Genomic DNA, 124,009 nt, shown 5'->3' with positions numbered 1-124,009 from the left:
TAGCTAGCAGAATAATATCTCAGATATCTTTTAAAAAGAAATGCTGTGTCAGAAGTATAGAAGTATTTGACCTTTAAGGCCTTTGAGCGCATACGTTGACGTTCACCATCAGGTGATTCAGTGCCATTATGACCAAATAAAAATTGAATGTGAGTGTGTGATTGATGCTGTGACGCTCATCTGAAAGCCCCAGACTGGAAGAAAAGCAAAAGTCACTGGAAAGCTACAGAAAGGTAAGGAGTAAGTGGTAGTAGTGGTAAGGAAAGAAAAATCTCCTTTTTACCTCAAACTCACTTGCAGATTTGTGTGTACGCAATCCCATTTACATATATACGTCTGCCTTTACATGCAACATTGATGACATCCTATTCGTAATCTGTAGGGATTATTATGTAGTTGGCCTGTCCTTTGCAGCTAAAACAGCTTCAACTCTTCTGGGAAGGCTTTCCACAAGGTTTAGGAGTGTGTTTATGGGAATTTTTGACGCATTTGTGAGGTCAGGCACTGATGTTGGACGAGAAGGCCTGGCTCACAGTCTCCACTCTAATTCAACCCAAAGGTGTTCTATGGGGTTGAGGTCAGGACTCTGTGCAGGACAGTCAAGTTCCTCCACACCAAACTCACTCATCCATGTCTTTATGGACCTTGCTTTGTGCACTGGTGTACAGTTATGACCAAGCAGACCAAGCTCAACCCCTGAAAAACAACACCTGAATTCAATGATTTGGAGGGGTGTCCCAAAACTTTTGGCAATATAATGTATGTTGACATTGCTGTTAACTTTGGGTGATTCAGTGCCATTAAGACAGAATAAAAATTGAATGTGAGTGTGACTGATGCTGTGACACTGAAACCAAAGACTGGAAGAAAAGCAAAACTGACTGGACAGCTACAGATAGGCTAGTGGTCAAGACAAGACAAAAAAAAAATCTCCTTTTGACCTTACAGATTTGTGTGTACACAAGCCCGAATGTTTTTTTTTTTATATATTCCTGATTGTGATTTGCACTTTTAATAAAACCTGGTATTTTTTTAATCACAGGTCTATCGCTAGAGACTCCTCATCATATAATAAAACTCAGACAGAACACGCTATCACACAGTCTAGTACAGAACTGGAGATATTCAAGACATTTTCAGATCTTTCGCATGACTGCTGAAATAGCAGAGCAAGATTTTAATCTTAAAATTTTTTTGATGCCACCAGAACTTTGTCACTGATTAGCACTTGAGTGAAAAAGTGAGGAGGATCCTGGACAAGTCACTGGGATAACTGTCTCCTGGTCTGGTTCACACGACAGACGAATTCCATAGAGCGAGACGACCTCTGCTCCTCAGGGAAAGAGTCTGTTGATGCATGCAACTGCCATCAGCCATGCAGGAGGTTAAGAGTCGCACTTAGCCAAGAGAGAGAGAGAGAGAGAGAGAGAGAGAGAGAGCGAGAGATCTACTGAGGTACATTAGTATGACAATAAACTACTTTATTGCACTAGCTCTATTACCATATATATTGTTCCTGTGGCATTTCTTTCCTGCCCCAGTGTGCAAGGGTGCATGGGTAATGAGAGGATGACATTATTAAACCAAGCACATAACCCAAAACAATCAGGAATCCAGCGCAATTATCGCTTATTATGTTCAGAAAATCAATAGTAACGTCTGTAGCACTTCATGTCAAATAGAAACGTTTTTTTATTGAACTGTAGCTTTACTGACCGAACGTAACGTCTGGAGATTTGTGACACGGAGACGTCCGTCATGTTGAGTAGAAGTTAAGCTGAAATGCAGGTACACTTTTGTTTCAAATGTATTTACACAGGATGTGCTAGCTCCATGAGCAGATTAGCAAAATGAGATAAATGTACAATCTACACACACTTACCAGAGAAAGAAATGATCGCTGCTAGTTCCTTACGATCTTTATTTCCTTCTTATTTCTTAATACAGATTTAATGAGAGGTCGTATATCAAGAACAGAATAAAATTAAAGCGTCAAATGGGAACAAATTTCAGGTAGGAGCTAAAGTTGTGACTGGGGAAATGAAGAAATGTCAGACCTCACGCCTCGTACGATTGGTATCTTTTGAGCGAGTTATTTGTCTCTAAGGGAAGTTACAATGTGGAAATTGTGGCATCATTGGAAATTTTTTTTCATTGTTTTGCTAACACAAGAGTAAAAAGTACCCAAAGTCTTTACTCAAGACTGAATTAATTCTCTGGTGAAAGTTGAAGCACGGCTTAAAATTCTTTAATCCTTTAATCTCCAATGCCGTTCAAGTTGGGAAGTACAAACTTTTAAATTTACATAAAGTATCACTGGAGATGAAGATGAACTCGCTGAGGAAGACTCGCCTCAATTTCCAATCACATTACTGATTTTAGTCTTTCATCAAAGAATGGAAGAACATACACTATATAGGCAAAAGTTTTGGGACGTCTACCTTTACATGCACATGAATATAACATGTTCCGCCCTTGAGTTGGCCCGCCCTTTGCAGCTGTAACAGCTTCAACTCTTCTGGGAAGGCTTTCCACAAGGTTTAGGAGTGTGTTTATGGGAATTTTTGACCATTCCTCTAGAAGCGCATTTGTGAGGTCAGACACTGATGTTGGACGAGAAGGTCTGGCTCACAGTCTCCGCTCTAATTCATCCCAAAGGTGTTCTATGGGGTTGAGATCAGGACTCTGTGCAGGCCAGTCAAGTTCCTCCACACTAAACTCACTCATCCATGTCTTTATGGAGCTTGCTTTGGTCACTGGTGTGCCGTCATGTTGGAACAGGAAGGGGTCATCCCCAAACTGTTCCCACAAAGCATGAAATTGTCCAAAATGTCTTGGTATGAAGCTGAAGCATTAAGAGTTCCTTTCACTGGAACTAAGGGGCCGAGCCCAACCCCTGAAAAACAACATCTGAATTCTGGGAGTCCCAACACTTTTGGCAATATAGTGTATCAGCTAACTCTCTAGCAGAATATTATCTCAGCGCAAACTAGCTAAATGCTAATAGCGAGCATTAAGAATACACAAAAAACTTGGACACAGCAGCAGATAGATTAGCTGATCCTGGAGCTGTCTGATGCTATAAAGTCATTCTTTACAAATAAATGATTATAGAGAAAGGTATAAATGTTTGAAAAGGAATTGAGTAGGAAGTGTTTTGAAATATACGCAAGAGGAAAAAGTATTACATGAAATGATTGAAACCAGTACTCAGTGTTTATCACAACTAATAATGAAATTTAAATATAAAGAAAACAAGAAAAACAAACTCATCAAAATGGTTCCTAGGTTTCCAGGGTATGAAGTTTTATAAGGATTTATATAAGGATTAGATCATTTACATCATTTGTGTATCAAACCATCCCTCGGGTCTTGCTTATGTTTCCACGAGCAGATTCTGGATATTTCATTAGCATTGCTGGATTTATTCAGAACTGTTGAAGCTTTGGAGGGAATATTTTTCCATTTGGTAATGTTTACAACAAATTTTCTCCTCAACCTGATACAAGAGAGGTTTTTTTTAATATATATTTGTTCTGTTGGAAATATTGTAAACGTAAGCATTAGCACAACGTCATCGTCGTCACGTTCAGCTGGGAGAGCTAGCTAGATGCGCATTATCCAAAGGAAAAGAATCTCATCGGCGTTTATGGCTTGTTCTTATACTTTGATATAAAGTTAATAAAATGCTGATCAGCAAATTGAACTGTTTACTTCCCCGAAGCCAAGTTTGGTATAGCTAAACATTGTTTACTTTTATTTTCATAACAGAGTCTATAGTCAAGCACTGAAGTGTCACAAAGACAGCCACCAGCAGTGAGCAGAGCAGATGATGATGGACATTTCCATGTAAGTCCATGTCCTCACTTCTGGAGAGTCTGAAGCCTGTAGTAAAAGTGCGGTCATTTCCTGTGTTTTTATGACCAAGAAAAAAATTCTCTCTTTTTTTATTGATGGCTTTTCGACTGCAGAAGCTTTTTACAGAATCCAGGAGCTTTGTCAGGAACCCATATCCTTTAGGTTCCTCCAGAAGGAGAATCAGGGCTAATCTAAACAAAGCATCTAGTTTCTGGCTTCCACAAAAAAAATTTTTTATTTGGTATTTCTCTCCAAATTAGGGGGTTCATATTAGTGTTCTAAATGTCAAAAATTGGTCAAGAGCAAGCTTCAGAAAGACCGAACCTTCCTCGTACCCACATATATCTCAAGCACTTCTGAAGGTTTGTTTAATAAGTGGTTTCAGTAATGGTAAAGTGCACCTGAGACTGAAACTATAATCAGAGAGGGATTAGTCACTATTCCGCCCAATCATCAATATAACCGGTTTGGTGGAGCTCATTATTAGAAGGGAAGGGTTTGTTTGCTTCCATTAAGCAAGTTTGTCAATCTTTAGAGCATTTAGGTCTGATTGTAGTTTCTGGGTCATGTGGATTGAGATTATATTGAATGTTACCAATGGGTCAGTTCAGTTCAATTCAATTTAATTGTATAGTGCTTTTAACAATGGACATTGTCTCAATGCAGCTTTACAGAAGTATAGAAACAGAAAATTTTAAAGTTAAAGTTTAAAGTTAAGTTACTATCTCTAATGAGAAGACTGAGGCAACGGTGTTGTGGAAAAACTCCCTGAGATGATATGAGGAAGTAACCTTGAAAGGAACCAGGCTCAGAAGGGAACCTCATCCTCATATGGGTGACACTGGATAGTAAATAATAAATAAAACTGTTGATGATGTTCAAGGAACTAATAAGTCAGTGTATTTTCTAAGTTTATTACTGACTTTTGATGAAGAGGAGTTGTACTGAATGTCTCTAATCACTTTCAGATACTATTTGGTTAGGGTCACAGTGAACCTGGAGCTTATGCTTAACAACACTGGCTGTAAGGTGGAAGACTTGACCACAGATTGGCCAGCTCATCGCAGGGATCTATGCATTTACATTTATATTTACATTTCTGGCATTTGGGACACACCCTTATCCAGAGCAATGTGTATGGAGGAATATTGTTTTGTTAAATACATACAACAATACATAAAACAAAGAAGGAAAATAAGAGCTAATTTAAGTGTTTCAGGAAGAGGAAGGTCCTCATCCGTCGTTTAAAGAGTGACTCATATGTTTGGAGATCTAGGGGAAGTTTGTTCCACCACCTTGGTGCCAAGAACAGAGAAGAGTCTACCCACCTCTTACCCTGAGAGATGGTAAGACCAGTCAAGCAGTGCTAGTAGATCTGAGAGAGCGTGACACAGTGTGAGGAGTAATTACATACACCTCGCATGTTTTTGTGTGGTGGGAAAAAACCGGAGAACCCCGAGGAACCCCAAGGAGGCACAGGGTAAAGATACAAAACTAGACCCCATAATGAGTCAACTGTAACCCCAGTGAGTCAAAGCTCGAAAGTATAAAAAACACATCCCAAGTGCTCACAATCACGCTATCACTCATAGTTTGAGACTTCCTCTTTCAGTACCTCACATGCATAGAGGGAAAAAAACAAAAGACAAAATGATTTGTGGGTGGAGTGTGAAAAAAAAAGAAAGAAAGAAAGAAAGAAAGAAAGAACGAACGAAAGAAAATGAGTGATGGTTTTGGCCATGGATGCTGCAACTGCTGCATTTTATACCCGCTGTCTCTGTGCCACAATGCAGTATTCAATCTAATGAAAACACAGGGGAAGAGCTGACGCCATCACCTCCGCAGCAGACAGACGAAGTGAGGATGAAGAAAAGCAAGTGTTTGTTATCGGTCACTCCAGCTGCCCCTCGGCTCAGGCTCCGGTGCTACTGGGTGAAGGAGACAGAATGAAGCATGGCCGTCTGGCTCCAGGGCTGTGTAACACATGCTTACCCCACCAAGAGCAAGCCAACCACAGCGTCACCAGTCCCACACACACACACTCAACTGCCATTGTGTCCTATTCAGCCACATCTGATACTATAGTCTGCCCTGTCAGAAAACAATGAGGCTCCAGCTGGTATGTCTGTGCACATGTATGAGTGTGAGAGTGAGACAAACTGACGCTACTTCTGACACGTGGTAGGGCAAGCTGGACAAGACTATGAGTCATACAATGTGTCTTTTATACCGAGGGAATGCAACGCATTAGTGGACAAAAAGCATGGATTAGCAAATGACACTGATGACGCCTAGACTGCAGGGCAAATGGGAAAGCCACCGAGTTCTGACTTTTGGCACGTTAGCCGTTCAGTCGGCGTATTAAAGGTCACGGATTTAAGGATCAAATGCATCTTACTGATGATCATTTTCAAACAGAAAATGTGAACTAAGGTGAAAAACGGGTGCCAACAGCAACAGCACCACTGTTACTAGGATACAGGCTTGTATTATTCACATGATTGCAATGCATTTAGAACCCTTTTTGCACAGTATGTGTGTGTGTGTGTGTGTGTGTATGTGTGTGTGTGTGTGTGTGTGGGTTGTAGGTCAGAAGTGAAAAGTTAAGGATTCCACTATGTTCCCTGAAAAGGCAGTCAAGGTAAGAGCTTGGGAAACGCTGTGCAAATTTCACTCCATTGAGAGAAATCCAATGGCCGAGAGTGTGGATAGAGTCGCAGAATTTCATACTCTAGCAATTATCGATTCTTGTAGCTTTTGGAGGAAACAGACCACCAAGGTCCAGGATTACCCCTGCTAGCATTAGCACTATTCAGCAAATTTTGGTGCAGAAATGCCTTTCATCAAAACAAATCCTTACGGTTGTCCAAATAGAAACGGTGTTAGAAAAAGACGTTGGGTAGAACTAAGGATTATCGAGAAGGTTGGTCTCCAGGTTTTGTTTGGAGGACCAGGAGAATGTTCATACTATACGAGTTGTCTGTATCTTAGATATTGAGGCACAAAGGAAGTGTGGTGTAGACCAGGGTTTGGAGGAAGGTGGTGGACTGTTCTTGGTTTTGGAGGCAGCTTTTAGAGTTTTAAATCTGCTTTTGGAGGGAAAGCAACAATAAAGTATAGTGGTGAATTTGGGAAGATGGCATGATGTGTGTTGACTGGAGGAAACGTACTGGATGTCATTGTGCCTGAATCTTGGCAAACTGTCAGACAGAAAATTGGGATTTTTTCCAACTAAATATAGAGCCAAAAACACAAATACGACTTAGAGAAGCCAGCATAGTTTTGGTTAACAATCCTCCCAGAACAGTAAGTAGAAGAGCAACATATTTCACATTTCCCTTGACCAAGCATGTTTATTTTAATTACACAATAAGTAGTGATTCTCTGAATGTGATTATTTTTGTAATATAGGTAGAAAAGGAGAAAGCAGAAGCTCAGCCATCAGCTATGAACCTGGGGTTGTAACCATTCTTCTAGAAGAACATGCATACCCCAAGACTTGGAAGAGTATTCAATCGCCTTGTGGTAGATGGTCAAAGCCAAGAAGTTACTGGTTCAGGGTCTGGCCTGGTTTCTTTCAGAATTGCTTTTGGGTTGGTTGGGTAATGTGGGCTCCAGGGAAATAGTTAGGGCTCTGTCAGAAAGCCAAGTCTGAGGAAGCTTGGTTTCATCATGTCTTGAGTGATGATACATTGAAATAGTTTGTTCCACATCCCGCAATATATTTTAAATCTGTGTGGCAGCAGTTAATGAGAAAGCTGGACATCCTTCAAAGGGCTGTGCGAAGATATATTTGCTTTCCGATAGCCAGGAATAGTACAACACCTGGCAGTTTTTCTGCGTCTTTTGATAAACGAAAGTAAATGTGTTCACTGCAGTGATAAACACTGGGCTGTCCTGACAGATACAGACCAGTACCATGTGGGTTTCAATACAATAGCTCTATGGTTTGGCATAATATAATTTCAAGATGAACAAACAACACAAACATATACACTGATCAGCCATAACATTCTGAGCGCTGACCGGTGAAGTGTATAAGACTGATGATCTCCTCATCATGGCACCTGTTAGTGGGTGGGATATATGAGGCAGCAAGTCAACATTTTGTCCTCAAAGTTGATGTGTTAGAGGCAGGAAAAATGGACAAGCGTAAGGATTTAAGCGAGTTTGACAAAGGGACGAATTGTGATGGCTAGACCACTGGATCAGAGCATCTCCAAAACTGCAGCTCTTGTGGGGGTTTCCCAGTCTGCAATGGTACAATAGTTCTATGGTTTGGCATAATATAATATAGACAACTTCAGATATTTAAACATTTAATCAAGGCCCATGGAATATGACATGTAATAACATCTCACACCATCACCACCACCCATTTAATGACATGAGATATGATGGCCCATAACCCCACCAGGATGATCCATGATCCAGTTTTAATATAATATCCTACCACAATCTTCCTCAAGATCTTATGACTGGCCATGGTCTCACATTTCTGTATACAGATGCGAGTTTCTTCAAGCAATAGTCCTGCTCTAATAAAAAAATATATATTTATATATATTTCATTCATCCCACCTATTCCATGATAAACCACCTGATGGTCTGGAGAATCTCCATCTATCACCAGTAAGCAACTGGATTTAATTGGCTCAATGTTTTTATGCGTGGATGATTCCCAGTGTGCAGGAGACTGTATTCAGCTTGAAACATGTTTACTGGCATTTGGAATTCAGGATTTTATTCCTTGTCCATTCATCCTGACTCACTTAGGCAACATCTTAGTTGAGTCAGGACTTCTGTAGGCAGCCTTAATCTGTCCTAGGCAGCCGTAATAAATTAGGTATCATGGCCTGGTTTCACCTCGGTTAAACTGGATCAGCTGTGTCACATCCAGGTAACATCCTTAAAGAGATTTCCCCTATAAGACAGCACAGTTAATGCATGAGGTTGAATTGGGTGATGTGAAATATGTTGAATCATGTGGAGCTCCAAAATGCAAGATGAGGCCAAGTTCAATCCTAAATTGGTCCTCAGATGTTCAAGTGGCATCTCAAATGTTACGCTCCAATGACACTGTGGAATTGCTTGGAAACTGAGTTGCTATTGATGTATATCATTTTCAAAATCAAAAGATAGAACAAAAAAACTTGGCACATAAAACTGGTTCTTCAGGCAAGGATTAAGCATAGCCCTGGGCTTCAAAGCATCTGTAATGAAGAATCAGTATTAACAATAGTTTAAAGATTTGGGCGTGGATCGAGGAATGTGAATGAGCCACGTCTTACATGATCCATAGTTTCCATCTCCTTACCCTATAAGTGTTAGACTTGGTTGATCTCTGTATTTTTGCAGATGAGAAATCATTAAATACACTATATTGCCAAAAGTATTCGCTCGCCCATCCAAATAATCAGAATCAGGTGTTCCAATCACTTCCATGGCCACAGGTGTATAAAATCAAGCACCTAGGCATGCAGACTGTTTTTACAAACATTTGTGAAAGAATGGGTCGCTCTCAGGAGCTCAGTGAATTCCAGCGTGGAACTGTGATAGGATGCCACCTGTGCAACAAATCCAGTCGTGAAATTTCCTCGCTCCTAAATATTCCACAGTCAACTGTCAGCTGTATTATAAGAACGTGGAAGTGTTTGGGAACGACAGCAACTCAGCCACGAAGTGGTAGGCCACGTAAACTGACGGAGCGGGGTCAGCGGATGCTGAGGCGCATAGTGCGAAGAGGTCACCAACTTTCTGCAGAGTCAATCGCTACAGACCTCCAAACTTCATGTGGCCTTCAGATTAGCTCAAGAACAGTGCGCAGAGAGCCTCATGGAATGGGTTTCCATGGCCGAGCAGCTGCATCCAAGCCATACATCACCAAGTGCAATGCAAAGCGTCGGATGCAGTGGTGTAAAGCACGCCGCCACTGGACTCTAGAGCAGTGGAGACGCGTTCTCTGGAGTGACGAATCGCGCTTCTCCATCTGGCAATCTGATGGACGAGTCTGGGTTTGGCGGTTGCCAGGAGAACGGTACTTGTCTGACTGCATTGTGCCAAGTGTAAAGTTTGGTGGAGGGGGGATTATGGTGTGGGGTTGTTTTTCAGGAGCTGGGCTTGGCCCCTTAGTTCCAGTGAAAGGAACTCTGAATGCTTCAGCATACCAAGACATTTTGGACAATTCCATGCTCCCAACTTTGTGGGAACAGTTTGGAGCTGGCCCCTTCCTCTTCTAACATGACTGTGCACCAGTGCACAAAGCAAGGTCCATAAAGACATGGATGACAGAGTCTGGTGTGGATGAACTTGACTGGCCTGCACAGAGTCCTGACCTCAACCCGATAGAACACCTTTGGGATGAATTAGAGCGGAGACTGAGAGCCAGGCCTTCTCGTCCAACATCAGTGTGTGACCTCACAAATGCGCTTCTGGAAGAATGGTCAAAAATTCCCATAAACACACTCCTAAACCTTGTGGACTGCATTCCCAGAAGAGTTGAAGCTGTTATAGCTGCAAAGGGTGGACCGACGTCATATTGAACCCTATGGATTAGGAATGGGATGTCACTTAAGTTCATATGCGAGTCAAGGCAGGTGAGCAAATACTTTTGGCAATATAGTGTATGTACCATCACTGCTGTTAGTACTGCCTGACCTCCACCTGAATATTCATCAGCATAACTGTACAGATCTAATTAACCCCCTGGTTTGGGTCATTCAGAAATGAATTGACAGAATGAATTGACAGAAATTAATTCAGAGACTGAATTATGAGCCCAGTCAAAATTCTCACCAATTTCAAGATGAACAAGCAGCACAAACATATACACTGATCAGTCATAACATTCTGAGCGCTGACTGGTGAAGTGAATAAGACTGATGATCTCCTCATCATGGCACCTGTTAGTGGGTGGGATATATTTGGCAGCAAGTCAACATTTTGTCCTCAAAGTTGATGTGTTAGAAGCAGGAAAAATGGACAAGCGTAAGGATTTGAGCGAGTTTGACGAAGGGACAAATTGTGATGGCTAGACCACTGGATCAGAGCATCTCCAAAACTGCAGCTCTTGTGGGGTGTTCCCGGTCTGCAGTGGTCAGTATCTATCAAAAGTGGTCCAAGGAAGGAACAGTGGTGAACCGGTGACAGGGTCATGGGCGGCCAAGGCTCATTGATGCATGTGGGAAGCGAAGGCTGACCCGTGTGATCCGATCCAACAGACGAGCTACTGTTGCTCAAATTGCTGAAGAAGTTAATGCTGGTTCTGATAGAAAGGGGTCAGAATACACGGTGCATGATGGGTCAGGGCTGTTTTGGCAGCAAAAGTGGGACCAACACCAATATTAGGCAGGTGGTCATAATGTTATGCCTGATCAGTGTATATTACTGATCTGATGCCTATATAATTAGCATTTGCAGCTCACGAATCTGTTTTCTTCCGAATATTCATACTTAACAGTCTAAACAGCTAAAACATTACAGTCCATCCTAGTCCACTTGAACTACTTCCAGCATCGGAGGCCTGCCGTCAATTCCAATCAAGTTGTCCAGGAGTAACGTTTTGCTACAGGCTGCCATATTCAAAACCTGATGAAATGTGCTGAACAAAACCGCTACGCTCAAACTGAAATCTGCAGGGACGTCGGGAAAAAAATAAACTTGAACTACTCACTTCACATGCCTGAATCTTTTGGAAGATTATGCAGATATAATTTCTTTCCCACAGTCGGGAACAGCATGGGTTCAGCTGGTTTCCTCTATATTTCACGGACCAACTTATCTGAGATTCATTTGTTCTTCTTACATTTACAGCATTTGGCAGATGCCCTTATCTCAATATATACAACTGAGGGGCTCAGGGGACCAACAATGGCAGTTTGGTGGACCTGGGATTCGAACTCACAACATTCTGATCAGTAGTCCAACACCTTAGTCCAACACATTGACTAATAATCTACTACATCCTCCAGTGTGGTTCTTCATTAAACCACTTTATCCTGGTCAGGATGGTGATGGATCTGAAGCCTATTCCAGGACCCCTGGGTATGAAATGGGAATACACACCCTGGATGGGACACCAGTATATCACAGGGCACTGTATTCTAGTTTAGAAGGTGGGAGGAAACCAGAGAACCCTGGGAAAAACACATAAGGACATGCAGTGTTGCCACAGTGGAGGATTGAAATCAGGGAGCCATGGGATAATTCTACAGTATACATGCCTATGCAAAAGTCAAAAAAGGTTGGTCTTTGCTCCATAGTTCTCAGAGTGTAAAGAAGAGGAAAATATTTGATTCAAAAACACTGTTCAAGAAAACTCCAGTTCCAGCAGAAAGGGTTGTTGAATCAGTAATTACAGGATGACATCATGCCCCAGCAAATCATATGGTCTCATTCATTCCTCACTGGAACACCATGTGTTTACACATCATGTCCTCGCCGAGCAAGAGCCTCGAGAGGACAGCGACTCATTAGTTTTTCTGAGGTTAAGCATTCTTGAGTATCGGCGCTTTGACGGCGCGATGCCTTTCTGAGTCTCATCGGCGAACCCGTTTCACAAGACGGATGGATTGCGATATGGATCTGTCGTCTCTTTGTTACGGGGTCGTGAATTTCATGCTTGTGGAGCCAGGTATTGTGTAAAAATGATTGCAGTGTGGAAAGACTCGGTGGTTAAAAGGCGAAGCGTGATTGCAGACAGATGCCGTCTGCAGAACCGCAGCCGAGCCAGACGTCTATGCGGAACTCAAAGCGGCCGCGAGAGCGAGAGTAGTCGCTGACGGATCCAATACACATAGACAGAAACTGACATACACACATACACATACTGTCTGACACATGGGAAGACCACAGGAACTGAAACCAGAGGTTCTTTCACAAGTCGTCACTGTCACACAAGGCTAGCGAGGTTTCTACGAAACGGAAGAAGGTGAGATTTTTAGAGATGGAAAGAGTGCCAGTTGATGGACAGTTACATGAAAGACATGAAAATGTAACGTGAGGGTCCGGAAGCGCTAAAACATTGATGGTGGACAATACTTGTGTAATTGTGCTTAAAGCGTTAAATAGCGTTTTGTCAGATCTGTATTTTACCTTCAGAGCACTCATTACAAATCTCTAAATCCATCAGATATTCTCCATTCCCAGAAGCTTTGCTAATCAGTTGTGTTCGTACTTCCTTTATTTTTGAAGGCACCTACTCCAATTCGAAAATAAGATCTCTTTTACTGGATTTACCATGGATTCGTTCGGTCTCAATAGTCATCTTCTAATGTGAATAAAAACTTCATTCTCAGTTAGCATCAAGTTGATAAATTTACTAGCTAGTCTTGTTCTTTCATTTCTGAGTAGCATTAAGTTGGTAAATTTGCTAGCAAGTCTGGTTCTTTCATTTCTGATGTCGCCTTATTAATTCGTGTAAACCTCAGGCTTCCGTGTGATACAGTTTAGTTTCTCACGCTAACGACGTAAAGTCGATGTTTGAAGATGTCTCCGGATCTGCTATGATTCCATAGAAGACAATGTGTGTGTTCAAAAAACTGGCGCTGGTTTCATTTAGCTGTCCCCGGAGCTCTGTGTTTTCAGGTGGCACAGAAGATTTGGGTTGTGCTTCTGTTAATGTTAACCAGACCCCCTCTATACAAGGTAACCATGTGACCCTTAAAAACTCAGTGTGTGTGTGTGTGTGTGTGTGTGCAGAGAGGCTTTCAGCACCTCATTACCCTCGTGTAAAGTAATGAGGCTATATACCCCTGAGGGGTCAGGGCTGAAATTGTGTTGTAGCTGAGGTGATGAGAGCCGCAAGAGACTCAACACCACCACCACCACCACCACCACCACCACCACCTCCACCACCACACTCACCGTCAGGGAAACATGGTGTAATTAAAGACAGTACCTTACAAGCGTCATCCTGTCAGGAGCACAGCACCGGGGTCTGAACATGACCAGCATTTGGACCAGATTGTCTTTTGAACTCTATTGAGTGGGACATCAGAGACATAAACAACTACAACAGTGTAAGAGTAATAACTACATTCCTGGTACAAAAGCACAGCTTTATTAATCAACCTTTAGGAAGCAAGACCAGGCCTGGAAGTAAGGAAGGAAGGAAGAATGATGGAAGGAAGAAACGAAAGAAAGAAGAAAGCTAGGAAGGATGGAAGTGAGGAAAGGAAAGAAAGGATGGAATGAAGAAATTGAGGGAGAGAAGGAGAGGAGAGAGGAAGGAAGGAAGGAAGGAAGGAAGGAAGAGAAAAAAAGAAATGAAGGAAATTATAAAAGGAAGAAACAGTGGGAGAGAAGGAAGGGAGAAGAAGTCAAAGAAGGAACAAAGGAAGGAAAGAAGGAAGGTAGGTAGGAAGGAAGGAAGGAAAAGAAATAAAAGAAATTATGTAAGGAGGAAATGGAGGGAGAGAAAAAAGGGAGGAGAAGACAGAGAAGGAAGGAAGAAAGGAAGGAAGGAAAGAAGGGAAAGTAATGAAATAGAAATTTATCAGAGGCAGAACCTTAAAGATCGCTCTCTGATCTTCTCAGATAAAGATGCAGTGACCCTGTAAAGACCTGACCGATTTAAAATATTAGTTGTGAAGCAACAGTGAGAGAAAAACATTCTGGAAAGTGGAGCGATTGAGAAATGAAAGAGTGTTTGTGCCAAGGACAAAATTCTGTCAGATGAAAGCCACAGTCAGAGCTGGATGTCCTTAATGAGCAAAACACCAGCAAACTGCAGACGCAGGAGAAACCAACTAAATACACCATCTTTTATACACCTGCTAATGGTGAAATAATCCTAATCTCACCCTGTGGATGAACACGGCTGTGTCCTAATCTCACGCTGTGGATGAACACGGCTGTGTCCTAATCTCACGCTGTGGATGAACACGGCTGTGTCCTAATCTCACCCTGTGGATGAACACGGCTGTGTCCTAATCTCACCCTGTGGATGAACACGGCTGTGTCCTAATCTCACCCTGTGGATGAACACGGCTGTGTCCTAATCTCACGCTGTGGATGAACACGGCTGTGTCCTAATCTCACGCTGTGGATGAACACGGCTGTGTCCTAATCTCACACTGTGGATGAACACGGCTGTGTCCTAATCTCACCCTGTGCATGAACACGGCTGTGTCCTAATCTCATACGGTTATGCAGCATGGATGAGTTCCAGCCTCTGAATCTCATGTAACTTTCAGAGTTTATATTGCCTAGCAACAAGGTCATGGTACAGGGGCACGTTTCTGTGGTGACAGTTGCTAGACGGCAGCCGAATCTTAGCAACGGAGATGTCAGGTGCTGCTTCAGCTGTGTGTCTCATCACACCTTCCACTGTCTTGAGGAGGATTGTGTGTGTGTGTGTGTGTGTGTGTGTGTGTGCGACTTTTTAAATAGAGAGGAAAAATCCATAACTGTTATGTAGGGAAGAAAAATACAGAAAAGTCCTTCTTCTCTCACGTCATATATAAAGCTTTCTTACTTGTCCAGCATGGTGAAAGTGTTAGCATTAGTATTAGCATCTGCATGAAAGAAAGAAAGCAGGAACTTTGCTAACTAGCTAGTTAAAAAAAATCTCACTGACTATTAGTGAATGTCCAGTTCCATTAAATAACCAATTTTATTACTATAAATAAAACTATTTGAGGCGGTTACGTTTTGTCTCACCCCGATGATTCACGCTAACACTTGACTAGCGCCACAGACTGAAGTGAAACTGATGATTCATCGATTTTCAGTCTGACTTCAGGGAAATAAATGCATCTGTTCCTCTGGCTTTTTATTTTTGGTCGAATCGTTTTTGTTTAAATAGCCATGACGTGAATTAGTAAATAAAATAAAAAGATGTCTGTGAGAGTCTTCCTCCTTCCTGAAGCTAGCTTTAAACCGATCAATCTTAAAGGAGAAGTTCACTTTCAGAACAAAAATCTACAAATCATTTCCTCAGCATCTGGTCATCCAAGGTGTTCATGTCTGGGACACTGGGTCTCTAGCTCCGCCTACATCACGCATGAAATTTAGACATGATTACGTAGCGTCACGGATGCGCATCCCAGAGCTCTCTCTTTTTCTCTCCCCCCTCTCTTTCTTTCACTTCCTCTCTTTCTTTCTCTCTCTCTCTCTCCCTCCCTCTCTCTTCCTCTCTCTCTCCCTCTCCCTTTCTTTCTTTCTCTCCCTCTCTCTCTCTCCCTTTCTTTCTTTCTTTCTTTCTCTCCCTCTCTCTCTTTCTCTCCCTCTCTTTCTTTCTCTCTCTCTATTTCTTTCTCTCCCTCTCTTTCTTTCTTTCTCTCTCTCTATTTCTTTCTCTCCCTCTCGTTCTCTTTTTCTGTCTCTCTCTTTCTTTCTTTCTCTCCCTCTCTCTTCCTCTCTCTCTCCCCCTCCCTTTCTTTCTTTCTCTCCCTCTCTCTCTCTCTCCCTCTCTTTATTTCTCTCTCTCTATTTCTTTCTCTCCCTCTCTTTCTTTCTTTCTCTCTCTCTATTTCTTTCTCTCCCTCTCGTTCTCTTTTTCTGTCTCTCTCTTTCTTTCTCTCCCTCTCTCTTTCTGTCTTTCTTTCTCTCCCGCTCCTTTTCTTTCTCTTTCTCTCTTTCCTCCCTCTCTTTTTCTTTCGCTCTCTCTCTCTGATTACGCAGTACGTAGCGTCACAGAGGCACGTCACAGAGCTATAGCGCTAGAAAGTATTACAAAAAGTATAAAAAGTATTAACATGTTAAAAAGTCTACAATTTTTTACTTTTATAAGAAAATGAGCGATGGTTCGGTTAGATAAGATCCTTCTTCCTGGGGTGGGACGGAGGTTTATAGCTCTCTGAAGCTGCATTGTGGAAGGTCAAACTCGCGGTCACCACTGAAGTCCACTATATGGAGGAAAATGAAATGAAATGTTTTCCTCAAAAAACAAAAACAAAAAACCATCATCTCTTTACGACTGAAGAAAGAACGACGTGAACATCTGAGATGACCAGAGGCTGAGGAAATTATTTGTAGAGTTTTGTTCAGGAAGTGAACTTCTCCTTTAAACTAAATCACATATTAAACCTCATGTGATTGGTAAAACAGAAGGTTCTTGCTCAGGAAAAAATATACGAACATGAGGGTACTAGTTTGTTATGCTAATATCAGAACTTAACAATAAATAAAAACAGATGCTAAGTTATTTGTCATCAAGGAAATTTTGGTGTCTCCAAGTAGTTCAGTTTTCAATTTCCTTTTTAATTGTACTTTTTTCCACTGAAAGGGAAAACGCGGTTAGCTTACCTGGTTAGCGGTTCTCTGCGTTACGCTAGGAGCTGGTCGAAAATCTTTTCTTTTCTCCCTCATTTCTTGAGGTAAACAGACTGCAAAACCCAAGCAACTAAAAGATTCGATCATTTCTAAAGATCCCGCGTTTCCTACAGACGAAAAGGTTATAGGAAGGTTTCACACACACACAGAACGCGAGACTGTTTCTTTTTCTTCTTCTTTCAGCTCAGCGCTACACACACCCACACCAAATAAAAAAAAAATAGTGTTAATGAATTTCTCACTCAGAAAATAAACAGCAAAACTGAGTCTCGCACCTCTTTCCCTTTCGCTCGGCCCGTCACTATTCAAACACACACACACACTCGAGCTACGAGCCGCCTCGCACAGAGACGAACCAAGCCGAGGCGAGTCGAGGAGCACGTAAAATAAATAAATAGTCTGGAGGAAGAGAGAGAGAGAGAGAGTGAGAGAGAAAACTCTTCACACGGTTCATATTATACTGAGTGCGTTCGTAAAGCTAATTAGTTTGTACAGCGCAAATACGGCTCTGTGCACCTGCAGCACCGCGCGGGAGCCTTAATGAGCACTGCAAGCCACGCGGAGCTAAAAGATTAGCCATTAAATCAAGCAGAGTATCTTTCTCTCTCTCTATCCTTCTTTCTCTCTCTCTCTCACATGTACTTACAGTATAATAATATTCAGATTAAACCCAAAGTGTGTCTCTTTCCTCTTTCTACAGTCTCTCCTTCCTCTTGTGTTTTGTGAACAAGCTTGTTTGGAGGCCACACACACACACACACACTATTGATGTTATTCTATACCTACAGTGTCCCTTTTTCTACAGTTCCTCTTGTGTGGCTTGTTAGGACACACACACACACACTCTACATAACAGGTCTACATAACACCTACATAACCCTTAAAGCCTTATTCCAACTGGATCCTGACACTGGAGACTCCTTCCTTCCATATATGGACATATTCTCGTTATTTATCCTCAGGATTTTTATAATTAGTGCACTTCTACACACACAGAGAGGGACGAAGAGAAAGCCTAGCAGGAACTAGTTAAAGTGAGCAGCAGCGTTATAAAGCACTGTCTCCATCATTAAACAGTTCATTCAGGAAGTCAAGACATCACTTCCTCACAGGCAGGGGCAGGAAGTGCGGCGACGGCTCTCAGGTTCCTATGGGGAGAGGGAGCGAAAAAATTGTGACCGTGTAGCGCAGTGATGATAGAAACACACACACACACACACACAAAGCGAGACAGCGAGAGAGAGCACGAGTCAACGAAACAGAGAGAGAGAGAGAGAGAAGTTCCTCAAACTAGTCACATTCAGTGGAGTGTGACTGTCACGCAGTCGGGAAAAACTGCACCTGCTGTTCAGCCACACACACACACACACACACACACACACACACACACACACACACACACCCCCCAGGTAGGTGGCCTCTGCTTTCCTGTCACCTATACAGCTGTGTCAGAGCTGCAGGGGATTTCAAGTGTCCAGCTGCTGCGTCTGTGTGTGTGTGTGTGTAGGATGGGAGAGTGGCAGCTGGAGTGTGTCTCTCTCCCGCTGGTCTGTGTGGCTCCTGGCTGAGGGCAGCTGTAGCTTTTGTTATGGGCAGATAATAGAGTAAGTTGAGAGAGAGAGAGAGAGAGAGAGAGAGATAAAGAGACAGAAATACAGAGAGAGAGAGAGAGAGAGATCAATGATGGAGATATGAAGTGTTAGAAAGATGATGGAGTGAATGTGAAAGTTTTCACAGCTCTTGAGGGATGAAGAAAGAAAAAAAGAAAAAAAAAAGAATCTCTATAAAGATTCCTAAATAAATAAAAAACAAATTAATTAATTAATAATTAAATAAAATAACCAATAAATGAATAAATAAATGAATAAACAAACAAACAAACAAATAAATAAATTAGTGTGTAAAAAATGTGATTTGTTACATATTCAACATATTTCCTTTATCCAATTAAAAAAAATTAAAATAAAATAAGATTCCTAAATAAATAAATGAATGAATGAATGAATGAATGAATAAATAAATAATCACACAAACAAACAAATAAATAAAGAAGGTAAGTGTATAAAAAAACCTTCTATACTGATTTTTCACATATTCAACATCTTTCCTTCATCCAATTTAAAGAAAAAAAATTCATGAATGAATCAATAAATGAATAAATAAATAAGTGTGTAAATAAAAACAAATTGTATGCTTCTTTGTTACATATTAAAAATCTTTCCTTTATCTGATTAAAAAATAAAAAATTAAATAATAAAAAAAAGATTCCTAAATGAATAAAATAAATAATCAAACAAATAAATACGTTAGTGTTTAAAAAACATCTATGCTGATTTGTTACATATCTTTCATTTATCCAATTTTAAAAATATAAAAAATTAAAAAATAAAATCAAAAGATTTCTAAATCAATAAATGAATGAATAAATAAAATAAGTTAGTGTGTAAAAAATATCTTCTGTGCTGATCTGTTACATATTCAACAACAAAAAAAAAAAAATCTGAACTGGACACTTCTGGAGGAGCTTCAAAGCCTCGCTGCGTCCACTTAGACGCTCTTCACTGCTCCGAGTGCCCTTCTGTCCAGACAGACAGACAGATCCTAGACATGTTCATTAATTAATCTGTAATGATGATGATGAGGATGAGGCTAACGACAGACAGAGAGGGAGAGAGAGAGAGAGAGAGAGAGAGAGAGAGAGAGTAAAGAAAGACAGAAGAGGCGTGTTTTCAGTTCTCATCCCAGTTTATTTTCAACTGCAGAAACAAAAGAAAAAATCCCCAGGAAAAGAGAAAAAAAAAAAAAAAAAAAAAAAAGCACGCTGACCGCTTTCATGGGCAAATTCTGCAACGTTCCAGCCTGAAGGAGCTGCTGGAGCAACGTCTCATTTTAATGTCAATGAGATGCAAATAGGGCTAATCTGCATTCAGCAGTCTCGCTGACCGCTGAGGTCAAAGGTCACAGGAGTCCTGCCGTCTGTCTGTGTGTGTGTGTGTGTGTGTGTGTGTGTGTGTGTGAATGGAATCACATATTAAAAACCTCTAAATGCACAGTTCCTCTTAACTGGGAAATCACTGAGAAGCGAAGGCGAATGTAGAATTAAATAAAAGCCTACAATTATACAAATACAAAATAAAATAAATCAGGTCTGAAGACGAGCGCGTGGCGTTTCCGTACATGCGAGAGCGCTCTGCTCTCGCGGCGCACTCGCACGCGCTCATCTTCTAGTCTTCGATTCTTGATGCAAGACAGAAATTATACGAACACAAACCTGCCAGCGGAGATTCGGGAACAGGAACCATGGAGGTTGTATATATATATATATATACACACATGTATACGCATATAGTATACGTGTATATGAGAGTGTACAAGTCAGTGTGTTTCCCCCAAATTTAAGAAACAGAACAAAACAAAAAGAAGCAGCTGAAGGCTCTTCACTCCGTCTCTGAAATGAAACGCTTCCTCGTCTTCCTCATCTTGTCGTTAATAATCAGATACGCTGTACTGTATATATGACTACATGCACGCCGTGAACAGATAAGACGTCTGGCTCATGTGAGCCCGGTATCGCAGCACACGCACTCGCGAAGCCCAGAGAGTAATGGATATATATATATATATATATATATATTTGTTAGAACATCTCAATATCGGCAAAGAAAACCCCGAATCGACCTCAAATCTGTTTTGTTTTTATTTCATGTAAATACACGTTGGAGTGAAAGGTCCACTGCAATCTGCACGACGGTTTTTGTTTGTTTGTTTTTATTTAAAAGCCATGCTTCTATCTCATTTTTAAAAATTCCATCCAGAAGCCGCACTGCAGGAGGAAATAATACATAAAAAAAAATCAAATCCATATCGCAGAATCTTTTTAAAAAGTGGTCATTTGGTGAAAAAAGTGTAACACACACACACACACACACACACACAATCATGAGCTCATACCAAGGGTCAGTGTGTGTGTATGAACTCTCCGTTCTGATCGGTCAGTTCCGGGTTCTGGCGTTCCGTGTGCAGAGGGACGTATGTGACGGATGTTGTGTAGATGTGAATGTGATTAATCACTGGAGAAACGTTTTTCGTGTTTATTATGTTGTTATTAAATGTTATAACTTTTTTTGGGAAAGAGTCTCCAGTTCCAGCGCTTTGCAACAATGTTATTAAGCTTTATTTGTAGACAGACGAGGCTACAGTTTTACTGATAAAGAGACGAATTTCGAAAATTTTAAACGGTGAATCTGAATCGGAGTCAGACTCGGAAATCTGAATTGGAGAAATCTAAATCGGAGTCAGACTCGGAAATCTGAATCGGAGTCAGACTCGGAAATCTGAATCGGAGTCAGACTCGGAAATCTGAATCGGACTCAGACTCGGAAATCTGAATCGGACTCAGACTCGGAAATCTAACTCAGAGTCAAATTTGGAAATCTGAATTGGGGTCAGACTCAAAAATCTAAATTGGAGTCAGACTCAGAAATCTGAATTGGGGTCAGACTCAGAAATCTGAATTGGGGTCAGACTCAGAAATCTGAATCGGGGTCAGACTCAAAAATCTAAACTGGAGTCAGACTCAGAAATCTAAATCGGAGCCAGACTCAGAAATCTAAATTGGAGTCAGACTCAGAAATCTGAACTGGAGAAATCTACATCAGAGTCAGACTCAGAAATCTGAATTGGAGTCAGACTCAGAAAACTGAATTGGAGAAATCTAAATCAGAGTCAGACTCAGAAATCTGAATTGGAGTCAGACTCAGAAATCTGAATTGGAGAACTCTAAATCAGAGTCAGACTCAGAAATCTGAATTGGAGAAATCTAAATCAGAGTCAGACTCAGAAATCTGAATTGGAGAAATCTAAATCAGAGTCAGACTCAGAAATCTGAACTGGAGAAATCTAAATCAGAGTCAGACTCAGAAATCTGAATCGGAGTCAGACTCAGAAATCTGAATCGGGGTCAGAGTCATGTTTAATTCCTTCTACAGATGAAGTCTAGTGTGTGATAACTGTGTGTGTGTTAAACTTTTTCACCAAATGAGTTACCAGACAATAAGACACCACTTCATTATAAAGGGGGCGTGTCCTAAAGTCTGGGAAAACCCCCCACGTCTCCCAGCGCTCCCCGCCCCATCCTGCAAACCTCTTCATATCGTTTGTTTTTGCCTTAAAACAGTGCAAAATATTTCAAACCTGTGCGATCGGTCTAGCCCTAAAACATCATGTCATGTCACACATACTGTATATACTGTTCTTAAACATACATTAAAAAATCAATAACATATAATACATTACAATAACATTACAATAAGTATTATACACAGGGATAATAAACGGCTCGCGGCCAACGAGCACTGCGGCGCGAAATAAAAACCTGAAGAGGAAATAAAAAGGACACGCGACAACAAAGAGGCTGGGTGCAGCCTGATGCTTTTATCTGAAACCTCCTCAACACACACACACGCTCCCATTGGGCTGGACAAGAGGACGCGGGCTGTGTGTCTGGCCTTATAGTCTCCAGCGGCCATCTGCCATCCAGAGTCAGGCTGAGGCGTGTGTGTGTGTGTGCATGTGTTTTAGGGAGACAAAAGCAGGCTAAGCCCTCTGCAGTCTGTCTGCTTGACCTCGGCTAGACAGCGCTGATGGGCGACGGCGTGCTCTAGGGACATGACTCGCCAAACAATGACACACACACACAGGTCTGGAGAGGGGGATGGAGAGAGGGATGAGGACAGAGAGGAAGGCTGGATGGTTGGCACAAAAGAAGTCGAGGACTGCGCAGCTACTCTGTGTGTGTTAGCGTTAAAGTGTCTCTTACAGGCTCTTTGGCTCTTACACACACCTAATGTGAATTATCTGTGTGTGTGTGTGTGTGTGTGTGTGTGTATGCTTATTTCTTGTTGATTTAACGCTGCTCATGTTTATGCATGTAGCGTGTTTACTAATGTAACAGCAGTCTGGCTTCGTGTCTGAAAGCGGATCATTAACATGCGCCTGTGTAACAATAAGCTCATACACATTCACTCAAATCTGCATAGCGTTGACCTTTAACCTCCGACCCCCAGGACAGGAGCAAGACACTATCTGTCCAATGGGTTACGCTTCCACCCATCCATCCTTCCAATTACCCTTCTAACCATCTATCCAATTACACTGTCATCCTCCCATTCATACACCCGTCCATTACCCAGTTATGGTCTGTCTGTCCGTCCATCTATCTATCCAACTATATGGTTATGCATCCATTGGGTTTCCCATCCATCCATCCATCCATCCATCCAATTATGCATCCATTGGGTTTCCCATCCATCCATCCATCCAATTATGCATCCATTGGGTTTCCCATACAACCAACCATCCATCCATCAATCTAAATGGTTATGCATCCATTGGGTTTTTCATCCATCCATCTATACAGTTATGCATCCATCCATCCATCCATTCAATTCATCCATGTAGTTATTCACTCATCTGTCTTCGCACCCATCCGGATACACACTCGTTTATATACGCACATCATTAACCCATTTATCCATCCATCCAGTTATGGGTCCATTTATCCATCCATCGTGTTACCCATTAATTTATTCATCTGTCCACTTATCCAGTCATCCATCTGTCTATCCGTCCCTCCATCCCTTGGAGCAGACCTTTCCTTCTTACAGATAAAAGTGTGTTAGTTTGATCACAGAGTCAGTTTGACTCTTGTAGTACTGAGTAGTGAGGGCCTCCAGGGGGCTCCACCAGTGTGTGTGTGTGTGTGTGTGTCATGCGGTCAGTTTCTCTTGTAAGACAGAGAGATGAGGGTCTCCCTTGGGCTCCACTGGTGTGTGTGTGGGGGTCATGCAGTGAGTTTCTGGATGGTTCTGTTGTAGTACTGCGTGGTGAGGGCCTCCAGGGGGCTCCACTGATGAGCATGCAGCTCGATGACCTCCATGAGCAGCGAGCGTGTGAGCGGAGACTCGGCTGGACTCAGCATCTTATCCCTCACTGCGGCTAACAGCTCCATCATCATCTCCGGCAACTGCTCCTCCAACAGCCGCCCGGCGCTCTGCAGCTGATGCACACACACACAGAGGGAAGAGAGTCATTAGGCCTAACCATGCAAAGACAGTAAGAACGATATGAGAGAGAGAGAGAACTTTATATATATATATATATATATATATATATATATATATATATATATATATATATATATATATATATATATATATATATATATATATATATAGTATAGACTTCTCTAGTATAGAGATTGAGAGAGACAGAGAGACAAGAAGAAACAAAAGAAAGTCAAAAATCATGTGAAAGAGAAAATAAGAGAGAGAAAAACTTTTTCTCCAAAGCAAAAAAAAAAAGGGAAAAAACAGTGATGAAAGAGAGAGAGAGAGAGACGGGGAGCAAAGCATGCTAGAGTAGAGAGGGAGGGGGGAAAAGAGAGATAGAGAAAAAAAGGAACGGGGCTACGGATGAATAGAAAGTGAAAGGATGGGGTGAAAGTTCAGAGGTCTCGCCTGCATGACGAATAAGAGCAAGCGCTGGGGCTGAGAGGGCTGGAGTGGAGGAGGAGAGAAGGAAGGAGGGAGGGAGGGAGGAGACAGAGAGAGAGAAATAGAGAGAAGCTGGATGAACAAGGGTCAGATGTCAGCACCACAGGAGGAAAAGAAAGCGAGCGTCAGTAACAGACGCCTGTCTAAGAGAAAGACAGAGAGCAGCAGATGTTCGTCCACAAGTGAGAGATGGAAGACAGCGAGAGAGAGAAAGAGAGAGAGAGAGAGAGAGAGAGAGAGAGAGAGACAGAAGGAGAGGGAAAGACAGAAAGCTCTAGCCTCCTGTTAGCCAGACTGTCTGTCTCCTTCTGATCCAGTTTACTGGCTTTCTTTCTCCTGTGAGAAGGAGGGATGTGAAGACGCTCCTCTGTCTGGAGCCACACACACACACTACACTCACCCACACGCTAATGGCTCATCCTCACTGTCTCCTTTCTGCTGGTGTGTGTGTGTGTGTGAGAGAGAGAGAGAGAGAGAGAGAGAGAGGGAGAGAGAAAGTGCAGATCTACGGTTATATAACGGCTCATTTGGAGATTAACCTTTAATAAAACGTATGTGGATAGATTCATCATCGTTAGCATGAGATACAGTATCGGGAACATGTACGCGTGAGGAAGGGAACACTCGGGAAAATAACCGACGACAGGGTGGTGCGACGCGTCGCTACGTCGAGCCGCGAAGATTCTTTTCCAATGATATGCTAATCTGCTAATAAGAATGATGGGTGGCACTGCCGATGCTACGGAAAGGTCGCTAACATCTTCCTTATCCAGATAGGGAATTTTTAAACAGCATTTGTGGGTGCTCCTGGTGGTCCAGGAGGCAGGATCCCACGCGCTCTGCTGCGGCCCGGGTTCAATTCCCGGGCAGGGCGCTAACCCAGCCACTGAAGGGTTAACTCAGGAAGGGCATCTGGCGTAAAACCTGTGCCAAATCGAAACATGTGGACCAAGTGATCCCCCCCAAAACCGGGAGCAGCCGAAAGAACACCACGTTTAGCATTTCCAGTGTTAGCGCAAAGCCAGAGGTCAAAAACTAAATGGCTAATAATGAACGAACAGTATTCATGTGAACTCTGATATGAAATCTGGTATAAATGACTCCATACATCCAGTTTTCGGAAATCTTTCAGCTTCGTTATCACTGATTATTTTCCCCTAACAGCACACGCCCCAGCGCTTCATTCCTCCTGACCGCATGGAGAGAATATGATCACACAAATTTCTGTTAAAGATAAATGCCATGGTTCTATTCGATATTCAATCAGCTCCAGTAAACACAGGTAGGTCACGCCTTCAGTCTAAAACAATCGAGTCCTTTGAGCGTCTCAGACTGCGAGGTAAAAATTAAAGTAATTAAAGAAAGAAAAAAAAAACACCAAACCTAAAATTTAGCCAAGACTTTCCCGTTCTTTATATCCAGGTTTCTGCATAGAAACAAACAGAACACGTCGCAGGCTTGTCATTATTCTGGCATATTTACAGAGAGACGGTTAAATTAGATGCTGAGGCATGGAGCCCGGGCTTCTTGGTGCTCTAAATGAGGAGGTTTTTAGCAAGACGTCACCTCATGCCAGCTAATTACTGCTATTCCACTCGCTTATAATGCAGCTAAGAGCAGACTGCACAGGGTCCTCTCCTCTCTTCATCTGTTCTCTCTCTTTATCTTTCTTCTCCTCTCCTCTTCTCACTCTCTTCTCCTTTACATTCTCAAGTCCTCTCCTCTTTTCTACTGTCATCTCTTCTCTCCTCTCATCTCCTCTTCTGCTGTACTCTCTTTTTCTTTCTTTTCTTCTCCTCAATATTGTCCTCTTCTGTCTTCTCCTTTCCTCTCCTCTCATCTACTATCTTAACCTCTTCTCTTAGGTCCTCTCCTCTACTCAACTGTCTTCCCCTTCCCTCTCCTCTTTTCTTCTCCTGTCATCTCTTCTCTCCTCTCATCTCCTCTTCTTCTCTTCTCTCCTTTCCTGTCTTCTCATCTCATCTCTTCTCCTGACTTTTCTTCTCCTCTATTTCTTCTGTCTTCTCTTCTCCTCTCCTCACAAGTCTTCCTCTCCTCTCATCTACTATCTTAACCACTTCTCTAATGTCCTCTCCACTCCTCTTTTCTTTTCTTCTCCTGTCTTCTCCTCTCCTTTCCTGTCTTCTCTCTTCTTCTCCACTCCTGTCTTCTCTTCTCATCTCCTGACTTTTCTTCTCCTCTCCTCCCTTCTCCTGTCTTCTCTTCTCCTCTCCTCTACTCTTATCCTCTCCTGTCTTCTCTTCTCTTTTCTTCTCCTCTCCTCTCCTGTCTGATTACAGATCCTGTAGACCGGTGCTTTGGTTGCTCACTCAGAGCTGCAGTAATTATACTGTGAGGTAATTAGGTGTAATTCTGGAGTCTGCAGGAGATGACAGGAAACTCAACACACCAACTAACGTGAACTCAAATCTGTATAGAAACACTCGACTGCACCGACGTCACCTCTATCACTCACAACCACGTCAATCATTCTCTCTCTCTCTCTCTCTCTGTCTCTTTCTCTCTCTCTCTCATATATATATATCCCTCATCTCACTTCTTCCCACTGTTTTTTTCCTTCTACTCTGTTATTGATGAATCTTTTGCTCCACGTCCTCTGTTCTGCTTTCTGAATGTGTGTGTGTGTGTGTGTGTGAGAGAGCGAGTGATAGAGAGAGAGAGAGAGAGACTCTTCCCACACGTACTAGTACTTATCCTGCCTCACCCTCAGACGCTTCTTCCTCTCAGAAAAAACGTTTATTATTATTATAATAATAATAATTATTATTATCATTGTTTATTCACTGAACTCTCTCACCTCCATGGAGCAGCAGAGCACGGCGTCTTCCTTCACCTCCGCCGACTCCAGCAACTGAAACACACAACAACAAAACAGGAAGGTTTAACCAAGTAATAAACATGACTCAAACACACATCAGAGAGAGAGAGAGAGAGAGAGAGAGAGAGAGAGAGAGAGAAAGAGACAGAGAGAGACAGACAGAGAGAGAGAGAGACATGGAAAGGAGAGAGAAACAAAGATAGAGACAGGAAAGGAGAGAGACAGCAGAGAGAGGAGAGAGACAGACAAAGAGAGACAAAGATTATACATACATACATACATTCTATATATATATATATATATATATATATATATATATATATATATATATATATATATATATATATATATATATATATAGAGAGAGAGAGAGAGAGAGAGAGAGAGAGAGAGAGAGAAATAGTAAGTAAAAGAAATGAAATATAGCTGAATAAATAAATGCACCATAAATACAGGAACTAATTAAATAAACAAATGCATGCAGAGATGTATTAATTTTATAATTAAATTATATTTCATTACATTTATTTATTTTCAACAGTCATTATAAATCCTTTTCTTTAAAAAAAAAAAAAGAAGCTGTTAACAAATGAGTAATTTAAAACTAAAAATGTATTTCTGTCCCAAGCATTAGAGGAATTATTTATTTATTATTTATATAAATTCCTATACAAACAAAAGTGAAAGTTTCTCCGAATGAGATACTGAGATGTGCGATAGTGAGCGATCAGGACAGAACGATGAGGCGGAATTGAGAGGATGCTTGAGGATTTCAGTGGAAGAGAAGCGGAGCTCGGCGCTCACACATTTCTGCTTTTCTATGTAGGAGTTTTAATCGGTGCGGACTTGATTTCAAGGTTATTTTGGCCAGAATGAATATTTAATAATAATGCAGGGCTGTAAAAGAATTACTGAATACACTTTACCCTGTGTGTGTGTGTGTGTGTGTGTACACACAGCGACTAAAAACCTCATGATAAACATCACACCCTTAAGACGCCAAACTGGTAAGACAACAGGACGAGGAAGCGAACAGCCTGCATGAGCATCAAACGCTAACTCCCTGCTGACAGAGAAACACAAGAAGAGGGAAGAAAATCTGCTTTTTTTTCCCCCTCATCTAGCACTTACCGTCTACACACACACACACACACACACACACACACACACACACACACACACACACAGCTACCCACGCAGATACTCTGAACATAGCCACATCTGTAGAATATTTATAGAGTTACTGCATCCTGCTGCTACATCAAACATCTTCAATTCCATAAATACTGGAACAGATCAAAAGAAGAAGCAGCACTTTAAAGTAAAAAAAATAAAAATAAATAAATAAAAATAAAAATCACACAATGATTTGAATTTTGTGCTGGAAGTGTCTACGGTCTGAACAGAACAGACGTTACAGGAGCATTTCCTCTTAGAGAAACCACCAAAATCCAGAACCTGGTACAGAACCGTTTCTCCTTTCCTGACTAGAAATATGAAGCTTGGGGAAAGCGAAAGTCTCTGGAGTTTGTGTTAGGACTGATTTAGTAACAAATTCCACCAGAGAGCTGGACATGTAGAGGCTAGGAGCATGTGTAACACGGGCAGGAGGTTACGACCTGGATGGAGTCCATCCAACACTCATCAACACAGGGCTGGGTGATATGGCACAATAAAATGAATGAATGAATAAATGAATAAATAAATTAATTAATGAAGGAATTAATGAATGCAAAAATAAGTAAGTAAATAAATAAAGGTTTTGGACAATGTGGCAAAAAAAATAAATGAATGAATAACTAACTAGATAAATAAATATATGACTAAAAAAATATGACTAACTAACTAACTAAATGTCTTGGATGGTACACTAGCTAAATACAAACTAGCTAAATACAACTAGCTAAATACAAAATAAATAGTTAAATATATTTATACATATATATATACATATATATATATACACACTATTTTATATATATATATATATATATATATATATAAATATGAATGAATGCATAAATAAAAAAAAAAATTAAATATAAAATTAATTATTAAAATTAATTAAATAAATAAATGTCTTGGATGATATGGTACAAATAAATGAATGAATGAATAAATAAATAAATAACTTGCGAAATAAATAAATAAATGAATGAATGAATAAATAAAACAAATATAAGTATTAACTAACTAACCAAATAAATAAATAAATACATGTATGTCTTGGACAATATGGCACAAATAAATGAATAAATAAATAAATGAATATATGAATGAATGCATAAATAAATGTCTTGAACAATATGGCACAAATAAATAAATAAATAAATAAATAAAAAAAATGTCTGACAATATCGCACAAATAAATAAATGAATAAATAACTAAAATATATGAATGAAAATATATATCTAACTAACAAACTAACTAACTAAATAAATGTCTTGGACAATGAATGAATGAAATAAAATAAATAAATAAATCATCATGATATATAGACCTTATTCGTCTCAAACCTATCAGTTTTTTTTTCTTCCAAATGTTAAATCTAATTTTTTTAAATTTTTTTAAAATGTTCTTTTAAAAATGAACTACTGCTGCAAAAAAACAGATTTAAAGGCACAAAAAAATTAAGAGAGATGATTTCAATCAGTTTGTAAGTGCTTTTAAAAACATCCCAACGACACAGAAACTGTGTACGATGTCATGACATCATTCATCACAATATCAATACTATTCTGTCGTATTGCCCAGACTTCAACATCAACATCAAGAGAACGCGCTGAAGGACACAAAATCAATATTTAGTATTTAACAGCCATCTTCGTCTCCGGATTTGAACCCTGATGTCTGACTCAATGTGAGCAGCTCATACACACGAAACAAAACAAAACAAGTTAAGAAGCATGAAGTCTTTAACTTTGTTCAATTTTACAGGAAGTGCTTGTTCTTGTTATTTTCTACAAGATCTGATTCAGCAGGTAGTGATTGCAGGGGTGCCGATATTTTTAAGGAAAATAAATAATTTGCTTATTACATGCGAACACAAATTTATAAAGGGGTGCCAATACTTATGTAGTTCTCACCATTCCACTGATATGTAATACACAGGAACCAACAGCTCGAGGAAATGAACCCAGTCTCAGTGCTGTGAGGCTCAGGGGTTTTTAGAAACTGGGATCATAATGAAAAGAAAATCTTCTCTAAACAAAACTATATAGTTACAAATACAAGTTCATTTATTACAAATAATAATAATAATAATGTTTATTATAAATAAGCTCGCTTATTACATGCGTCACGCCGGCTTGTTTTCATAAAGGGCGCCAATACTTATGAGGCTGACTTCGGTCCTGTGATGTTTAATAGACGGAAAAAAGATCCTCTGGAACAAAACAGCACAAGCTCGACGTGTGGTGAATTAAATTCCATGATTCATTTTTCTTGCAGAGTGAGAGAGCGAGGTGAGTAATGGTTTCCCACGACTGTGTGTGTGTGTGTGTGTGTTGTTGAATGAAGATGACTTTTTTGTGTCGTTGGACGAATTTGGGGGTCGCAGTGTGCAGGCATGTCATCTGGCTGCCCACCATCGTATTATACGAGAGCTCTTAGCCTCGGGGTAGAGGGGGTGGCTGTGTGTGTGTGTGTGTATGTGTAATAGTAGATGACTTACAGAGCAGAGTGCTGGGCAGGAAAAGCACTGGGGTACTGATACAGGCAGCTCTTTGTGAGAGCGGGGGCCTGCTGCGGCCTGGCGCTCGCCGACGATCAAAGCCTAGACGACGAGGCCTGTTCAGCGTCTCGCAAAAATGTCTGACAGCAGTGGGGAGTTGTTAAAGAGCTCCACGCAAGCCGAGCACGCACTTTATTTCGCACCTCCGTCCTGAGACTCTGGAACTGGAGCGCCTACGCCTGTTTGCGTTTACGGCGGGACAGAAACGAGAGCGTCCGCGCGGTGGCTTCACGTTCAACGCTCTCTACAAACACTGCCTTCTCTACAGCACTGGGGTTAAGTGCTAGGCTTGTACCCAGAGTGAACCACTCTTGCATACAGAGTGTAATTAGCGTGACGCTAGCCAGGCTCCTGTGTGCTAGCCGGTGCTGATGATGTAGCAGCTTCCAGCCATGCGCCCATCAAAATTGTAATAAAAATATTAATAAAAGTACAAAAAGAAAAAGGATAGGTTCTGTGAAATAGGTTTCGGGGCAATGGTAGCTGGGGTTCGAGCCCCATCACTGCCAAGCTGCTCCTGTTTGGCAATAGTCCAAGGCTTTTAACCCTTTCCTGCTGTATCATAGCTGCCCCTGCGCTCTGACCACAACTTCCTCAGCTGAGATATGTGAACACCAGAATTCCACTGTGCTGTAATGTATGTGTGGCGATAATAAAGGCTTCTTCTTCTTCATTCTAAGACCATAATCATCTCTGTCAGTACAACTAACTCACTAATATGCAGTAAAGTTCACTTGAAATGAGTCGCGGGACGATCTGAAAGCAGCAAGAACGAAACCACAAGCTCCTCTGATTGGAGGAAAATAAAACACACATCGAGCCTCTTATATCAAACCGTAAAAAACGTGCGGAAACGTTCGAATAAAACTATTTTATGCACAAGTGGATATGAAGTGGATATGTGCTCTGGATAGATATTAACTAATGAAAGCAAAAGTGTATTTAGATCTACGGTCAGTTCTCTGTCCACTGGCTGCTCAGAATTTAAAGAATATAAATGGTATAGAGCATGAAGAGGAAGAGCTGTGTGGTCCCAGCTGCTAATCCTGCATGAAATTCATGTGAGTCTGGATACGTGTGCGTGTGTGTGTGTGTGTGTGTTGGACTTCAGAGCCAAGATCTGCAGGTCTGGTGGTCTGTGCAGTGACTGAAGTGGTCTCTCGACTCCAGTCTCCAGGGAGACAGCTGCTTTATGTTCGCCTCGAGACATCCCATAATGACGTCCCGAGAGTGCAGGGCTGCGACAGCCACCGGCTCGGGTTACGCAGAGACGCATGGCTTTACGAGTCGCGCTCTGTAACACAGTCCAGTACTCCTGGAACATGGGAAGCGGGCAGACTTCCTGCTCTTTACACGCTAGATCCTGAGGGATGTGAACATTAATATTTCCTTCATTACTATGCCTACTGTAGTTCTGTCAAACTTTAAGAAACACAGTGAAGGCTGGAAAACAATCGTGGCACCAGTATCCCATCCATCCATCTATCTATCCATCCATCCGTCTCTTTCTGTCTATCTGTTTTTCTGTCTGTGTGCCTATCAACCTGTGTCTGCCTATCTGTGTCTACCCATCTGCCCATCGGTCTGTCTGTCTGTCTGTATATTATATATATATATATATATCTTTCTATACATCTGTTTTTCTGTCTGTCTGCCTATTAGTCTGTCTATCTATCTATCTATCTATCTATCTATCTATCTATCTATCTATCTATCTATCTATCTATCTATCTATCAAAGAATAACACAACATACTTTTTATCCATTTACAGTTACATCCATGTTATGTCATGTCCACAAAACACCACAGCAGCAGTAAACAATCCTTCCCCCTCTCTTTTTATCATTCTCTCCAAGGTAATGAGCCAAAAACGAAAGCTTGTCACGTGACAGAGAAAAGCGTCAACACCTCCGTCCTGAGGATTTCACATGGACTTTTAAAGTAGAGCTTTTTGACATGAGCGCTAAAGCCGAGAGACGAGGACATGAAAACACCACTTCACTCGTTTGATTTCAGGGCTCTGGACCAAAACTACACTATTACAACCAAAAGTATGTGCACCCCTGAACATCACACCATACATGTGGTTCTTCCTCAGAACTCGCAGAGCTGGAAGCACATACAGTTAGAAAAATGTCTCTGTATAATGTAACATTACGATTTCTCTTCACTGGAACTCAAACCTGTTCCGGCAAGCTGGGTTTGAAGACGAGGGACAAGACGAGTCGAAGAACTTCGAGTGTCCTGTGCAGACATTTAGTGAAAATCCTTGAGTGGAGCTTATTACAACAGCAAAGGAGACTTCTCCAATGTTCGAGAAAGAATAAAACGTAAACAATATAAATAAAAACGTCGTCATTTCAACATGTCAAGCATCCGTCCTGTGTCCGTTATTTAAACGTGAGCAATAACATCGAGGATTTCCCGAAGACCTACTGCATTTTTATTGCCGATAATGGAGCCGAGAAATCAAAAGAAACAGCATTCGAATTAGAAACAAACCAGACGACAACTGCTTCTTTGTTTATCACAAGATAATTGGATTGCACTGATTCCTTGATTGTGTTTTTTATGACTTATTATGTTTCGTGGGGGTTGTTCAAGTTAAAAGAAAAAGAAAAGAAACGTGTCTTATGTAAACCGTCAAAAAGTGGTTTTGTTGATTGCTCCGTTCCTCGAGGCGGTGATTCCACACCCACGCTTCTTCTGGACTCACCTGTCATGTAGCTACACATCAGGAGCACGCACACACCTGTAATTATCAAACCTGTCCTGCTGCTCGCTAAGCGCACACACACTCTCTCACACACACACTCACACTTTACATCTGGCTGCCATACAAGATGCCATGTAAACAGCATGTAATAGCTCTCCTTCTCTCTCTCTCTCTCTCTCTCTCACACACACACACACACACACTCTGCGTCATTAGTCCCAGAGAAGAGAAAAGTGTCCTTATTTATTAGACATTATATTTATATTTTAATTTCCAGATGATGATTCATTTTTTTTTATGTCATTAGACTACATGTCTAGCGGTCAATAAATTTCCTGGACGTAAATTTCGTCCGGTTTCTCTCAGACACACACAGGCTCCGTTTTTGTAACTTAGTGGAAAAACAAAATAAAGGTTCCGTATAGCTGCTATAACATAAGGTATAACAGGAAGGAACCTGTTTTCTCTTCTCTAATAGTCTCCTCACACGAACCTCCTCAACATTCTCCTGACTATTCATAACGAGTCACGTGACCTCGGTGATACTGCAGGTACGTTCTGACGTCGTTAGTAAAAACCGCGACCGTGAAGGCTTTGCTCTTTTTTCGCAATTTGAAATCATTTCCATTATAAATGTCCTTCATTTTAAGCAGGCTGTAAAAAAAATGCTCAGCACTCAGCACTGGGCATTTTATTGAGTTGAAGGATCTTGCCAGAGACGTTTATGATGATTTCTCAGCTTGACGCCTTCCACACGCCTTCCACCAGTTGTGCTCTTTTTGTGTGTGTGTGTGGCTGTGGGATTAGATTTTACAGCTCTTCATGCCACCGTACCCTTTACTCTGGGATAAATTCTCCAGTGGTCTGTTGGCATTAATGGTGTTTCCCCCCCCTACACAAACACACACACACAACCTCCTTCTTTACCCCCACCCCTCCAACTGGGTTGTGTGTGTGTGTGTGTCTGAGTGCCCCCACCCCAACCCCCCAGTGGGCTGGTACCTGGCGCCTCCTGGCCTGACTGATAAACCCAAGTTTGGATTGTACTGAGACTCTGCTGAGGATCTGGAATATTCTATCTGCTGTTTCAACGCTGGTGTCCGGTTCAGAGCTACACTATATTGCCAAAAGTATTCGCTCACCTGCCTTGACTCGCATATGAACTTAAGTGACATCCCATTCCTAATCCATAGGGTTCAATATGACGTCGGTCCACCCTTTGCAGCTATAACAGCTTCAACTCTTCTGGGAAGGCTGTCCACAAGGTTTAGGAGTGTGTTTATGGGAATTTTTGACCATTCTTCCAGAAGCGCATTTGTGAGGTCACACACTGATGTTGGACGAGAAGGCCTGGCTCTCAGTCTCCGCTCTAATTCATCCCAAAGGTGTTCTATCGGGTTGAGGTCAGGACTCAAGTCAAGTTCATCCACACCAGACTCTGTCATCCATGTCTTTATGGACCTTGCTTTGGTCACTGGTGCACAGTCATGTTGGAAGAGGAAGGGGCCAGCTCCAAACTGTTCCCACAAAGTTGGGAGCATGGAATTGTCCAAAATGTCTTGGTATGCTGAAGCATTCAGAGTTCCTTTCACTGGAACTAAGGGACCAAGCCCAGCTCCTGAAAAACAACCCCACACCATAATCCCCCCTCCACCAAACTTTACACTTGGCACAATGCAGTCAGACAAGTACCGTTCTCCTGGCAACCGCCAAACCCAGACTCGTCCATCAGACTGCCAGATGGAGAAGCGCGATTCGTCACTCCAGAGAACGCGTCTCCACTGCTCTAGAGTCCAGTGGCGGCCTGCTTTACACCACTGCATCCGACGCTTTGCATTGCACTTGGTGATGTATGGCTTGGATGCAGCTGCTCGGCCATGGAAACCCATTCCATGAAGCTCTCTGCGCACTGTTCTTGAGCTAATCTGAAGGCCACATGAAGTTTGGAGGTCTGTAGCGATTGACTCTGCAGAAAGTTGGCGACCTCTTCGCACTATGCGCCTCAGCATCCGCTGACCCCGCTCCGTCAGTTTACGTGGCCTACCACTTCGTGGCTGAGTTGCTGTCGTTCCCAAACACTTCCACGTTCTTATAATACAGCTGACAGTTGACTGTGGAATATTTAGGAGCGAGGAAATTTCACGACTGGATTTGTTGCACAGGTGGCATCCTATCACAGTTCCACGCTGGAATTCACTGAGCTCCTGAGAGCGACCCATTCTTTCACAAATGTTTGTAAAAACAGTCTGCATGCCTAGGTGCTTGATTTTATACACCTGTGGCCATGGAAGTGATTGGAACACCTGATTCTGATTATTTGGATGGGTGAGCGAATACTTTTGGCAATATAGTGTATTTTAATATCTATGCATGTCGCGTATGAACACTTGTGTATGTATACCGGGGGAGAGATTTAAAAAAAAAAAGAAGAAGAAGAAGAAGAAGAAAGGTAGTAGGCTGGAAAACAGAAAAGTCTAGATTTCAGGTATCGCCATAGCAACCACAGCACCATACCATCAGACATCGTAAATAATTCGGACGGATTTAAGACTTTTGTCCACTAATGAGATGCATTCTAGCAAATAGAGCTGGACAATATGAGAGTATAACATATGTTACGTCACGATAAACCTTTCTCAAATTATGACATCTTTTCATAATGGTTATTTACTTATTTAACTGTTCATTTTTGATACAAAGCAGCTGATTTGATGTTTCCACATTTATTTACTGAAACGCAACACTACCGTTTTCCTTGCAGTTTGTTAGTAAACGTATACACAGATCAGGTATAACATTATGACCACCTGCCTAATATTGTGTTGGTCCCCCTTCTGCTGCCAAAACACAACAAACTGAGATGCACTGTGTGTTCTGACCCCTTTCTATCAGAACCAGCATTAACTTCTTCAGCAGTTTGAGCAACAGTAGCTCGTCTGTTGGATCGGATCACACGGGCCAGCCTTCACTCCCCACGTATATCAATGAGCCTTGGCCGTCCATGACCCTGTCTCTGGTTCACTACTGTTCCTTCCTTGGACCACTTTTAACAGACACTGACCACTGCAGACCGGGAACACCCCACAAGAGCTGCAGTTTTGGAGATGCTCTGATCCAGTGGTCTAGCCATCACAATTTGGCCCTTCATCAAACTCGCTCAAATCCTTACACTTGTCCATTTTTCCTGCTTCTGACAACTTTGACTTGCTGCCTAATATATCCCACCCACTAACAGGTGCCATGATGAGAAGATATTCAGTGTTATTCACCACACCGCTCACTGCTCAGAATGTTATGCCTGATCGGTGTATATGACTGTCATATTGCTCGCTTCTACTGGCAAAGCTCTTGTGTGTAAATGACATCTGTGCGGCACGTCATCGCCTAGCAGTGTCAGAATTTGTGCCAAAAACATGGGTGTTGTTCTGTTTTGGGAAATCATGCTTTTAGCAGCGCTGGGTCTGAATATGTGGAACCAAAAAAAAAAAAAACTCTGAAGGAAAAAAAATCGCATACAACTGATGTTTAGGACAGAGATTCTTTGAGTAACGTTAATGAAAGGTTATTGAGACGTTTGCCCCGCCCACTTCACCTTCCATTGTATTCCAAAGGGAAATTTCTTTTTTTTAATCATTATTATTATTATTATTTTTCAAAACATACTATAGAAAAATCTATTGAGGAAAAAAAATTATAATAAATTTTATTATTAAAATTAAATTATAATAAATAAAATATTATAATAATTAAATAATGATTTATAATATTAAAATAATTAATTAATAATAATTAATTATTACTTTTAGAATTTATGTTTTTCTTTAAATATATTTTGCTTTTATATTTTTATAGATTAAATTTTTAGAGTTTAGCTGACTAAAGCATCTGACCTGACAGAGCCCATACCGGTATGTCATGTGTAAGGTGTAATGAGAGGTAGAGTGACAATATGATAGACACACACCTCTCGTAAGCAGGTGTAGATGGGGCAGACGAGCACTCTGAACGGCTCTCCTGTGTTGCTCCTCATAGTGCTGAACACCTCACACAGGAAGGTGATAAAGCCCAACCAGCTCTCCACATCGGTCTGCTGCAGCTCCTCACGTCGTGTAAAGTCCCTCTGCAGAGAGAGAGAGTGAGAGAGAGAGAGAGAGGTAAGTAAGAAGAGTGTGATGATTGCTTGTAGGGAATGCTTGATCTCATTAGCATAACTCTGTACAGAACCACAGTTCCCTGTCCAATGCCATTGAGACTAGTCCAAACCACAGATCCTGCCCACTCTACCCAATCAAATCACAGCTCTGGGAGCCAATGAAACCACAGTTCCCACTCCTTCAAGTCCTGCTCACTATTCCACTGTACCCAAATCAAACCACAGTTCCTTCCTCCTGTTCCCAATCTAACCAAAGCTCAAATCATAGTTTATACCCATAATGCTATGGTAACCAGTCAAATCACAGCTCTCACACCCACTACCAGTATAACAAATAAGTTCCCACTAGATTATAACCAATCAAATAATACATCTAAGTGCCACTAGCAGTATAATCAAACTAATCCCAGTTCCAATGCCCAGTACCATTGTAACTAATAAAAGCATAATCCCTACTCCCACTACCATTATAACCAATCAGGTATTAGTCCCCACACCTCTACCATTATAACCAATCAAATCATAGATCCCAGATCCTGCCTCTGCTCACTATTCCACTGTACCAAAATGAAACCACAGATGCCCACTGTTCCCATTCTAACCACAGATAAATAATCATAGTTCCCATCCATAATGCCACTGTAACCAATCAAATCACAACTCCCACTTCCACCATAACCAATCAATTCACAGTTCCCACTCCCACTTACATCATAAACAATCAAATTATGGTCCAACATCCACTGCCATTATAACCAATCAAATAATAATAATTCCCACACCCACTATCATTATAACCAATCAAATCACAGGACCAATACCCATGCCACTTCAACCAATCAATAGTTCCCACACACACAATCATTATAACCAACCAATCAAATCATAGTTCAAACTCCCGCTTACATCACAACCAATCAAATTACAGTCACAACACCAACTGCCATTATAACCAATAAGATCATAGCCCCCATTACCATTACAGCCTATCAAATAATAGTTCCAATGTCCACTATCATTATAACCAATCAAATCATAGATCCCACACTCACTACCATCATACCCAACCAATCAAATCACAGTTCCCAAACTCCGATGCCACTGTAACCAATCAAATCATGCTTTCTATGCCCACTACCATTACAACTAATACAATCAAAGCCCCCATTACCATTATAGCAAATCAAATAATATTTCCAGTGCTCACTATCATTATGACCAATCAAGTCACAGGACCAATACCTATGTCTGTCCAACCAATCAATAGTCTCCACACCCACTACTATTATAAACAACCAATCAAATCACAGTTCTGACACAAAGCATAGTTCCCACACTCACTACCATCATAACCAACCAATCAAATCATAGTTCCCACACTCCAGTGCCACTGTAACCAATTAAATCATAGTTCCCACAGTATGATGCCACCATAACCAAACAAATGATTCTTCCTATGCCCAATAACATTAAAACCAACAAAATAATAGCCCCATTACCCTTATAGCCAATCAAATAAAAGTTTGAAATGTCCACTATCATTATAACCAATCAAATCACAGGACCAATACATATACCACTACAACCAATCAATAGTTCCCACACCTACCAACCAATCAAATCATAGTTCCCAATGAAATCATAGTTCCTATACTCACTACCATCGTAACCAACCAATCAAATCATTCTTCCTATGCCCAACAGCATTAAAACCAACAAAACTATAGCCAATCAAATAATATCTCAAAATGCCCAGTCCCATTGTCACTCTAACTAGCCAGATCACAACTACCACCTTAATCAAATCACTGCCCCACCCCCAATGCCACTGTGACCAATCAAACCACAGTCCCCACCCACTATTCTGTTGTATTAAACTGAACTAGTTGCCATGACAAACAGAACCACAGTTTCCGTCCCCGTGCCACCAAAACAAATCAATTCACTTCACCATAAAACCATCACACTTATGTCTTATTAATTTCTTTTCTTATTATTCATAAGCGATCGTTTTGAACTTCTGGAGGTCTTTTGTCTGTCTGACCATCTGCAATACAGCACAACCGTCTGAGTGTGATCTTCTCATGAGATCGTTCTTACCAGTTCTTCTAACAGGGAGTGTCCCATGCATCGAGCCACATCAGTGTTTCTGCTGCTTCCTGAGTGTGTCACAGGCTCAAATTAAAGCAATCAGGATGACACGTGTGTGTGTGTGTGTGTGTGTGTGTGTGTGTGTGTGTAACAGTGCGTGAATCTGTACAGATTCGGCTTAAGCACACGCTGACTGGAGCAATTATGTGAATTCTAGGCTTATGTGTGTAAGAATGAATGGAAGTGTGTGGGAGTGCGAGAGACCAAGAGGGTGAAGATAAGAGAGAGAGAGAGAGAGAGAGAGAGAGAGAGAGAGAGTGAGAGTGTGTGTGTGTGTGTAATCCCTACTGAGAGCAGTAAGTGGGATCTGGCTAGAGAGAAGACGGAGGCTCTGGTGTGACACTACAGTGAGAAACAGGGCTCACACACACTTCCCAAAAACACCAGACATTTAGCACCTAAACTCCACGCCATGGAATTGGCGCGCCGACCCACCGTGGCGACACGAGAGCATGAGTGAGAGACGGAGAAGTGAGACTTAGAGCAGGGACAAGCATTTATTTTTATTCCATTAGGGATCAAATCCAGACCGCTTCGAGTACAGATTTTTTTGTTTTTTAATCTTCCAAAGCTGCATTACTGCACAAAACGGCAGCAACAAGACAAGACTCTTAGATACCAAATGCTGCGACTCAGTGATATCATTTACAGCAGAATACTTTTACTGAAACGTTGCCTATAAATTTCGGATATTTTTCCATAAATTTGCTACTTTTCCCGACTTCCTAGGACCCTCATAAGAACCCTGCACATCCCTTTAACCCTTTTAAGATGAGGTCCAGAAGAAGGCGTGAGAAAACGGGAACAGCCTAGTGAGTAATGAAGAAGAGCGAGGATGAAGAGCTGAGCTGGATCCGTGTGGCTCCTGTAAATGAGCGTGCGGTTACACTGGGAGGGCCGAGAGCGATGATGCAGTAACGTCTTGCGGTCACATACCGACGTCGTCTCTTATAAGCGCTTACAGGAAGCGGAGCTGGCGAGAACATCCCTCGCTCTTACACTCGCCTCTGTTCTGAGCGCTCGGCAAGGACGGGCTTTAGATTCCTGCTTCTGAGGCGAATCGCACGCAAGGAAATTAAACATTCCTGAGAGAGAGAGAGAGAGAGAGAGAGAGAGAGATAAAGAATGAGAAAGAGAGAGACAAAGAGGAAAATGGAAAAATTGATACAGTGAGAAGGAAACAGGGAGAGAAGATAGACAGATGAATAGATAGACAGATGAATAGATAGATAGATAGATAGATAGATAGATAGATAGATAGATAGATAGATAGATAGATAGATATGCAGACAGAGAGAAAGAAAGAGGGAGAGGAGAGAGACAAAGAACAACAGACAGACAGAGAAAGAAATAAAGTGACAGAGAGAAAGACCGAGTGTGTGTGTGTGTGTGTGTGTGTGTGTGAGAGAGAGTGTGTGAGAGAGAAAGAGAGAGAGAGAGAGAGTGTGTGTGTGATAGATAAAGAATGAGAAAGAGAGAGACAAAGAGGAAAATGGAAAAATTTACACAGTAAGAAAGAAACAGGGAGAGAACAGAGACACATAGATAGATAGATAGATAGATAGATAGATAGATAGATAGATAGATAGATAGATAGATAGATAAAGAACAACAGAGAAACAGAGAGAGTGGTAGATAGATAGACAGACAAAGAACGACAGAGAAACAGACAGAGATAGAGAGAGAGAGAGAGAGAGAGAGAGAGAGAGAGAGAGAGAGATGAGAGATAGATAGATAGATAGATAGATAGATAGATAGATAGATAGATAGATAGATAGATAGACAGACAAACGGACAGAAGGTTAGATAGATAGAGACAGAGAAAGAAAGAGGGAGTGGAGAGGGACAAAGAAAAACAGACAGACAGAGAAAGAAATAAAGTGACAGAGAGAGACCAAGTGAATGAGTGTGTGTGTGTGTGTGTGTGTGTGTGTGAGAGAGAGAGAGAGACTGATGAGAGAAGATAGATAGATAGATAGATAGATAGATAGATAGATAGATAGATAGATAGATAGAAACATGCAGACAGAGAGAAAGAAAGAGGGAGAGGAGAGAGACAAAGAACAACAGAGACAGACAGAAAGAAATAAAGTGACAGAAAGAAAGACAGAGTATGTGTGTGTGTGAGAGAGAGAGAGAGAGAGAGAGAGAGAGAGGCAGAGACAGACTCAGACTGAAAGTATGAGAGAGAGAGAAACAGAGAAAAACAGAAAAAAATTATACAGGGAGAAAGAAAGAAGGAGTGAAGAAAGACACAAAAAATAGATAGATAGATGGATAGACAGATAGCAGACAGACTGACTGGTGGGCAGACAGGCAGGTAGGCAGACAGACAGATAGATAGCAACATATGCAGACAGAGAGAAAGAAAGAGGAAGAGAGGAGGTAAATAGACAGACAGACAGAAAGAAAGAAAAATAGTGACAGAGAAACAGACCATGTGAAAGAGTCAGTGAGGGAGGGAGAGGAGAGAGGAGAGAGAGAGAGAAGGAGAGAGAGAGAGTGTAGCAGCAGGAGAAAAAGGGGAAAAAGGAACTTAAAAAGGTAGAATAAGTCTGGCAGCGCAGCAGGTGGGATGACATTTAGTGCCGCACGCCAACCAGGAACCCCTCTGAGACAGACGTCTGTCTGAAAGCAAGCAGGAGAAGGAGAGAGGGTGGTGCTGAGGAGACAAAGAGAGGGAAAAAAAAGAGAGTGAGAGAGAGAGAGAGTGAAAGGGGAAAGAAAGAGACCGGGAGATGTATGGGCATGACTCGTATTTCCCTATTGATCAGGACACACAGGATCATTAACACTGAGGTCACTGAGCAGAAGAAGTGGACGTTTGTGTGGAGAACCTCTCGGGCCGTGCGGCTTGCGTGAAAGCTTCTAATTAGGAGATACGCTTGTGCTGGAAGCGCTCAGAGACAGAAGGATGTAGGCACGAGAAGCATGGCTCTGGCTGACAGTGTGAACAGAAGCACATGGCATACGTGCGTGCAGCACAATAATCCTCTCCTCTCTGCACTCGTTCGCCAGGCACGCTCCGACGCTCCGTCTCTACAGCGCGAGTTAGACACGATTCTACAATCCGGGTTTAATCAGAAGCTGTTAAAATAAGGAGTCCAACACTTGGGGTGGTGATGTTCTGGGAAAACAATTTCTTTAGTACTGATGAAGCTACACACCTGTAACATGTTGAGCAGCAGCGAGCGGAACTTGGTGCCCTCCACCATGAAGAGCGCCATCTTGTAGCAGAGTTTGGCGGCGGTGGCGGCGAAGCCTCGGTCTCGGACCGCTTTGCCGTAGATGGTGTGCGCGATCTCGTTGAGCGTCTCCTCCGACTGCGCCGAGCTCTGTGCCTGCTCCATGAAGGAAGTCAGCTGAGCCTCGACGCCGCTGCTGTTGCTCCTCATGCTGTTCAGGATCTCTAGCAGCTTGTCCATACGGTTACGCTGAGGCCCCGGTGTCGCCAAGGGAACCTCCTCCTGTCGAGGGAGAGATGGGTCATGTGACGCAGGATGACATGAAGGAGGACATGTGACGACAGCAATGAGGTTCTGCGTGAGCGTTTATTAAACCTTTCCATGCGTTTTTGACACGAGAAACCCCGCCCACACCTCTATGGACCACTCACCTTCTCATTCAGCCTCCTCCTCAGCCTCTCTTTCGAGGACTGCAGCAGGCTGACTTTTTTCCCTCCCTCCTGCTTTCTGTCGTTCTTGTTGTCGTCTCCTCCGGCGTTGTCCGTCTTATATTCGTTCTCGTCCTCCTTCACGCTGTCTGTCTCTTTGGCGTTCCGCTGGCCCGGCTGTCTGTGCTGCTGGTGCCAGCGCCGGTTCTGGCTGTAACCATGGTGATGCCCGCGTCCCTGCTGCCCGCTTTGGTAGCCCCGCCCTCCATGTCCGTGCTTGGCATTGAAGCCGTCTGACTGGGGGTCGGCGATGAGCTGTTGCGTTTGATTGGTCGACTGATGCTGCTGCTGGGAATGTGGTGGCACCTGCTGATGCAGCTGATGCTGAGATTTAGGCCCTCCACCTCCACCACCACCACCACCACCACCACCTCCTCCTCCACCGCCACCACCTCCAGAAGGACGCTGCGGTCTCCTGGAAGAGAAACATGAGAGAGTGAGCAGAGGGTGAGGAGGACATGCCAACACACGGGGAAACGGCGTGCAGGATCCGAGCGACTACGCCCATCTGCTCAGATACACTAGAGCACTGATACACACTTCCTGTCTCGCTCTCTGACTTCACCCTCACTTTAACAAATCTCCACGTCATCTTCTAGCTTTATAATCATAATCTATCATTTATATATTACTTTAAGAACTTAATACAGCTTAATAATAGCTGTGTGTTGCTGTGAAACTTTACAATTTTTTTTAAATGAGCTAAAGTAAAGTAATAACATGGTCAAGCTACAGTTTTTCGGTTTCATGTCCACATACCTGCGTGATCCAGTGTCTAAAAAGAAAAATGTCATTTAGCTAAAGTAAATACGGTTAATGTTTTTCCCCCACTGGTTTCTGATGCGTCAAGCATCCAGCAAATTGAAATAAAACCAAAACACTTGGCTCTCGCTTTGTCCATGCAGATACTCACGCTCTGTTGACGCTCATTTAAACGTAAATAACATGATCTTATTTACAGGTATCAGAATGCGCGAGTTTTGTCCAGAGGCCGGACGTGAACGTTTTTCAAGCTTCAAAAAGACGTTGTGATCGAGGGCAGATGTGAGCGGCATTTTAAGTCGCGCGCTTCCTATCGAGCTTCCTCAGGGAAACGATCAAAAAAACCGTACTCAGCTAGACAAAAGAGAGACATAATAAGTACCTCGTGTTGCACGGATGGTTTAAGAAACAGTTTGGTTATATAATTTTATTACCAGTCTTTCGTTCTGATCCTAGAATGCATTCGCAGTTCCAGAACAGATCTAACAGTTCCAAGAACATGTTTGGCTTTTTCTTTCCTGACTCCATGCCATTTTGTGCTTGTCTTTTTTATTTCCCCCCTCAGAGCTGAAGAGGCGGTGGGAGCATGTGTGCTTTGTTGCCCGCTCGCCTCTTGGGTTTAAATCCGGCTGGAGCGGCAGAAACGTTAAGAGCGGGCGATGTTCAGAGATCCCACTCTGCCACGGCTGACCTAGATTTATCCGGAGCAGAGAGTGCGGGCTTTTGATGAAGCACGCTGGAGGATGTTTGGGTTGTTCCTCTGGCCTTTATTGTTTTATTCTGGTGGGCCGTTTTTGAAACGAAGCAGCACAGATGTTAAGCGCTGGTACAGATGTTATAGAATTCCAACCTCAGGTGTCTCAGGTGTTTGATTCAGAAATTCGACGTTTTTAGTATTTTGCATTTTCATTATCTACACAGCGTCCAGTGACTAACACAATTCACACAGAAATACAACTTAAAGCAAGAACAGCTCAATAAATACCAAAATACACAGATCAGCCATAACATTATGAAGTGAATGAGACTGATGATCTCCTCATCATGGCACCTGTTAGTGGGTGGGATATATTAGGCAGCAAGTGAACATTTTGTCCTCAAAGTTGATGTTAGAAGCAGGAAAAATGGACAAGTGTAAGGATTTGAGCGAGTTTGACAAAGGGCCAAATTGTGATGACTAGACCACTGGATCAGAGCATCTCCAAAACTGCAGCTCTTGTGGGGTGTTCCTGGTCTGCAGTGGTCAGTATCTATAAAAGTGGTCCAAGGAAGGAACAGTGGTGAACCGGTAACAGGGTCATGGGCGGTCAAGGCTCATTGATGCACGTGGGGAGTGAAGGCTGGCCCGTGTGATCCGATCCAACAGACGAGCTACTGTTGCTCAAACTGCTGAAGAAGTAAATGCTGGTTCTGATAGAAGGGGGTCAGAATACACAGTGCAGGACGGGTCAGCAAAAGGGGGACCAACACAATATTAGGCAGGTGGTCATAATGTTATGCCTGGTCGGTGTATATATGCATATTAGATACACATATTGTAGAAATATATGGAATTGTGAGCATGGAATGGTGAGAATAACATCTTGATGAACTGATGGAAGGCATTCGGAAACGACAAAGCACAGGATTTTAAAAAAAATATTTAAAGATGACCTTGAGTGTGTTTAAACCGTCGCACTTTAAAATCCGTGCTCATATAGTGTTACACAAATACCGAAACTTTGCAATAATACCCGGCCAAAGCCGTAAAGAAAAAGTTAAAATCAGGTTCGCCAACTTCTCCTTGTAATTATTTAGCGGTAACACACACACACACACACACACACACACACACACACACACACACACACACTGCAGACAGCATCGACTCCATCACTAGTGTATAAATGGTCTTCAATGCGACACTGTATAAACATTTCGCATCCTGCTGGTGCTATAACAACGTTATTACTGTTGAATAGTTGAGTCTGATCGGTCAGACGGTGATTTATATTGATATTTTATATAGAAAAACTCCACCCAGTGCTCCGTAGACCGGACATGTAAATAAACTTAATCTTAAAACGAATTAAAAATATGAAACGGATCAGATCGGACCACGTCTCGTAAATCCAGTGGCTGATTACTTTCCTCTAATAGCAAGCTTTTATATTTCCTTCCTACTATATCCTACATATAAATAAACCACCTTCATTACACTCAACACACTTCCGGACAATAACACGAACAGGGTGCGAGGGTGGCGCTCAGGGAGCGGTCATTAAAGCTAGTCCAAGAATTGTTAGTGAGCATTAGTGAGGGTCAGAACACAGATAGGACACAATAGGGGTTAAAGAGCTAAAGTCATCGAGGCTTGAACAGGTATCAGGCAAACACAACCAGGAAACGGACCAATCACAGGACGCAGGGGGTGGAGACGAGGCTCGAAATGGAAGCAAAATCCAGTCCAGGTGACGATTTATCGAAATTTTGCTGCATGATACTCGTGAAAAAGATTGCCCAGGGCTCAGATTCGGACAGACGTTATAAATGATCATTTTGTCTATTCCTTAGACATTAATAATGACTCATTCCAGTCAGTATATGCAGATATCATCATCTCAGAGAGTTATTAAATGTTCTTTATCTACTATTTATGCAAATATACTATATGTGGAAAAAAATAAGATGTCTGTACTGCCTCTGAGGTCAACACATGCCTTAGGATGAAAAAAAAAAAAAATACATCTCTGAATAGTTTGTAAATAAAACAGGAATGTTTTTGATGACCATCTGGGACTGAGAGCGAGCTGGTTCCGTTTGCAGCGCCGGCTTAAATAAGAGCCGCTCGTTTTCATGAGAGCGAATGGAGGCTACGCTGTGGCTAACACGGGGAGCAGATCAAAAGGCAGCCTTGGGGCGAAGCACAGACTCCGTGCCCTCGGAGAGCATCCAGTAACACACTTAACCTTTGTAGTTGCACCAGTGCAGGAATTCCCCGTACACGTGCGCTCGCTGCTCTTAATGGCAGAGTGGAAAGAAGACGTCAGGACTCTGACCGTGGCATTTTCCTTCTTTAACATGGTTAACCCGCCATGACCTGATGACAGGGCAGAAAATCTTTTACACGCACGTGCCCGGGGCCTCCTTCTCGGATTCCTAACGGCGTGCTGGAGCGACGTGACGGACGGCTTCGCCTCGCAGGAACGGATACAGGACGGCGCGAAAGAGGGATTTTATTTGGATTTGGATTTATCAACTTAAATTTTATGCACCTCTCTGTATTTACACACACACACACACACACAGATCTCCAGCTACACGTGTATATGCTTTCATACAGAAAATGTAAGACAACCCTCCTTACTTTGACCAGCAATGAAAGAAAGAAAGAAAGAAAGAAAGAAAGAAAGAAAGAAAGAAAGAAAGAAAGAAAGAAAGAAAGAAAGAAAGAAAGAAAGAAAGAAAGAAAGAAAGAAAGAAAGAAAGAAAGAAAGAAAGAAAGAAAGAAAGAAAGACATTGCCATGCTACATTTACACTCCTTCATCTGTCCGTTTCGGATTCTTTCCTACGTTTATTTACTTTCAGTCTACTCAGAAAGTCTTCGCATTTTCACGCTAGATGCATTTTTTTTTTTTGCTCATTATTTGTGTCATTATTTCTGCTGGTCAGGCTTTCAAGGTTGCCAGATTGTTCTTTAGTAAACATTTTCAAGTTTACTTTAATAACGTCTAGACCGGTGCCTTTAAACGGATTAAAAATTGACTAAATAAATAAATCAAAGCGGACGCACTAACTCAAATCACGTCAATCAAATTTCAAATATTATGTCACGCCCACAAAAGAAATTTCGATAAAATGACTGAGGGCAGGAACAGGAAGGTTAATTAAGACCCTGGTCAACAATGACTGCTGAGCTAAAGCCAAATATGCTTCTTCTTTTTCTTTTTTTTGTTATCTCCAATAGCGAGGGAGCTAGCAGACGTGACGCAAGGACGGATGAGTCTAAAGAGAAAGGAGTGAAGAGGTTTTTCCGTTACCTTGCTGTTGGTAGAGAAACAGACAGCCGGTTTTCTTTTGAAAGAGCTTCAGCCGGTCGCCATTGAACTCTGGCATTATGATTTAAGACGTCAGGGAATTTGTGCAAATTCTGCATTATCATCTTCAACCTTGTAATAAAATAATGCGGTTTTACATCAATTTTTTTAGAAAAACACACAAACACGCACACACACACACACACAAACGAGTGGCGTATTAAAGCAAGTCCCTGAACGTTCCCCAGGAGCGGAGATGAAAAAATTTGGCTTAAATTATTTACCAGGACTTTGAAATAAATTAAAGAGCTGAACCGCTCAGAACAGAGGTATTAATGTATTTTAAAAAAGCATTTTGTGATCTTTTCCTCTAAACCTGTTCTTTATAAACTCTCCCTGACTCGCTGTGTTTGATCATCATTTTGATTCCAATTAAATAAAGGCGAGAATGGAATGTCAGAACGGGTCACATCAATCGCTCGTTCATCTGCGAGTGAAAGAACAAAAACACAAACAAAGAAAGCAACAAAAAACTAGCATGATGTTCACAGCTGGAAAACAAGACGATGAGAAGGTCAGTGACGAGGAGAGAAGAGAAGAGAATAAGAGGACAGTAGAAAAGATGACCAGAAAAAAGAGAAAAGAACAAAAGACAATATGTTGAGAAGAGAAGAGGAGAGAGAAGAGAACAGAAGGAAATATAATGAACAGTGAAGTGAAGAGTTGTTACTGGAGTCACTGATACTCTCTGTGCTCGCTCTGTATAACACTGCAGCACTGCAGACCAGATTAAAGCGGTGTGAAGAGTCATCACTGTGAGTCACTGAGCTCCTGAGGTGCTGCTGGTCATGGTGGTGGTGGTGATGCTGGTGGTCATGATATTGGTGGGGATGATGGTGGTGACGCTGGTGCTTGAGGTGATATTTGTGGTGGTGGTGACGGTGGTGGTTGTAGTGGTGACGTTGGTGGTGCTTGTGGTGGTGGTGACGATGGTGGTGCTTGTGATGATGTTTGTGGTGGTGGTGATGGTGATGTTTGTGGTGGTGGTGATGGTGATGATGTTTGTGGTGGTGGTGATGTCTTTGGTGGTGGTGGTGATGTTTGTGGTGGTGGTAATGATGATGTTTGTGATGTTTGTGGTGGTGGTGGTGATGATGTTTGTGGTGGTGGTGGTGGTGATGTTTGTGATGTTTGTGGTGGTGGTGGTGATGATGTTTGTGGTGGTGGTGGTGGTGATGTTTGTGATGGTGATGTTTGTGATGTTTGTGGTGGTGGTAATGATGTTTGTGATGTTTGTGGTGGTGGTAATGATGTTTGTGGTGGTGGTGATGGTGGTGATGTTTGTGGTGGTGGTAATGATGTTTGTGGTGGTGGTGGTGATGTTTGTGGTGGTGATGTTTGTGGTGGTGGTGATGATGTTTGTGGTGGTGGTGGTGGTGATGGTGGTGGTGGTGGTGGTTATGGTGGTGGTGGTGGTGGTGATGTTTGTGGTGGTGGTAATGATGTTTGTGGTGGTGGTGGTGGTGATGTTTGTGGTGGTGGTGATGTTTGTGGAGGTGGTGGTGGTGATGTTTGTGGTGGTGGTGATGATGTTTGTGGTGGTGGTTATGGTGGTGGTGATGGTGATGTTTGTGGTGGTGGTGGTGGTGATGTTTGTGGTGGTGGTGGTGGTGGTGGTGATGTTTGTGGTGGTGGTGGTGGTGGTGGTGGTGATGTTTGTGGTGGTGGTGGTGATGATGTTTGTGGTGGTGATGGTGATTTTGATGTTGGTGATGTTTGTGGTGGTGGTGGTGATGGTGTTTGTGGTGGTGGTGGTGATGGTGTTTGTGGTGGTGGTGATGGTGTTTGTGGTGGTGGTGGTGATGGTGTTTGTGGTGCTGGTGGTGATGATGTTGGTAATGCTTGTGGTGGTGATGGTGATTTTGATGTTGGTGATGTTTGTGGTGGTGGTGGTGATGGTGTTTGTGGTGGTGGTGGTGATGGTGTTTGTGGTGGTGGTGATGGTGTTTGTGGTGGTGGTGGTGATGGTGTTTGTGGTGGTGGTGGTGATGGTGTTTGTGGTGCTGGTGGTGATGGTGTTGGTAATGCTTGTGGTGGTGATGGTGATGTTGGTGATGTTTGTGGTGCTGTTGGTGATGGATGTCAGTTTTAACCGGTGAGAAGATTCACTGTTCTCAGGATGAACTTTTGGTACTTTGGTGTTGTCTAGCATGTGAAACGTGAAGTCTCCAAAAAAAAATCGCAAAATGACTTTTACCTCAAATAAACAAAAAGGCTAAAACGTGAAATGACAAGCAATTTAAGATCCTTAGTTCCAGATAAACTGAAGAATTCCAGAGAAGAATCCTCAGTCGGTTCCTGAGAAATTCCCTGTCTGTAACACATGGAGTAATGTTCTCCCAGGTGTCCTGACATACAGTTACTGCAGTGTCCTTCACCACTATACACACATATTCTCATTCTCTCTCTCTCTCTCTCTCTCTCTCTCTCTCTCTCTCTCTCTCACACACACACACACACACACACACTTTGAGAAGGTTTCTAGGTGATGAAATGTACTTATTTAACACTGGCTTCTTTACAAGTGTGTTATTAATGAGATAAAGTGGCTGCATGAGAAAAGGCTGCACTTTAGTGTGCACTTTAACGATTCCTCTTTACGAGACGACGACGCTGACATTCAGAGCCGCGTGTGAAATCTCTCTGAAGTGCCCTACAGACGCATTGAGTAGAATAACACGCTAACATTCCACCAGCAGCGTTAGTCATCGCATCCTGATCGCTCCTGACTCGGTTAAACGCTAGTTGAGGTTGAGACACTGACCTGGACACTTGGCGTTTCCCGTCGCAGGGCAGCAGCACGGTCAGCTCGTCCTGTGGCGCCTCGGTGTGTCTACAAGCACGAGAGTGAGGAGGAGTGTGAATGATGGATGGATTATGGATGAATAAAAGGGAGAAATAAACAATGAGAAATAAACTAAAACTAAATTCATGGAAAACAGGTAAAGCAGAAGAAAAAACAAGACGAGATGAGACGATGAGGAAAGAAGAGAATATAAGAGGAGAGAAGAGAAAGGAAAGGAGGAGGGAGAGAATATGATGAGAAAAGAAGAGAACAGCAGGTAAGTGAAGAGGAGAAGAGATCATGAGTGCAAGTTGAGAAGAGAAGAGAAGAGAAGAGAAGAGAAGAGAAGAGAAGAGGAGAAAAGAAGAGAAGAGACTAGATGAGAAGAGATGAGACGAGAAGAAAAAGAAAAGGAGGATGGAGAAGAAGAGAAGAGAAGAAAGGAGAGGAGAGGAGAGGAGAGGAGAAGAGAAGAGTAGAAAGAAATAAAGAGAAGTGAAGAGATGAGACGAAAAGAGACGGGAAGAGGGAGAAGAAGAGAAGAGACGAGACATGGGAAAAGAAAACAGAAGATGAAAGGATGACGCAGTGATGAAGATGAAAGGATGACGCAGTGATGAAGATGAAAGGATGATGCAGTGATGAAGATGAAAGGATGATGCAGGCAGAAACGTCTCTCCACTTCGGCGAGTTTTTCGTCTCGTACTTTCTCAGGTGTTTCTCGTTTGGTTGAAGCAGGAGGTGAAACGTCGTAAACTCTGTCTGATCCGTGTATGTTGGCACCTCTGGCTATATAATTGGAAGCTTCTGGAAGTGTGTGACTGATCGTGTGTGTGTGTTGTTTACTCCCAGAAAACCATGAACTAGAGAATCAGCAATTTGAGCTTCACACAAACACATAATACTGCCACTAGTATTAATTCCACACACACACACACACACACACACAGTCAGAGCTCAACATCCGTGTTTCTCAAGCTGCTTGATAGAGTCCGTTCTGCTAAGTAAACACTGTGACTACAGACCCAGGGCATGAATATTCATACACACACACACACACACACACACGTGTGTTTGTCCAGAGTCTGAAACAAACACGCTAAGAGCTCACGCCAGGATTTCGGTTTGTGCAGATTTCAGACATTAATCCAGAGAACAAGCGTCCCATATGGAAATGAGGCTCTGAAACAAACAGGCTGAAAGGAACGGAAATCTAAACACAAACATTACACTCGGCCCGGAACCACTCACATTAACACACTGATACAAGATCCGCTTCAAGCCTTCGGCTGTAATGGATCGGATCGGCACCGTTACTCTGAGAATCACAACCCACACACACACACACGGGAGGGCTGTGTGTTAAAACTCACTCACACACACACTAACTCACTCACTCTCTAACACACGCACACACAACACACATATACTTATTCACACTTAAATACACACATTCTCATGCACACACAATCACACACACACTCATTCATATACTTATTCACACTTACACACACACACACTCATTCATATACTCATTCACTCTCATGCACGCACACTCACACACACACACATTCACTTACACACACATTCATATACTCATTCTCACACTCTCACATACACTCTCATATACTCATTCACACTTACATACACACTCTCACATACAGTCATTCATACACTCTCACTGATTCACACTCTCACGCAAGCACACACACTCGCACACACTCATTCACACTTGCATAAACTCTCACGCGCACACTCGGACACACCCTCACTCGCACTCTCACATACACGCTCATTCATACACTCGCACACACATACACACACTCATTCACACTCTCACATACACGCTCATTCATACACACACACACTCATTCACACTCTCACATACACGCTCATTCATACACACACACACTCATTCACACTCTCACATACACGCTCATTCATACACACACACACTCATTCACACTCTCACATACATACTCATTCACACACACACTCATTCACACTCACATACACACTCTTATTCACACATACTTATTCACACTTTCTCACACACACACAGATGCCATGGCTGTGTGTTAAAGTTCCGCTCTCTCTCTCTCTCTCTCACACACACACACACACACACACACACACAGCTCAGGCGGATATCGGAACTCTGCATGATTGGACTGAATCCTCCTCAGGGTTGATGATATCAGACATCTTGCCGTCTCGGTCAGTGGGTTTCGGAGATCGGCCGGGTGTTGAGTAATTCACCGTTCACATGAGGAAGTGCGCAAGGAAAAACAAAGTGCAGGTTGAGACGCAGAGGAGCGATAAGCGAGCAGAATTCAGAGAAAAGAGCTGTTGCTCAAGCTCTCTAAAAACGATGAACCAAAAAAAGGAAAGATTTCACAAGCACAGATTGTCTGCGCCTTGTTGAACCTGATCGATGGTCAGGCCAAGGTCAGGTCATTTAAAAAATAAATAATTAATTAATAAATAAATAAATAAATAATTATATTTTAAATTTATTCTGTTTAAAGAGCTACAGAGCTTAATTTCGATTCATTCTGAAGAATGGGCTTATTTTATTTATTTATTTTAAAAAAAACCCAAAAAAAAAACCAGAACAAACACCTGTGCACAACAAAATGAACTTGGCTAAAAATAAATTAATTAATTAATTAACAAATTAATTAAAAATAATAATAAATTGCCACGTATCACAAAAAGCTGAATTTAACAGAACATACTGATTTTAAAAATAGATATATAAAAATATGATTTTTAGCTTTTTTCCGGGGGGGGGGGGGAGAAATATATATATATAAAAAATATCTATTTATATATCTATATATCTATATATCTATATATCTATATATATATATCTATATATCTATATATATATATATATATATATATATAAAATAATTTCTTGCCTGTCTCGTACATTGTTATTTATTTATTTGTTTGTTTATTTATTTATTTATTTATTTATGTGAAGCCCAAAAGAAATTCGCAAGCTGCAAAAAACCCTTACCTGTTATTTAAAAAAAAAATAGTAATAATTAGTAATACATAATAATAATTAAGGGAGATTTATTTTCCACATTAAATCGTTTCTTCTTACCAAAAAGAAGTGTTATTTAAGGAAGTGAGCTCTGAGCAAAGAGAGAACTTCTGGCATCTTCCTGAGGAGGAAAAGATGAACAAACTGTCGAACCTAACACTCAAAACATGACAGCAGTGTGAAAAGGTGCTGTGCAGTTTATCTACTGAATGCTATCAATGAGTCTGCTTCAGTGTGTGTGTGTGTGTGTGTGTGTGTGTGTCTTAAGCCTATTACGTTAATTACACACGCAGGTTCCAACTCACACAGTTTAAATCCAAAAAGGTGCAGAAACTGGCAGATGAAGAGAGTCTGTCTATTCTGTCTTTCCTTTCCAATCTTTCTAGATAGAAAAGCTGCACTATTCATTTACGCTATCTAAATAAATAAATAAATAAATAAATAAATCTAAGTCTCAGAATGTTCAACCAGGTCCTGGTACACATTATTCAATGCCTGGGGTTTGCAAACATTTTCCCCTTAAGCTATAAAATAAACTCCACAAACAAATAAAAATAAAATGAGGCACATCATGTGTACAATCATTTTGGTTATTTATAGAGCCAGAGAGGGTTTTTATTTAAATTTCCTGGAACCCAATTAGCAGAATCAGCGTTCCTTGTCTTCTCTAAACCTCCAGAAGGTTCATCAGATAAAGACGTCACGTTTGCATACTCGTGCAGCTTATAGCTAACAGGTTATAGCTAACCTGTATGTCAAAATCATAATCCACTCGCTTCATAAAACTTTGTTGATTTGTTCATTGTCTCAAATAGTTTGTTTTCAGACACACTGTTGTGTAAAAATATGGACAAAAAAAAAAAAACTCTTCCTTTCGTGCTCATCACAAGGTAAGAGATGGTAGAGTGGAGATTTACATGAGTGAATCAAATGACGTTTCAAATTAATGAGTGAATCAAATGAGTGAGTCAAATGAGTGAGTCAAATAAGTGAATCAAGTTAGTGAATTAAATTAGTGAATGAAGTTAGTGAATCAAATGATGTTTCAAATTAATGATTTAAATGTTAGTCAAACGAGTGAATCAAATGAGTGAATAAAATTAGTGAATCAAATGATGTTTTTAAATTAATTATTTAAATGTCAGTCAAACAAGTGAATCAAATTAGTGAATCCAATGGTGTTTCAAATGAATGATTTAAATGTCGGTCAAACGAGAGAATCAAATGACTGAGTCAGATGAGTGAACATGACTTTGTATTCACTTAACAGGCAGTTTGTGCAAAACTACACACTGCACAAAAACCACTTCAAGCTACTTTTATTATTTTTTATTTATACGGTGCTGTTAACGATTCCTAATGAGCGAGCCAGAGGTGACGATGCAAAGAAGAAACTCACAATAGAACCCATCTGATTAGAAATTATTAGCATATGCTGTGTAAGTGTAGAAGTGGTAGATCAGTGGCTAAGCTGTTGGACTATCCTATCAGCAGGTTGCGAGTTGGAATCCCAGGTCCACCCAGCTGTCAATTCTGGGCCCTAGAGCAGGGCCCTTAACCCTCAATTGCTTAGATTTATAAAATGAGATAAATGCAAGCTACTAAGGGAGTGCCAAATGTCACAGCAGACATTTTTATCTACAGTATCCAGGTTAAACACTGATGCAACATTGAGGCTGGTTTTTGGGAATCTGAATGTTGGGAACCATCCTTGTAGATCTCTGCACGTAACAAGGAGCCAACTTCAGACACCGAACACGTCTAAAAAGAGCCACTCGATTTGGGATGAGGTATGCATTTTTGGCTAAAACCGTCCTTTGCACTAACAATTTTTACAGGACACCAGGACCTCCGATTGGATCGGACGCTTGGCTCCAGTCTACAGACAATGCAGCAGTTTGTGGGATGTCAGAAACACAGGGTTGTGCTGAAGAGGCAGAAAAAGGCAAGAGAGACAAGAAGGGGGGGAGGGCGTGATTTAAGATTGGAACAAGGCCCACTATCAGACCTATAGGGGAAAGAATAAGAGGATGCCAACAAACAACAAGGCAGAGAGAGAGAGAGAGAGAGAGAGAGATGATGATGCCAACAAACAACAAGACCGCAGTGTCCTCCTTGCCAGAAGCAATGCATTGTGGGTGGCCAGTACACAGCAATAACAGGCTGGAAAGCCTTCTGTCAGGGGGATAAGCACTAGAGGGAGGGAGAGAGGAAGTTGGGATAAAAAAAAAAAAAGATTCTGCACCATGTTGTGCAATGAAGTTAGGTTCAGACTGAATGTGTGCTTATGCGCACACACACACAAGAGTCACATATGCCTCACTTGTCCCTCATCTCGTCTTGTCTTTCCTCCTCTCTCTTGCACATTTTCACAGCCCATTAAGCAGCGCCTCTCTTTTCCCCTCTGCTACACACTGCCCTTTTCCTGTCATCTCCTATTATCCCTTCCTCTCTCTCACGATCGTTTTCTCCCTCGTTCTCTCCGTATGACTTCCTGAATGCCTCTCTGTTGCCTTCTACTTTCCTCACCTCTCGCTTTTCCTACCGCCCTCTCGAAAGGTCACAACTGCAGGGTAACCAGAATAGAGAGCACAGTGTGGGTTTGAGATCCTACTCCTGCTCAGCAGATTAACAGAAGCTGGTCAGGTGAAAATGTTTGACTTCGGTTTCCTCCGGTGCAGTTAAAGTCACAGTGCTTCCTTTTTCTGGAATATGACCTGAAGTAAGAGCAGGCTTTTTTTTTCGGCATACTGCAGGCAGCCTTTTACAGCCAATTACAGCTTTATGTGGTCCAACACCAACACGTCAAGTCTTGACTCTTAATCAAAGCCAGATCTATGAAGAAAAGGATAGAAACCTGACAACAATTTAATAATACTGTTCAGTGTAATGTAGTGCTGTGTTCAGATCACAACGCCTTCACGTGGATTAATAATCACAGAAGCCACGCCTCCTCTAGTGCACAATAGCTACATCTTCTTATTGTGACTGACAGATGCAGAGACACACCTTCTTACTGTGAAAGACAAATATAGATACCACACGACCTTACTGTAACTGACAAATAGAAGCCACACCTTCTTAATGCGACTGATAGATACCGAGGCCACACCTTCTTAGAACTTACAGGCACACCATCTCTCTAGGAACATGCCTCTAAGTTTTAATTATATACACTATATTGCCAAAAGTATTCGCTCACCCATCCAAATAATCAGAATCAGGTGTTCCAATCACTTCCATGGCCACAGGTGTATAAAATCAAGCACCTAGGCATGCAGACTGTTTTTACAAACATTTGTGAAAGAATGGGTCGCTCTCAGGAGCTCAGTGAATTCCAGCGTGGAACTGTGATAGGATGCCACCTGTGCAACAAATCCAGTCGTGAAATTTCCTCGCTCCTAAATATTCCACAGTCAACTGTCAGCTGTATTATAAGAACGTGGAAGTGTTTGGGAACGACAGCAACTCAGCCACGAAGTGGTAGGCCACGTAAACTGACGGAGCAGGGTCAGCGGATGCTGAGGCGCATAGTGCGAAGAGGTCGCCAACTTTCTGCAGAGTCAATCGCTACAGACCTCCAAACTTCATGTGGCCTTCAGATTAGCTCAAGAACAGTGCGCAGAGAGCTTCATGGAATGGGTTTCCATGGCCGAGCAGCTGCATCCAAGCCATACATCACCAAGTGCAATGCAAAGCGTCGGATGCAGTGGTATAAAGCACGCCGTCACTGGACTCTAGAGCAGTGGAGACGCGTTCTCTGGAGTGACGAATCGCGCTTCTCCATCTGGCAGTCTGATGGACGAGTCTGGGTTTGGCGGTTGCCAGGAGAACGGTACTTGTCTGACTGCATTGTGCCAAGTGTAAAGTTTGGTGGAGGGGGGATTATGGTGTGGGGTTGTTTTTCAGGAGCTGGGCTTGGCCCCTTAGTTCCAGTGAAAGGAACTCTGAATGCTTCAGCATACCAAGACATTTTGGACAATTCCATGCTCCCAACTTTGTGGGAACAGTTTGGAGCTGGCCCCTTCCTCTTCCAACATGACTGTGCACCAGTGACCAAAGCAAGGTCCATAAAGACATGGATGACAGAGTCTGGTGTGGAGGAACTTGACTGGCCTGCACCTCAACCCGATAGAACACCTTTGGGATGAATTAGAGTGGAGACTGAGAGCCAGGCCTTCTCGTCCAACATCAGTGTGTGACCTCACAAATACGCTTCTGGAAGAATGGTCAAAAATTCCCATAAACACACTCCTAAACCTTGTGGACAGTCTTCCCAGAAGAGTTGAAGCTGTTATAGCTGCAAAGGGTGGACCGACGTCATATTGAACCCTATGGATTAGGAATGGGATGTCACTTAAGTTCATATTCGAGTCAAGGCAGGTGAGCGAATACTTTTGGCAATATAGTGTATAAGTATGATAATGTTGGTGTGGCCTCTATATCTATGCATGTCAGTCACAATAATGAGGTGTGGCCTCTGTATTCTGTATCTGTCAGTGACGATAAGGAGGTGTGGCCTCTGTATTCTGTATCTGTCAGTGACAAAGAGGTGTGGCCTCTGTATTCTGTATCTGTCAGTGACAATAAGGAGGTGTGGCCTCTGTATTCTGTATCTGTCAGTGACAATAAGGAGGTGTGGCCTCTGTATTCTGTATATGAAAATGTCGATATGGAATGAAAATGTTGGTTGCTCTATATCTATGCATGTTAGTCACAATAAAGAGGTGTGGCCTCTATATCTGTCAGTCACAATAAGGAGGTGTGGCCTCTGTATTCTGTATCTGTCAGTGACAATAAGGAGGTGTGGCCTCTGTATTCTGTATCTGTCAGTGACAATAAGGAGGTGTGGCCTCTGTATTCTGTATCTGTCAGTGACAATAAGGAGGTGTGGCCTCTGTATTCTGTATCTGTCAGTGACAATAAGGAGGTGTGGCCTCTGTATTCTGTATCTGTCAGTGACAATAAGGAGGTGTGGCCTCTGTATTCTGTATCTGTCAGTGACGATAAGGAGGTGTGGCCTCTGTATTCTGTATCTGTCAGTGACAAAGAGGTGTGGCCTCTGTATTCTGTATCTGTCAGTGACAATAAGGAGGTGTGGCCTCTGTATTCTGTATCTGTCAGTGACAATAAGGAGGTGTGGCCTCTGTATTCTGTATATGAAAATGTCGATATGGAATGAAAATGTTGGTTGCTCTATATCTATGCATGTTAGTCACAATAAAGAGGTGTGGCCTCTATATCTGTCAGTCACAATAAGGAGGTGTGGCCTCTATCTATCAGTCACAATAGGGAGGTGTGGTCTCTGTATCTGTCCATCATAATACGGAGGTGTGGCCTCTGCATCACAGTCACAATAAGAACGTGTGGCCTCTGTATTCATTATGTGTCAGTGACAATAAGGAGGTGTGGCCTCTGTATTCTGTGTCTGTCAGGCACAATAAGGAGGCGTGGTCTCTGCATCAGTCAGTCACAATAAGGAGGTGTGGCCTCTGCTTTCAAGCACACTTCTCCAGTCTCTTTGCTTGTACACATTTTAAATCAGTACATCGCTCTGACACTGAGGTTAGGACTAATCATCATCACTGAATCAACCAACACACCCCTTGAGGTAGCCTTGAGAATTTTTATTGCTAGTTTAAGCCAAAAATAAAAAAAAGAGTAATATTTATCAGCGCTGATGTTTTGTGTAAACTCCAGGTCAAGCTATTAGAGACGAGGGAGGACGAGATCCTCTGTCCTGCGTGCCTGAAGAACGGCAAAAAAAACAAAAAAAGGCTTTGCTTTTGTCTCCCAGGCCTCCCTTCGTCCACACGGAGACCAAAATATTTTCTTTTTAAGCTGTTTCTTAGCAACGGCAAACTGCAACTGACTCGAACTTTCCAGTGACATCAAGTAAAAGGGGAAAAAAAAATAATAAAAAATAATAATAAAATAAGGAGTCGCATTTGCAGATGAAAGACGCAGATTATGTGGGAAATAAAGGGACGGCTAGTCGCAGGCACTCGGGGTGCTGCAGGATTCTCTCTCACGTTACTGAAGCTTGATTAAACCTCTTAATCCAAGCACAATATTTCCACAAGCGGCTCGTGGAAAGTGTTACGGTGTGTTTGATGCATTTCCTTTTCCTCCTTTTGCACAGACTAAAGCCAAAATTCCTGTTCTAAATGTTTTGGCTTGGGAAAAGAGGGTATGGGAGAGAAGGACCGGTGGGAACTGCTCTGTTCTGTCAGGCTCGCTTTGCCTAGACGTAAGAAAACATTGGCACTCTGGTGACGTGCTGAATTTTCCTTTTTGGTGGTGGTGGTGGTGGTGGGGGGAGGTCGGGGGGGTTGTAGACTCACCGGCGGTCGTGTCGGCGGCGGCGGAAGAGCTTTTTGGTATGCGCAATCTCGGCTTCGTTAGGCAATGGCGGGAAAACCTGAGAGAGAGAGAGAGAGAGAGAGAGAGAGAATCAGTAAGAAAGCATTAAACATTGTCTTGCTTTCACTATGAGCTAAAAGTCAGTCTGTCAATCTGCTCATCCAATATGGCTGCCTCCAAGTTTTCATCTCCATGGTGACGTTCTGGTCATGTTTACAGATTACAGTGCTGTAATTTCTCCTAAACCGCATCGTGACATCACTGAAGAGCTGCGTGGACCGGAAAACATTTTGGGTGAGAGAAGACTTGTCACTTTAAAGCTCAGGAAACTTCGCCCACCAGACCCCGAGCCTCAGAGAGAACTTTCTTTAAGAGCAGGCTTTATTTCTGGCCGAACTTTCCCTCCGAGTTCTTCGTCCGTCAATCAAACGGGAAGACAAACACGCCGAAGGAAGCTGCTAATGTTCGGAAAAAAAGTTAACACTCTGGGATGCTTATTTAATCGAAGCCAGAAGACATAATAATAATAACAATAATACTAAGAAGAAGAAGTCGGAGACATCTCTTTGAGTACTCTACAATCTCTCGTTCTTTCTGTCTTCCCGTATCAGGCTCATACAGAAACGCTGTGCTTTCTGCCAAACCCGCCTCTCAAGCCATGAGCGCAGATAAAGCGCAGGAATGGAGGGAAGGCTGCAATGTTCCAGCCGAATGTTGAAAAAAAAAAGCAGCCTGGAGGGAGGTTTCCGCTCTGCCAGGCTCGTCGGCTGCTGGTGCAGACGTGCCAATCAGGCTCAAACTAGCAGGAAAGCAGAGCTAGTGCCACCGGGTTTCCACGGGGACCAAGCACCAAACTGTGGAGTAATGATGAGGATGTGTGCGTGCGTGTGTGTGTGTGTGTGTGTGTTAATGCATATATAAGCACATGAGACCTTCAGATCAATGGCCTGAAGTTAAGTTCAACACCTTTTTAACTCGTCTATAGCATTACACACCAAAAACTATGCCTTGCACTAGATGTGTGTCTGTGTGTGTGTGTGTGTGTGTGTGTGTTTCCAAGTTGCTCACACACACATACATGCACAGTTTCTCCTCAGGAGAATTTTTTTCCCCCCTTCTCTTTTCTTACTGCAGCCAAACCGCTGAATGCTGATTGGCTCGCTCTGATTGGACGCAGATGCGGAGGCAGGCAGCTCGTGCAATAGGCTGCTTTGCCTCGTCGGCACGGTAATAAGGGCTTTTGACGCTAAATCCCACCCCCGCACGCCAACGAGGCCAAAGGGGTACACAGTGTGGCACAGAACGACTGAGAAACAACAACCAAAAAAAAAAAGAAAGAAAGAAATAGACAAAGTTTGCAGAGAAAACGGCTGCAAGTAGAGGAAGTTCTCAAATTCGTCTGATTTAGTTAGGCGCAACTTCAAGGAGAAAAGAGTGAGAACGAGAGGCAGAAGAAGAAGGAGAAGGAGAAGAGGGAGGGAGGGTGAAGGAGAAGGAGAGGTTGGAGTTGCATGTTTAGCTACCGTTGTTTTCCTGTAGGATATCATTAGCCCTAATCCGGCTCGCTAATGGAGTCCAGATGAGAATCTAAACTCTGCAGCGTTCGCCCTGTCTTCAAAGCTGCAAAATATGTCAATATTTGCCCAAAGCTTTGAGGAAAAGGAGGGCGCAGAGCTGGCGAGGGGGAACGTCTGGCACTGTTACAGCCTCGGCTTTGTTTTTAGGAGGAGGCAAATAAACAAGTCTGTGACCTACATAATCCACGCTTATCTGTAAGATTAAACGCGGCACAAATTCAGGAATATAACGGAGTTGGAATGGCTTGTGTGCGAGAGCGAAGAGAAAAGACGCTTGACCTGCAGACGGTACGAGCTGCATGAGCGCGCAGCATCACATTCCACAGGGCAGAGGTCGATGCTCACTCTTGCTCTATCTCTCACTCTCTCTCTCTCTCTCTCTCTCTCACACACACACACACACACACACACACACAGATTCAATATAACAAACGATTTTGGTTGGTCACAAGATGTTGATCAATGCTCCATAACTTCAGCTTGGCTGCAATTCAAAAATCACAGCTTTACATTTACACGGAATATCCCGGTTTCCATAGCAACCACTCATACACAGGGACTTGTATGAAAAAGTAAAGGCTGGTGCAGGAAGTGATAGCTTAGTTATAACTAACTTGTCTCACAGGCATTCGACTACGTAGCTATAAACAGATAAACATCATGGGGTCGCGGGATCAGACATGGCGCTAAGCGTATAAACGTCTTTCTAGATAAACTTTTTGGCCCGGTTGTCTGAAGATCGGGGGTTCGTATCCTTATAACGCAAAACCCTCTAGGTGGGAGGGGCATTCTCGGTCTTTCCTCTGTCAATCACAGTGAACACCGGCCAATCGTGTGCTTCTGTGAGCTCGTGTATGCGGAAGACGGCGGATAGCGCTTTCCACTTTGGATAGAACGCCTTGGAAATGGTATCCTCCACAAACTGGGGGAAAACTGGGATGTAGCAATACTTCGGTTACAATGAAATATCCTTTATTATTTTAATATAGTTCATATAATAAAAAGTTTAATATAGTAATATAGTAAAATAGTTCTAGAGAAAGAAAAGGAAGAAGAGATGGAGCGGGTGTGAGCGGGATTAAACCCCAGTCACGTACACACACCTCGAACTGTAATGCTGAAACTGAATCCTGGGATACGATCAAAGCCACATGACGCTGTCCGTTACATTGCCAAGACTCAGGAATGTGTTATCCGGAAGAGTGTGTGTGTTTGTGAGAATGTTTGAGGTGGCTTCCCATGCCCCCCCTCTGTCTTCAGCGATATGATCTTATTACATTTAAGGACATTCACACAAGCCTTGACCTCCATTGTTCTCTCAGTTGCTCTTCAGTCAAACTTCCATCTGCACTACATCACCCTGAGTCTCTCTCTCTCTCTCTCGCTCTCTCTCTCTCACACACACACACACACACACACACACAGCAACAATGCATGTCTACAATGCTATACGCCGGGACTTTTTCCCGCCCCCTCACAGAGTTATTCCCCGTGACTTTTCTCAGGCATTTCCGAAAAACGGAGCGAGAAGAGCGGAAGAAAAGCGGAGACACCCAACTCTCTGAAGCAGGAAGTGAGAGGAAATGCTTGTGATGTTTGACCTCTCTAACAAGCTTTCCATTTTCTTGTCCTCTCTCTGTAGAACAGTCTGTGGTGGCCTGTAAAAATTAAACACACACACACACACACACACACACAGAGGAAACAAAGACTACAGAAAAATAATTAGAAGAAGGAGACAGAGTGGGGGGGGTGAGAGAGAGAGAGGGAGTGAGGGAGAAAGAAATGAAGAGAAGGAGAGAGAAAGGGAGAGAGAGAGAGAGAGAGAGAGAAGAGAGAGAGGGAGAAAGAAAAGGAGAGAGGGAGAGAGAAAGGGAGAGAGGGAAAGAGAGAGAGAAGAGATAGCAATAGAGAGAGAGAGAAGAGAGAGAGAGAGGGAGAGAGGATGAGGGTGGGTGATGCGCATAAATAAAACTGCAGCGTTTCCCTGAAATCTTTGAACGCCGCATGCTGAGCGCCTGAGGAGGTGAAGCACGCTGCCTCTGACAGGAAGGAAGGAGACGAAAGTGTTGGTGGTTTGATAAGGACAGAGACAGAGGGGTGAGAGATTTAAGGACAGCGAGGGAAGGGTGAGAGATTTAAGGACAGAGACGGAGGGGTGAGAGATTTAAGGACAGCGAGGGAAGGGTGAGAGAGTTAAGGACAGAGACGGAGGGGTGAGAGAGTTAAGGACAGAGACGGAGGGGTGAGAGAGTTAAGGACAGAGACGGAGGGGTGAGAGAGTTAAGGACAGAGACGGAGGGGTGAGAGATTTAAGGACAGAGACGGAGGGGTGAGAGATTTAAGGACAGAGACGGAGGGGTGAGAGAGTTAAGGACAGAGACGGAGGGGTGAGAGAGTTAAGGACAGAGACGGAGGAGTGAGAGAGTTAAGGACAGAGACGGAGGAGTGAGAGAGTTAAGGACAGAGACGTAGGGGTGAGAGAGTTAAGGACAGAGACGGAGGGGTGAGAGAGTTAAGGACAAAGACGGAGGGGTGAGAGATTTAAGGACAGAGACGGAGGGGTGAGAGATTTAAGGACAGAGACGGAGGGGTGAGAGAGTTAAGGACAGAGACGGAGGGGTGAGAGAGTTAAGGACAGAGACGGAGGAGTGAGAGAGTTAAGGACAGAGACGGAGGAGTGAGAGAGTTAAGGACAGAGAAGGAGGGGTGAGAGAGTTAAGGACAGAGACGGAGGAGTGAGAGAGTTAAGGACAGAGACGGAGGGGTGAGAGAGTTAAGGACAGAGACGGAGGGGTGAGAGAGTTAAGGACAGAGACGGAGGGGTGAGAGAGTTAAGGACAGAGACGTAGGAGTGAGAGAGTTAAGGACAGAGACAGAGGAGTGAGAGAGTTAAGGACAGAGACAGAAGGGTGAGAGAGTTAAGGACAGAGACGGAGGGGTGAGAGAGTTAAGGACAGAGACGGAGGGGTGAGAGAGTTAAGGACAGAGACGGAGGAGTGAGAGAGTTAAGGACAGAGACGTAGGAGTGAGAGAGTTAAGGACAGAGACAGAGGAGTGAGAGAGTTAAGGACAGAGACAGAAGGGTGAGAGAGTTGTTTTACAAATTCTTTAACCCGGCTGAACACCCAGAGAGCTGCGTCCTGATTGGTCAGGAGGTGCTGATGTATTTCTTTTACACTCTCTTCCTCTCATGCTTTCTCTCTCTCCATCTCCCCATCTCTCATTCTCATGCTTTCTCTCTCTCTTTCTCCATCTCTCACTCGTTCTCCCTCTCCACCCCCCTCCCTTCTCTCCCACTCTCTCATCTCAGCACCTTTGTAAAGCAAACCCCCCCCCCGAGGTTGATTATTTTTCTATCACAGCACTTCCCAAAGCATTTACTTCCTCTTAAACCACATCCATGCAGAGGACAAGGTGTGTGTTAAAGAGAATCTCTCCAACATCCTCCTCATCACCGCACTTTCTCCAGTCTGGAGACGATCTGCACTGCTGCTGCTGATGAATCTAATCTACACAGCTTGTTAGCCGATAGTAGCTATGGCTGGTAAGAGCGTTACTATGGTTACAGCGCGAGCGTTGTGTGAGCTGATTTAATTATAACATCAGGAGAAGAAAAAGCCCCCTGGACTCGCCGTTAGCGTGGAGAGAAACACCTCGCGTCTGAGGCTCGGTGACGGACAGGAGGACAGGGGGACAAACATCTGGGTGAAAGGGTACGGAGAAATGTGGGAGTACGCAGGTATGTGAATGTGATGTGTCAGAGATGGTGTGTGTGTGTGTGTGTGTGTGTGTTAAATTAGCAGCCTACAGTAGCCCTGACAGAATGCACAAATCTCTCACAATCACAGGAAAGGGACTGAGGGGTGAAGGGGAGGGTGACACTCTCTGACATCTTTATTGTTCTCTAGAAGAAAACTCCCTCTCTCTCTCCGTCTCTCTATCTGTCTCCCTCTCTCTCCCTGTCTCTCTGTCTGTCTCCCTCTCTCTCCCCCCTCTCTGTCTGTCTCCCTCTCTCTCCCCCCTCTCTGTCTGTCTCCCTCTCTCTCCCTCCTCTCTGTCTGTCTCCCTCTCTCTCCCCCCTCTCTGTCTGTCTCCCTCTCTCTCCCCCCTCTCTGTCCGTCTCCCTCTCTCTCCCCCCTCTCTGTCTGTCTCCCTCTCTCCTTCCCCCACTCTCTGTCTGTCTCCCTCTTTCTCCTCCTCTCTCTGTCTCTCTCTCCCCGTCTCTCTGTCTGTGTCCCTCTCTCTCCCCGTCTCGCTGTCTGTGTCCCTCTCTCTCCCCCTCTCTGTCTGTCCCCCTCTCTCTCCCCATCTGTCTGTCTCTCTTTCTGACTGTCCCTCTCTCTGTGCCTCTCCCAATCTCTGTCAGTCTCCCTCTCTCTCCCCCTGTCTGTCTCACTGTCTCCCTCTCTCTCCCCCATCTCTGTCTGCCTGTCTCCCTCTCTGTCTTGCTGTCTGTGTCTCTCTCTCTCCCCCCTCACTGTCTGTCTGTCTCCCTCTCTGTCTCTTTCTTTCTGACTCTCCCTCTCTCTGTGCCTTTCCCAATCTGTGTCTGTCTTTCCCTCTCTCCCCCTTGCTCTTTCAGGAATGTTTCATTTCCTTAGGTCTCTTTTGTTGCCTGTCTGTCTCCTTATCTCTCTCTCTCTCTCTCTGTCTGGCTCCTTTTCTCTCTCACTCTCTCTCATCATTCTCACTGCCCGGTAAACCTTTCACCAAAATGGCTCCCACACCTACCTCTTCCTGTCTCTCTCTAATTCTGTCTCACCTACTACCCATCTCACAGCACCTACATCTTCGTGCCAAGCGTGGTCGTGTTATCCGACAAAGCTATGATGGAGAAAAATTTAAAAATATTTCTTTTAAAGTATGTGAAGGTTATTGTCACAAAACCAGTCCTTCTCTCTCTCTCTCTCTCTCTCTCTCTCAGCAGTACTGTACTGCAGGGTCCTGCCTGGCTGCACGTAGCTCGGTGGGTCAGAATGGCCATCGCTTTTGTTCAGCAGGAACCGGACACGTCCTTGCAGACTGGCCTATCACACTGGAGCCGCCAGACACACACACACACACAAACACACACACACAAACACACACACACAAACACACACACACAAACACACACACACACAGCTGACATTGTTTAAAACAAGTACTTGCACAAAGTCACTGAAAATTATGATACAGTGATAATTATTCCCATGGCATCACAGGAATAAACAGGGTTATGTGTGTGTGTGTGTGTGTGAGTGTGAGAGAGAGACAGAGAGAGACCGAGAGAGAGAGAGAGTCTAATGGTAGCTAAGAAATATAAAAGTATTATTTTATACCATGAAAATAACCCAGAACTGATCTTGTGACCATTTACAGAGCTGAATGAAGAGAAATGATGAGTGAATAAACAAAAATAAATCTCCTCTATAACATGCTTATAACACGTTCCTTAAAACTGTTTCTGTTTAGCGGTTTCTTCACCCGCTCCCAAGTGACGTCCGACTGAAAACATCGCATTTTGCTGATAATGACATCCCTCCTGTCGCTGAACGAATCACGAATCGTGACTCACGAGTCAAATTGAGGATGGTCAGACTGGCCTGCTACTGAATCACTCTGATCAATTTCTCCTTTAATATTGGCCCCGCTTGGACGCCGGTGTCTGTGTGTACGTGAGCGGTGAGAGTGTGTGACTGCAGGCTGATGCCAAACGCTCTTGGCTGCGAGCCCGTTATTGTCGTTGAGACGTTTCGACGAAACGTTCGCGGGAAAAAGTGGCGGATCAAGACGTGCTTGATGAAGAACCAGATGTGAGGAATATTATTCCGAGCGCTTACAGATATTTCTGGACATTAGCGCGCTCCTGACCACTGCTTTAATGACCATTTTCAAGAGAATCTGCTTCCTGGTAGAAATGTGTGTGTTGACCTTATTCTCAAGATTATCAGACTGAGAAGACAGTTTCCAAGAAAGCGTCTGTGTGTGTGTGTGTGTGTGTGTGTGTGAGAGAAGTGTCTCTTCCTATCTGGGTCCTTTAGAGATTTGGGTCCTTTAGGCTGTGAATACGGGGAACTGGGTGGAGAGAACAGCTGAGGGAGGGAGATGTGTGTCGAAAGGGAAGTCGAGGGTCACGGCTATGGGTGATCGTGTCACGTCGCGCTAACGCCGTTACCTAAACGTAAACGCGGCAGAGAAAACGAGTGCACGCTGCTGAGGCTTTTCAGATTCAGGGGAAAGTACGCCACTTCGGTGATGACCTTTGAACGAGGGTGTGAGCGGATCGAAGAGAAAAAGTGAGAACTGAAGTGAAGAACAATCCAATTACATCGCTATAGCAACCAGATGATAAACGTCTTGCTGGGAGAGCAAACTATTTATGTGACTCGACCTGACACAACTATATTATTACCATGTTATTACTATATTATCTACACCAAATATTCAACTCGCAGGAAATAATCAACAACATAAACCAAACACGCTCACTCGAGTTGATTGTTTTCCGAAAATCGCACATCCTGAAGCGCTTTATTCCTCCTACACCACACCTGTCCTATTTATTCAAGAGCATCATACACTTTATCCATTTATTGTTACGGTCAGTGATGTGAAATGTCTATAACACAAGCTGTTTCTGTTATTGCTTATGTTACATCAACTTCCTTCAGTCTCTCTGCAGCTTGTTATGTATGTAGCAGGTTCACACACACACACACACACACACACACACACAGGGCTGTGACCCTTGAGAGATTCCAGGAATGACACCATCCATCTCAGCCCGGAAGAACTCACACACGTAGAACACACACACACGTTATACACGTAACACACACACACACGTAACACACGCAAACACAATATGGATGGAGAAAACCCTTCACGTGGCCATAAACACATTACACACACACGTTTGTACGATATCCGACTATCAGACTTCATTTACTCTGTTAATAATTGGTGAATATCTTAATGAAATAACTTCACTGTTCAAACACATCTATTGCATAACTGGGACCTTGATGATGTTATCCCCACACACACACACACACACACACACACACACACACACAGTGACAGAGAAAGAGAGATGAGAGAGGGGATGAGCGTCACTCTGAGGAGAACAATGGCTGGCGTTAGCATGGCTGGGCAGACTCTGACGTGGGTAAGGTGTAGCGAGGACACACACACACACACACACGCAGCCTGTGGGCACACACCCAGACACTTATACAAGGTTTAGGACCTCAGACGGCCTTTTGCCCTTCCAATGCCAAGCAACCAGACAGGATGTGTGTGGTGTGTGTGCTTGTGTGTGTGTGTGTGTGTGTGAGTGAGAGAGAAAGTGTGTAAAGTATGATGTCATAGTGGTTTATGTTTAATAAACAAAGTGCTAAAGGAGTGGCACCAGGATGCTTCTCCTCACGCTCTTATCCAACCTGCTGTCTGCTGTCACCTCTCTCAGCTCTCTCTGTGTGTGTGTGTGTGTGTGTGTGTGTGTTAAACATACATCAATATAATCATCTGGAATGAAAATGCAACGCAAGCCCATGAGTTTAGTTACACTCTATTGTCTAACGATCCTGGATTCTGATTAGTGGATTCTGATTAAAGGATTCTGACTGGAGGATTCTGATTGGTGGATGCTGATTGGTCGATTTTCATTGGTCGATTCTGATTGGAGGATCCTGATTGGAGGATTCTGATTGGTCATTCTCTCCAACAGCAGCAGCTCATTAAGTCTTTTTTCAGCTTAGGATGCTGGTATGGAGGATCAGACCAGTACTGAGAGATGCTTTATTAAATTTGGTGTGTTTTATCCCGTCGTGAAATTTAAAAAAAAAAAATAGGATCAGTGGGATCAGTATGAAACACGTCAGTATGTGATATTAGAAATTAATGAATGATGATTCTTATATAATCCCTATGTGCTTTATTCCTCTTACACCACAGCAATTTGCCAAAGAATTCTGTTCAATATAGTTATTAAAAAATTACACCTCATAATTTTGGTATGGAACATCACGGGACATCAGTGACAAGTTAGTTCCAGTTATCAATTTCACCACAGCAGCTATAAACTCCCTCCTGCCAGGATACTGAGAAGTTTTGTTATTATAGAAACTCATCAATGGATCATGCTCATCAATGGAGTCATTAGTTTGCAGACTAAATGACAACCAACACTTTTTCTATCTATTTAATGATTATCTAGTCATAATTATAAACCGCCGCTAGATGTCAGTATTGATCCAAAAAATCCTATTAACGTCATTCCAGCTCCGTCCACCAGAGGGAGACATTGCACCGAAAATATTCCACAAGAAGCAGCAGATGATAACAGTAACACTGGATATCTGTAGTGTGTGTGCAGCTACACACATTTAACACGTTCGCAATATAAAACAACAAGAGACTTACTGGGAGGCCGGGCAGGAACTTCTCAATGTCATTCAGATCAATAGTGTCATCATCGTATCTGCTCTTCATCATTCTGAGGAAACAAAGCAGAAAGATCCACACAGGTCAACAACACTGCCCACATCAGATCCACGCAGGTCAACAACACTGCCCACATCAGATCCACGCAGGTCAACAACACTGCCCACGTCAGATCCACGCAGGTCAACAACACTGACCACATCAGATCCACGCAGGTCAACAACACTGACCACATCAGATCCACGCAGGTCAACAACACTGACCACATCAGATCCACGCAGGTCAACAACACTGACCACATCAGATCCACGCAGGTCAACAACACTGACCACATCAGATCCACGCAGGTCAACAACACTGACCACATCAGATCCACGCAGGTTCATCAGAGAGACTCGAGCCAGAAAACATTTATTAACCAAACTCTTACTACAGCATGTACAGATTCACGTCCTGCAGTGCAGCTGATGGAGTCGACTCACTCTCTCTCACTGTGAGAGCTGACCACACACACACACACACCCCCTCACAACACACCCCAGCATCCACACACACCTTCACAACACACCCCAGCATCTCCCCACACACACACCCCAGCATCCACACACACATACACATCTTCACCACAAACCCCCACATCCACACACATGCACACAATCTCACACCCACACACACACACCCTCACAACACACCCCAGCATCTCCCCACAAACACAGACCTTCACCACATACCCCATGCATCCTCACACACCCACACCTTCACCACATACCCCACCATCCACCCACACCTTCACCACATACCCTACCATCCACACACACCTTTACCACATACCCCAACATCCACACACACACCTTCACCACATACCCCAACTTCCACACACACGAACACAACTTCAACACATCCACCACTATCCATACACACACACCGCCACTGCAAACCCCACTATCCACACACAGATACACACCTTCACTACATACCCCATCATCCACACACACACACGCACGCCTTCACCACATACCCTAGCATCTATCCACACACACACCTTCACCAAATATCCCACCATCCACATGCACACACACACGTATACCTTACACCACATACAGAAAGCAGCTTCTGATTTCAAGCGAACTCTAATGAGAATCGACTCTGAATCGACTCCACTGCAGCAAGCGAATCACTCACCACTTGTTTGGTGTAATTTTCTTGTAGTTATGAGCAGCTGAAGCGAGCTGCAAGGCACAAACCGAGCTAAAAGACAAAGCTGTAGTGCTGCAGAAATGCAAAAAAAGCGAACAGAAAATAAATGAGATGCTGGATGTGATAAACATTTGATTTCTGTGCGCTTTGGTAAAGACTCGCTTCTGGCTTCTTAAATTACACGCAGCGTAAAACCAAACAAATGATTCAAAGCTGTGAAAAAGGTACTTTTATACCTTTTATAATGAACAGCTTCAGGGAGTTTCCAAACAGAGAGATATTTCAGCACGAGGTAGAAACCTGCCAAACGTGTGAAAAGCACCTCTTTTTTTTGTGCTGTATGTCTGAAGTTATACCTTACTGCCAAAGGTTTTGGGACACCCCTCCAAATCATTGAATTCAGGTGTTGTTTTTCAGGGGTTGGGCTCGGCCCCTTAGTTCCAGTGAAAGGAACTCTTAATGCTTCAGCATCATACCAAGACATTTTGGACAATTTCATGCTTTGTGGGAACAGTTTGGGGATGACCCCTTCCTTTTCCAACATGACTGCACACCAGTGACCAAAGCAAGGTCCATAAAGACATGGATGAGTGAGTTTAGTGTGGAGGAACTTGACTGGCCTGTACAGAGTCCTGACCTCAACCCCATAGAACACCTTTGGGATGAATTAGAGCGGAGACTGTGAGCCAGGACTTCTCGTCCAACATCAGTGCCTGACCTCACAAATGCGCTTCCAGTGGGATGGTCAAAAATTCCCATAAACCTTGTGGAAGGCTTTCCCAGAAGAGTTGAAGCTGTTATAGCTGCAAAGGGGGTAACAACTTCATATTACATTCATGTGTATGTAAAGGCAGACGTCCCAAAACATTTGGCCTGGCTCGCAGTCTCCACTCTAATTCATCTCAAAGGTGTTCTATGGGGTTGAGGTCAGGACTCTGTGCAGGCCAGTCAAGTTCCTTCACACCAAACTCACTCATCCATGTCTTTATGGACCTTGCTTTGGTCACTGGTGTACAGTCATGTTGGAACAGGAAGGGGTCATCTCCAAACTGTTCCCACAAAGAGCATGAAATTGTCCAAAATGTCTTGGTATGAAGCTGAAGCATTAAGAGTTCCTTTCACTGGAACTAAGGGGCCGAGCCCAACCCCTGAAAAACAACACCTGTACTCAATGATTTGGAGGGGTGTCCCAAAACTTTTGGCAATAGTGTATTTATTAAGGATTTTCACACAAAGCTTGCTCTTATACATGTAATGCTAACTCAAAAGCTTGTTAAAGTTCGTAAGATTACTAATAGTTTAAAAGCTGAAACGAGTTCTAAACTGATCTGTATGACTGAATTTACTTTTCCACAATAACTCACTGTTTTAGAAATGCTGGCAGTCTAATCAAAAAACATGCGTTCTCAGAAATCACCACTAGAGGTCACTATAAACTAAAACATGACAGCACATCACCCAGAGAGGATATGCGGGACTGCTGAGTCACAGCGCAGTAGAGCTTGACATTATAAAGCCCTTATTCTTGTTTAGAACTAAAATGCATTAATATTAAATCTGTAGGACTGATTAAAATGGACTTTGAGCAGTGGTGTTGATGAGCATTGGGACAGTCAATAGCACTGTATTTAGCTCATCAGTGCCCTGCGAAACCTCCGTAATTGGATTAAGAGCGTAACTAGTGCAACTTCTACTACGGCTGGGTGACGTAATCTGTGCTAATCCATGACGAGATCATTTTAAATAGTCTGTGAAAGAACCCGATGTTACCTGGGTACATTTTATTCCGACATTTTTAAAAAATATATACAGCATCTTACTACAGACACATCAGTGAAGGCGGCTGGAACGCTGAATAAATTCTTCACATCATTACATATAAGAAATAACAAAAACCGAATTTAGACATGTATTTAAAAGAGGGGTTTGTTTTTATTTATGCCACATACACGTATTACAGATCAGTCATGGCGTCTCACGCGAGTGACAGAATGACGTGATGAGACCGTGAACATCTGGAGTTATTTTTCTTCATTTAAGGTCTAAAGCCCATTGCCACAGGCTTGCTCATTAGGGATAAAATAGTCTAATTATAGAATTTAATAATTTATTCTTATTTCTAGTTAATTAGTTATTTTTTGTTTTTATTTTTTATTATTATTTTTCATTTTTCCCCTCCCCTTTCTCTGTTTTCTTCTTTTGTAAAGCTGCTTTGAGACAATGTTCATTGTAAAAGGCGCTATACAAAATAAATTGAATTGAATTGAATTAAAGCTTTACACCTTCAGACATTGGCTTAGTTATTAATACAGTGCCATTTTTATTATTCTGTGAAGTTCTTTGTCTGTGTGTGTGTGTGTGTGTGTGTGTGTGTGTGTGTAACGTGGACTCACCCTTCACGGTCGATGTGTGGGAGGTGTTTCGGTGTTCCTCTGTACTGCTTCCTGTGGAACTGTGAGAAATCCAGCTTTTCTGGCTGCAGGTCCCACGTGGCGCCGCTATAATACAGCAAAATATTTCGACTTGTATCTACATTCTGTCCACAACCATCCACCCAATCTCACTGTACATTTCACTAGCACTATTCTGCTTATTCCATTCTTATTCTGTTTTAATTTATTGTTGTTTATTTTTATATATTGTGTAATGATAGCCTATTTTATATTTTGTATTATTTTCTTATTTTCTTTTTATACCTGATATTCTTTTCATTTTAGACTCTTATTTTCTTCTAGTGTGTTTCTTATATTTAAGACTCTAGTTTTCCTTTTTTTTATTTAAATTATTTCTTATATTTTATATTCTGGTTTTACATTTTTATTTAAATTGTATTTCTTATATGCTAGATTCTAGTTTCATATTTTGTATTTAAATTATTTCTTATATTTTATATTCTAGTTTTACATTTTTATTTAAATTATTTCTTATATTTTAGATTCTAGTTTTACATTTTTTATTTAAATTATTACGCATATTCTAGTTTTACATTTTTATTTAAATTATTACGCATATTCTAGTTTTACATTTTTATTTAAATTATTTCTTATAGTTTAGTTTTACATTTTCTACTCACACACACACACTTGTACAACGTCATTTGCCTTCATAACCCTCATACTATCAAAGCTATAATATTTAGATGTCCAATCACCCAAGTCAACTGAGACGTGATGTGTTCTATTGGTGGAGAATTCAGAATCAGAAAGATCTGTGGCTTATTAAATAAATATTATTTAACAAATTTAAATCATGTTTGTGAAATAAAACCATGTTAAAAGAGTCTTTGGAATTTATTTTAAACCTTTTTCAGGTGTGTATAATAAAGAGTGGATGATGATGATGATGATGATGATTACCCGTGGGAGTCCATGGTGTTGGCGGCCCATATGTCCGTCCCCAGAATGTCGAATGAGCCTTCTCTGTTTCCGTTCTAAACATACAAGAGAGACAAAAAAACATGTCAGATTTCAGTCAATCTGTGTGTGTGTGTGTGTGTGTCTGTATGTACCTTGGACGGTGCACAGAACTGTTTGTTGCGTCCATGGCTACCTGATCTCGAACCGGATCCGGGTCGAGAACCTGAGCTGGGTCTGGAACCTGTACTTCCGTTACTGCTGTGTTCCCACTCATCCTGTAGAAAGAGAAAGGAAGACATGAAGAAGATGAAGACAAGACAATGGGAGATCTGTGGTACCAAAAAACAAAGAAAAAAAAAATTCATTGACCACTTGTTCAATGTTTCAATTATATGTTGATTGACAGCTACTCAATACTCTACTCAGCCATGTGGGCGGGGCTAACACCAATGTTTATTGATTCTTACAAACGCTACAAAGAATTCTCAATTCTGATTGGTCAGAAGTTAATGATTTCTCTGACAGCAGTTCCATCCTGAGGATGAATCAATGCCTTAATTCTAACAGCGACTCCAATTCTAATCACTCACACAAGTCCAAATCAGTGTGTAAATGTTAATATGGAGAGGATTATTAGAACACGTTTATTTAACTGTGTAAGGAGTGTCCAGTGTCAGAGCTTTGTAACAGCCAGGAAGTTAATCAACATCATGAGCATGATTGTGATTTGTTGTGTGTTTGTTAATGCTTGACAACATACGCTTGTGTGTGTGTGTGTGTGTGTGTGTGTGTGTGAAAGACAGACAGACTGAGTGAAAGTATTTCTCAATAGCTTTATTTCACAGATTCAGATGACCTGCTCTGATGCCGACTCTGGACACAAACACACACACACACACAGAATGCTGACGGGGCGAGTAACTCATAGCAACCAGAGCTCCTGGTACTATATTGACTTAAGCTCTGGATGAAACGGCACTAACAAATAGAATTGTGCAGTGAAGCTTCACTTCATTCTCTCTCTCTCTTTCTCTCTCACTCACTCTTTTTACAACGAAGTGATGCACAAGTTTCAGCTTATTTAAAGATGCTAATTTGCTAGCATGTTTACGGCACGCCTGCTGCTCAAATATTTACGCAAACACTGACGCAAAACTAACAACATGCTAAAATGTGTGTAAACATAAAATCCCAGTGTATTTAATTCTATAATGCAGTATGTTTCTGTTTGGAGCCAAATTTAATCAGTCAATACTCTGTATGAGGTACAGTGGTGTGTGTGGGATGTGTGTGTGTGTGTGTGTGTGTGTGTGGGATGTGTGTGTGTGCGCTTTGTCCCATTCGCCTAATTTCAAGTCAGTTTGGATCAGCGGTGTGTGCCAGTTTCTAGCCGTTTTTATTTAATACTGAAGCCAAAACCTGGTGAGTCAGCTCCTGGGTCATTATGTGCATTACGTGGGTGCTGCTATAAACCTGGCATCATCCAGCAGAGAAAAGGGAAGCTGGATTCGAGCAATTAGGAGCGCTCTGCTGATGGACATGAGCTTCCACGCTGCACGAACTCAGCTCCAGAATCAATAATTACTGTAAAGCTACGTCTCCAGGATTTCCACAGAAATACGGTTTAAGAATTAGGACTAACTAACCAGTGTAACAACACAGTCATGACAACTGTGTAACAACACAGACAACCCTTAACAGATGTCCAGACGACTCACCGGCTTGGATGAGCCCCTAGGTTACGGTCATATAAGCCTAAGACACTGGACTGGGTTTATACTGGTTTATTTAAGTTAAGGATATATAAATCTGAGAGACATTAGAGAAGTTGATGTGTTAGAAGCAGGAAAAATGGACAAGCGTAAGAATTTGAGCGAGTTTGATGAAAGGCATCAGAGCATCTCCAAAACTGCACCTCTTGTGAGGTGTTCCCGGTCTGCAGTGGTCAGTATCTATCAAAAGTGGTCCAAGGAAGGAACAGTGGAGAACCGGCGACAGGGTCATGGACGACCAAGGCTCATTGATGCACGTGGGGAGCGAAGGCTGGCCCGCGTGATCTGATCCAACAGACGAGCTACTGTTGCTCAAATTGCTGAAGAAGTTAATGCTGGTTCTGATAGAAAGGTGTCAGAATACATAGTGCATCAGTTTGTTGTGTATGGGGCTGCATAGCCACAGACCAGTCAGGGTGCCCATGCTGACCCCTGAGCACCACCGAAAGCGCCAACAATGGGCACATGAGCATCAGAACTGGACCACAGAGCAATGGAAGAAGGTGGAGTGGAGTCTATGCTTAGTCAGGGCTCAGGGTCAGGGCTGTTTTGGCAGCAAAAGAGGGACCAACACAATATTAGGCAGGTGGTCATAATGTTATGGCTGATCAGTGTATAAACCTGAGAGACATTGGACTGGGTTCATACTGGTTTATATAGGTTATGGATGTATAAACCTGAGAGTGAGACACTGGTCTGGGGTTAAACTGGTTTATAAATACAACATGTATGGTATGTATAAGTATTAGTGCACTGATTTACTTCGCCTAAAAAGCAGTGAAATGCTGGAGATGTAATCTGTATCCTGATTAAAATATAGCTTGATTTATTGGTCTTTATTATTAATAATGAACTAATACACTAATAAAACAGCCTACAAATAAAGACGTCCTGAATCACTTTGTGCTTTGGATACTACGATGACCAGTCTGCTACTTTTCTTTTTTAATTATTGGTCGACTTACAAAACTCAACAGTCTAACCCCTAACAGATGTCCAGAAGACTCACCGGTTTGGACGAGCCCCTGCCACGAGAGGACGACCAGCTCCCATCTATCTTATCGCTGCAGTCCTCCGTCCACTGAAAGAGACAGAGTGAAAGAGACGGAGAGGTTGATGACTGGAAGAGCAGCAAGGGTGAGGGGTTAAGGGAGGAGAACAAAATATGAAGGAGAGACGACAGGGAAATATGACTGAAGTGAGATTGCAGAGACTTTTTTATAGTGTAAAACACAGAGTTTAAGACTTTAACCAGTTATACTAAGGATCCTGGACTGGGTTTATACTGGTTTATATAGCTTATGGATATATAAGCCTGAGAGAGAGAGAGAGAGAGAGAGAGAGAGAGAGAGAGAGAGAGAGAGAGAGAGAGAGAGAGAGAGAGACTGGACTGGGTTTATACTGGTTTATATAGGTTGTAGATATATAACCCAGAGAGAGAGAGAGAAAGAGAGAGAGAGAGACTGGACTGCGTTTATACTGGTTACATAGCTTATGGATACATAAACCTGAGAGACATTATACTGGATTTATACTGGGTTATATACGTTATGAATACATAAACCTGAGACATGTGGAACTGGGTCTATACTGGTTTATATAGAAAATGGTTACAGTACTATAAGCCTGAAACGCTGGACTAGGTTTATATAGGGATATATAAACCCGAAAGAGAGACACTGGACTGGGTTTATACTGGTTTATATACGTTATGGATACATAAACCTGAGAGATATTGGACTGGGTTTATACTGGTTGATATAGATTATTGATACATAAACCTAAGATATGTTGAACTGGGTTTATACTGGTTAATATAGATTATGAATATATAAACCTGGGAGATGCTGAACTGGGTTTATACTGGTTTATATACGTTATGGATACATAAACCTGAGAGATGTTGAACTGGGTCTATACTGGTTGATATAGATTATGAATATATAAACGTGAGAGATGTTGAACTCTGTTTATACTGGTTTATATAGATTACGGATACATAAATCTGAGAGATGTTGAACTGGGTCTATACTGGTTGATAATAGATTATGAATATATAAACCTGAGTGTGAGAGAGAAAGAGAGAGAGGGAGACACTGGACTGGGTCTATACTGGTTGATATAGATTATGAATATATAAACCTGAGTGTGAGAGAGAAAGAGAGAGAGGGAGACACTGGACTGGGTCTATACTGGTTGATATATATTATGAATATATAAACCTGAGCGTCAGAGAGAGAGACACACTGGACTGGGTCTATACTGGTTGATATATATTATGAATATATAAACCTGAGCGTCAGAGAGAGAGACACACTGGACTGGGTCTATACTGGTTGATATAGATTATGAATATATAAACCTGGGAGATGTTGGACTGCGTCTTGTCTACGTTCTCATTCTCATTGTCGTTCTTATCGTTTAGAAGTCCCTGCACTTGATACTCAAGCACGTAGCTGTCGATGAATCGCTCCAGTTCTTCGATCTCCTGTGAGCGCGTGCTTCCTGCCTCCGACGAAGCCGACGCCACTGACGAGCTCTCCATGGCAACCAGGACACTAAGGGGAAGGGAAGGAAAAAAAAGGGTGGGGCTTTGGACAGAGATAGGAAAAGGATATATATATATATATGTGTATATATATATGTGCTAGCTTTTAATGTGCTACTTCCAGACTTCAAAATTTCTCTGGTGTAACAGCAAGCACACCTTCTCAACTGAGCAGATGTTCACCTCGTCGGAGTATAACAAATTTCCGTAACATATTTCCAGAGGTAAACAGATAACTTTAGCCAGCTAGCTAGTTAGTTGTTGAGTGATAGGAGACTACGAATAAATAACAAAAGTCTTTGCTTAAGGTGTGTTTAAATCTCTGAGATGAAATATTTCTCCAGCATTCCCAAGCATGGAAACGTGTTCATTATGTTGTCAGCTTATTGCCATGTGAAACCATTTTACGATGAACGAACTGATACTCCAGCATGTTATCACTTGTTATTAGCCTTCCCTGGTTTTACGGTTGTTTTGCAGCCGGTTCTCCTACTCGCAACATTTACAGCCCTATTCTAGGCATTCAGAGTTTTATTTATAACCGCAGCTCGCCCTCTTCCTTCCTTTCTTCTTCTTCACTGCAGTCTGTCTGCTCCCATTATATGTCCATAAAGAGACTCTAATCTTCTGTAAGACTCTGCCTGGCCAGGACTCAGAGCAAAGAGGATTTCTAACTGCAGCGCAGTGCTAATAAACGACCTTCCTTTGAACTAGCGTCAGGTTCAAGGGTTTGTTTACTCAAACCTTCCATATAACGGCATTCTATTTCCTGTTCCTCCTACAAAAAAAAGCCGCTCTCTCCTTTTGAAAACGAATCACCCGTCAATGAGACGGCATGATCATCAGATAAATACTTCTGCTGGGAAACATTCGGAACGAACGATGAGGAAACGTTTGGTTTCAGACGGATGTTCGGTCCCTTGTTTGCAGCCAAAAATAGAAGGAAGTGTGAATGTGCTGCTCACGTGTCACATCCTGTGCTCGGACACACACACGGTCAGAACGGACCGCTGACTAACCTCTAAATCTCAACCAGCTGTTCTGACAAGCAGCATTAGCACAAACCTGTGATTTTTCTTGCAGCTGGAACTGCAGTCAGAGGCAAAGCTAAGTAGATCTAACATTTAATAAACATCTGCTGACCAAACAGAATCGAGAACCGTTATAAAGATATTGTGTAAAAAACGTCTAAGAGGCAGACAAGCATGTACAGCTGTCATGAATTACATTATCTAACACACACACACTTTTCTTTGTGAGGATGTTCCACTGAAATATTAAGTGTAAATAAGTGTAGGATCAGGTAGTTAGGAAAACATTTGGCTCTGTCTGATCATTTTGAAGACTTATGGTCAGTTTTGGTCTTCACAAAAGGTCAAGTATGCGTACATGTACCTTCACACATCCTTACACACCCACACACATTCACACTCTCACTCACAACACTCATCCACTCACCCACCCACTCACTCCCACTCACCCACCCACACTCCCACTCACACACACCTCTGTGGAATGTGAACAATGCTGGGTCTTCCCATAGGAGCGTTCTCTACTCCCTGAGCACCGAGCGAAACACGCTCATGATTAATCAATGAAACGTTTTATCCGTCTCGATTTAACGTCCACATAAACACTGCTGCATCAGTCAGAGCAATCTGTTCAGGAGATCCACACATTCCAATTACAACCTACTTAACCTCCATCAGCTTGCTCTTCTTCTGCGGCCTGGGAACACGTTTCTTCTCAAACTGCACGTGATTCGGAGATAAATACTCATTTGTCTGTCGTGTCACTGAGCTGAAAAGGATCTGCGACGCGACCAGACACATCACGCTGGAATCTAAAGCATCCGACCTGATAGGGATCTTTCTTCAGCTGTCCTACAACCTTCTGTGTGATCTTCTCGATCCTGCACGCTGAAGGGACTCTGTACACACCTTCAGGCTGTGGCTACGCTCTCTGCTCTGTTTATTCATCCTCTCTGTGCGCTTCAGAGAAAAATCAGATAAAAATCTGGAAATTTATGCATGCAAGTTACAGATTCAGGAGCTGTTTTCCATCTAATAGATTCACTTTTAATATAAATAAATAAATAAATAAATAAAAAGATATAAAAGAGTTGTCCAAAAGTCCACTTCTATTAAAATATCAACACTTTTCTTCAGAAAAATAATGTATTTGAATTTCTGTATATAATCTAAAAAAATTCTTTAATACATTCTTAGTTATTTATAATAACATTATATATATATAAATTATTTAAATTATATAATAATTTATTACTTTTAATTTAATCATTTTATTTATTTATTTATTTATTTATTTATATTTTCATTATTATATAAAATTATTTTATTTATTTATATTTATCTTATTCTTATCCTGTCAATTATATATATATTTTAGATTGCTTTTTTCTTTTATTTCTTTCTATTTTTTAATGAAATTAATTTTAATGAAAGCACTGAAACGTCTGCACTCATGCATGCATCAAGTTTTCTAGAAAGTTCTGAAAGAAAGCAGTGAGACGCTTAACAACTGAATCCCAGCTGACAAATTACAAATAAATAACTCCTTTACAAGTTGTTCTGCTTTGTTGTACAAAAAAAAACAGTGAGTTAATAGATGGGTGGAGTGCTGGGATGACACACACACACACACACACACACACACACACAACAGCGCTGTTGTTTTCAGAGTTCAATGTGGTGAAGAAGAAGAAGAAGAAGAAGAAGAAGAAGAAGAGTTGTGCTTCTCACTGCTCTGCATGTATTCAGTATTGTTCGTTGTTCTAAGCCACTAATCCAGCTCCAAGCTCCTCGGTACCAACGGACCGATGATACTAAAGCCATGAATGATGATCTGAGCACTGACTAATAAATTCTCCCTGTTCCTGCATGAGGAAGCAATGTGGTGAGTGTGGAGCTTCACAGTGTTTGAGTTACATCATCATCTTTTTCATCATCAATCTGTTAAATGAGCCTTGATGTGCTGAGGATGGGTGGAGTCATCCAGGAAGAGACCCCGCCCATCAGGATAGAAAAGGTTTCATGACAAAATGAAGCTGATCAACTGGAAAGAAAGAAAGAAAGAAAGAAAGAAAGAAAGAAAGAAAGAAAGAAAGAAAGAAAGAAAGAAAGAAAGAAAGAAAGAAAGAAAGAAAGAAAGAAAGAAAGAAAGAAAGAAAGAAAGAAAGAAAGAAAGAAAGAAAGAAAGAAAGAAAGAAAGAAAGAAAGAAAGAAAGAAAGAAATGATTTGAGCGAGTTTGACGAAGGGCCAAATTGTGATGGCTAGACCACTGGATCAGAGCATCTCCAAAACTGCAGCTCTTGTGGGGTGTTCCCGCTCTGCAGTGGTCAGTATCTATCAAAAGTGGTCCAAGGAAGGAGCAGTGGTGAACCGGTGACAGGGTCATGGGCGGCCGAGGCTCACTGATGCACGTGGGGAGAGAAGACTGGTCAGTGTGATCCGATCCAACAGACGAGCTACTGTTGCTCAAATTGCTGAAGTTAATGCTGGTTCTGATAGAAAGGTGTCAGAATACACAGTGCATCAGTTTGTTGTGTATGGGGCTGCATAGCCACAGACCAGTCAGGGTGCCCATGCTGACCCCTGTGCACCGACAAAGCGCCAACAATAGGAACATGAGCATCAGAACTGGACCACGTTGCAACGGAAGAAGGTCTGATGAATCACGTTTTCTTTAACATCACCTGGATGGCTGGGTGCATGTGCATCGCTTACCTGGAGAACACATGGCACCAGGATGCACTATGGGAAGAAGGCGAGTCGGCGGAGACAGTGTCATGCTTTGGGCAATGTTCTGCTGGGAAACCTTGGGTCCTGCAATCCATTACTTTGACACGTACCACCTACCTAAGCATTGTTGCAGACCATGTAGACCCTTTCATGGAAACACTATTCACTGATGGCTGTGGCCTCTTCCAGCAGGATAATGCGCCGTGCCACAAAGCAAAAATGGTTCAGGAATGGTTTGATGACCACAACAACCAGTTTGAGGTGTTGACTCGGCCTCCAAATTCCACAGATCTCAATCCAACCCAGCATCTGGTCAGATCCATGGAGGCTCCACCTCGCAACTTACAGAGCTTAAAAGATCTGCTGCTAACATCTATTCTTTTCCTTTCTTAACATCAACAATTTATTCATGTATAATTTTAATTTATTCATTTATAAACACTATATTAACTAGTAATTAGTATTAATTATTACATTTAATTATAAACAGTATATTAATTTATTCAAATAAGCGATATTACATTGCCATAACTCCCGGTGATATCTATTCATTCCACGTGAACATACATTACGTTATACACAAAAACACGGCTCAGGAACACACACATACACACAATTAAGCTTTGGGTTTATTCACATGAACACAAGTGCATTATGTTCACACAATGTCTGGAATGGCATTGAGAGGCTTGCCTCTCTGCATGTTTGTGTGTGTGTGTGTGTGTGTGTACAGACCACACTCCTACATGCTTCTCTAGATTCTAAGAAAAGAAAATCCAGATTTTCAAGATGAACATGTAATTCTCCTGAGAGAAATAATAATCAAGTATCTTTTTTTGCACTGAATCTTTATCCGTTTTTTGTTACATTCTTAAAATGTACATATTGTGGTAATTGTGTTTCTTTTTCCTAAGACAGAATACCACCAAAAAAAAAAAAAAATCATGAATACTTTCCTGAGGTGGAAAACTTGCAAAGCGCCGCACTGGAGACTCCTTCCATAAACATTCCAATTTACATTTTTTTTTGTTAATAATGATAAACAACATTCCATGTGCACTGACAAACCTGTGACGCAGTTACAGAGATCTAATCACCACCATCTGACCAATCAGATTTTAGAATTCAAAAGAGCACTGTGTGAAATGGAAATTTTTCTACATTTTATTTTCTCATTTTAATAATCTGGTCAGCGTTAAAGCACTGAAGCACAATCCTGAACAGTTTTCCCATGGCACAGCTGTGTGTTCTGACACACATTAAAAGGCTATAACGTCTAATCATCAGAGTTCTCACGTTTCATTGGAGCGCAAAACTAAAGCAGCCACCCAACACCAACCGGATCATTCACTTAGCCTGCGTTACGACTTAAAACCTGCACTTCACCTCTTATCAGTCCGTAGTGGTTTGGGCTTTCGGCTACAAACGTTCTCCTCGCTTAGTGAGAGTCCTGAAGCGTGATCTGAAGCACGAGCCAAAAGAAAGATGGCTGATGAAGCATGTCTGTATTGTACACCTAAATCTCTAAAGCTGCACAGTGTTTATATTTTTTTACCTGCCAAAGGGCAAAAGCATCAGTATATACCCCCCTCACACACTCTTACCCTGGTGCCAAAACACATCGACTCTGACTCTGTCTAGCCACCATGACCCAGTAAAAACCCATATTTGTCTGTCCTTTTACTCACTTTGTCCTTTAGCACTGGTGCATTCAGTGCTGCCATCTTAAAGACTCATAAAGAGAGCAGGTTTACTCAGCTCAGTGTTACAGCCTGACTGAGGAGTGTTTGCACGAGACATTCTCAATAACCAATCACTGATCACTAACGCTCCCAATAACCAATCACTGATCACTAACGCTCCCAATAACCAATCACTGATCACTAACGTTCCCAATAACCAATCACTGATCACTAACGCTCCCAATAACCAATCACTGATCACTAAGGTTCCCAATAACCAATCACTGATCACTAACATTCCCAATAACCAATCACTGATCACTAACGTTCCCAATAACCAATCACTGATCACTAACGTTCCCAATAACCCATCACTGATCACTAACATTCCCAATAACCAATCACTGATCACTAACATTCCCAATAACCAATCACTGATCACTAACGTTCCCAGAAAACAGCTACTGATCACTAACATTCCCAATAACCAATCACTAGTATTCTCAATAACTAATCACCGATGACCAATGTTCTCTAAAACCAACCACTGATCACCAATGTTCCCAAAAACAGTGACTGATCACCAATATTTCCAATAACCAATCACTGCTCACCAATACTCCCAATAATCAATCACCCATCATTAATGTTCTCTAAAAAACAATCTCTGATCACTAATGCTCCTAACTAATCACTGATCATTAATGTTCTCCAAAAACAATCCCTGATCATTAACATTCAAAAACAATCACTGATCACTAATATTCCCAATAACTAATCACCAATATTTCCAACAACCAATCACTGATCAACAATGGTCTCTAAAAATAATCCCTGATCACCAATGTTCCCAAAAACAGTCACTGATCACTAATATTTCCAATAACCTATCACTGGTAACCAATAATCTCAACAGCCAATCACTGACCAACAATGTTCTCAAAAAACAACCCCTGATCACCAGTGTTCCTAAAAACCAATTCCTGATCATTAATGTTCAGCAACCAATCACTGATCACCAATACTCCAACTAACCAATCACTGATCACCAATACTCCTACTAACCAATCACTGTTCACCATTATTCCCAATAACCTATCATTGATCACTAATTTTCCCAACAAAATTTTTTTAGCTTTCAGTCACTGCTTTTACGTAAAGGTTTTAAAGAACACTTGTTTGATTAACAGCCACGTTGTTATGGGTTACATCCCTACATCCCTGTATCCCTACATCTGGAGATCTGGGGCTGCTTCCAGTTCAGATCTAACACACCTTATCAAATTCATCTGGCTCTGTGTGTGTGTGTGTGTGTGTGTGTGTGTGTGTGTGTGTGTGTGAGTGAGTGAGTGAGTGAGTGAGTGAGTGAGTGAGTGAGTGAGAGAGAGAGAGAGAGAGAGAGAGAGAGAGGCCAGCTGAGGTTAATGACAGGACCATGCACGATGCTGGATCTCCAGGAGAAGAAAGAGGAGGAAGAAGAGGAGGAGGAGGAACAAGGCGGGCCATCTATGGCTAGCTGGTTAGCCAACAAGGCTAACCAGCTAGCCTTACAGCTGCGATTAATGCTACCGGCAGCGCGAGATCATCAACACAACGTCCAATGTCGCTAATAAAAACACACGCTCAGAGTAAACGAGCCACGTATAGCAGTGACGTCATCATCCAAGCGGCCGGCTCATTAGCTAAACTCAGTTAGCAAACACGGTTAGCTACATCATTACAGTCTAACAGCAGTTGCTACACAACAGACACACAACAGCCAAATAAGTGTCACTTGTTCCTAATAACTGAATAAAATAAACCTCTACCCACTAAAATGTTTAAGAAAACTCATTCCAACGACAAAATGATTTAAATCTTTTAATTATATACAACAATATATATCATCACAACTGACAGTTATAGCTGGCTAGCTACACATTTTCCAACCAGTTTTTTCCCCTATCCGTATTCCAGCCATTCCTACCTCCCTTGCTGCGATTGGTTAGCACAATATCCTCGAGACACATTAACCAATCACAAAGCAGGAGGCAGGACCACACTAGCCTATCATATAAAAGAAGGCGGGATTTTGCCGGAATACAGGTGGGAATAAATAACGCCCAGATATCATACGTTACTACTAAGTTAAAATTAAAGAGATATTCCACGGACGAAAGACAGACAATACTCACCGGAAACGTGGACTCAAGTCGGAGAAGGATCCGCGGGACGGCCTACTGTCTTAAATCCGCCGCGTCATGAGGGAAAACGTGAGAGAAATTGTTGACAGAAATGAGACAGAAGGAGAGAGTGGGAAAAGAGGGGAAAAGGAGTAAGGCTGCAGCGTCCCTGACACGCACGCGCGCACACGCACGCACGCGCACGCACGGGCGCGCAAAACACAGATGCAGAATCCAGGAATGTGACGACGCCGACGGTTTTGATCACGAGGCCGCGTGCGCGTGGCGCATGCAACTGATGAATCATGGGAAGTTTGAGATTGATTTATTTATTGGCAGACGCTCTGTCCAGGACACTCGAGTTCTTCCGGTCCGGTCACGTGTTCAGAACAAACTCGCTTTCTGCACAGGGGCATTGTCATGCTGCAAGAGGGTTTGGGCATCTTAGGTCAGAACAGAATATTTGTAATATATTAGGTGGTCACATGACCAGAGCATGAGAGGGGGAAAAAGAAGCTCTGTTAAAAAAAAAACATATATAACATGTTATAACTATGTAATAACACATAAACAGTTCTATGAGTTTGATCCACACCATCATCTGTTTTTTTACATGATTAGTCTTAAAATTTTCTTAAATTTATTCTGCACATAGTAGACGAGCACAAATACATTATTTAGCTCTGATCATTTTATTTAATTTTTTTACTATACCATTTTTTGTGTATGCTTATATAGAAAATTAATTCTTATTATTCATATATTCGAATGCAATGCATAATAAAGGTTAAAAAAAGTGTGTGTGTGTGTGTATGTTTTGACTTACTTCTGATTCCACAAGCAATTGAAATGTAAATTAATATATGATTAAAAATCAAAAACATTTCTATAAAATGCTCTATAAATCTATTTACACTGAACTTCTCATGAGTATGGCAATAATAAAAATTATCCTTACTTGAAAACATTTTTTAAATGTTATACAGTTCCCCAAAAAAGAAAGCACGTGCAGATATTAATAAAATAATTATTTATTAAATATTTAATGAGTTGTACATAAATGCACAGCAGCAGCTGCAATCTTTATACAATTCAATTTGATTTAATTCAATTTTAATTGTACTTTTAACAATACACAACGTTCACACAGTAACTTTAAATGCATACTATTCATTTTTAAAAAATATATTTAAATTTATTCCGAATTTATATATGTTTATATTCTGAGAATCCTAACTACTAAATAGTCATTTCTTTACATAGGAAAATGTTCCGGTTTTGTTTGTGCTGCTATCTGGCGCCCCCTGGTGGCTATTTCTTTTCATTCCAGATTGTCTTTTCTGCTTCAGACTCCTAGTGGACAAACAAATAATAGCGGATTCACTGTTCTGAGAAAAATGCGAATAAAAACCGATAAATCGAGTCCATTTTATAAGGGAAAAGGAATAGTTAAGTTTCAGTTTAGCTTTATTATCTATCTATCTATCTATCTATCTATCTATCTATCTATCTATCTATCTATCTAGAAAGGAACAGAGTCGAATGTTTGCTAGTATTATTTTTCCTAAAACACATTACTTTCTCTCTCTCTCTCTCTCTCTCTCTCTCTCTCTCTCTCTCTCTGTCTGTCTCACACACACACACCCTTCTATCTTTCCATTTTCCTTCGTCAAGATCAAACTCTCCGATATTCCTGTCCTTCAGGGGACATGTGGTCCAAACCAAGATATAAAAACATACTCACACCTACCCACACAAGACACACACACACTTTTGCTGTGAAGGTCACAGAGGCCGCTGTCTCTCTCTAACACTCTGCAGTTGCTTTTCACATGTTTTCCGAGAACTTTTCTTATCGACAACAACAGTGCTGCAGAGCTGAGTTGCTCACACACACACACACACACACATGCAGAAAACAGTTTCAAGTCTCATAAGCATGTATGAACACACACACACACAGAAAACACTTTCAAGTCTCATAAGCATGCATGAACACACACACACACACACAGTCAGAAGTCTCCTGAAGTTCCACACTCTCCAGATGGCTGTAACACTTTAGCTGTCGCTGTCAGAGACTAATTAATCTTCCTGGTGAGAGCCATCTTCCCGCGGACTTCCAGCACCCAGCCACAGCTCCCACCCTCCTCTTTTTTCATCCCTCCATCCTTCCCTCACTTCCTCTCTCCAACTCTCACCCTCACTGGAGTACCTGACACCAGCACAGGCCTCCACACACACACATACACACACACACCTTCTCAAATATGGAAGTTTTAAACAGCTAGCTTGTCTCGAAGGACTAACTCCTGATTATGTAACATGGAGCCGAGGGCAGGTTTATTACTCCTCTGTACACTGAAGATTTTGACTGGAGCATTTATCTGTTCTTCTGTTTCAAAACAGCTCCTAAAAGCATTACATATCAGTACACTTTGTCACAAACACACACGATTTGCTACTAAGCTGATCAGCTAGCTAGCTAACTTAGCTAACATCCTCACCTAACCACGCTAAAATCCTCACTGGTTTTGGTCGAGCTGGTGAATAAAAGTGATAATATGACAGATGTTTGAGCAGACTGAGACACGAGCACTGGTGTCAAACCTGTAACAGAGGTGAGCTAATGGACTAGCGAGCTGACTCACTGATTAGCTAAAAGTTTGCAGGCTGCTCCTGTCAGGTGGATCGGTGCTAAAGGTGGAGAGATCTATCTATCTATCTATCTATCTATCTATCTATCTATCTATCTATCTATCTATCTATCTATCTATGACTACATTCAGTCCCTCCTGATTTATTGATTATGAGATCGCAGAAGTGAACACAAAATCAAGCAATCTCTCTCTCTCTCTCTCTCTCTCTCTCTCTCTCTCTCTCTCTCTCTCAATCTCTCTCACTTGTTCTTTTTTTTCTTCTCCCCTCTCTCTTACTCTCCTTCCCTATCTTTCCCTCTTTCTCTCCCTTTCTCTCTCTCTCTCTCTCTCTCTCTCTCTCTCTCTCTCTCTCTCTCTTCCCTTCCCTTCCCTTCCCTTTCTTTTCTCTCTCTCTCTCTCTCTCTCTCTCTCTCTCATTCTGTCTCACTTGATCTTTCTTTCTCTTACTCTTTTCCCTCTTTCTCTCTGTCTCTCTCTCTTTCTCTTTCTCTCAATCTCCTTTCCTATCTTTCCATATCCCCCATTCTCTCCCTCTCTCTCTCCCTCTCTCTCTCTCTGTCTCTCCTTTCACTTTTATCCTCTCTAACTCTGCAAAACTGTATTCACACCTTTACCTTGTAACGACAAAAAGCGCTAACACTGGAGACTCCTTCCTGAAATGTTCCATAAACGTCTAACAGAACAGACATTTCACTGTTTCACCGATTACACACGTTTTTCCACCAGGCGTCCGCGGTGCGAGTCCCTGTGTACGTCGTTACTATGGAAACTACTGTCAGAGCTGCTGATAAAGAAAATGAATCACCCTTCTGGCCAATCAAGATCAAAAAAACGCAACAGCACTGTGGTGTACCAGAGAGAGTAACAGGAGAAGAGAAGAGTGTCCACTGTATAATACCTGTACTTTATATACCAGCAATTAGAGCTATGTTCTTTCCTCGTATATTAGGTTAAGATTTCGTTAACAGAGCCATCTGCTAATAAGCATCAAAACAAGCGTATTAAAGCTTGCGTGTTGTGCATCTGCCATCTGAGCGCTGCATTTGTTTCTGCTTCATTCCTGACGGTTTATTGTAATATTGTCTCATTAGCTCGGTGAGTCACATGGGCTCGGTGCCAGGCGGTGCGTGGGCAGCAGAAACACACGATTCGTTGCTTATTTTGAAAGCCAACGTGTTTCTTTCTAATTCTGTGATCCCGTTACCCTCGCTACTAAAGAAGACGGAGAGCTCTCACACGTGGACAAAGATAGAGCGAGAGAAGGACAATAAAGCGAAGTTTTTTTAATTCGAAGAGTAAAAATCTACAATGTGTGTGTGAGGAAAGTAACAGGGAGAAGGACTGAGAGGAGGAAAGTTTGCAGAGAGCTGTTGGATGGGACGGTAAGGCGGTAATTAGTAAGAGAGAGCCAGCGTGATGATATTTCCGTGAGGCTGCGGCTTGCGCTTAAAAAAGGCCAAACTTTAAACATGGAATTAGACAGCACGGCCCATTCGCTTCTTAACCTCAATGTCCTTCTCTTTCTGACCGGGACGCTGAGGCTCAACCCGTAATACGCTGTAATATCCTCCGAAATACTGCATTATAAACATATCTTGTGTTATACTATACATTTAAACTCCCCTGACTCCATTTTACACACTAACCTCACTGTGGGAATGTGTTCACACTCGGCATGTGAAAAGGGAAAATCCAGATTTTTATATTTTAAAGAAAGTGTGAAATTGTACAGCTATAGGTCCAGTTTCTAGATAGATAGATAGATAGATAGATAGATAGACAGACAGACAGACAGACAGACAGACAGATAGATAGATAGATAGACAGACAGACAGACAGACAGACAGACAGACAGACAGACAGACAGATAGATAGATAGATAGATAGATAGATAGATAGATAGATAGATAGATAGATAGATAGATAGATAGATAGATAGATAGACAGATACTTTCTTCAAAGGTATAAAAAGTGTGTGTAATGTTTATCATCATCATTTTTCCTCATTCCCCACTAATAACTAATATTTCTACAGTTTAATTTAAAGGGATATTCATCTAGCTTTACACACATCCCGCTAATTCAAGCTAGTCAATAACACAGAGCTTAAGCATACTGTAATTTAAACATTTTTTACCCTCTAAAGCATTCCCTGGTTGCAAAAATATCGGCACCCCTACAATTAACACTGTTTGTCGCCTCCCCCCGGAGTGAATAACATCACGTCTTGTATAACGTCTAACAAGACTGCAAACGTTTGTAGAGGAGCCTTGGGTTGAGTCTTTCATGCAAAACATTTCAAGCTGCGTTATATTCTTAGGTTTGTGCATGTGGACTTCCTTCTTCCATTCAGACCACAGGGTTTTAAGTAGGGTTCAAATCCGGAGCCTGAAATGGCCTTCGCAAAACATTGCTTTAGTGTCCTGCAGACATTTCGGTGTTTATTTAGATGTGCATTACGTTGTTTAAAGGGCTGCCTCCAGCCGTGATTTATCCTCCTGGCAGAGGCAACCACAAGCGCATTACTTGACCAAACATTGTTTGATCTTTGCGGTGGATCGTCCGTTTATGTTCTTATTACAAATACGATTTTGATTCGTTTCAGTTTCCAATCTACAGCCAATAACCTCCTGGCAGAGGCAAGCAGATTCAGGGCTGAAATGCCCTCATAGGGGGCAATGGTAGCCTAAGTGGTTAAGGCTCTGGATTATTGATTGGAAGATCAGGGTTCAGAACTTAATTTAACCGTTTTTACCAGTACTCTTGCCTTCCATTTCTCCAGTGGAATATAAATCGACTTGTTTTTAATCAGTATAAACGAGTGCTGAAAGACTGACACAAAATGAGTCAGGTTTTAGACATGTGTTTTTCCCTCTGTTGGATATCATTACACAGAATTTTACTGGTTGAAGATAATGCTTATGAAGAAGCACTTGAAGCATCTCAGAGAGCAGAAATGGGTTTGATATCACCGTTTACTTTGAACATTTGTGTTGGAAATAAAACATATATTGACCAAAAGTAGAAGCCTTTATTATTATCGCCAGATATTCATTGCAGAAAAGAGGAGTTCTTTTCTTCATATATCCCAGCTGAGGAAGTTTGGGTCAGAGCACAGGGGCAGTGAAGGTTAAGGGCTTTGCTCAGTTGCCCAGCAGGGGCAGCTTGGCAGTGCTGGGGCTTGCACCCCAACCTTTCAATTAACAACCACTTGAGCCTTCACTACCCCTAAATACAGAAATACTTATGAAAGACTACAAATTCTAACCATTTTTTGTTTTTTTGCAGCTTTTCTACAAGCTTGTAGCAAACTACAAGTCCTGAGTGTCTACTTTCATATGAGCTTCATATTAACCACCACTGTGGAGTGGAACATGATAAAGACATTCAATACTGAACATGGACACAACAAAAACAGGAGGAAATTCCATGCTTTGGCATCGGGGAAAAGAGTTAAACACGTTTCTTCAATTCATGCAGTTTTAACCGACACCATTAATACAACATTGTGAAATCTCATAAGGATATTAGTGGTGTGTGGAGCTAGAGTAGATCTATGGTGTTATTTACACAATTATCCCACACATGGTAGAACAGAGCAGTGGTAAATGTGTCTGTTCTTCTCAGCTAAGGTGTGAACTCAGGTGTATGATTTAATTCAGAGCTTTGAAAACACATACACTCTGTTAACATTACTCACTTCAGTCATGTGGGACTTTCTGAATTAACTCAAAACAACCAGCTTTGCCAAATATTCGGATTGTGTTAAAGGGATGTTTTATTTTGTGCTCATCTGACCACAACACAGGAAGTAGTTATGTATGTAATGTCCAGGAGCAGCATTTATTCTGTGTGTGTGTGTTTGTTGGGTTGGGTTGGGTTGGGTTGCATTGCTTCCAAACAGATTCTTGTGATTTTTAAACATCCACAAAAATCACACAATTTTAAAGCTATAAAGCCTGGGATATATTTTCATAATCCTCTGGGTTTTTTTTTTAATTTATACTGTATGTATATATTTTTTTTAGATTTGTTTCTTCTTAAGGGTACATTAACTACTTTAATTTAATTTAAAGCATATTTTTCCATTAGCTTTATAAATGTACTTTAATTTATTGTGTATATTGTTATTAATAATACATATTAAATAATGCTTTTGTATTAACTCTCTGTATTGGATTAAATTTAATCTATGACTACATTCAGTCCCTCCCGATTTAAGGATTTATTGATTATGAGATCGCAGAAGTGAACACAAAATCAAGCAATCTCTCTCTCTCTCTCTCTCTCTCTCTCAATCTCTCTCACTTGTTCTTTCTTTTTCTTCCCCCCTCTCTCTTACTCTCCTTCCCTATCTTTCCCTCTTTCTCTCCCTTTCTCTCTCTCACTCTCTCTCTCTCTCTCTCTCTTCCCTTCCCTTTCTTTTCTCTCTCTCTCTCTCTCTCTCTCTCTCTCCCACCATCCTTCTCTTACTCTCTCCTTCCCTATCTTTCCATTTCTCCCCCTCTTTTTCTCCTCTTTTCTCTCTCTGTTTTTTTGTGTTAGTATGTAAGAGGAAACCAAATTAGTGTAAAATCCGGGCAAAAATTTCTATTTTGCTTATTTTCATAAAAAACGCTTTAATTACTCCAGTTTAATAAAATCTGTCTTTAGGGAGCCGACTCACAAAAGTGAACAATTTTGCATTAACATGTTGAGGTGCTGTAAATATTTTCCAAAGTAAATATTTTAGTAAATATTTACTGAAGTAAATATTTTCTGAAGTAAATATTTTGTGAGGTAAATATTTTAATAAATATTCTCTGAAGTAAATATTTTCTGAAGTAAGCATATTGTGAAGTAAATATTTTAGTCAATATTTTCTGAAGTATATATTTTAGTATATATTTTCTGAAATGAATATTTTCTGAAGTAAATATTTTAGTATATATTTTTAAGTAAATATTTTCTGAAGTAAATATTTTAGTATATATTTTCTGAAGTAAGTATTTTAGTATATACTTTTTAAGTAAATATTTTCTAAAGTAAATATTTTTTGAAGTAAATATTTTATAAAGTAAATATTTTCTGAAGTAAATATTTTTTGAAGTAGATATTTTCTGAAGTAAATATTTTCTGAAGTAAATATTTTAGTAAATATTTTCTGAAGTATATATTTTCTGAAGCAAATATTTTCTGAAGTATATATTTTCTGAAGTAAATATTTTCTGAAGTATATATTTTCTAAAGTAAATATTTTCTGAAGTAAATATTTTTTGAAGTAGATATTTTCTGAAGTAAATATTTTCTGAAGTAAATATTTTAGTAAATATTTTCTGAAGTATATATTTTCTGAAGCAAATATTTTCTGAAGTATATATTTTCTGAAGTAAATATCTTTTGAAGTAGATATTTTCTGAAGTAAATATTTTCTGAAGTAAATATTTTAGTAAATATTTTCTGAAGTATATATTTTCTGAAGCAAATATTTTCTGAAGTATATATTTTCTGAAGCAAATATTTTCTGAAGTATATATTTTCTGAAGTAAATATTTTCTGAAGTATATATTTTCTAAAGAAAATATTTTCTGAAGTAAATATATTGTAAAGTAAATATTTTAGTAAATATTTTCTGAAGTATATATTTTAGAATATATTTTCTGAAATAAATATTTTCTGAAGTAAATATTTTCTGAAGTAAGTATTTTAGTAAATATTTTTTGAAGTAAATATTTTATAAAGTAAATATTTTCTGAAGTAAATATTTTTTGAAGTAAATATTTTATAAAGTAAATATTTTCTGAAGTAAATATTTTTTGAAGTAGATATTTTCTGAAGTAAATATTTTCTGAAGTAAATATTTTAGTAAATATTTTCTGAAGTATATATTTTCTGAAGCAAATATTTTCTGAAGTAAATATTTTCTGAAGTAAATATATTGTAAAGTAAATATTTTAGTAAATATTTTCTGAAGTATATATTTTAGAATATATTTTCTGAAATAAGTATTTTCTGAAGTAAATATTTTCTGAAGTAAGTATTTTAGTAAATATTTTTTGAAGTGAATATTTTCTTAAGTAAATATTTTAGTAAATTTGAAAAACAAGATTTTTTTTCCCTTCAAAAATACTGGTTGCAAAATTATTGGCACCCCAATTAAAAAATAACACTGACGCCTGGACTGAAGAGAAAAACTCCACCGGAAATCTTCCTTTATTGTCTAACAACGACTTGGGAGTGTATATTGTTAGCTTTGTGTATGTGGACTTCCCTCTTTAATTCAGAACGCTAGATAGAGAGACAGCACAGGTGTTGCTCAGTCAGGTGAACACACCTTCAGTAGGAATTTGTCTCTTTAGCCAGCAGGTGGGGACAGTAGGCCAGCCAGGCTGTGTGTGTGTGTGTGTGTGTGTGAGCAGACAGCCTGTCAGTGGTGGTGTGAGCTCGATTTCTCACAGCTCTGCGCTCCTGCATTAACATTCATCATCAAGTTCATCATATCCGAGCCTTAGGGGAAATTTCAGTTGGCTCCAGTAGAGTGAAAGAACTGGAAGCTACAGGGATAAACAGGTTGCTAATGGCTTCCCATTTCAGTGTTTTTTTTTTTTAATGGAGTGTTCCACATGGGCAAGTAAAACCAGTCTGGGATCGTCACCAGCTAGCAGTTAAAAACAATTAGATGTTTACACCCGGTGTGACTCGTTAGAACTGTCGGATTTCTGCGATACGGCATTCATGTTAGAGACGAGCGGCTTGACAAATCGTTTCATTTATTTGTTTGGGAAAAAAAGCTTTATCCAACATGATCGTGAAGTGAAACAGGGTCCAGTGCAGGCCTTCAGAGTTCTGATTGAAAAGAATAAGAAGATAGGCTGAAGTAAAGATGGTGCTGTGTGTTTACTTTTCATCAAGATGACTAGAACAGAAAACCTGTTTGTTTGTCATATTGCTTAAGAACAGATTCATTTCTTTATTGTTCCTTCATTTTCAATAAGTATTGAAATGTTCTGCTGATTCTGCTTAAATGAATACTTAGAAACATTAATTGATTATATAAATTAAAGCTAGGATGAAAGGAGTTAAAGCAGAATAAAAGTCTAAAATTTTAAATGATAAAGTCATAATAATTCATTGTAGAGACTCAAAAATGGAAGGAAAAAGCCAATTGCAGATCATTTTGCTTCTTTTAACAAATAAAAAATTGTATTTATTGGTCAATGAAATAAAGTAAAGAAGTGTATAAAAGGGGTGACTTATCGACAAATGCTTAAATAATTTAAATTTTTACACTTAGAGGAGATTTTTTGTGTGGTGGAAAAAATAAACTAAAAAAAAATTAAAAAGATGTAATCTGAGTAAAAGACAGAAAAGGTATAAAAATTTCAAAAGACATCTTTTAACATTTTACATTCTTTTAAACTTACAATTGTTTTTAATATTTATTTGATATTGAACCTGCGTTTAACAATTTAAAAAATCTTTGCAACTTTTTAGGCCTTTTAGCATAGAACCTTAGCAAATGTTCTTGCTAATATATGCTAGTATGCTGATATGACATTAGAACATTAAGGATGCTCTAAAGTATTTTTACTCAATATTTTTTTTGTTAATATTAAAATTAATCATTTCATTTCACTCTATAATTCAGTATGTGACTTTTACTTGTATGCGGTATCATTTAAAACACAGGAAAAAGAACGAGAAAACTTTGTGTGGTTTTCTGGAAATTTCTGGAGGTCACAAAATACCTGTTCTGGAATATTCTACATCTGTCATAAGTGTAAATATTTTATATATTATATTAAATACACCTTTTTTCTTAACCTATAATAGATAAATCATGTAAAAATTGTTGATTATTATTTTTGGACTATTTATATGTTTTAAGTTATTTATAAATCTAGCAATAGCTTGATCTGGATCGTGGACTCACCTATTTATTGTCCAAACAAAGAAAAATCGTGTGTGTTTGTGTTGAACCAGGTGCTGCCGTGCCTCTGGGTTCGGTCTCCCCCTGCTGGCTGAACGCGGTACTGCGCAGGCGCGACCCCCCGCTGCGTGCTGCCGGTGCTGCTCGCTGGCTGAGCGTGAGTGTGTGAGTGTGTGAGCACCCGTTGAGTAGGTGGGTGAGCTGGAAGGGAGTGGGAGAGGTGGGAAGGGGGGCAGATGGACCGAGGAGAGAAGTTCGTGGAGGAGAGAAGAAGGTGTCAGGTACTCAGGGAGGAAGGAGGCTGAAGACCGACCACTCTTTTGAACTGCTGAGCTGAACTTTGTGAAAAAAAAATTAATTAATGAATTAAAACACGCTCTCTCTCTCTCTCTCTCTCTCTCTCTCTCTCTCTTTCAGAAGTTACGTATGAAACAGAGTCTTCCTAGTGCCATATTGCGGCGTGTTTAATTTCTCTTTAATTGACACCAGAGGCTGTTCCTGAGAGTGTGATTCTCACTTTGGGTTGCACGTCACTGGACGGTCTGGTTTTATTAGCGGTTTTGTGTTGTGGTCTTTGTCTGGACGTCTCGTAATGAACAGGTCTCCAGTGTCTCTCTCTCTCTCTTTCTCTGTGTATGTGTGTGTGTGTGTGTGTGTATATGTGTGTGTCCTGACAAAGTTAAAAATATCTGACACCTGTAGGCTTGTGGGGACATTTAGAAAGACCCCATAAGGGACAAAAACAGCTTTTAATTAAAAAAAATAAATAAAATGAGACAGTTTAGATAAATAAAAATGAGATAAAAAGGTTTCCTTTTTGCTAATAAGGTTTAAAGAACTAATGTTAGATGTAGTAATGTCAATATAGAAGGTCCTCACAAGACTGGTGCGTGTGTGTGTGTGTGTATTTTATCCCTTTGTAAGAACCAAACAACCCCAAAGCATCAGGAATACATGATTATAAGAGACAGGGATACACAAAGTATTTTATGAAGCACAAACACAAGGAGAAAGACTAAGACTTCCTTATAAGGAAATGCCAAGGTTAGGGGTTACTTGTACTGTGGTTAGGGTTATTCAGATACAGTGAGCAAACACACAAAGACAGTAAAACCAACAAGTGTGTGTGTGTGTGTCACCATAGAGCAGTCAGACATGAAACCTCAGCCCCTCGACAGCTCACAGACAGAGTCGTGTGTCATCCACTTTAAATGTAAGAGCGAAGAACTCCTCACGCTACAGCCCTCATCAACAAGCCCATGAATATGACACGTCAGTGCAAAAGACATTTATCCTCACTTATAGTCACGAGAAACACCCATTAGTGATGATGATGGTGATAATAATAATAATAATAATAATAATAATAATAATAATAACAATAACAATAACAATAACAATAACAATAACAATAACAATAATAATAATAATAATAACAGCAACAACAATAACAACAACAAAGCATTTCTTTCTCTTTGTGCACTTTATAAAAGTTATTTAAAATTATGCTTTAAAATTAATAAATGTTCTTAACAAAATAAGTAACATTTCTATATATTTATATTTTTAAATAATTCACGAAAGGCACCAAATGAAACACATGCAGCAATTTCATGGAAAAACTAAAAAGCCACAATGAATAAAGCTTTAATTCAAATTTAACTGTCTAGTTTGGTTAATTAGTTAATTTTAATAACAAAAAAAAAGACAGAAAAGAAGGTGGGTGCCAATATTTATACTTCAATCTCAACATGCTACAAGTGACTGGGATTAAAGTTAGAAAAAAGAAAAAAACTGAAAGAACGTCTGTTTCTTCGTAGCAGGAATTAAGCTGTTTAATGGATGTAACTGTAAATGGATAAAAAGTTCATTGTATTCATGCCTCATTCATTGATAACTCACCAAAGTTGATTATTTTCCTCTAACCGCATGCTATTCTTTATTATAGCTGTGTCCCAAATCGCATATTTACGCACTACTCTACTCCATCCATTTTCTATACCCGCTTTATTCCTAATTAGCGCCACGGGGATCTGCTGGAGCCTATCCCAGCACACATTGGGCAAAAGGCAGGGGTACACCCTGGACAGGTCACCAGTCCATCACAGGGCCACACATATAGACAGACAACCACACACACTCACAATTACTCTTATGGGCAATTTAGAATCACCAATCAACCAATTGTACATGTTTTTGGACTGTGGGAGGAAACCAGAGTACCCGGAGTAAACCCGCACAGGCATGGGGAGAAGCTGCAAACTCCCTCCATCATGTATAAGTAGTGTGAGTCACGTGTTCGCTCAGAAAACTACAACAAGAAAAAGTTCCTGAAAAATATTTGACAAGTTACGCACTCGATGCTCACAGGTTTGCTTATGTAGAAGAAAAGGGGTGGAGCTACCAAATGCCCACACTGGATGAGAAGTAGAGATGGCTTAAGATTAGTTTAAGATGGCTGACGGAACACCCCAGGTGAACCCCAGGACTTTTAAATTCACTTATGTTCTAAATGGCGTCATGTGACGTGCGTTTGACGTCGACTGGGAAACTGCTTCATAAAAAACCTGTTAGTCTTCCATGTGAGACGATACGACCCTCCTAACATACACTATACACTAAACCCTAGAGTACAGAGTGCATAGTGGAAGTCTGTAGGGTGTAGTGGAAGTCTGTAGGGTGTAGTGGAAGTGTGTAGTGTGTAGTGGAAGTGTGTAGGGTGTAGTGGAAGTGTGTAGGGTGTAGTGGAAGTGTGTAGTGTGTAGTGGAAGTGTGTAGGGTGTAGTGGAAGTGTGTAGTGTGTAGTGGAAGTGTGTAGTGTGTAGTGGAAGTGTGTAGGGTGTAGTGGAAGTGTGTAGGGTGTAGTGGAAGTGTGTAGTGTGTAGTGGAAGTGTGTAGGGTGTAGTGGAAGTGTGTAGGGTGTAGTGGAAGTGTGTAGTGTGTAGTGGAAGTGTGTAGGGTGTAGTGGAAGTGTGTAGGGTGTAGTGGAAGTGTGTAGTGGAAGTGTATAGTTCAAGAAATATAAGAGAATTTATTGTGTCTGATGAAATAAACTCAGACTATTGAATCTACTGTTTATTGAGCAATTCTTTACTCATGAGCTCAGCCTTAGTTTAAATGGCACATAACAGATCCCTTGAGAGCCTATTGTCAGTTTCCCGCACACACCCTATATATATGTGTGTGTGTGTGTGTGTGTGTGTGAGATTCAGTGAGAGAAGAGAAAGTGCTGTGTGTGTGGTGTGTGTCTCCTGCCCTGCGAGGGCGTGATGTCTGTACAGAGAGCTGTATTTCGTCTGAAGGGGCTCAGGGAAATCAAGCCACACTGGATAGTCAAGGTTGCACTCAAGCCACAACTCATCCCACACACACACACACACACACACACAAACACACACACACACACTGAGAATAATGGTCTTAACACACTCATGGGTAATTAAAGTAAAGCCCTCCACTCCCTCTGTTGCAAGCAGGAGGGAGGAGGGTGGGATGGGGGGGGGGGTCGGGCTCTCAGTCTACAAAACTTCATACGCTCGTTAAAAGTGTGGGTGTGTTTTTTTGTACTCTCTGTACCATGAGGGAAACTGAAATAAATGTGCTTTTGTGATAAGCATGTGGGTCACGAACGATCAGAAACCGCTCATCTCCGTGCGGATGAAATGAGACCAGGAGATAGAGCTCGGAAAGTTCTGGATCGAGCGACTCAAATAACCGCTCTGTCCTGTTTCTGAAAAGCTTCCTAAAACCTATGAGGAGATTCTGCTTGTCATTTTTCTCCTGGAGGTTTCGGCGTGTTGCGAGATGCTTTTCTGCTCGGCGCGGCTGTAAAGAGTGGGAGGCAGACAGATTGGCAGGTGTGCTGTGATGAATCTGTTTACGCCGCTCCAATCATCATAAACACGTTCAAGGCCAAACCCCAGACTCGTAACAACCACCACACAGTCAGTGGGCTTGTGGTGGGAATACGGGAGGGGTGAGTGTGTATGTGTGGGTGGGTGTGTTTGTGGGTTATGACATTTGTGCTGGGTGGGGGTATGAGACGTACAGTGTGGTGTGCCCTAGAAACTGTGTGTGTGTTTGGTCTGGCATCCTAATGAATGTTCCTTGCGAGACAGGGTGTGTGTGTGTGTGTGTGTGTGTGTGTGCTGGGGTGGGGGACACATCATAGATGACTCAGAGACTCAGTCTGGTGCAGTTTCTGCTTCCATTTTTTTTGTAGCCCTTTTAAATACCAGTGTGAGATTAAGAACCGAGTTTGTAGCATGAGCATAATTGTGCTCGAGAGTCTATTTTCTAAATCATTACTATGGGGACAGTTGTGATGGTGTGTGTGTGTGTGTGTGTGTGTGTGTAATCCCTGCTCTTGTTGCTGCATGTTTCTCTACACTCCTCTCTGATTAGCAGATTAGCCAATCTATCTTCGTTACACACCACACCACACCCGTCTTACATGACATGTGTGTGTGTGTGTGTGTGTGTGGTATAGCATGCTCTGTTCATCAGATGAGCTAGCATATTGAGTAATTTGCAAACTCTTTCTGTATATCTAGTTATTTCTCATCAGAAGAATAATCCTAAAGCTAATTTATTGATCTAAAGCATGATTATCGTTCTTTCTCAGTTTGCTACTGGACTGATGTGGCTAATCTCACGCACTTAATGTTAAATAAAATCCTCGTGCTTGCTTTAAAAAAAAATCAATAAGCAATTTAAAGTTTTTAATTAATTGATTAATTAATTAAGGTATAAAAAAACAGGAGGAGTTTGTCCTAGATTTATTGCAACTTTTCCTATAACTGTAAAAATAAATAAATAAATAAACATTTTTACAGACAATAAAAAGATGAAAATGAAAATAATTCTTTGTTTGAATTTTTTTAAAAAGTATCTAAATATATATACATGATAGTTTAAATAAATGGTAGTTCATATAAAAATTAAAAATAAAAAAAACTGTATGTGACAAAAATGTCTGCTATTCTTTATGCCTTAAATAAATAAATAAATAAAAATAAATAAATAAATAAATAAATTTTGCTTATGTATACTATTTGTATGTTGAACCACAAAATAAAAATGACTCCAAACTGCTGCATAAAAATAAGACCCTGATTTTCAAATGAAATAAATAATAAACAAACAAACAAATAAATAAATAAATAAAATATATTTTATTGAAAAATAATTATCAGTCTTACAGATAAGTTTATAGTCTTAAAGCACCACTTTTTTTTGTTTATTGTTGTTTATTAGTTTTCTCTGCTGTCTATTAATTTGAAATGTGAGCTAAATATTCTTCTTCTTCTCCTTCTTTTTCTCCTTCTTCTTATTATGATGATGATGATGATGCCTTGATCAAGTAAACAATCATTCATGATTTTCAATTCTTTAAAAATCACACGTTGCCAGAAAGTGTTGTAGTTATCATGCTTATTACATTGTTATTACAGTTCTATTACTGCTATGTTTGCTTTCATTGAATGGGTTTAGAGTCATGTGATCAAGCCTGAGCTGAGTCTAACCTGACGATTGAATGGATAGTAATACAGTCATGTAAGTCATGTTTTGAGATGATTGATGGACTCAGGTTGCCAGGAGGTTCAAGCCTGGTTAAAAATTATTTAAAAAAAATAAAAAAAATATCAGTATTTTGCTGTGATCGACTCGGAGGTCTGAGACGTGAAGCAGAAGCGAGAAACAGAAGCAAGTATCTTTATATCCGTATCCGTATCTTAACTGCTCTTTATGGCAGAGTGCAATCTCTCTCTCTCTCTCTCTCTCTCTCTCTCTCTCTCTCGGTACGTGTCCTCGGCTGAGCCTTTCCCCTTCTTGAGCCGTTTGTAACTGCGCAAACCTGCAATTGTGCTGCAGGCTGAATATAGGAGCTGGAATGCTAGGGTGGGCTGAGTGTGTGTCACCACACAACAAAGCCGAGCTGAAGGGCGGCGCCCTCCGCTTAACATCCGCCTCCGTAACCGCCCTGGACCGGCTGCTGGAAAACGGCAGGATGGATGGACGGATCTCAGAGCAGCCTCTCCTCCACCCTCCGCTGACACTCTGCAGGACCGGCGCTTCATCACTCAGAGACCTGAGCACCCGAGCATCACGCTTTATTACAGATCTGCTATAAAGCAAATGTGAATCATGTGTAGAGCTACACACATCTATATTATGTTATATTATATTATATTATATTATATTATATTATATTATATTATATTATATTATATTATATTATATTATATTATATTATATTATATTATATTATTAACTCTTACTATGATAAAGGTGTGAATCTCTTTTCACACTGTTCTTTGGCATCCTCTTGTCTTCATGACCTTTGTGTAAGACGTGACGAAGCCGGACGAGTGACTTTTCCGTATTGTTAACCACAAAAAGTCACAGTGTGAGTATCTTTGTCTCTCCCGTTGCGTGCTAGCGCTCCATAAAGCGCCTCCTAAAACGAACGGGAGCAGCCGGCAGAACAGACGGCAGAACAATGGAAGGACATGTCGCTAATTTGTGACATGAAAAGACAAAATCAGTCACACCTCTCTCTCTCTCTCTGTCTCCCTCTCTCTCTCTCTCTCTCTCTCTCTTTCCCGCTCCACCCTGTGACGATCTGGCTGAAATATGTAGGCCTCCTTCTTTCTGTCTCATTCTCATTCTCTTTCTTTGTCTCATTCTTTCGCTCTTTCTTTTTCGCTATCCTTTTTTTCATCTCTCCTTTTCTCCCTCCGTCACACGCGGTGGGTGACCGGGCCCCTGAGACGTCTGTCGTCTGTTTCTTCCCCCCTCTCTCGCTCCCTCTGTCCCTCTCGGGACAGGAGCAAGGTGCAGTGCGAGACGCCTCCTGCCATCTTTAATTTTCACCTCCGCCTCCGCTCCGATGCCATGGCAACTGAAGGGTGGCGACCTCGCCACAGATACCCTACGGTGCCCACGCTTCACCCGGAGGAGCGATGCCCGCTCTGTGCTAGCAGGAGATGGCGGAAAGAGCAAGAAAGAGAGAGAGACAGAGAGATACAGAGAGACAGAGAGGAACGACTACAGCGCTAAAGAACTGTTTGAAACATAAACCAAATCAATTAGCAGTGTGGCCGGTGTGCTAGCATTCCACTCACCGTTTTGCTAACACAGCAGTCCATTTAAGAAATCCTGCTCACTTACAATATCATCTTATTAATATTAATTCTCAATTCTGATTGGCCAGAAGGTTTAAATCATCTGATACGTTACGGTTTCTATAGGGATTGTTCTATAGGGAGTTTAGCACATGCTCACATGAACAGCTTAAAAATAAGTTTTCTTCGAGGAGAAGTTCATCTAACGCTTAGGAACCATAACACAGTAACATGACAAGCTGCAATTATTTATTTCAAGTGAGAGAAAAAACGAGGGGAAACGGCTGTTTATAGCTGTTAGAACAGGAAGTCATCTGTTTTGCAGAGGATAGCACTAAAAAAGGATAAAAAGTTCTAAAACATATAGGGATAAAATACTTCAGGACAAGCTGGAGCATGATAACAGATCAGTATTTCTACTTCCTGTCAGGCTCCACAATCACTCTGTTTTCTTTTACTCTTAACTTCCTTTCACTCTTGTTTTCTTTCACTTTTAACTTCCAGTTTTAACTTCCTATGACTAAAAACATGACTATTTATATACATATATTCTTGGGCAAATAATAAACTGCCATATCTTCTACATTACTTATGTATGTGTCGATTAAAGGGCCGGTTTGTAATTTCTAAAAGTATTCCAAGGGCTGTAATAATTATACATTTTTAAAGATGCCTGAGAAAAAATGTTATTTGTAATGTTAATGTGCAATGCAGCTCACTATTGTCTACTATTCAGGTCTGGGTTGGCATCTTTTCTGGCCCAGAAATGAGCTCCACCTCTATAGATAGATAGATAGATAACTGTCTTATCTTCTACATTACATGTGTACGTCTCGATTAAAGGGCCAGTATGTAATTTCTAAAAGTGTTCCAAGTTCTGTAATAATTATACATTTTCGAAGATGCCTGAGAAAAAATATTATTTTCAAGCTAAGGTTTGCATCTTTTCTGGGCCAGAAATGAGCTCCACTCCTATAGATAGATAACTCTACACCCTCACAAGGCATAGATAGTGTCACAGAGAAAGAGGGTCAGCTGATTAAAGGTTGATTTCACTGTGATGATTTTTCACTTTATGCTAAATATCACAAACCGCCGCTTTAACCTATTAACTGTTTTAAGCTTTTCCAGGTAACCATAAATATGACTGAGGAGCGAGGAGTGACTGAGCACTTGCTGAATGCTGATAAATCATACCATGGTGCCCTCATGCTAAGTGTGTATTTGTAGAAATTTGTATATTAATTCTATAGATTTGGTTTGAATTCTGCTATTTATTTCTGCTACCATACCTTCTGTGTACAGAGCATGTGCACATCACTGCCTCAGTTAATTCATCATGATTTGCCTGCCAAACACTTTATGAATGAGAGAGAGAGAGAGAGAGAGAGAGGGAGAGAGAGAGTGTGTGTGTGTGTGTGTGTAAATGAGTGTGTGTATTTTCTACAAGTGCTTAATGCCTAATCAGCTGTTGAGCTGTTTACAGCCCCCCTGTAGCCTGGAGGAGCCCTCGATGAGCACGATGACACACACACAAACACACACACACACACACGCACGCAAGCATTCAGTCCAGGTGCGTACACACACTTCCGCACACATGCATATGTACAGAAGTCTTGTTATGCTGAAATTCATTTGCAATGCTGAATTATGACCCACAGGTGAGAATTTTAATACGTTCAGCCTTAACGTGCACGAGATGCAGCCCTCTGCTTCATCCAGACCATTTCACTCCGATATTATAATGAATCATTTTTTTGCAGTAGAATTTATATTTATATTTATATTTACGATGCCAAACCGTGTGTTAGGTGGAACAAAGACAGTCTGAATGTTAGGAATGACTGTTAAAGTTAGTTACACAGGTCAGAGGTTACATATAAAACTGGCTCATTTGAGTGGTCTTACTAGCATTTATTTATTTATTTATTTGTTTGCTTGTTTGATTGATTGTTTGTTTGCAATAATATATTAATATTATTATTATTTGTATTATTATTTTGAATTAATTTATTTATTTGTTTGTTCGCAAGCTTCCTTTTTTATTGTTATTAAATTTTTTATTTAATAAATTGTTTATTTATTTATTTTATTTATTTACTCGGTAATTAATTTGTGTGTTTGTTTTTATTATTATTATTATTATTTTAATTTATTTTATTTTTTAGTTTCATTCATTTGTTTGTTTGTGTTTATTATTGTGTTTATTATTATTATTATTAAAATTTATTCATCTATTTCTTTACTTGTTTGATTGTTTTTTATTTATTTATTTATTTATTTACTTCAGCTCATACTCATGCTTTTTAGTGTCAGAATCAGAAATGTAAACACAAACACACCAACATTAAATCATAAAATAGTACAATAAACACTATCAGACACGATACGTTTGAGAAAATGGTCTATTAACCATCAGACTTGTAGATGCAGTGAAAAAGACGATGGTGTGTTCGTGCACAGGGTTTTTCAGGATGATTCTGTAGCACTCTGCATTCAGTGTCTCTGTCTCTGAACCAGTGTCCCGGTGCTGAGAGACGTCTCAGGGTGGAGTTTTTGGGAGGAAATGACACCATGACTCTCATCTGCCCGGTATAAAAGGTCCAGGTCGGGTTCCCACACTGATACCAAGATGAGTAGATGGAAAAAGGCAGGACTGAGACAGGGACCTGCGCTCGGTGCCCACAGGGTGTTATCAGGCTACAGCGTGGAGCCGAAAGCAGGAAGGTGAAAGGAAGTCAAGCCGAGTCCTCGTCGCGATAACCTCACATCCTTTTTCTATCCAGTCGAATATCTACATCTGGAAGCTTTCCAAACACAACACATGCCAAGTGTGTGCTCAGTCAGGTGGAAAAGGCACTTAAAATAGGCTGAAGGGGAGAAAAAAGTACAGTATGTGTGTGTTTTAGGGTCAGAAAAGACGAGTGGATGTGTAATGAAGTCATTAACAGCAGCACTCTTGTTATGTTTGTGTGTCTTACATTAAAAAGGTCTCTAGACTCTTCTAATTCTGATTACATACGGAGGTTTTTTCCTGCAAGATCGCATTATCTTATAAGATTTATTACTCATTATACGAGGCGGTTGGTGACCAATTTTTACCCCTTTTTTTTATCTTTTTATAATTTTAGCTAGGGGCCAAATACAAGAGCTGTAACACTTCAACATTTTTTTATATTATAACGATGGAAATTAGAAAAATATAGAAAACTATAAGAAAGATAACTAAAGATAATTAGTAAATAAACTATATACATTTATATATTTGATAAAAAGGTAGATTAATATAAATTATAATTATATTAACACATACCTTCTTCAATACGACATTATATTATATATTATATATTATATATTGCTATTTTGTTTTTCTTTCAGATTTTTTAATTTCTTAATTTTTTAATTATTTCAAATTTATTTTGTTTTATTTAAGAAAAAATATTTAGGTAGTGCAAAAAAATATACTGCACATAAAATTATATTTATAATTTATGATTTTATATTATTCTAATATTTTATATACTATATAGATTATTATTATATTTAATTTAATTTATTATATTTATTTCTATATTATATTTGTTATTGAAGCCTTCTTAGTATTATTATGAATATTTATACTGATATTATTCCATTATATTATATTATATTATATTATATTATATTATATTATATTATATTATATTATACAGAAGTATTAGTTTTCTGTTTGTTTGTTTGTTTGTTTGTTTGTTTGTTTGGAGGAAATGTAAGACCTGGCACTACACTACATGACTGAATGTGTTCATTCCATCTTAAACACCCTGCTTCATCATTCCTCGTTTATTTAGTGGCTTCTCAAAGCCGGTACATCTTTAGTGAGGAAGCATGAATTAGATCCTCTCAGAAGTGTGTAATGTGAGTCAGAAGACAGGGGGGTGTATGAGGGGTAATGGGGAGGCATGGGAGGGGGGTGTGACCACCGAGGTGGGCACGACTGTATATTTATCCTCGTGGGCAGACACAGGACTAAAAGGTACTCGGTTACAAAAGCTCCCCCAATTTGTGACCACAAATTACAAGTCTGGTGCTGGGAGAAAACCGAGGCTGAAACAAAAACGTAACAAAGTGCTCTTGTTAGAGCATTAAAAGCTGTTAAAATAAAAAGCAGTAGCAGCTGGACTGAGCAAACAAACATAAAACGGCAGCAACGGCACACAGGAGGAAGGAGCTCTTCTAGAGGAGGTGTGTGTGTGTGTGTGTGTGTGTGTGTGTGTGTGTGTGTGAATATAAGTGTGTTTTCACGTAAGCTGTGAGGAAACTCAGCCACAAACAAACGTTACTTATAAAAATGAAAGAAAATATATATAAGTGCACACGGCCAGGAGGAAAAGAAGCGTTTAGATTAAACGGCTCCAGATATTAATATGGTTCAATAATAATTAATAAAGACACAAAATCAGTGAAAAGCAGTTTTAAGAGTTTTATAAACACGGCTCATGCCCTCTGGCTCTTTATACACAGCGTACACACACACACACACACACACACACACAGAGAGAGAGAGAGAGAGAGAGAGAGAGAGAGAGAGAGAGAAAGAGAGTATCTTGAATATCCTCTGTCTCAATATAAAATGAAATAAATTAGCTGGGAAACCAAAAGGTAGTGTTGTTTGGGGTTTTGAAATAATATAAAGACTGTAAAATATATATTTGAAGAAAGAAAGAAAGAAAGAAAGAAAGAAAGAAAGAAAGAAAGAAAGAAAGAAAGAAAGATAAATAAATAAATAAAGGTCACTTAGTTACATAATCTTGAGATTTATTTATTTATTTATTTATTTATTTATTTATTTACTTACTAACTAATATACATAATAACCTATTTATTTATTTGTTTGTTTGTTTGTTTATTTACTTACTAACTAATATACATACATATATATATATATATATATATATATATATATATATATTTATTTATTTATTTACTTACCAACTAATATACTTAAAAACGTATTTATTTAGTTAGTTACAAATATACTGGCTTATTAACTCATTCATTCACTGATGTAATAACTTATTACAATACTGATACTATATACTAATACTATACTTATACTATATACAAAATACTAATGTACTTATTAACCTTCACTAAATCACTGACTGTTTATTTACTTACTTACTTCATCAATTCACTTCCATATTCATTTGATGATGTGTATATACATGATTTATTGTAAATACCTTTTTTTTGTTTCTTAGTTTGTTTGTTTGTTTGTTGTTGTTTTTTGTTTTAAACAAAAACTGAGTCTGACAGATTAAACGTCTGTGGTAGGCTACATGACCGGACCCTCTTTAGTCCACTAAATCATTGCTGACGATGGCTACAAATTATTTTTAGCTTCACTTAGTCCATAAAAAAGAAAAACCGAAAAAGAAATCTTATCATCTCCACTGTTCTAAGAAAGAGTCCAGGGTTTTTTTTTTTTTGTTGCTGTTTTTGGTCACAGTGAAAATTGCGAGGTCCATCTTTCAGTGTTGGGTCCTATCACAGAACCACACACTTCAACTGCAGCTCGTATCTTTGAAATCTTTCTCCTCTCAGACGCAGCCAAATTAATCTAAACAGGTCATCTTTCCCCTTGTGTGTGTGTGTGTGTGTATGTGAGTGTGTGTGTCGATCAGGGGCCAGTTTAAGGGTGGACAAAGATGCCAGTGTGCGATTCACTGCAAGGCCATGAAGCCACATCGCATCTCTGTTTCTGATCAAAGGCTGCACACCAGAACTGAAAGTGCAAACGCTGTGTAAAAGGCAGGACATGGGAATTCCCACCATGTGTTTTTTAATCTTTTCCCCCCTGACATGAAGAACATGCGCAAACACACACACACACACACACACCTTTCTCTTGCTACCAAACAAAAAAATTTCTCTTTTTTATCCTTGCTTAACGAGCAGATAATCAACAAAGCTGATTATTTCCCTAGACAACCACCAGGTTCGTTTAATTTTTATCCATTTATAGTTACCTTTAACATCATATGCCCACCACGAGCTATTTCCTGTTCTCGTTGACATCTAAAAGCATTCAGTCTGACACCATTATCACTTTTATCTTCCTCCTGAAGTGAAAAAGACACACAATCGCTAATATGATACTCGTCTCATTATCAAGAAAGCCTTAAAGTGCAAAAATCCCTAAGGCAAGGCAAGGGAAAAACACTGGAGAAAAATGCACCTTTGTTAATTATGTTAATTGAACATAACATTTATTAATAGTCCTAAAATATATGGAGTTGTTAAGACGAGTTGTTACTATAGAAACGATAAAGCCATAGATAGATCACCGTCATTAGCATCTACTGTTACAAATGAATCAACACTAGCCTCCGTCCATAACAGCATTTATTTATTTATCTATTTATTATGATACACAAACGACCTGCTTGATTAACCGATATCATTCATTCGATCCAGGAAGTGAGGTAATTAATGAAGAATTAACGCTAGACTTTCTATCTATCAGAAGCAAGGTTTTGCTTATTGAGTCATTTTTTTATTTTTTATTTTCAGACGCAATCAGATTCTCTTTCTTTTGTCGATCTGATACGAAGCTCAAGAGGAACAGAGGCCACGTGGACATATCAGCCTACAGAAATCTAACCGTCACACTCTCCGACGCGCCGGTCATGTCAGATACACGGCCCTTTCCTCCTCTCATAGATAAAATCACAGCCTGCACTCGGTCACACCAATCACAGTGTGTGTGTGTGTGTGAGATGCTGACCTAGTTGTCGTGGCTGAGCCAAACGAACACTGATTTAAGGGTTAGATATGTGCAGACTAAACCAACCCCCCCAACCACGGTGTTTAGGTCAGGGTGTCAGTAATGACAGGCTTGTGCAGGGGGAAGGGTTGCTTTTCATTGTCGCGATGTTCAAAACAAGACGCAAGCCAAAACACAAGCCGTAAATCTGTCACACCTCTTCACTTCTACCGTCTCCAAGCGCTCCTTTAATGTCTGAGAGGTTTGTCTTTCACCCAGTAGCTTATTAGAAGTTGTTCGGTGTCCAGTTCTGTCCAGTACAGTGAGGCTTCTCTGGGAAATATTCCTGTTTCATTTTTGACGTTTGTGTAGGAGTTATGTAAGATTATATTGTGTTTAAGTGACTTGTTATTTTAGTTGTGTTTTTGAATTCTTTCTATTATGTTTGAAAAAAGAGATAAAAAGAACTTAAAAACAACAACAACAATAATAATAATAATCATAATAATAATTTAAAAAAATAATGATAATCATTATGTTGATCAACAAGTGCATAAATTCAGGTGATGATGATGATGTATATGAAATATAAAAGTCCTATTAGCAATGTCATTATGTCATGAGACAGAGAGAGAGAGAGAGAGAGAGAGAGAGAGAGAGAGAGAGAGAGGAGGACTGAGGGGAGAAAATCAACCTCATGTCCCACATGTAAATACAATTACTATTATTGTCTATAGTTTGTATCTATTTTCTTCTTCTTCTTCCTCTTCTTCTTCTTTTATTATTATTATTATTATTATTATTCCTATCTCTTCTGAAGGTCACTATTGACAGTTCAACCAATGTACTCAATACTTCAGTTACCAGACTCTACAGTCATGCCAATAAAGCTCAGAGAGAGAGAGAGAGAGAGAGAGAGAGAAATAGAGAGAGCAAGACAGAGAGAGACAGAGAGAGAGAAACAGAGACATAGAGAGAGAGAGCGAGAGAGAGATGGTTGGGGGGGGGGGGGGGGTTAAATCCAGGGCCTCCGAGTTCTCTCTGTACCTTTAGCTGAGCTGCAGGGGTCTCAGATGTGGGCTGATGAGAGGTCACAGGCTTCCCCTCAACACTGGCAGCTATTTATAGCTAATGTAAACCTGAAAACACACAATAAAGACCTCCACATTCAGCCCAGGCGCACATAAAGGTCAGTTTGGTTTAGAAATGACATGCAGACTCAATCACACCACAGACATACAATCACACCACAGACATACAATCACACCACAGACATACAATCACACCACAATCATGTCGAATTATATATAAAAAAATTTACAACTATTCCTGATTCTCATTCTAATAAAGTTTAGATTTTATAAAAGTCAGGGCTGTGCAGAGAAACCTGCTGCGTGCTGGGAGAAGATTCTGGAAAGAGAACTTTATGTTTGTGAAAGCAAACAATTGAAAAGGCCCAATCAATAAGGAGAGAGAGCGAGCGAGAGAGAGAGAGAGAGAGAGAGAGAGAGAGAGAGAGAGAAAAGGAGAGGAGGGCGAACTCAAATGTATTGACAGAAAGAAGAAAAGAAACCAAGACTTTGAACAAATGAGAAAAATAAAAAGAATATGACTCGTTTTTTTGGAAAAGAAAGACACAGAGAGAGAGAGAGAGAGAGAGAGAGAGAGAGAGAGAGCGAAGTAGAGGGTGGGTTGACCAGACCAGAGAGAGATTGTGTACAGAGAGATGTCGTGATGGGAGAAGAAGCGAGGGATGGATAGGTTGACGAGAGAGAGAGAGAGAGAGAGAGAGAGGTGTGAGGCTGTTTCACTGAGAGCAGCTGTATAGAGGACATGGTGGGTGGAAGTGGTGGAGGCCGTGGGTGATCTTTGGCTACAACTGCCAAGCGCCCATTAGCTAGCGCACCAACACGACGTCAAACGCTTAGGCTGCACCAAACACCTACTAAAGCTCAGTCAGAAAAACACTGAAAAATCTGATCAACGCTGTGATCAAACACACCCCAGTCTTTTAAACCCTTACTGATTATGCACGCGCCATAGAATGGGTTTACTTTAAAGGTGCGGTCAGTGATTTATTTTAGTATTCAGTAAAGTTTCAATCAATTCAGATAAGCTCCACCTCTTTCACCAGCCCTCATGCAGTCTGTATGCATGTGCTTTGGGGGTGTGGCTTTGTTATATCCCATTAGTCCGTTATGGGTTCATGACAGCTATAGCACTGTACACAAAAATAGAACAAATAAAAATAAGTTGCTTACGTAATCAAACAGTGTTTTATAGAAAGATACGGAGGCGGAGTTAGTGTCTGTATCTCATCTTTGATTTAATTTGTACATATCAATATGTCTGTGTTTATTTGTTTGTTTCCTTTTTGCCATTTGTTTGTTTGTTTGTTTATTTGTTTACAAGTTTACATCAACGGACAATGCTGTTGAAATGTATTTATTCATTCATTCATTCATTTGTTTGTTTGTTTGTTTGTTTGTATATGTAATGGACAAAAGTCTTTCTTAGATATTAACAAATTAAATAATTTGTTTGTTTGTTTGCATTATGCCACTGACTTATTAATAAAATAATTCTTTTTTTTTTGCATTTTTGCCACAAACTTGTTTAATTTATATATTTTTTAAACTTTAATACCAAAAAAATGAATGATGCCATATCTGAAGATGAATTATACAGAAATATGTGAAAAAGAAATTGGTTTTATTTATTTATTTACTTATTTTTTTTATAAATCTCTGGTCATGCTGGTGCTCAACAAAACACTAACACACACACACACACCCTAACACACACACTCTCTCTCTCTCTCTCTCTCTCTCCATCAACCTCAGGTCTTCAGTCGGTCTATCAAGCACACACACACACACACACACACACACACACACACCCTAACACTCTCTCATTCTCTCTCTCTCTCTCTCTCTCTCTATCCTGCCCAGCTGTCTGGGTGTGTGCTTGATTGTTAATTTAGGCAAGTGCCTTGTGCCATGGAGAACTGGCTGTGGGGTTAGTGCTCTTGAAGATTCAGGCCACTGGTGGTGTGTGTGTGTGTGTGTGTTGTATATTTAGGTAAAGCCCCGGCCGTGGGTTGGTGTGGTGTAGGAGGGTCGGGTGGACAAGCCCATCTGGGGAGCTGAATTGTAGGTTGCCTGCTTGCTCCGAGACTTAAACTATGATAAGTAATGAGAGTGGTGCGGCCCGAAATAGACCCCCCTCCCCGCTCTGTGGTCCTGCCTGGCCAGCTCCATGCTCCCTCCTGCCTCCTCCACTCTGGTTAGCATCCTGGCTAAATTTGTTTGTCGTGCTCCTGTAATTAAGCCTCTGTGTGTGTGTGTGTGTATATATGAGAGAGAGAGAGACAGAGAGAGAGAGAGAGAGAGAGAGAGAGAGAGTTGGAGCTTTTCAATACACGCTGGCAGCTGGCTTTGAGTCCTAACTTGCCGCCTCCCAGAGGACGCCCATGTCCTGGACTGTATGATTAGCTACAAGGTGCTATTTCGCGGTGCGTGCGAGTGTGTGTGAGAGAGCGTATTGTGGCTCCCTGGAACAAATAAGAGCGTGTTCGCAGATGTTCGCTAATGAATGAAGTGCGGTCTCGTTTTGATTAAACCAGGGCAGGTCAAACTTTAGGACTTCAAGCACTCAAGTTTGGCAGTTTGGCCTACATCCCCCTCCTCCTCCTCCTCCTCCTACTCCTCTTCCTCCTCCGATCTCTTCTCCTCTTCAGGTCTGTAGGCAGTAGTAAAGACCGATTAGTTGCTATATAAAACACACACACACACACACACACTCACACACATCAGAGTGATATGAGCTCACCACTTCACTCTGTCCTCCGAGTTCGCTACATGACGGCCCCCACCTCCCTGAATCATATATTATATAAGAGGACATAACACGCCTAAATATACATACACGTACACGCTCTCAAGCTCTCGCACCTAAACCAGTTACACAGTAGAATCCTAATGTCCCGCTGGAATTTCCACGAGATAAGAAGCCGTATTGTCCAGCTGTTTGAGATTGAGACACACATCATATGACCTAAGGGCCATCTCTGGTCCAGTGTTAGATCTTCGTTTTAAGTCTAACCGTATGACACTTGAGAACAGTTACACATATGCAATAATATCCATCAATTACCTTCAACTCACTTTCTTTGTGTTTCTTTAACGGCTAGATTTCCAGTCGGCGCTAGCTGATGACATCTTAAATCACAGATCTATCATTAGAGGATCTTCATCGTACATCGATCCTCACACATTCCGTTGGGAATTCTAATCTAGTTTATTGTGATGAGTAAACCTGCTTTAACTGAGACAAGAGCAACAAATCTCTCGGCACGTCACGTGTTAGATTATAGCGTACAGCAGAATTTAGCAATATAAGCCGTCGCACAGACTCCTCAGCGCCCAAATCCCTCCTGCAGGGCTCGCTTTGCACTTTGCGCACAACCTCTGACCCAAAAAGGCAGCCAGACTCATAATGAAAGGCTTCCTCTAACCCAAAGAAACCATCTTGTTTTCCCCTCCGGCTGCTCCAACCCAGGCCGACCTCACCAAGCTCCTGTCCTCACACAACACAGGTTCACTGCTCCGGCCTTTTCTTAGCAACAGACTCCTGGCCTTGAGACATTTAGGGCCAGATGTACTAAACAGTTATAAAAAAATCAGGAAAAATCTGGCACTTTATATGTTTTCATACCTACGTCCTCATACGTATGCATTTGAAGGAGGATTGCAAAAAAACAACAAAAAGGGTGGAGATCTGGAAAGTGCTGGAGATTATTCTGTGTGATGATCTGTGTACAGATTGTTTTCCTTTAGAACTGCATTCATTTATATGCTTTTTAATTTATTTAATAATATGAAACTATTTAAGGATATATTCTTTAAATAAGTCTACATGTTGCCTTCTACGGGTTGCCAGATTTTCATGTCCAAAGCAGAAAAAAAAACTGTTTCATATTATTAAATAAATAAATATATAAGAGAATGCAGTTGTAAAGAAACTTGTGTCACTAATGGATCTGTAATGACCAGGGTTGCCAGATCTTCATTAAAAAAAGCAGCCTGATTAAAAAGGAAAAAGTATTAAAAATTGTAGATTTTATAGAATATATATCTTTAAATGTTTCATATTATTAAAATAATACAAAATATATGAGATTACATTTTTTAAAGAAATTCATTTGTTCATTGGTGGATCTGTTATGACTAGGGTTGCCAGATTTTCATGACAAAGGCAGCTTGATTTAAAAAAAAAAAAAAAAACTATTAAATGTTATGAAATATATCCTTAATTGGTTTCATATTATTAAACATTTTGCTATAAATTAAAAATATATAACAAAATGCTCTTCTAAAGGAATTCATTTGTGTCAATGGTGGATCTGTTATGACCAGGGTTGCCAAATTTCCATAACAAAAGCAGCCTGACTTTAAAAAAAACTGTATTAAAATGTATATTTTATGGAATATATAAATATAAATATATAAAAATAATATATAAGAGAATGCAGTTCTACAGGAATTCATTTGTGTTCTCTGTTATGACCAGGGTTGCCAGATCTTCATGACAAAAGCAGCCTGATTTTTAAAAAAAACTGTATTAAAACATGTAGACCCGTGCCACAAATGAATTTCATCACGGTAAACAGGACTTTTCTAAACCTTATAGAAGCTGTGATCGACGTGAATAGACTTTAACTGTACGCTTTTATATATTTTTATTAACAAGCGTTCACATTCCGACACTAATCTCTTTCAATATTTTATAAGAGTCCGTTAATTAACACGTCATCTTCTTTTCCTCTTCGTGTGGATTTTATAAGAGCCGTCGTGCTTCACGTTGAGTTAGCGTGATGAGCTACGAGACTCTGTGTTCACGCTAGCATCTAAAAAGTCACTAGGCTCTGCTAGGCTTCAGACTAGCTTCGTTAGCAGATTAGAATTAAGAAAGTTTACTGTAATATCTGTGTATACTTACAAGAAGCACAGATGATCTCTACTACTTCCTTCCAAAGTACACACTAAATGATAAGATTTTTTTTCCAAAATATCGTTTGTGTGTATTTGTCACTGATTCCATGTCGTGAATAATTTACATACTGAAATAAATCTCAATTAAAGTATCACTTCCGTGATTAAACTATCACCCAAAATGCCTGACTCATCTAAGTCTCCCATATAAACAAATTTGTCAAAGAATTAAAGCCACACATGGTGCGATACTGTGCTAAGATGTAAATACAGCTAACGTACCAAAAAAAATGCACATAAGCCTGTTGTTTTAACATTTTGTTAGCACATTGTTAGAATTCCAATCAAATTCTGACAATGTGTACTGATTTACATTGAACATAACCATGGAGTTTTTGTCATGCTAACCTCTTAGCTTCAAGCCTCTCCTACATGCTAGCAACTTTAGCTGAGCATCTGAGCAAAATACTAGCGAATCAATAAGAGGGAAATAGTGTTGATTTGAATTTTGATATTTTCCTTCAAGGAAAAAAGTAGAAATGCAAGAGCTTTTTCTTCACTACCATGCCTCTTTTCCCTGATGAGAAAATAAAAAGCATGCCCGCATTAGCTACAGCTTCGGGGTATCTTTTTTAAATCCCTGTCTTTTTAAACTTGACAGAGTTGTGAGCCACCTTTTCAGCACAAATTCCTCTGAAAATACGCTCAACCTGTTTCACCTCATCGTTTTGGGTCTCTTTTGTCTTTTCCATCTCTTTGTATTTATTCACAATTTTGAGGTGTAAAGCTTTAAAGGCTGAACTTTAGAACAGATACAGTACATCTACAGTACATGGAATTGCTGAGGTGTGAAAGGAAAACATCCCAAGAACATGTTTTTTCCAAATCTGGAACAGCCAAATGAAATTTTTTACCAGTGTTATTTACTCTTGCTAATCAAAGAAAACGATGAAATCATGAACACACACAGGAGCTAGAGCGAGGTTTAGTTCAGGGAAGGAATCATTTCAGGCTGTTCAGATAAAATGGTACGCAATAAATAGCTAGTCTACAGAGATGAACTGTTTAGGTAAGGTTCTAGCTAGTCAGGTTACGCTAATGTTGACCCGCTGGCAGTCAGGTTTAGCCATTTCAGCAGAACGTAAAAAACCTACCCTGTTACTTGTCATATCGTCGCTGAGCGCTAATCCATGTCTAGCTATATGAGTAGAGCATAAAAGCATGTCTAGACCGTGGGTTATGTGTTTGAGGGAATCCTGGGCACTTTACCTGTTGCCTAATTCACATCAAATCTGCACTGCTGACATAGAATTTTGTTTAGATTTGTATTTTTGTATTTTCCGAGCGGGTTTCACAAACTGTAACCCGTGTTTGGAAATATACAGTATGTTTTTAAAATAAATCTTACACCAAGCAAAAAATACAGAAAGATTAATGAAAAGGGAAAAAAAGGACGTTTATTAGTACCTTTATTCTCTCATGCCCTTTTATGCAACACATTGTGTCTGACACTCGTCTGCTAGCTTACGGCTAGAGGAGCGAATCCTAAAAAAACCCCACGGTAGCAGTCTGAGTCGAGACACTTCCTAGAGTAAACCGGAGCGATTGGTGCTTTCTAAAACCACGAGTCTGTTTCATTCTGGCATTGTGATGAAAGTAGCGAAGGGAGCGGCGGAGTAGCCTGTTTCGCCAGCAGGAGGTTTTGGCGACGGCCACCAGAGGCTGTGCCCAAGAGCTCAATGAGGGTCCGAGCTGCCACACCCCGTCGTGCCCGGCGAGGCCCAAACACATGCGTCTATTTAAGTCCCTCAACACCACCACGCCACTCATGGCTGCCTCTACCACTGACCTCCTCTTTTCTACCACGGGCCACTGGCAGCCACCAGGGGTGATTATAGTCCGGATATAGCGCTACATCATACGAGACCTGTGGTTCCCTGTCCCAGTCCTGGAGTTTCCCTGCTTTAACCGACTCGTTTCATGTCATGAACGGCTTGTTAATTACCTGATCAGTTAAATCAGACACATTAGAGCAGGTCCGGGATTTGGACTTAACTAAAAAAAATGATTTTGCTGAGCTCTGTATGCTCTGATAAATAAAGCAAGTTAAATTTTAATACTGTTACTGAAACTGTTTGGGCAATTCATTAAAGGTGCCATTTAACCAATAAAATCCAACCCATTAGGACAACAGTGTCACTACTTTAAACGCCGCCTCTTTTTCACTAGCACTAACCCTAGATTTACCCATGGAACCCATTTCCCTGAGTAGATATACCTTAAACAAGGAATGACGCCTGTGGAAGCATGCTGTTATTGGAAAATAATCAACGATAGAGTGGTGTGATGAAGCAGAGCCGCATAAACAAGCGATTATTTTTCCATAACAGCGCATGTTTCGTTCCTTTTATACCACAGCTCTAACAATTCTTATTTATCAACGCTTTTTTTACCAGTAAAAGTAATTGACCTATGGAACATTTCCAATCAGCGTAAAAAACGAATTACATAATCACTGCAAGTCTCAAATCAAATGAGTCAGTACTCTGTTGGGTTTCAGTGTGAGACGTGTGTTTTTCCCTCTGTTGGATAACCTTACACAGAATTTTACTGGTTGAAGATAACATTTTAGCTGCTTATTAAGCATTTGGAGTATCTCAGAGAGCAGAAATGGGTTTGATATCAACATTTACTTTGAAAATACAAACATTTGTGTGGGAGAAACTAACCATTTTGGGGTGTATTTGGAACTTTTCTATGAATATATCACCTCGAGTAGGCTAAAAACAGAAATATTTTTAAAGTCCTGAGTGTCTACTTCCATATGATCTTCATATTAACCACCACTGTGGAGTGAGACATGACAAAGACACTCAATCCTGAACATGAACACAACAAAAACAGGAGGAAATAGCATTTTTTTGGGCCTCTTTCAGAAAAAACGTAAAGAATGTAGTACTTTTTATCCGTTTAAAGCTTTGTTGAGGAACATCTGCTGTAAACAACATTTGTTATAAGTGAATCTCCATAAATTTGGTTATAACCCGATTGGAAATGGTTCATGTCTAATAAAGTCACACATTCAGGATATGCTGAGCTTGGTACAGTAAATGAAGAAAGAAAAAAAAAGCCCCATGATGCCTTGTACAGGACATGGTGAGTGGTCGGGAACATCCACCGAGTCAGCATTTCTTCAATACGAAACAATTTTATCTCTTTAAGAAGAAAAACAAAAATCGCTCCATTCGAGGAGACAAAAAGAACACATTATCGATCAGTGCACCAAAAGATGTGGTGAGATAGCTGGGTAAACTTCCTGTAAGCAAACCCACATTAACGGGGCGATGGTACAAACCAATAACCTTCATAAGGCTGTAGTGTCAATCTGCAGCACACATCCTGCCAGCAGAACTAGAAAAACACAGCACCGCCGGGCTGCATCAGCACAAAGTCGGCAATTTACGAGCCCGATAATCCAGAAACCGTTGCTGAACATAAAGATTCCGCTCCTGCAAACAATGACAAAATAATGAAGGATTTTACCGAGACCGTTTTTTTTTCCTGGAGCCAAAATGGCCGGCATGACAATTTTTCAATATTTCTTATTGAGTTTGTGACACCGGCGTCCAACGGATGAGTCTAAGCGGATAAACGAGCGGCTATGGCGTAGACGCAAGCTTCACAGATTTCATCACCAAGGCTCGACGTTTTTTCACGAGAAAGCTTAATCGATACTTTCCTTTCAGAAAAAAAAATGTGCTGAATACGGGATTTTGGGTTTAAAGCGACGGATAAAGGAACGAGAGCGTTCCTTTAACACATGCTAAAGACTGCAGCCTCTAGCGTCAGTCACTAGTTCACCTCTTGAGATCAGGGGAGTGAGGTTTACTTGCACAGCACCTACCGCTGGCCTCCATTACACTCACCCCCCTAAACCTCACTCCAATCCAGGTCATGGCACAAATGTAACCCCTCCACCGGGGTCCTACACTGCTCCAAGGGGGTCTCGAACCCGGGTCTCCGGCATGGGAGGCGGGCGCTCTAACAAAGAGGCTAAAGACTGCAGCCTTTAGCATCAGTCACTAATTCACCCCTTGAGATCAGGGGAGTGAAGTTTACCTGCACAGCACCTACCGCTGGCCTACCGTTACACAACACCATACTTTTTATCCTTTTATAGTTACTGACTTAACACCTCCCTCAGTAGTGTCTCTCGCTTTACAAGAAATACAAGAAAAACACCTCATTTTGTCACATGACCAAAGAAGAAAGAATAAAACAGTGCAATCCTCCTGACTGAATTCATTCTCATGTCTGAATGTCCCAAAAGTGCTGAGATTGGAGACTCCTTAAGTGATTGTGCAAGTTCCTGTTACTATGGTAACGATGCATGTTAATGTAAACCTGGGATTTGAGTTACATCCAGATTTATAGAAAATTAAATCAACACCTTCGGACCAATCAGAGCGACTAATCCGAAGTTGAGGGAAACAGAGGAGGCGAGTACATGAAACTGTGAGGATGTGCGCTGTGTGTGTGTGTGTGTGTGGTGTGTGTGTGGTGTGTGTGCGTGTGGCAGTGATGGAGAGGCGATGGGTGCAGCTTCAACCAGTGGCATGAGCAATTGGCTAACAACCTCACGCATGCAAGTTGAGACACGAGACAGCATGAGTGTGTGTGTGTGTGTGTGTGTGTGCGAGGTGGGCTGAATCTTCCCACCTACCCTGCCGTGGAGTGTGAGAGAGAATGTGAGATCCAGTGAGCGAGAAAGAGGTAGAGAGCGAGACAGAGAGAGAGGAAAAAACAGGAAGGAGAGATGGAATATAAAGAAGGGGAAAGAGTGCAAAAAGAGGAGCATGTGGGAGAGACGGAGAAGAAGAAAAAGGAGAAGAAGAAGATAAAGGGAAGAAAAAAAGAGATGGAGAGGGATGTGTGTGTATGTGAAAATGTGTAGGAGAGGCTAGGAAAAACATTCCGGCTTGGCAGAGATATCACAGGAGTCCGAGAAGGAGACAGAGAGAGAGAGAGAGAGAGAGAGAGAGAGAGGGAGGGGGGTGGATAGGGGAAAGGGGAGGCATCTCAATATCTGAGTATGTGGTTTGAGCACATTCCTCTCCTTGCCTTCTCATGCAGTAGGCTTGGAGGCAGGGTGGGAGACAGACAGATAGACAGACAGACAGACTGATAGACTGATAGACAGACAAACAGATAGACTGATAGATAGAAAGAGAAAAGGAGTGAGAAGAGGGGAGCTGGCACGAACCAGTCAGACCACTCCAGGTGTGTAGCCTTGGCACTGCCGCGCCCCGAGATACAGTGGAACACACACACACACACACACACACACTGTGTTTTTCTCACTCTTGTACACACCCCAAGACATTTTTCTTTTATTAAGATGCTCTAGTGACTATTGTGCAAAAGTTTGCCCCCCCCCCCCCCCCACTCCCTTCATAATTTCAATGAATTTCTTAGAAAATTTAAAAAAGAAAAACCTGACACACTCGAAACCTGGTCCAAAACAATCCTTCCATGCATCCTGCATTTGAGAGAAGATAAAATCAGAAGCAGAGCCCTGTTGGAGCGAATTAATTACCCAGAAACCTGTTCTATCAATTTACATACCAGCCCCATATTTCACTTGTTGACTTTACACTATCTGAACCAAGCCTCCCTAATGTCTGACCTTGAGCTACAGTGTCTCCTCATTCCAAACACACACACACACACACAAAGGAGGATTCTTCTCCCTGAAGGACGTACATCAATGTATTCCAGTGTATCTAAGGGTTAATCCTAAATAGTTACCAAGTGCTTGAGCACTTAGCCACAATACAAACACTCTGATAGGTGGGCGGCGGCTGAAAGAACAAGGTTTAGCCATAAACGGCTGGTAAACACGTCATGTACACCTCGCTAGGATCTGAAAAGTGTGGACCACACCTTTAATCAATAGTGGCATGAGGAATAATTGCGACAGTAAGAAAGGAGGTTGAGAAGTCTGAGAACTTGAGGACGGAGTCTCAGAGAAATCTACTTTTTCGTTACGTGAAATGTCTGGTCATAAGTTTAAAATGATATTGTGATG

General features: G+C 41.1%; 1 protein-coding gene across 3 annotated transcripts; it reads right to left on the bottom strand.

Annotated features, from left to right (window-relative positions):
• Nucleotides 1-20,812: 20,812 nt before the first annotated feature.
• Nucleotides 20,813-87,756, bottom strand: ctif (CBP80/20-dependent translation initiation factor). Of its 3 annotated transcripts, none has more exons than XM_058415273.1 (14): nt 87,494-87,756; nt 79,690-79,918; nt 78,337-78,408; nt 75,708-75,830; nt 75,556-75,629; nt 74,593-74,697; nt 70,982-71,054; nt 60,977-61,053; nt 51,557-51,625; nt 43,897-44,368; nt 43,448-43,747; nt 37,941-38,096; nt 27,505-27,558; nt 20,813-24,190 (listed from the first exon to the last, which is right to left on the bottom strand). In XM_058415273.1, the coding sequence occupies exons 2-14, from the start codon at nt 79,870-79,872 to the stop codon at nt 23,975-23,977; spliced, it is 1,974 nt and encodes a 657-aa protein (XP_058271256.1). In that variant the 5' UTR covers nt 79,873-79,918; nt 87,494-87,756; the 3' UTR covers nt 20,813-23,974. The 3 variants fall into 3 exon arrangements, with proteins under 3 accessions (XP_058271256.1, XP_058271255.1, XP_058271257.1); XM_058415272.1 differs by having other exon boundaries at nt 79,690-79,885; nt 87,494-87,754; XM_058415274.1 differs by lacking the exon at nt 51,557-51,625 and having other exon boundaries at nt 79,690-79,885; nt 87,494-87,753.
• Between the last annotated feature and the right edge of the window lie 36,253 nt (nt 87,757-124,009).

The sequence above is a fragment of the Hemibagrus wyckioides genome, linkage group LG18 (genome assembly GCF_019097595.1).
Source record: "Hemibagrus wyckioides isolate EC202008001 linkage group LG18, SWU_Hwy_1.0, whole genome shotgun sequence".
NCBI classification, from domain to species: domain Eukaryota; kingdom Metazoa; phylum Chordata; class Actinopteri; order Siluriformes; family Bagridae; genus Hemibagrus; species Hemibagrus wyckioides.
Note: the sequence above shows the minus strand (reverse complement) of the source record. Positions and strands in the feature narration are given on the sequence as shown.

Excerpts from the sequence above, each read along its gene's own strand:
- ctif (XM_058415273.1), bottom strand. The coding sequence starts at position 79,872 with ATGGAGAGCTCGTCAGTGGCGTCGGCTTCGTCGGAGGCAGGAAGCACG. Across the intron at positions 74,698-75,555 it reads AACACCATGGACTCCCACGG|CGGCGCCACGTGGGACCTGC; the intron begins GTAATCATCATC and ends GCTGTATTATAG. Across the intron at positions 71,055-74,592 it reads CCACACATCGACCGTGAAGG|AATGATGAAGAGCAGATACG; the intron begins GTGAGTCCACGT and ends TTGTTTCCTCAG.